Here is a 101890-nt window from a genome sequence, read left to right on the forward strand (position 1 = left end):
CTGATTCTCACTGTGGGTCATCTGATCGGTCTAGTGACCGATCAGTAACCAAACAGATTGGGAGAAGAAATAGGAGGGATCGGTCTATGGACCGATCCACCTATGGCCTGATCGGTCCACAGACCGATCAGGGCTCTAAACCAACTCTCTGTGAGAGTTGGGATCGGTCTGGGGACCAATTAGATCAGTCCTGGATCGATCAGGGTGGAGCCTGATCGGTCCAGGTCTAGCTGTTGAGTCACAACGGCTAGATTTCTGTGTTTGTGTCTTCTTCCTCGCAGGTTCATATAAATCAAGAGGTGGAGGGTCTCTAAAAAAGCTGACTTCTTCTTGCTCCTGCAATCTGAGCTTTGCTGAGCTCTCCACTGCTGAAGCTTCGCGTGAGCTTCCCTCGGCTGGACTCCAACTGATCAGTTGCTGCTGTTGTTGGCATCCGTGAAGTGGTTGCTTCATCACCAGTCGACGAGAAGGCAAGCAAACTAGTGCTTTTACATTCATATTGTTCTTGGCTTCTTGCTTTATCTTTGTACTCCGATCTTGCTGTTGCAAGAGAGATTGTGGCGAGGTTTCTCCACCCAGAAAGAGTTTTTATTAGCCGATTTTCCGGGGTCTCATCCACCGACGGATTGATAGGATTCGTCCACCTTACGGACACGCCGAGGAGTAGGAGTATCATCTCCGAACCTCGTTATATCGTCGCGTTTGAGGTTTGATATTCTCCTGTTTCGTTTCTATCTTTTATTTCCGCTGCGCTAACTAAAATTGTAGGAAGAAACGAGAATTTAGGGTCGGCTATTCACACCCCCTCACTCTAGCCGCGTCTGAAGGTCTTAATACTCTGGACTATAATTTACGGTCTAGATAATGAATCACATAAATTGATTGATAGATAGATATGAATCTAACTTGTTTAATAGATGAGATTCATTTTCATCGACCACTAGATATAATGGTTCATCTTCTAGATTGTAATTTGTGATTTGTGCTCAGTCGGGAGAGTACTTGTGATCCCTATTTAAAGAATTTTTTTTTTCTGTAAATTCATCGTAGCCGGGAGCATCTCTGTTTACCTACATGTTACACTACATGGTGTTTAATTTTATTTTTGTTGTATCATATATATATATTTTTCCTTTTTGATTAAAAAAAAAAGAGAGAGAGAAATACCGTGCTAAATTAATTGTCCCGAATTGAATTGGACAAAAACAGGATGGAGATTCGTACTTGCTTATTGATCAGGGTTGATAATTTTGATAAAAGAATACGCTTGAATCATATCTAACAGCCAAGATAATTTTGGTGAAAAATTGAGTTCATACTGTTTTTTTTTTTAAATGCTCCTATTTTATACTTCAATTATTAATATAAAATGATAAATTCAACTCAAATGAAACAATATTTGAAGGCTTAAAATGACCACCTCAAGCCCCGTCTAGGTGCAATGATAAACTATGGAATCCGTGTGATGATAAATGATGAGAGGTATTTTTTAAACAACGAGGGTTTAAATTTTACCTATGTTATATTATACTTAAGGAGTTTGAATTGTTTGAATTATTTCTAAGTATGAATTGTCCATTATGACTCATTTCGGATTTATCTGATGGTCATGTAGTGTTTTCAAGTCATATCAGAAATTTAATTGTTCTTGTATAATTTGCTTTTGTCATTTTACGGGTCACGCATTCATATTTGGGTTTAGTGTAAATAGCAGTCAACCAAAAAACAACTATAAGATATTTAAGATTATTCCAAATTGTATTGCTATAATTAAATATTTAAATTTTCTTCTAATTTTATATAGTTAACAAAAGAGTTTTCATATTTATTAAAATATACTGAATCATACTTTTCTTCTAATTTTATATAGTTAATAAAAGATTTATCATATTTATTAAAATATACCCAATGATTTAACGATATATTAAAAATTTTCAGTGTCAGTATAATATTTATATCAAAATATTTAATAGACCGTACTAATACTTAAATTTTATACTAATGGTACGTAATTTAATCATACTGAAAAGTCAGTATAATATAAAATTTGATTTAGTATCAGTATGATTTTTGTGTACCTCAAATATTTTGATATGGTATACAATATAAAATTTGGTATTTCGATATACCACCCTCATTTCTAACGTTTTGTCGATAGTGATCTTTCCTACTTCACTCTTCATCATCGTCTTTGCAGCTAGATTATTATAAATATTGGATTTTCCACGCCATAAGATGCATGGATGGGATCAACAATCTAAATGAATTCATTTACAAGATATAGAAAACCCAAATAGAATACTTACAACAGAAAAAAAAAAATACATATAAATTAAACATTCGGATTTATCTGACAGCCATGTAAACTTTTCTGTTGTTCTATTTATTATTTTTATTGATTATGTGATTTTTTTTAGTGGAGAAATTTTCAAAGGCAGTGGATTTCCAGTTATAATCTAGCCAGTTCTTAGCAAAAACCATGGGAATATATGCAAGTGTTTTCAAGTCATATCAGAAATTTAATTTATATAATTTGCTTTTGTCATTTTACGGGTCACAAATTCATATTTGGGTTTAGTGTAAATAGCAGTCAACCAAAAAACAACTATAAGATATTTAAGATTATTCAAATTGTATTGCTATAATTAAATATTTGAATTTTCTTCTAATTTTATATAGTTAACAAAAGAGTTTTCATATTTATTAAAATATACTGAATCAAACTTTTCTTCTAATTTTATATAGTTAATAAAAGACTTTTCATATTTATTAAAATATACCCAATGATTTAACGATATATTAAAAAATTTCAATTTCAGTATAATATTTATATCAAAATATTTAATAGACTGTACTAATACTTAAATTTTTTTTATAGTAATGATACGTAATTTAACCATACTAAAAGTCAGTATAATATAAAATTTAATTTAATATCAGTATTTTTTATACTAATGGTCCATAATTTAACCATACTGAAAAGTCAGTATAATATAAAATTTGATTTAGTATCAGTATGATTTTTGTGTAGCTCAAATATTTCGATATGGTATACAATATAAAATTTGTTATTTCGATATACCACCCCCACTTCTAACGTTTTGTCGAAAGTGATCTTTCCTACTTCACTCTTCATCGTCGTCTTTGGAGCTGGCCTTATTATAAATATTGGATTCTCCATGCCATAGGATGCAAGGATGGGATCAACAATCTAAATGAATTCATTTACAAGATATAGAAAACCCAAATAGAATGCTTACAACAGAAACAAAAATACATATAAATTAAACATTCGGATTTATCTGACGGCCATGTAAACTTTTCTATTGTTCTATTTATTATTTTTATTGATTATGTGATTTTTTTAGTGGAGAAATTTTCAAAGGCAGTGGATTTCAGTTATAATCTAGCTAGTTGTTAACAAAAATCATGGGAATATATGCAAGTATTTTCAAGTCATAATAGAAATTTAATTGTTCTTGTATAATTTGCTTTTGTCATCATTCATATTTGGGTTTAGTGTAAATAGCAGTCAACCAAAAAAACAACTATAAGATATTTAAGATTATTCCAAATTGTATTGCTATAATTAAATATTTGAATTTTCTTCTAATTTTATATAGTTAACAAAAGAGTTTTCATATTTATTAAAATATACTGAATCATACTTTTCTTCTAATTTTATATAGTTAATAAAAGACTTTTCATATTTATTAAAATATATTCAATGATTTATCGATATATTAAAAAATTTTAGTGTCAGTATAATATTTATATCAAAATATTTAATAGACGGTACTAATACTTAAATTTTATACTAATGGTACGTAATTTAACCATACTGAAAAGTCAGTATAATATAAAATTTGATTTAGTATCAGTATGATTTTTGTGTACCTCAAATATTTCGATATGGTATACAATATAAAATTTAATATTTCGATATATCACCCCCACTTCTAACGTTTTGTCGAGAGTGATCTTTTCTACTTCACTCTTCATCGTCGTTTTTACAACTGGATTACTATAAATATTGGATTCTCCACGCCATAGGATGCAAAGATGGGATCAACAATCTAAATGAATTCATTTACAAGATATAAAAAATTCAAGTAGAATACTTACAACAGAAACAAAAATATATATAAATTAAACATTCGGATTTATCTGACGGCATGTAAACTTTTCTATTGCTCTATTTATTATTTTTATTGATTATGTGATTTTTTTAGTGGAGAAATTTTCAAAGACAGTGGATTTCAGTTATAATCTAGCCATTTTTATCTGTTGTTAGCAAAAACCATGGGAATATATGCAAGTGTTTTCAAGTCATAATAGAAATTTAAAATAACAGTCAACCAGAAAATAACTATAAGATATTTAAGATTATTCCAAATTGTATTGCTATAATTAAATATTTGAATTTTCTAATTAATGATATATTAAAAAATTTTAGTATCAGTATAATATTTATATCAAAATATTTAATAGACTATACTAATACTTAAATTTTATACTAATGGTATGTAATTTAACCATACTGAAAAGTTAGTATAATATAAAATTTAATTTAGTATTAGTATGATTTTTATGTACCTCAAATATTTTGATATGATATATAATATAAAATTTGGTATTTCGATATATCACCCCTACTTCTAACGTTTTGTCGAAAGTAATCTTTCCTACTTTATTCTTTATCGTCGTCTTTACAACTGGATTACTATAAATATTGGATTCTCCACGTCATAGGATACAAGGATGGTATCAACAATCTAAATGAATTCATTTACAAGATATAGAAAACTAAGTAGAATGCTTACAACAGAAAAACGGCCATGTAAATTTTTCTATTGTTCTATTTATTATTTTTATTGATTATGTGATTTTTTTTAGTGGAGAAATTTTCAAAGGCAGTGTATTTCCAGTTATAATCTAGCCATTTTTATCAGTTGTTAGCAAAAACCATGGGAATATATGCAAGTGTTTTCAAGTCATATCAGAAATTTAATTGTTCTTGTATAATTTGCTTTTGTTATTTTACTGGTCACGCATTCATATTTGGGTTTAGTGTAAATAGCAGTCAACCAAAAAACAACTATAAGATATTTAAGATTATTCCAAATTGTATTGTTATAATTAAATATTTGAATTTTCTTCTAATTTTATATAGTTAACAAAAGAGTTTTCATATTTATTAAAATATACTGAATCATACTTTTCTTCTAATTTTATATAGTTAACAAGAGTTTTCATATTTATTAAAATATACCCAATGATTTATCGATATATTAAAAAATTTCAGTGTCACTATAATATTTATATCAAAATATTTAATAGACCATAATAATACTTAAATTTTATTCTAATGGTATGTAATTTAACCATACTGAAAAATCAATATAATATAAAATTTGATTTAGTATCAGTATAATTTTTGTGTATCTCAAATATTTCGATATGTTATACAATATAAAATTTGGTATTTCAATATACCACCCCCACTTCTAACATTTTGTCGAGAATGATCTTTCCTACTTCACTCTTCATCGTCGTCTTTGCAACTGGATTATTATAAATACTAGATTCTCCACGCCATAGGATGCAAGGATGGGATCAAAATAAATTCATTTACAAGATATAGAAAATCCAAATAGAATACTTACAACAGAAATAAAAATACATATAAATTAAACAAGATTACAAATAACCAAATGACATTACAACCACGAGACCTTGGCTGACTCAAAAATTTTAAATAAAAAAAAATTGACAGATTTTAACATGTAGAGTCCATCATTGAGGATGCTGACGTTGTTTTTACTGATGCTGACATTCTATATTTATTTTGTATCATTTAATTACGTATTAAATAATACGCGTCATCAAATGAAGATCTTTGGCGACACATACATCATTCCATGTCGCTAAAAGATAATGTAAATTTTTCCTGGATTATTTGGCGACACGACATAGAAAACATATCACCAAATGTGACACTATGATGACGCATTCTACACTTAACATCACTAATAATAGTAGAAATTTTTTCCACCTTAAATTGTGGTCATTTGGCAACGTAGATACATTAACCGTCGTTAAAATAAAATTCGAAATTAAAATTTTTATAAATTATAAATTAAAATAAATATCATTTTAAAAAGCATTAAAAAGAAATTTATTAATATTTAATATTTAAATTTATTTTAATAAATTAACTGCTTGTATATATTCTCTTTTAACCGAATTAGAAATCAAAATAAATATATTTAAAAACAAATCAAACAAAATATTAAATAATTAATATTTTAATTTATTTTAATAAATTAACTGCCCCTTAACAAAATTATAAATAAAAATAAATATCATTTAAAAATAAATTAAACAAATTATTAAATAATTCTTATTTTATTTTATTTAAATACATTAAAACCCTACCCTATTGTTCATTCACTCATTGCCGATTTCACCAAAAAGCATTCCCACTGTTGCCGATTTCTACGTTTGTGCTGCAATTTCACCAAAAAGCCTTCTCGCCGTTGCCGATTTCTTCCTTCGTGCATTCTCATCATTGCCAATTTCTTCTCTCCTGTGCATCTTGCTCGTCGAGGATCTCCTGCCCTCTCTCAATAGATAATCCTTGGTTTATCCTTATACTGTATTGTTGCACGCCCTTGTTGTCGGTCACAGATGCACGCGAGCAATGGCATCTTTGATGGCGCACGACCAAATCGCAACGACCTATTGCGTTCTCCTTGGCCGTAGACGTGCGCGACCATTAGCCTCTTTAGCGACGAGTGACCTGTGCCCTCTTTGGCGGCGTGCAACCAAATCGTAGGGACTTGCTACTTCCTCCTTGGCCACAACTGTTGCCACCATTAGTTTTCTAGCCTCGATGATATTTATGGTGGTTGCTACAATTACCAGCCTTACTATCTCGCATATTGATTTTTCTACTAAATTAATATTTAAGTAGGCATTTATGAAACAACTAAGAAAGTAGTTTAAAATTAGTTAACTAAATCTATGTCATGTCATCATTGAAATTGTTTTAAGTTGGATGATATTTATAGTGTTCTCTATAATTACCCGCCTTGTTTAGTCTCACATATTGATTTTTCAACTAAAATTTCTATTGAATGTTGTTCCGCTTGTGTTCACAGATTAGATGTTAACTGCATCTTAATATTTTTCAATTATTTAATATATTTTGAATTGACGGATGAGATCACCTTCTACATGAGGGAATGCACATAGGCGATTCGGTCGACAAATGAGATAAGAATGAGAATTTTAAAATCTAGGGTCCTATGGTACTTCCTGAATCTCTCCATAATATATGCACTTTTTTCTAACACAATGTAGACTCTCCAATTACGCAGCGATCGTTGTTAGAGGGACAGTTAGAACTAAATCAATATTTTTCAATAACATCACTAAAAGAGTCTAGAACTTAGACAAAATATTATTTCCGAAAAATTAAGTTTAGAAATTGCTATCATAAATATTTTCTATTGTTTTCAAAAATTAAGTTTAAAAGATTATTGTTCAAAACTATTGAGATTTTAAAATTATAAATTAAGTTTAAAATTATTGTGTTAAGTTCAAAATTATTTTTGGAAATATTTTCAAATTGTAATTAAAAAATTTATCTTAAACTTTATGTACAAAATAATTTTACAAACTTTTGAGATACAAACAATTTTCAACTATTAGAATCAAAATTTGGGTTTATGATGGTTTTTAAACTTAATATTGTTCAAAATAAAATTAGTCTTAAAATATAAGTTGATATGAATATGACCGTGTGAATCTAACTTTAAGGGAGAGAGAAAATTTTAATTTCAACTTGAAGGATTGTTAATACTTTAAATAAAAAGAGAGTCATTAGTAGAGTCAATGTATGTGATACTTAATTATTTGATCTTAAATTAGAGTTTAAGTTAAACTTTGAGATTAAAAGAGATAAACTTGTTAACTAAATATGTAGTGAACATAAAGCTAGCAATAATGTTTGTTATTCCCCAATTGTATTGCTATAATTAAATGTTTGAATTTTTTCTAATTTTTTATAGTTGACAAAAGAGTTTTCATATTTATTAAAATATATCGAACCATACTGTCCTTTTGATTTTATATAGTTAACAAAAACTTTTCATAATTATTAAAACATACTGAACCACACTGATTTAAATATATACTAAAAATTTTAATATAGGTGTAACATTTATATCAAATTTTTTGATATATTGTATCGATATTGAAATTTTACACTAATGGTATGAAATTTTACCATACTAAAGATTCAATATAATAAAAAATTTAGTACGGTATCAGTATGATTTTTGTGTATAACAAATATTTCGGTATGATATACAATATAGAAAAACAATAGATATTTCGGTATACCGTAGGACACTGACGTACGAGAGTACGATTCACTTCAATGTCTCCTCCAAAATAAACCAGAAGCTGCTCTTTTCCTTAGTTTTTTTTTTTATTTTTCATTTTAGAAAAAGCGCCCTGTCCTTTTGTACATTAGCGAACCTAATAGCTTACCACTAGTAGTAAATTTTCTAACCTCTAAAACGAGTTCAGACAATGCTTCCTTTATTAAATCATGGCGATGCTGCGCCTTCTACTCCGCCGTGTCGCCGTCGCTGCAAAAGCTGTCATTCACGAGTATTGAAGTTGTCAATCTCTAAAAGAGATAAAACAGAATTATCAAAATTGACCGATCAAATTACCAAACCAAATCATATACAAACAAGACGAATTTATATTTCACGATATGTTACTTGTAACTACCATAGAAAAAGTGTCCCGTCCTTTTGCACAATTTTCAACCTAAATATAGAGCAGGAGTGAGACCTACTAGCTTACCACTAGTAGTAAATTCTCTCACCTCTGAAACGAGTTTAGACGACGCTTCCTTTATTGAATCATGGCAATGCTGTGCCTTCTGCTCCACCATGTCGCCGCTGCTGCAAAAGCTGCAATTCACAAGTACCGAAGCTGTCAATCTCTAAAAGAGATAAAACAGAATTATCAAAATTAATCGGATCAAATTACTAAACCAAATTATATACCAACATGACAAATTTATATTTCACGACATATACTCTATAATAATTAGGCAGTAGTAAGAAATCATAGCAAAACCTATAGGTGCTTGCTTAAGAAAACAAGTAAAAGAAAAAGAAAGAATCAATAGGAAGACAGGTAGATAGTAAATTGGCAAGTTAGCAAAACATGCTAAGTTTCCAAATTCTTATACAAACAGCTTGGTGTTCACATGCAAGCCAACAACTCAGGGCCATCAATTATTGAAATAAACTACTTTCTCCTTTGGCATGGAGAGATAAAAAAATCCATGGAATTTTACAAGATCATCCAATTGCAAAGCACAATCAGGTCTCTCAAAATGGCACCATTTTTTACGATGTTGATGAGAAAACTTTTTTCTATCATGAAACTTCATAATTAAATATCTGATTTATTGGCTCCAGTAATTGATAACCAAAGTCTAGATCAGAAATAATTGTCTAATCTAATGCACTGGTAAATATGCATGCAACCCTTGTGAAGCAAGGAATTCTTGATTTTGGAACATTGATTACATCCGAGTTAGGAAAACAGTAGAACTACTGGTTAAGCTCTTATTTGTTCTCTTAGTATTTGAATTCAAGGCTCACTCGTTTGAGTAGTCGTGTTATAAGTGGGCATATCTCCACGCCAAGTGTCAGAGACTCCTGAGCCGAGCGGCCAGGTTTGAACTCAAGGCTCACATGCCCGAGCGGTCGTGTTATAAGTAGGCATGCCCCCACGCCAAATGTCAGAGACTCTTGAGCCGAGTGGCCAGGTTTGATCCAGGGCTCACGTGCCGAGCGATCGTGTTATAAGCATTACACGAGTGGTGAATATGCCTTAGTCGTTTTACTCAGATCTCTATCCATCCGGACGAAGATCAAAAGTGGGCCTAGTCTAGTGATGAAAATGAAATCTGCGAGTATAGAACTAAGGCATTACGAAAGACTAAGACAAAATATTAAAACCACCAAACATGAGCGTATGCGTTCATATTTAGAAAAGTTTAATGGCAAGAAGAATGAGGCTACCGCACGGAAACAAGCTTGACATTACGAAATATGAAAACAAGATAATCAAAATGCGTTGAACGGGCATGTATCGATTCATACGTAGAAATTTTTACAATAGCCAACGAGGTTACAAAGGTGGCTAAACAAGGGGATCCAGCACCTTGTTTGAGAGCGAGTCCGCAAGCTTTCCCCCTTTCACGGCCGTGCCCGATAGGTTGGGAGGGAGATAGTCGTCGTCGTCCTTCAGCTGCTGGATGGTCCTTGAAACACTGATGTCAAAGAGTCGCAGAATCCGCTCCAAGATTAGATCACCAAAGGCCTCGGAGCAAATGTACTCCAATCTGATCGATTCCAGCCAACCGGATTCCTCATCTTTGAACTTCGAAAGGGCGTTCCAGACCGCCTCCAGCTCAATCTTAACGGCCAGCAGTTCGGCAACCTTTTCATCAAGGAACTTTCGGAGGTCCCCCAGCTCAGCTTCATGCGCCACGCGGCTAGTTTGTTCAAAGGCCAAAGCGGACTCCGCCTCCTGGAGTTTCTGTCTTGAGTCTCTTTGTTCTTGATCTCTAAATCGTAGATAGCGCGGAGCTTTCTGGCGTTGGCCGAGCCAATCTTCAATTCGAAGTTAGCAGCCTGCTTCTCAAAATAATTTTACAAACCTTTGATTTAGAAAATATTTTTCAACTATTAGAATCAAAATTTGGGTTTATGATGGTTTTTAAACTTAATATTGTTCAAAATAAAACTAGTCTTAAAACATAAGTTGACATGAATATAGTTGTGAGATGTTAATCTTACTTAAAGGGAGAGAAAAAAATTTAAGAGTTAACTTAACTTAAAGGATGGTAAATAAAGTCACAAATAGACTTGCCAATCGATGCTTAGTTATTTGATCTTAAATTAGAGTTTATCCAACTTAGCTGTGTTGGTGCAATATCCCTCAGGTCAAGGTTGACCTGGGTGACCAAGCTGAGTCTTGGTTTGAGTTTAGATGTTTGACAATAAGAAATTGATTGAAGAAGAGTCAAGTAGGTCAAAGTTGACCGGATACTTGACAGGGAAGTCCTGGTGAGTGAAGCCAGGCAGAAGGAAAACCCTAGTGAGTGAAGCTAGGTGAAAGTCCTGGTGAGTGAAGCCATGTGAAAGCCCTAGTGAGTGAAGCTAGGCAGAAGGAAAACCCTAGTGAGTGAAGCTAGGTGAAAGTCCTGGTGAGTGAAGCCAGGCAGAAGGAAAGTCCTAGTAAGTGAAGCTAGGTGAAAGTCCTGGTGAGTGAAACCAGGTGAAAACCCTAGTGAGTGAAGCTAGGTGAAAGTCCTGGTGAGTGAAGCCAGGTGAAAGCCCTAGTGAGTGAAGCTAGGCAGATGGAAAACCCTAGTGAGTGAAGCTAGGTGAAAGTCCTGGTGAGTGAAGCCAGGCAAGGGAAAATCCAGATGGATCAAGGATGATCGGACATCTGGTGTTGGGAAGTCCAAGTAGGTCAAGGGAGTGACCAGATACTTGGCATGAATAGAAAAGTCTAAGTGGGTCAAAGGGATTGACCAGACACTTGGTGGGAAGTCCTAGCAGGTCAAAGGAGTGACCAGATGCTAGGCATGATGTACCAACAGGTCAAGGTTGACCGGATGTTGGTTTGAGAGGCTTGGAACTTGGTTTTGGGCAAAAACCAAGTGTTGGATCGATCAGTGGATCGATCCAGGCTTCTCCTAAGCGAACAGAGAGCCTCTGGATCGATCCGTGGATCGATCCAGATGTTCCAATCGATCAGTGGATCGATTGGGACGCGGCTGCTTCGCGCGATAAGCGCTGGATCGATCCGTGGATCGATCCGTGCATCGCAGAGGCGCTCTGGATCGATCCGTGGATCGATCCAAAGCCTCCCCGATCGATTGGGAATATTCGAATCGATCGGGATCCGACCGTTGGCGTCGATAAAGGCCGCAGGCGTTCATTTCCTTCGGCATCTCTTCACCGTTTCATCTCAGATCTTCGCCAGCTCCTCCACAGCACTCTCAAAGCTCGTGATCGCCAATTCTTGAAGGTTCTTGGAAGCTCTCCGAGTCAAGAGGCGGATCAAAGGCAAGAAGAGAAGCTAGGGTTAGGGTTTTCTGCATTCATTGTAAGCTTTGTGCTTGTATTTTGTTTCCCTTTCCTTCTTCTTGTACCGAGAGTCTTGTAGGGCTTCTCCGCCCTCGGTAGTTACCGAAAAGGAGTGTTTCATAGTGGAGGGTGCGTGCGTGGTGTGGATCCTTGGATTAGTCACCTCCTTTGGAGGTGGATACCAAGTAAAATCCTAGTGTTAGCGTGGTTGTATTTGTTTCTGTATTTTCCGCTGCACATCTTTGAAGGAACAAGCAACGCCGAGCAACGAGCGAACGCGACGAGCTATTCACCCCCCCTCTAGCTACTTTTGGTCCTAACAAGTGGTATCAGAGCGAGGCCGCTCTTCACCGGAATCATCGCCGGAAGGGTCAAGCATAACAAGAAAAGCTAGAGGGTGAAGAAGTTGGAGCAAATTCTTCAAGTTCAAGATTTTATCAAGCTCAACTTCAAGATGCAATTCCAAGATGGACTTGGATTTGACACAAGGGTGGCTCCACCATACACTTCTACGAGTTTCGATTCTTGGAAATCAAGAATCGAAAATTTTCTTATGATGGAAATAGAGCAATGGTTTGCTCTTATGGAAGGCTTCAAGACTCCAACAAACTCAAAGGGCAAAGTTCTCAAGAGGAGCAAGTGGAGCCAAGAGCAAGTCCAAAGGTGCGAGGCAAATGACAAAGTGACCAAGCTTTTGGTCAATTTATTGCCAAGCACCATCCTTTGCAAAATTGGAGAATTTGAAGATGCAAAGGAACTATGGAGCAAATTGGCCAAGCTTCATGAAGAGATCCCCTCCACTGTACAAGATCATGAAGAATCCGGAGAGGGTGACTCTTTGGAGCAAGATCAAGAGGAGGACTCCAAGGTTGAGAGATGCTCAACCTCCGAAGAAGAGGAAATCCAAGAAGCTTCATCCTCAAGGGAATGCACCGAAGGGAACAAGGAGGGAGCATACTCCTTGTTTCATGTTCAGGATGATGAAGCCTCCACCTCTAGGATTGAGGGGGAGCAATTTTTGGTGACGCCGGATCAAGAAGAAGGAGAAGCTTCTACATCCGGGTCAAGTGAAGAAGAAAAAGATGGTGCCACCTCCGAAATTCAAGAAATATCAAATGGAGGAGCAAGTGTCATCCCTATACAAGAAGGTATAAATGTTTCAATTAAAAATAAAAATCATATAATATATTTTGTGTGTAGGGAACATGGGCACTATAAGAGCAAGTGTCCCAACTTGGCCAAGAAGAAGGGCCAAGTGGCACAAAATGGCATGGAGAAGCCCAAGGAGACCATCCCCGGAATAAAAAGGAGCAAGGAGCACATTGTGTGTTTTTCTTGCAACCAAAAAGAGCATTACCGAAGTCAATGCCCCAAGGGAAAAAGATGGTCAACACTCAAGGAGGCATTAGTCAAGGGGGAGCCTCCAAGGTAAAGAAGAAGGTAACATTTATTGAGCCTACCCCTTTACATTATGGTAAAAAGCATGATAGTTCTAACTTTTATCATTTTAATGCAATTTACCATAAGAATAGAAAGCATGAGGGCTTTAAGAAAAAACATGTGGCCCTACATGCCAAAACTATCCAACCTAAGGTTAGGAAGGTAGATAGACACTTGGGCAATAACTCTAAAGATTTTAGATACAAGCCCAAAAACAAATATGCTCATGAATCAAATGAAAAATCTAAAACTAAGGACTTAGTGATAGAAAATCAAGTCTTGAGGTCAAGGCTTGATAAAATGGAAAGGACCCTAAAAAAGGATGGAAAATATCCTAAAAGGGCAAAATGAGCATAGCCTAGGTCTAGGAGCACAAAGGTCATCTAATGGCCATAGAGGTTTGGGATACAAACCAAAGGCTAAGAAGGATGTGCCCTCTTACCATAGAGTTTCATATAGTTATGGAACAAACCCTAGGTCTAGTGGTCAAGCCAAGAATACTAGGGAAGTCATTCCTAAGAGTATTTTTGCAATAAATGTGACTAAGACTTCTAAGAAGTCTAAGAAAGTCACAAAGAAGGTTACAAGGGAAGCTATCCCTAGAGTTGACCTAGAAAATGTGACCAAGGCTTCTAAGAAGCCCAACAAGGTCACTAGGAAGGTATGTAGGAAAGTTATCCCTAGTGAGTACCTAGAGCATCCAAGGAGCACCAATAGGTGTTGGGTTCCTAGGAGCATCTTCTCTACCCCATAGATGGGTTAGAGAGTGTCAACTCCGATTAGAAGGGTAGTTAACTCAACTTTGAGGAAATTGACACTCAAGGAACGTTTTCAAGGTTTTAGTTAACCTTTGAAAATGAAATGGAATTATTGTTTACTCCTTGAAAGAGTAAAATGTGCCTGACGGTGGAAGAATTGATTTTAATCTTAAATGGCACATATTGGGAAATTCATAAGAACTATCAAGTTGGGATTTTGGTATGTTCTTAGGCAATTTAAGGCAATCCGGGCCTTAATTTAAAAGTGCTACTCTTGAGGAAAAATGGAATATGCCAACATTTGAGGACATGTTTATTTTCAATTGGCATACATTAAATCAAAGAAATTAGAAATGCCAATTTAGGCTTTGGCATTCTCTTGTAGCACTTTAGGGCAATCTAGGTTTAAGGTGTAAGTTTAGCTAAGACTTTAAGGATACTTAGATAGTTAATCTAGGTATATTTTATTTATGCTAAATCTTGCCATAATTGTTTGCCCATCATATGTCATGACATCATGTCTAGTTTTACATTCATGTTTTATTATGAAAAATCCAAAAATACCATGTCATGACATTCATACATCATGTAGTAATAGGATATTTTCTTTTGAAAATTATTTTCTTTTGATGTATGCCATAACATAATCATGAATTAAGTTTAATTCCTTGTAATTAAGGACAAATGGCATTTAACGACACTTATTGACAAGTGACATCCTAGGTGGATGTCTAATATTTCTAAAATGCCTAGATAAATATGCATGATCCCTAGATTAGGGCAAAAACCAAAATCTACATCTCACAAAGACTATAAAGTGACTTGTATATGTTTTGTCCACAATAGATACAAGTGAGATGTTAGGATGATGAACAAAACTCAACATGTTGATTTAGTGCATTCTTTTGAGTTTTTAGGTTCATCAAAACACATAGTTATGTGTTTTCCCATCATTGGGAAAGCTAATGTACAAGTCATGTGCATTATGCCCAAGGAACATGATGGGATATTGGTTTTGAAAATGTTTTTAAAATGTTTTTGGAAAACTTTGGTGAAGGCTATCTTTTGATAGTAATCACCATTGAATAGTTAGACACAAACCTGAAGAAAAACACTAAAGTTTTTGCAAGTTTTCAAGTTTGTGTCAATCTTTGAAAATATGATGTATTTTCATAGAAACCTATTTTTCCATGATTAAGTATGCCTAAATAATGTCTACACGAAATTTCATGATTTTTGGATTTTGTAGAATTTTCTAGGGTTTTCAGTTGACTGAAATGGAATTTCAGCAACTATCGAGCTCCGATCGATCCATGGATCGATTGGGTGCTGAATCCGCGATCAGAAGGCGTCTCAGAGGCACTCTGGATCGATCGCCGATCGATCCAGGTAGTCTGAATCGATCCGTGGATCGATTCAGAAAGGTTCAATCGATTGGAACCCAACTCCAATCGATCCAAGTTGCTGATTTTGGCTGGGAAGGCTTGATTTCAGCATCTTTGAACCTCTTTGAGTCTAGGTAACCATTCCAAACCCCTAAAATACATTTGTATACATACAAAGGGTGTTTTCATGTGAAAACAAGGATGGATTGGTTAAGGAAGGCTTCATTGAAGTTTAGGTTGAGGTTTGTTTCAAATTTTGAGTATTTGAACCTCAAAACTTCTAAATTTGGGTTTCCTAAAGGTTTAGGAATTCCAAGTCATTGTTGGTGCAATGACAGAAGTTACCACCATGTCTTTAGGGGGAGGGACTCTTTAAAGACATGAAAAATTACTTTTCATGAACCTTGGAAGGTGGTTAACCTTCTTTAAAGAAAATGCTCATGTATGAGCTTTTGAACTTGAAATGGGGAGTGGATATCCTCATTATTTCAAGTGGGAACTCAAGTGGTTAGATAATGCTCAAGGTTGGGTATTTGTCTACATTGAGGGAGAAATTAAGGACAAATGAAGGGTATGGGACCTTCATTATCGTGTTGATCACAACGAGTGATGTTGTGAACAATGATGATTAACTCTTCAGGGGGAGAGTCGTCAACAAATGGATTTGTTGATGTGTACCCAAAATTGGGGCATGGGTTGATGTGTGCCCAAAGATGGGTTGATGTGTGCCAATAGGGGGAGAATGAAAGGACCTATGAATGGGTGTAAGTTAGGCTTTCATTACCTAGAGGGAGTGTGCCCTCGTAGGGGGAGAATGAAGAGCTTAATTTATATGTTCATTACCTAGTGATCCGGCGGTAAAAATCCGGAACCCCATAAGGAGTCAACGCTGAGGGGAGGTCAAAGGGTCCAGTGGCTCGCCGGAAAAGGGCGAGCCGACCGGACTCAGAAGAAAGGGAAATCTGGTAGTAAAAGGCACCCTGGTAGGGACCAGGGGTCCGACGCTCAAATAAAGCAGTGCGTAATAACCGAGCGGAAGGAGGTGCCGCCCGGAAGGAGGTGCCGCCCGGACGGCGCAAAGAATCAAGGCCGTCCGGACGGCGTTCATCGCCCGCTCGGCGGGCCAGGTACCCTAGTCAGACGGTGGGTAAAAGACTTCTAGTCTGACAACGGGTGGTCCTGCCGTCCCATCAAAAAACATGCTCGGACTGTGGCAGCATGGTGTCAGGTAAGCTCTCTGACAAGTGCATACCGTGGTATGGGTTGCTGACACGTACGCACCTCGGTGGGCGTGCATCAGTTCCTTCTCCGTCTTATATAAAGAGGCTATTACTTCGCCAAAGGTACGCAGAATACGAATTTGTCAGCCACTTTCTCCACCACTTACCTGACTTGAGCGTCGGAGGACCGTCGCCGGGACACCCCTCCCGGCTCGGTTTTGTTGCAGGTTCGCCGGAGCACTTGAGGATCCAGCAGAGAGCGCCGCGTGCCCAGCGTCCACTGACTCTTGATTCGGACAGGATCAAATTGGCGCCGTCTTGTGGGCCATCCGAACGACGCCAAAAGAAGGGACGGGAGTCACACTGTTCCATTTGGTATATGGCGGTGAGGCTGTCATACCGGTCGAAGTCGGCGTTGAGTCAGCCAGGATCCAGAGCTATGATGATGACAACGCCGAACGAAGAAACATGGAGCTGGACTTGGTAGAAGAGGAGAGGGCAAAGGCGTCCGTTCGGCTGATGGCATACCGTCAGCGGATGAAGCAAAACTACAACCGGCGCGTAATTCCCAGATCGTTCCAAGTTGGCGATCTTGTCTGGAAGAAAGTCAAGCCGGTCGGCGACGTCGGCAAGCTTGAAGCTCCATGGGCAGGCCCTTTCAAAATCATCGAAAAGCTCCGCTCGGAGGATGACGGACGACAGCTAGATAGGCCGTGGAGCGCGAACCACCTCCAGCCTTACCGGGCGGGGTGATAGGTGTATCACTGTAAATCACCCTGTGTATTTCATTTTTCGACTAAATACTTGAAATGCAGAGATGAAAAGTCAAAAGAGCGAATATAAAGCATTATCATCGTAAACCGAAGGCCCCCGAGCCGATCGGCCGGGAGGTTTGTATCCGAGCCGGGAGCTCGAACCCGAAGACCCCAGGCCGTTCGGCCGGGCTGCGTATAGAATATAAGCAGCGTTCGAAATCGAAGACCCCGAGCAGTTCGGCCGGGCTGCATACTAGTGTGGCAGGAAGGAAACCAAAGCCCTGCGCTGTTCAGGATGATAGAGGGAGGTTATTGCCTGGAGCGAAGGCCTGAGCCGGTCGGCCAGGTATATGGTTTTCCGAGCCAAGTGCTCGACAACGAAGGCCCCGAACCGCTCGGCCGGAGGTATACGGATCAAATTGGCGCCAAACGCTCTAAAAACGGAAGCCCCGTACCATTCGGACGGATATAAATTATCCGAGCCAAAATGCTCGAAGCAGACCCTGAGCCGTTCGGCCAGGAGTACGTTCTTGGGTAAAAGGGGCATATGGATTATCCGAGCCAAGCACCCGAATAGTGAAAGCCTCCCTGCCGATCAGGTTCGCAAGCGAATGACCCGTGCTGTTCGGCCGGGCATAAATATTGTTCAAGCGCGGGATATGAAGGCCAAGGTCGCTCGACCTGGTAAGGAGTTAGCCTCGAAGGCCGTCTAGCCCAGACGTTAAACCGTAGAGACGAGCCGGCGTCTATAAACCCTCCGAGCGGAAGACCGACGAGCACCGTCGTTAAAGATCGAGAGCCGCGCCGATCGGCTATAAATATCCGCGCCGTCTAGCCCAGACGTTAAACCGTAGAGACGAGCCGGCGTCTATAAACCCTCCGAGCGGAAGACCGACGAGCACCGTCGTTAAAGATCGAGAGCCGCGCCGATCGGCTATAAATATCCGCGTCGTCTACTCACTCCGTAGAGACGAGCCGGCGTCTATAAACCCTCCGAGCGGAAGACCGACGAGCACCGTCGTTAAAGATCGAGAGCCGCGCCGATCGGCTATAAATATCCGCGTCGTCGACCACCGACGATAAATATCAAGAGACGAGCAAAGGATGGTTAATCGGAATTAAAGAGGCAAACAAGTTTGCGCGCTGAGCGGCTGATCAAGCGCGTAATGGGACATTAAAGATAATTCGCTTGTCTGGCATAGCGAGGTGCCGAGCGGAATGGTTATAAAGAATACTTAGTAAGTTCTTGCCACAATAAAAGGTGAAAGGAACAGAAGATCATCTACTACACAAGCTAAAAAAGTCATTACAAAGATAGTCCGGGCCGAACGGCTGGAATACAAAAAAGTTTATAAAAACGCTCCTCAGACATCAAAATCAAAGAGAGCGCCGGGGATGGTGTCCATCACGCTCGCTATATCTTCGGGGGGGATGGTCAACTCGGCAGACAGGTGACCTTTGTTCTTCAGATATCCCACCGCCGCCTTGATCGCCTCCTCGAACGTGAGGGATATCTTGTCAGTGAACTTCTCTCCGAAGTCCTCCGAACAAAGGAACGCTTTCCTCACCTCGTCAGAGCGGGCCGACTCCCCCTCCTGGTATTCCTTGAGCGCGGCATGGGCGGCATCGCTGGTGGCTTGGAGCGCGGCCAAATCTCCGTCGAATCTTTGGAGATCCGCCGAGCGGCCCTCCTTCTCGGCGGCCAACAGGGCGTCCAAGTCTTTGATGCGTTGTTCCAACCCCCTGATCTCCACCTTCATACGGTCCATATCATTGATGGCCTGTTGCTTCCGAGTGGTCGCCGTTTTGAGCTCCTTCTCTCGTTGCTTGATCATCGTTTCGAGCCGAACGACTTTGCTCGCCAAATCGTTAGCCCTTTTCCGTTCGGCATCCAGCGATTTTTTGGCCTTCGCCAGAGCGGCAGCCGACTGCCCGTTACCCCCAACGGTTTTTTGTTTTTTCAACTCGTCCTCCAGCTCGGCCAATCGATTGCTAATAGCGATCTGCTCCACCCAGTTCTACCAACAAATGTCCACAGGTCAGAAACCTAATTCGAATATGCAAATAAAGAAAAGGAGAGCATACCCCGGTGGCCTGTTGAAGGTTGCTATCGCCGAGCTGCCCGGGAGTCATCGCTCTATCCGGCGCCGAGCATCCTTCCAAGCTTGGGCAAGATCGGCAGCAGCCATGTACGCCTCTGAGGGGAGGCGCAGAACGGTCTTTATCAAGTTTTGGCCGCTCGGCTCGCTCTGAGAAGCAGCGACCTTATCGGACGGCCCACCGGCAGAAGAGGAGGGAAGCTCACCCATACGCCTGATACGACGCAAAGTTCTGGAAGGGCTGGACGGCGGCACCTCCGAGCTGGCCCTCGGAGAGCCCTGAGGAGTTGGGGTACTCTCGAGCGAAACCGTCCCGGATAGCACCGGTGCGCCCGCGCTCCGCTCGGGCAGTGGCTCATCAAGGTTAGCGCTCCGCTCGGGCAGTGGCTCATCAAGGTTAGAGGCAGAGGCAGATTCTGGTCTTCGGCGCTTCCGAGTGCGTAGCGGCACATCATCGGCCGAACGGCCCCCTACCTCAGCCTCAGGAGGAGGTTCCAGGTCACCCGCGACCTCATTGTGAAAGGCAGGGACATCTGAGGCTTCGGGGACAGTTGGTGCCCCCTCGCTTTCTCCACCGGTCGGATCGGATGGAGCAAGGCCCCGCTCGGCGGCCTCCTTGTTCGTCACCTCCTCAATCTGAGCAGCTTTCAGTTTGAGCTTCTCGGTAACCTTGGCACGCCACATGACTTCCGCTGCAGAAACAAAAAATAAATCAGTTAGAACAAAACAAATGAGAAGACAAGGAAACTTACTCATGTTGTAGGGCAGATCGGCGGGGATAGAAGACAAGCCGAATATATGCATTACTCCCGGAAGGAGCATCTCGTCAATATGATAGCGCTGACCGACTAGCCGCTCGGCTGCATGGAGATAGTCCGTGTCACCTCTAAACTTGCCGAGCTCCGGTTGCGCGGGCATAGCCGTCTGCCACTTGGTGCGGAAAGTCGGCCGCTCGGGAAAACGTATATAGAAAAAATGCTCCTTCCAATGTTTGTTGGAGCTCGGCATATGATCAAAAAGCACGAAGCCTATCCTAGACTGGAAAACAAAGGTACCCCACTCGGCTTGCTTGGGATAGTAAAAGTAGTGGAATATTTTTGGGTCCAAGGGGATGTTGTTCAGCTTAAACAAAATTATCACTCCGCTCAGCAGCCTAATAGAGTTGGGAACTACCTGGCCGAGCGGAATGCGGAAATAGTTGCAGACTTCTAAGAAAAATTTGTGAGGTGGAAAACGCAGTCCGGCCAGAAATTGGTCTCGGAAGAAAAGCACTGTGCCGGACGGCGATTCATGAGGTCGAGCGGCTGGTGTGGCTAACACTATTTGGTGGTCGGTCGGCAGGTCATAAGTCCGGACGAGGCGCAAGGCGTCTTCCTCATCAAAACGGCTCTCCATGGTCGTGTACCACAGACCTGGAGCGCCGCCAGTCGACTGTGAAGTGCTAGTCATGGTCAAGGGACGAGAACATAGGATGCCGAGGGAAGGGGTGAGCAAAGAATGGAGCAGAAGCCGATTGAAGGAAACAGGTAACAAAAAGAAGAAAGCGCTGGGAACAAGAGAGAAGGCCTTACAAACAAAGAAGATGATCGACGAAGGGCCGAGGTTTGCCGAAGAGTTGAGGGGCGAGAATGCCGGAGGAGAATGAAGCAGCGAGGCGGCGGCGGAAGCGGAGCCGCAGGCTTTATATTGCCGCCCGGAAGCAACCTCCACCGTCCGATCCAGGTCGTCGATATCGAGGTTGTCATCGGATCGTCCGTTTCAAACGGCGGCTGTCCCATCGGAAGTGACGTAACCGCCATACTCTGACAAATGCACGGTCGCCACGTGTTTGCCGGTTACTAGCCGCATTTAATGAGCTCCCCTTACCGTGCGCAGAGCACGTGATGGGTAGTGTGGGAGAACAACGGACATCGATTCCCAGAAAATACAAGGCATGGACAAAGTGTCGCCGGACAGACGGATATCGCCGCACGGAGGAGCATCTTTATGCCTGGCCGAGCGGCCTAAGCCAATGATCATTGTTCGACAGATCGGCAGTCCAGTCAATCGGACTTTGCCTCCTTCGACTAGACTCGAGAGGAAGGCAAGTGATCCGGCGGTAAAAATCCGGAACCCCATAAGGAGTCAGCGCCGAGGAGGTCAAAGGGTCCAGTGGCTCGCAGGAAAAGGGCGAGCCGACCGAAGAAAGGGAAATCTGGTAGTAAAAGGCACCCTGGTAGGGACCAGGGGTCCGACGCTCAAATAAAGCAGTGCGTAATGACCGAGCGGAAGGAGGTGCCGCCCGGACGGCGCAAAGAATCAAGGCCGTCCGGACGACGTTCATCGCCCGCCCGGCGGGCCGGGCACCCCAGTCAGACGGTGGGTAAAAGACGGGGACATCTTCTGACAGCCGTCAAGTCGTATGGCTATGCCATACTTCTAGTCTGACAACGGGTGGTCCTGCCGTCCCATCAAAGAACATGCTCGGACTGTGGCAGCATGGTGTCAGGTAAGCTCTCTGACAAGTGCATACTGTGGTATGGGTTGCTGACACGTACACACCTCGGTGGGCGTGCATCAGTTCCTTCTCCGTCTTATATAAAGAGGCTATTACTTCGCCGAAGGTACGCAGAATACGAATTTGTCAGCCACTTTCTCCACCACTTACCTGACTTGAGCGTCGGAGGACCGTCGCCGGGACACCCCTCCCGGCTCGGTTTTGTTGCAGGTTCGCCGGAGCACTTGAGGATCCAGCAGAGAGCGCCGCGTGCCCAGCGTCCACTGACTCTTGATTCGGACAGGATCACCTAGTGGCATGAAGATTGAGGCTATAGGATTAGCCTAACTTACATGTGGTATTGTAAGTGTTATTGTGGTATTGTCAAACATCAAAAAGGGGGAGATTGTTGGTGCAATATCCCTCAGGTCAAGGTTGACCTGGGTGACCAAGCTGAGTCTTGGTTTGAGTTTAGATGTTTGACAATAAGAAATTGATTGAAGAAGAGTCAAGTAGGTCAAGGTTGACCGGATACTTGACAGGGAAGTCCTGGTGAGTGAAGCCAGGCAGAAGGAAAACCCTAGTGAGTGAAGCTAGGTGAAAGTCCTGGTGAGTGAAGCCAGGTGAAAGCCCTAGTGAGTGAAGCTAGGCAGAAGGAAAACCCTAGTGAGTGAAGCTAGGTGAAAGTCCTGGTGAGTGAAGCCAGGCAGAAGGAAAGTCCTAGTGAGTGAAGCTAGGTGAAAGTCCTGGTGAGTGAAACCAGGTGAAAACCCTAGTGAGTGAAGCTAGGTGAAAGTCCTGGTGAGTGAAGCCAGGTGAAAGCCCTAGTGAGTGAAGCTAGGCAGATGGAAAACCCTAGTGAGTGAAGCTAGGTGAAAGTCCCAGTGAGTGAAGCCGGGCAAGAAATCCAGATGGATCGAGGATGATCGGACATCTGGTGTTGGGAAGTCAAGTAGGTCAAGGGTGACGGATACTTGGCATGAATAGAAAAGTCTAAGTGGGTCAAAGGATTGACCGGACACTTGGTGGGAAGTCCTAGCAGGTCAAGGAGTGACCGGATGCTGGCATGATGTACCAACAGTCAAGGTTGACGGATGTTGGTTTGAGAGGCTTGGAACTTGGTTTTGGGCAAAAACCAAGTGTTGGATCGATCGTGGATCGATCCAGAGCCGGATCGATCGGTGGATCGATCGAGCTTTCTGAGCGAGAGCCTCCGGATCGATCCGTGGATCGATCCAGATGTTCCAATCGATCGGTGGATCGATTGGGACATGCTTTCGATACTGGCCTGGATCGATCCGTCGATCGATCGGAGTTTTCATAGGCGCTGGATCGATCCGTGGATCGATCCAAAGCCTCCGATCGATTGGGAACATTCGAATCGATCGGGATCCGACCGTTGGCGTCGATAAAGGCGCGTTCATTTCCTTCGGCATCTCTTCACCGTTTCATCTCGGATCTTCGCGGCTCCTCCACAACACTCTCAAAGCTCGTGATCGCCAGTTCTTGAAGGTTCTTGGAAGCTCTCCGAGTCAAGAGGCGGATCAAAGGCAAGAAGAGAAGCTAGGGTTAGGGTTTTCTGCATTCATTGTAAGCTTTGTGCTTGTATTTTGTTTCCCTTTCCTTCTTCTTGTACCGAGAGTCTTGTAGGGCTTCTCCGCCCTCGGTAGTTACCGAAAAGGAGTGTTTCATAGTGGAGGGTGCGTGCGTGGTGTGGATCCTTGGATTAGTCACCTCCTTTGGAGGTGGATACCAAGTAAAATCCTAGTGTTAGCGTGGTTGTATTTGTTTCTGTATTTTCCGCTGCATATTCTTGAAGAAACAATCAACGCCAAGCAACGCCAAGCACCGAGCGAACGCGACGAGCTATTCACCCCCCCTCTAGCTACTTTTGGTCCTAACAAGCTGAAGTTAAATAAGAGATAAACTTGTTAAGTAAATTTGTATTTAACATAAACTAATGTTTGTTATTCCCAAATTGTATTGCTATAATTAAATATTTGAATTTCCTACTAATTTTATATAGTTAATAAAAAAAAGTTTTCAGTTTATTAAAATACACCAAATCATATTATTCTTCTAATTTTATATAGTTAAATTTTATATAGTTAATTAAAGAGTTTTCTTATTTATTAAAATATACCGAACCACACTGATTTAATGATATATCAAAAATTTTAGTAATGATATAATATTTATATCAAAATTTTGGTATACTATACCGATACTAAAATTTTACACTAATGATATAAAATTTAACTATACTGAAAACTCAGTATATTAGAAAATTTGTTACGATATCAATATGATTTTTATAAAACTCAAAGCATAATACTCTATGGGTGTGTTTGGTTCAAGTTATCATGTATAACATTGGTTATGTGATTACCAGATAATCACATAACCAAGGTTATGAGGAATAAAACATAACCAAATCTTGTTTGGTTCAACCTAGGTAATGCAACAAAAACTTGTTTGTTTGAAGGTTTTAATGAATACCCTAGTTTAATATTTTACCGTATTACCCTCAGTTACAAAACCAACTATACATATTATTATTATTATTATTTTTACTTTTCTTTTTCCTATATATTTTTTTACGTTTTTATGTTTTTTTTATTTTTTAAATGTTTTTATATTTTTTATATTATTTATATTTATATTTTTTTATTTTTTATTTTTTTATATTTTAATTTTAATTTTTTTTATTTTTAAAATTTTAAAATTGTTTAATTTTTAAAAATTTCAAAATTTTTAAATTTTTTAAAATTAAACAATTTTAAATTTTTTATTTTTTTAAATTTTTTAAATTTTTTATTTTTAAATTTTTTAAACATATTTTTATTTTTTTTTTTACATTTTTCTTTTTTTTCACGTTTTTTCTTATCGGAGGATATTTTTGGTTAAAAAAAAAATCGTTAACCTCGGAATCAAGAAAAACCTTAATTTTCTGAGGTTTTTCGATTCCGAACTGCATGACCCTTTTGCTGACGTGTCGGACATGGAACATTACTCGGGAATCATCGAATACCTAAACCAAACAAGATTTTTGTTGATAACCTTGGATGGATAACCAAGTTTATCAAGAATAACCCTGAACCAAACGCACCCTATAGGTAAATATCAATATGGAACTAAACTTACACCTCACATAACTATATATGTCTACTTGAGTGTGGAAGAAGGGAGGAAAGAAACAATGGTGAGAAAGGGAGGGAAGGGTACTTTTCAATTGTAATATGATGGTAAAAGGTGAATATGCTCGTCCCCAGTATTCCCGTCAATCCGTCTCAGGGTTAACATGGAGGAGGTAAATTACGGACGACTACTAGCCTTTAGAATAGTGACTAGCACATAAGGGAGGTATTTACCTCTATTTTATCAAAATTTAAATCATAAATCTTATGATGATAATACTTTATGTGTTACTCACTAGACCGTGTCTAGGGGATGCTTTTCAATTGTTATATGTTAAGTAAACCGAGTGATTTTGGTATTCAATCTGCATGGCTCATCTAAGTTATGGTTGATATTTAAATCACATCAATTTAGTGGCTTAGTGCATGTGTCATGACATCTATGGTGGGCAATATCGACCTTTTTAAAAGATTAGGTGTTGGTCATAGTGGAGTAATAGGTTCTCTTGGATTTTGGATTGGAATGTAATAAAAAAATATTAGAAAAGTTTTAAAACGCATGAAAACAATATAACAAATTGGTTCGATGTATTAGATAATAAAAGATGTCGAGTAATATGATTATTTATTCATTATCAGATGAATAAGTATTGTTACTCTAACATCTATAACTGTAGGTATAATAGCATGTACAATAAAGTATACGCTATTGTACATGTATCAACATTGTTATTAGATTAACAAATATACTAGTACGATGTAAACATCTATTATAACATTAGAATGATTATATTGTATTACATGGTATGCATGCTAGAATTTATTTTTATTATATTATTGTAATTATGATTGCAATTTATTATTAAAAAGATCATGAAATATAAACTAAATAATTAGTTAAACCACTAATATTTACTTAGTAGATATAACTTTTAGTAAGGATATTATAAAATTATTATTAATAATATTTACTAATAATAGGATATTATTTGTAGTAAAAATAAATCAGATGACATTATTTTACTAATATTATTGTTAAATTATTACTATTTTTTGATTAATTATTTCTATACTGATCAAGTATATTACCTAAATTACCAAATCCACGATCTATTAGTAATAAATTTATTATGTATAATAACAACAGTAGAAATTTTGACCTATCATTTAATAGTTAATTTGATTTTTTATTTTCTAATGTAATCGATATTTTCTATAAATTACATATGTAAATTCTATTATTGTACGCTTATCATAATTAACTTTTCCTATCAAATAATAGTAATCTAATACTATCACGACATTATAATTTTCCAATTGAAATTATTGTACAACATAGTATTTGCTAATTTAATAACCATAAAATTTTCTTCCTCACTAGCCCTCAGTGCTCTCTCTACACCTGAAGCTTGAACACCTTGTCAATCCCTTCTCCACTTGATGTGATCCCTCTTTTCTTTTAGTTGTCTTTACTCATTGGCGCTGGAAAAGTTGACCAACTTTAATCATTAAACTGCTTTCATTGGGAATGAATTGTGATGCATGCCATATACCGTTGGGAAGCCTAAGAAGTCTAGTTTCTAACAAAATTTACAGATCTCAAAAATATTATGTCTATAAAGAGTTATGGCTGATTTAGTGAAGTGGGGGCAGATTGTGACAGAATTCGAGGAATCATCTCTTTCTTAGAAACTGTGGTTATCCGTCTCATTAAATTGCATCTAGATATCTACATAATCTTAGTATTTAACTATCTTCCTATTTTCTAGGTATTGAGATCATGCAAGCTTATTTATTTCTTTTGACTCACTTGGAGGGTTGTTCCAAGACTTGTCTATATAATGGTCTCTTTTGAAAGCTTGTGAGGACAATTGGGAAAAATAAGAATTATCTTGAGCTCTTAAGCTTGTTTAGAAGTTATTATCTTCTGTTTATCTTGCTCTAAACTCTTTTGGTGGATTCCTAGAGTGGTGAGTGTTGAGTAGTTCCTTGTGTTTCCTCCTACTTCTCTAATTACTCGGTGTCAAATTGGTATCAGAGCTTTGGGCGGCAATGGCTGGTCGTAGAAGAAAGGGACCAAACGATGAGGATCCTCAAGCTCGTCAAAGGAACCTTCGTGATATCGAGTTAGAAGATTTAAGGAGACAAGTGCAACAACTCGAGCAACGCCTTGCGCGTGGCAAACATCGTGAATATGATGTTGATGGTCTTGATTCAGATGGTGGTTCTACAAATAATGATGTGGATTTCAATCCATTTCATGATGATGACTCACGTGCCCGTGCTTCTCGTGGTCCACAATTCCGAAGAGATAATGTCCGCAACAAGTCTTTTGATTTTAAAGTTGATATTCCAGATTTTGAAGGAAGAAATAATCCTAATGAATTCATTGATTGGCTCAATTCCGTTGAGAGAGTCTTTGAGTTCAAGGATGTTCAAGAAGATAGCAAGGTGAAGCTGGTGGCTATCAAGTTAAAAAAATATGCATCCATTTGGTGGGAACACCTTAAGAAGCAACGTATGCGAGATGGCAAGCAAAAGATCAGAACGTGGGACAAAATGAAGAAGGAGTTAAGGAGGAAATTTTTGCCGGATAATTATCGGCAAGATACTTTTCTTAAATATCACAACTTCAAGCAGAAGGATCTGTCCGTGGAAGACTACATGGCTGAATTTGAAAATCTCATGATGCGGTGCGATGTTTTAGAGCCAGAAGAACAAATCATTGCTCGTTTTCTTGGAGGGCTGAGGTATGAGATTGGGAATGTGGTCCAATTGCAGCCATATTGGACATATAATGATGTATGCCAGTTGGCTCTCAAGGTTGAAAAACAACAGAAAGAATCAAGTCGTTTTGGGGGACGTTTCTCGTCGGGTGGTGGTGCTTCTAATCGAGGAAGTGCTTCTGCTTCCAAGAACACTCCAGCAGCCAAAGACGTAAAACAGAAATATGCCGCAAGTAAGGATGATGGTGCTGGTTTTGTGAAATCCAGTGGTCCGACTAATCAAAAAACTTGTTTCAAGTGCAAAGGGTTCGGACATTTTGCTGCCGATTGTCCAAATCGAAGAACCATTACTTTCATTGAGGAAGAGTATGGTGAGGAGAATGAGGAGACGACACCCATTTATGATGAATTTGACGAGGAGGAAGATATCACTTATGAGGATCATGGGGAAGCTTTGGTGATACGGTGTAGTCTCAATACCACCTATGTTCCAGATGATTCATGGCTTCGTAATAATATCTTCCACACCCGATGCACGTCAAATGGCAAGGTGTGTGACATTATTGTCGATGGAGGAAGTTGCGAAAATGTTGTGGCTACAACTATGGTAGAGAAGCTGCAATTAAAAACCAAAGATCATCCTCGACCTTACAAGCTATCATGGCTTCGGAAAGGTAATGAAGTAAAGGTAAATAAACGATGCCTTGTGCAATTTTCTATTGGAGACAAGTACAAAGACGAGGTTTTGTGTGATGTTATTCCTATGGATGTTTGTCATTTGCTTCTTGGAAGACCTTGGCAGTTTGACAGGAAAACACAACATGATGGATTCAAAAACACCTATGCTTTCGTAAAAGACGGCGAGAAAATAATTTTGGGGCCGTCAAGAATGAAGGACATTGTTAAGCCATCTAAGGAAGAAGGAAATAATATGCTCTCTCAATCGCAACTAGAGGATGCAATGAATGAATCCTTGACGGCATTTGCCTTGGTGGTTTTGGAAGAAAATGTGGAGGGAAATATCATTCCGCTGCAAGTGCAGCCTCTTTTGCAAGAATTTACTGATGTCGTACCTGAAGAAATTCCTCCGGGCCTTCCTCCCATGCGAAACATTCAACATTGTATTGATCTAATCCCTGGTGCGTCGATCCCAAATAAAGCTGCTTATAGAATGAATCCTAAGGAACATGAAGAGTTGAAGCGATAGGTTGAAGACTTGTTGGCAAGAGGTCTTGTGCAAGAAAGTAAAAGTCCTTGTGCCGTTCCAGCACTTCTTGTGCCAAAAAAAAATGGTTCGTGGCGTATGTGTGTTGATAGTAGAGCGGTAAATAAAATCACGATCAAATACCGTTTTCCTATTCCTCGCCTTGATGACCTTCTTGATCAACTTCATGGCTTCAAAATTGGTTCTAAGATTGATTTATGGAGTGGCTATCATCAGATTCGAATGCGGCCTGGAGATGAGTGGAAAACCGCTTTTAAGACAAGAGATGGTCTTTATGAGTGGTTGGTTATGCCATTTGGACTTTCTAACGCACCCTCTACCTTTATGCGGCTCATGAACCACATGTTTAAACAATTCATTGGGAAGTTTGTTGTTGTCTATTTTGACGATATTCTTGTGTACAGCTCCAGCCCAGAAGAGCACTTAAGTCATCTTCGACAAGTTTTTGGAGTGCTAAGAGAACAGAAGTTGTATGCCAATTTGAAGAAATGTCACTTCTTCACCAACAGCCTCATCTTTTTGGGCTACAATATTTCTTCCGAGGGCATCAAGATGGATCGGGACAAGATTGAAGCTATTCTAAATTGGCCAATTCCTAAGACGATTCATGATATTCGGAGTTTTCATGGCTTGGCTTCATTTTATCGTAGGTTTATCAAAAATTTCATCACCCTCATCGCTCCCATAACTGAATGTTTGAAAGGTGGCAGCTTCAAGTGGACGGAGGAAGCATTAAAAAGTTTTGAGCTTCTCAAAAAAAAAGTCACGGAGGCTCCAATTTTGCAACTTCCAGATTTCGGAAAAGTGTTCGAAGTGGATTGCGATGCTTCCAATGTGGGAATCGGAGGAGTTCTTAGCCAAGAAGGCAGACCCATCGCTTTCTTTAGTGAGATGATGAATAATTCTCGGCGCAATTATTCAACATACGACAAGGAGTTCTTTGCCACTGTTCGCACGTTGGATCATTGGCAACATTATCTCCTACACAAGGAATTTGTTCTCTTCTCGGATCATGAAGCTTTGAAGCACTTGAATTCACAACAAAAGTTAAACCCACGGCATGGCAAATGGGTCGAGTTTCTACAAGCATTCAACTTTGTAATCAAACACAAGTCTGGCATGCTAAATCGAGTGGCGGATGCTCTTAGTCGACGACATTCTTTGTTGTCTACTTTGCAATTGCAAGTGCTTGGATTCGAGGTAATAAAAGATCTCTACAAGGATGACTCATACTTTGGCAAAATTTGGGAGGAATCTTCAAAAGCCCCATTCAAGTTTTTCTTGATTGATGATGGTTATCTCTTCAAAGGTACATTATTATGTATTCCGGATTGTTCATTAAGACTAACGATTGTTGATGAAGCACATAGTGGAGGTCTTGCGGGACACTTTGGAAGAGAAAAGACTCTAAAACTCATACAAGAAAATTTCTATTGGCCACGCATGGATCGAAATGTCAAGAAGTATGTGGAGAGGTGTAGAGTGTGTCATATTGCTAAAAGTCATGGGCAAAATACAGGTTTGTACACTCCTTTGCCGGTACCATTATGTCCATGGGAGGATGTGAGTATGGACTTTGTTGTTGGGATGCCTCACACGCAAAGGAACAAAGATTCGATTATGGTGGTCGTTGATGGGTTTTCAAAAATGGCGCACTTCATTCCTTGCATCAAAACGATGGATGCCACTCATGTGGCTGATCTTTATTTCAAAGAGATTGTGAGACTTCATGGCATCCCAAAGACCATAACCTCTGATCGGGATTCAAAATTCATGAGTCATTTTTGGCGAACGCTTTGGAAGAAACTTGGAACTAAACTTCAATTTAGTTCTTCTCACCATCCACAAACTGATGGACAAACTGAGGTTGTGAATCGGAGCTTGGGAAACCTTTTGAGAAGTTTGATTGGAAAGAATTATCGCCAATGGGATGAGGTTTTGGCTCAAGCAGAGTTTGCTTATAATCGATCACCAAGTCAAACTACGGGGCTGAGTCCGTTCGAGGTTGTCTACGGTAAGAAGCCCATCACTCCAATAGATTTAGCTCCAATCCCTCTTACTCATCATATCAGCGGGGAAGGAGAAGATCATGCTAAATATATCAAGCAATTGCACGAGAAAGTTCATCAAGAAATTACCAAACACAATGAGAAGTATCAAAGGGAGGCGAACAAGCATAGAAAGCGTTCTGTTTTCAAAGAAGGAGACTTGGTTTGGATTCACTTGAGAAAGGAGCGTTTTCCTCGAGGTCGATATGGAAAATTGCAGCCTAGAGCTGATGGTCCTTTTCGGATTTTGAAGAAGATTGGTGATAATGCTTACAAGGTGGAGTTACCTAGAAACTATGATGTCTCAGCCACGTTCAATGTTGCTGACCTTTCACCATACATAGATGATGAACATGTTCCAGATTCGAGGTCGAATCTTCTCCAACCAGGGGAGAATGGCGCTGGAAAAGTTGACCAACTTTAATCATTAAACTGCTTTCATTGGGAATGAATTGTGATGCATGCCATATACCGTTGGGAAGCCTAAGAAGTCTAGTTTCTAACAAAATTTACAGATCTCAAAAATATTATGTCTATAAAGAGTTATGGCTGATTTAGTGAAGTGGGGGCAGATTGTGACAGAATTCGAGGAATCACCTCTTTCTTAGAAACTGTGGTTATCCGTCTCATTAAATTGCATCTAGATATCTACATAATCTTAGTATTTAACTATCTTCCTATTTTCTAGGTATTGAGATCATGCAAGCTTATTTATTTCTTTTGACTCACTTGGAGGGTTGTTCCAAGACTTGTCTATATAATGGCCTCTTTTGAAAGCTTGTGAGAACAATTGGGAAAAATAAGAATTATCTTGAGCTCTTAAGCTTGTTTAGAAGTTATTATCTTCTGTTTATCTTGCTCTAAACTCTTTTGGTGGATTCCTAGAGTGGTGAGTGTTGAGTAGTTCCTTGTGTTTCCTCCTACTTCTCTAATTACTCGGTGTCACTCATGCAATCTAGCGGCATTGGCGATAGTAGTCAGAGGATCTCCTTGTGATTTTGTAAAGGTGATCCGCAACAAAAGCACAGAATCTTTTGTTCTATTGAAATGAAATTAGTGAAAAATATCTATCAGATTATTGCCACTCATTCCTCTATATCCTCACTCAATTCCTTCAGTATTCACTGAGATATTATGATTGCTGTCTTTATTTTCAGTTTCTCGACAACCCTCTGGCACGCCGGAGATATCACCCATAATAGGATTGGATTATACGTAAGCATGATATCCTTTATGTTACTCTTCTACAGGGACCTCTAACTAATCCCGGCCCCAACGAAATTAGAATACCCCAAATGCCTACTCAACATCCTTTCTGGCAACCTCCTGTATTTTTTTGAATTTTTTCTCTTGGGATCCTGGGGGTACGGAAAGCTCTTGACAAGTAGCTCATTGCCGGTAGATCTCATCCATTAGATAATATCCTTTTGTATATTGTGTGTCATTTACGGTTAAATTAACCTCCATTGCATTTTCAATTATAATACATTGTTGAATAAAGGTGATTAGTTAGCAAGTTGATATCATTACGACGACGCTGTGACCCCAAAAATGCTTGTCATATCCATAAGTCTGTTGATGTGACTGCTTAAAGCACCATCGTTGGGACTCCATGATCGTCTCGAGTAATTTTCCTTTCCAAGCCACCAGATAATTTTTTCATTCCCAATGCATATAATCAAAGCTACCTAACATGCTAGGGAAGTCGTGTCTCTGTTAATGCATTTCAAGCAAAGGTTGAATGTCAGTAGCATTGGGTATTGTACCCCAAATACATCAATATAATCGCACATTGATAGAAGTTGAACAAGCATTCGATGGAAATTTTTTCAACTCATAGGTACTCATCGTAATGGTTGGCAGATGCTTCATATGCCAATTGACGAATAAAAGCTGTACATTTTTAAAATGACGACAAACCTTTTTTGTCGGTTGCATTGACCCTCAACTGCAAATATTCGGAATGATTTTGCACGGCTTCGACTATGCGAAGAAATAACTTTTTTCGCATACAAAATCGTCGTCTGAATACTTCACCATGAAATACCAGTGCATCAGTGAAGTAATCATCAACAAGACGAGCATATCTGACTTCATGATCTTAATTCAGATACCTTCTTTATGTGTTATGTCGGGAGTACTTTGAGCTAACTCAATTAGCATTTGTTGTTGTTCAAGTATCAACAACATTATTTCCTTATTTGTATCATCTATCAACCCTTCTTCAAAAAGTTCATTGATCCTATCGGTGGTGAAATAAAGTAAAAAAAAATTGTTAGAGAGAAACGAGTATAAAAGTGAGGGATTGATGCTTATATTTAAAGGGAAAAATTATAAGGGTTATATAAAATACTAGCTCTTATTTTACTAGCGGTTTGAAAATAATGGTTATATAATTTAATAGGCCCAGTGTAATGGATCATTTGAAAGTGAATTTAACAAAAACTAAATTATATAATTTGAGAAAATAACATTACTGATTCAATTAAAAAACAATATACAAAATAAAAATACAAATATACTCCAGACTCATTTCTTTTTAATCATTTACAGACATGGCTATGTATATGAAGCTGCTCCTCCGTCATACTCATGTTGAAAGACTTTCAATTTCTTGTTATCATTAATTAGCAGTATCCAAAGTCTTTAACTTTTGTTGATTGTACTCTATAAATTTTTTCAATATTTTCTCCATCTTTTCTTTAAGATCTTCGAATATTGTAAATTTAATTTTACCCTTCTTCTTAGCCACCTTTTGGCCGATTGGACTAGTGTAGACTTTATAGTTGTTCACATCAACACTTGTATCCGGATTAGAAGATAATGTGTATGCTCCTAATTTAGATGTCCTTGTCTTTTTTTCGGGAACAATTGTCACTTAATTTTTTTCGGAACGATTATACTTCTCGCATTCAGATGTCCATAAAATTTCCTCTTGTCCATTGCCAATCGTTGGATCGGCGCTTATAGAGACTCATGATCTTGCAAGCACCTTGTCTTCTTCCAGTGACCAAGTTGTTTTCTTTTTCTCCTGAGCATCCTCTTTGTAGCACCATCCTATAGGATAAATGAGGAAGGGCATAAAAGACTCATCTTGAACTATAGAACCTAACCATGACACTATTTACCGGATGATAAGTTCAAAATAAAGCATAATATAGAGATGGTTATTATCATTGATGAAAAAAAAAACATTGCAAGATATAATATAGGTAAAAAAATAGCCTTTATAAAAAATGAATTAAAAAAATATTTAAAAAAAATATTAAATAGGACCCAAGATTGCATATGATTGATATGCAGGTAGATTTTTTTATTTAAGCATAAACCGGTTTCAAGATTTTAGGATTGATTTATAAAAAAATTATAAACCTGTCTAAGATTTCAAGACTGATTTATAGAACAAAAAATATAAACCTCATTTTAATTTTTTTTTATTTAAGCATAAACTGGTTTCAAGATTTTAGGATTGATTTATAAAAAATTATAAACCTATCTAATATTTCAAGACTGATTTATAGAAAAAATTATAAACCTCATTGCAGGTGCCTAAGCCCTTTTTATTATATCTCTTTTCAAAAGCTAAAACTGAAGGTCCATATTTTTCTTCTTATTTAATAAGATAACTAAGTAAGCTAAGTTTAAAATTAATCAAGCTATTTAAATTTAACTTAATTGTTTTTAACTCGAGTTTTCAGTTCGATTTAACTTTAATTTAATTTGATTCATTTAAATGTTATTAAATTTTCAATTTGATTTTTTTTTAACACAGTTATTTGAGTTTTGTTTGTTAATGAGTTTAATAATATAAATTTATTTGCTGAACTTCTTTTATTTTATTTATCAATTAATTTGATTAAAATTTATTTATTAATTAATTTTATACACATTAAATGAATATAAATAACTTTTATAAAAATTGAACACTAAATTTATTCAGGAAATGCATTTACTACTTCACTGCAATGATGATCATTAAATATTATTCATTGATAATCATATTTTTATTTAGGATATTAGCTGACTGGCACAGCTTAGTAGGAACCGTCTCAGAAAGACAGTCAAAGTGACGATTTCTTTTTTTTTTCTGCCAATTATTTAGGATAATAATGTAAAATAGATTTTTTTAAAACAAACAAATCAATAAATTGTGATCTAATGAAATTTGACATTTTCAAAACTCAGTGACTTCGTTCTCAAACTCTTCTGTTTCTTTAGAAAAAATATATATTTATCATGTCATTTTTACTATCTTGGTAAACTTGTATTGACAAAAGGCTTAGGTAGCATATATATATATATTTTTTAACTTGAATTATATATAAATTCGATTAAAGTGTAACCTAGTGTTCAATTGGGCTACGATCGAGTTTAGATGGGTTCAAATAAATATGCATAAAGTGTTAATATTTCAGGTATACTAAAGTAATTTAGAAGCAGGAGCAAGGTATAAAATAAGAAAGCAGGTATGGAGCTTCTCAAGGTTAATTTACCAGTTTCCATCATGTAAATCCATCATTATACATTGCATCATAACCATTCAGAGAGAAATTGGCAAGAACACCTCCCAGAAGTGAACAAACATACTTCCTGGTTTTGATAGGAGACAGCTTTCAGTGGGAAGCCAAACTTGATATTTACACTACAAGTTTTGAATCTAGGGCAGCTGCTATACTGGCATCGCTTTCTTCCTGATTATAATGCTATTATAAGAAAGTACTCTAATATACAGACGATTTCAATAAGCAGAAATATGTATTCATTTTTTTTTCTTTTAATGTTTACCTCCATTCCCCATTTGATGTAATCTGGAGACTCGCATGCCTTGTATTCATCGACCAAGCTTTCTATTATCTCCCGAGATTCATCAAACTCAGAAAGATCATTATCCTGATAAAGCCAAACAAAATAGTATAATTAGATACGAGCATCTTAATGGCATACTTAAACTTTTCAACTTTCATAATTCAATCCAAATGTGGAGTCTTGGAACTCTGGGACTTACAGCAAACATTGGAAACTTTCGATAATTGTCAAGGAAAGCCTGTTTTTTCCTCAGCTTTTCATACTGACCCAGGCATTTGCTGAAAAGATGCCGAATGCTGGTATGGTTTGCCAGCATTAGACCACTTACCTAGATGAATTTACAGAAAGTTGATAGAGTTAAATTGGACTTAATTCATAGAGTGAAATATCAAATCAAATTGAATTTTCACATGTATAAGTCTAGTCATGACAACCATTCCAATCATTTCTCAAAATAGATCTCATTCACAGTTTCTTCATATACTTTTCAAATGCTTTTAGAACAAGAGATTTGGCTTCTAGATGGGTGATAGAAGTTATCAATCTAAAATATGAGATAAAAGAGGATTAACTTTCAAGAGATGGAATGCTGGTCTTGCTAACTCATTATTATCTACAGAGAATGCAACGAGCAAGTAGTTTTACCCGATGGGTAGTTTGGATGTATGGCGATTTTCTAGATAATGCAACCTGCAAATCAACGTAATGAAAGTCAACCAAAATTGAATCAAGAACCAATATAATTATGTCATGCACGTGACCTGAATGCTAGCTGGGCCCCACTCAATAAAGTTAACGAGCTTTCTTTCACGTATCCTTTGCAAGCTTTCATGTACCTGGATGAAAGAACAAATTAATAAAGATAACAGGAGAAAGCCAAAAAAGAACTATTTCATAAACAGATTATCCCAAAAACATGTCGATGATAAGTCATGAGCAACAGCTGCTAAGTAACGATCCATTATATTACTTGAAGACATAACCATGGATTTTACTAGTCCATAGGAAACATATTGACTGGTGCTTTCCTGCCCTACATAGGCACAGTAAGATGTATATAATTTTTACTGTTCCTAGGTATCAAAATCATTATTGGGACATTTTTATCACTGAATACAATTGCATTTTAATCATATTTGTTTGTAACGGATGCATTTACAGACTCAAAAAACTAACGAACTGACAAGAAAAAACATAGCTTCATAGATATAGGGAAAAAAACACTCAATCTAATTTCCAAACAAACCATTACCTGTGTAGGATCCACGTCTCCTTGGATAATGTTTAATATGGATATATACTTAGCTTGGCTAGCTTCTTTTGTGCGAGCATAAGATGACACCATAATATTTTTAGTCTGCCAAGGAGAAATCAGTCAGGAGCAGATCGATTTAGAAAAGCACTACAAAATAATAGTAAAAGGAAGATTGCATTCACCTGCAAAAGTCTCCTCATCACATCTAGAACAGTAGTCTTACGAATCATATTGACCTGAAAAAGAAAAAAAAGTTGCCAGATGGAAATTCACATAATAATCATATCAAGCCAGTACGAGTCTCTAGAAACAAATGACAGGAAAAGCTAGGAGTAATTTGTCTGATGCAGAATTAGAATGCATGAAGATTGTAATGTCATCTAAGAATATGATTCTTTGGACGGATAAGTGAGTGGACAGATGATAGAACAGATTCTTAAAAAATCTGCTCCCTCTTGTTGTTTACTTGGGCGGATGGACTAGAAGTAGATGAAAATTGAGCAGATGAAATGGGTTCCAGTAGCTCATTTATTATCCTCCCAAATCAAGCAGATCAAGGAGATATTCATATTTCTATGTTATTTAATTTCTTATCCATCCTTTTGGGATCTTATCCATCTGTCCAAGAAACTATAGAACAGAAAATTATGAATCGTTATACTTTACCACAGAGATGGTGAAACAATCATTTAGAACATCCTAACAAGTGCATCAAGACTTTTTTTCTCAACTTGACATGCAAGATATAGCAGAAGAAGATTATGACAAGAGTCAAGACAAATTGATGCACTTATTATAACTGATGCAGGTGAGTAGTAGAAAGCATCAATGTGCAATTCAAATTGGCATATAAGAAGACAAATCAAGTCATTAAATTGCTAATTTTTTGTTGTAGCAAACAGAAGCCAAAGTATCCTAATTTCTAAATCATTTCCTCATTTTTGAGATTCCCTGCCCTAATTTATTGATGATCAACTCACTAGGAAAGCACAGAACTGGACGGAACACAGAAAACTGAACAGAGAACACTTTATCAAATACAAGGAAATAGGCAATCTAATAAAAAAAATATTAGAATGCCACTTATAAGCATATAGATGTTTAACGAAGTAGACTTCCTTCTTGGTCTGCTTGCTTCAGCAGATTTAGCACACAAGGACAAAAAGATTTTGATTAAGCTCACTATCTTTGGAAAACCTGAGGCTCTATTGATATTAATTATATATTAGGAGACTCGTACCATGACACCCTTCATAATTCAATTCACAAAATATACAAGCAGATGTAAAAGGAATTGTCAAACCTGTCGTTCCACAGTAAGTGGTGTATATCCTGTCATCAGAAAATGGCATCTTGGAGTTGGAATCAGGGATGCAAGAAGGCCAACCAAATCATTGTTCATGTATCCTGGGTACCGCAGAGTAGTTGTGCTAGCAGACATGACTGTGGAGACCAAAGAATTTGTTTGAACAAAGGTAGGATTCATTAAGTGAAGGCGCTCCACAGCAATCCTATTCAATGCCGTATTGTCAAGAACAACGACACAATCAGCATTCAACGCCAACCTCTTCAAAGTCAGAAGTGAATTGTAGGGTTGGACAACCACGTCACTGGTTTCCATTTGGTTAGGGAATACACTATATGTCTGGACAAGTTTTTTGCTGTAGCGATCATTCAGAGTCTCCAAGAGATATGAACCCATACCTGCACTACATGCAAATCACACAAAAAGGAAGAAAACAAATGTTAGCAAGAATGCAATTGTGCATCAAGATAGTTACTACATGACATAAGTTACAAATATACCGACAATGATTAATGCAGATGACAAACCCTGGAGCACACATCTGCCACTTAATGTGGTAATAAAATGCATATTATTACTTGCACACATGTGAAGGGAAATATGGAGCAATTATTGACAAGCACGGCAACAATATAGCTTTCAAGAAGAAAAAATATTTTAATTTATTTTAGTTGACATGGTAGAAGGCAAATACTTCCTATAATCAAACCTATCAAACTCAAGAGGCTGATTGTTTTCCTATAATAATATGGTTCATGTTTTCCCCTTATAAACAAATTTATTTACACATTTCTAATTTGATTCCACATCAACAGAAAAAAAAAAACTAGAAAATATCTCCATACTTGACCAATAACCTTCTCGGTTATTATCACGTGGAAAAGCATTCTCAAGTTAGAATAAATTATCGATGATCTGATCTCACATTATACTGCATTCTTATCCAGAGAAATTATTTTGTGTGTGATTGTGTAATTAGCTAAAAAAGGCAAAGAAATGCAATAATGGTAAACATATAAATACAAGCTTTAGGATTAGTCCCATGTAAACCAGGAAGAAGATAAGCATTGGCGCACAACCTATTGAGCTTTATTAAACAATTCAACAACAACGTTAGCTTTAATATGCATGACAGATGCAGGACTTCAGAATACAATACTATGATAACATCAAAAAAGATGCTCACTAATATTTGCTCATATACAAAATTCAAAAGACAATTCAAAATTGACACGAAAAAGATCTGTTAAGTTAGATCACATTGAAATATCAACATCGTTTATATCTAATTAGAGACACCAAGGTGATGGAAGAGAAACCCAATACCTGAACCTGTTCCTCCGGCAATTGAGTGGCATAATACAAAACCTTCAAGACTATCACTTCCATCAGCTTCTCTGTCAACCATATCCATGATGTCATCGACAACTTGCTCACCCTGGAAAGGCCAAGTACAGCAAATCAAGGTTAAGTCGCATTAATTACTGGTATGAGCATTAAAAATAATACAAATAAATAACTAAGAAAGTCACTTACACATGCCAATAAATCGTGTTAAATTTTATGCCAATAATGTTTGGTTATAGAAAACACCCAATCAAGGAAAGAGTAAACAAATAGCCTTCTTAGCTGAAAGTAGTAAAGTAATATTATTTGTAGAAAAGAGAATAATTAAATATATACAAAGACACCAACTTAATACCTAATAGTAGCACTTACTCTAAACAGATGTAAGAAAGCTGACATTCTACACATTTATACTGTTAACACTCTCCTTTTACATGTTACTAAGAAATCAATCAGATTTGAGTGGCCCAAGCCAACATGTGAACTGATGGGATAGATATTACTGACACATGAACAATTATATTCTCATATAACACACAAACATAATTCTGAATGGCTACATTATCATGGTGGGACTAAACTAACTCTAATAATCATACAGCAAATACAGGAGCAATTTTCACTATGGCACCAGCAGATCATCACAAACCGTACCGACAAGTTATAAACAAACCAAATTACTGTGACGGAACGTAGGAGGATATGCCAAGAGAGGATTCTTAAAAGGAATTTTCTAAACTAAAAGCTTACACCATGTAAAAATAGATGATTAAGAAAGTATGCAGGTACAATCACCAAAGAGCCAATGGACCCGAATACGTTTCTAAGAAGTGAATATATTTTTTTGGACAAAAATCCTCCAAACATGAAAATTATATTCATTGACAACTAAAACTGTTAATTTCATTTCTTTATGTAGAGCTATTGGTAAATAAACAAGACACACTGCTGACCTTGTATAAGTTAAAGGTTACAATTAAGTATCCACCTTCCATATATCTGATTTAATAAGAAAAGGAATGTGAATAAAAAAATAAAGCATAACATACTTGATGGTAACCACTAGCCCAGTTGTTCCCAGCTCCACCACCATGGTCTGAGAGAAAAATGTTTTCGTGGTTGTAAAGATTTCTATATTCACTATTTTGGATGCCATTGATTACCCTTGGTTCCAAGTCCATCAGAAGAGCTCTCGGTATATAGTGTTGATCGTCAGCTTGATAGAAGAACACATCCTTCCTGTCACCACCCTATGGCAAGTAATAGAATAGACATTCGTGTTCAAACAGTAAAAGAACTCCATGAACACCAGTAGGGTTAAGTGCGGGAATATATAGAATGCGCACTTGGATTTTTAGCTTGAGTCAAATTTTGGAATAAATTGTAGAAATAGGCTAGTATTCCAAAATCAAAATAGTCAATGAACTCTGAAACACCAGTAAGTCAAAGACAAGAAAGGCAAAACAAGCATTTTGGCAAGTCAACCAACTTCCAGAGGCAAATGCAACTGTGTACGCTTAAGATAGAACTCAAGGGCCTCTAATTCATCAAAGCCTTGACTATCTATCTAATTGGTAAAAGTAGCAAAACTTTGGCGCAAAGGGATCTGCGATTTACAGTGGTCGCGGCCTTCAGGAGAAATCTTCGAAGTCGGAGAACGAACCTGAGTGGCGAAATCTTCGAGGAGGCCGTCCTTGCCGATCCCGTGCTCGAGGCAGAGCTGCTTCCAGAACTCCATGCCGATCTGGTTGCCGCATTGCCCGACCTGGATGGTGATGATCTCGCGCGGCATCTCTGCAGGAGGCGAGCAAGTGGTCCGAAGAAAAGGGGATAGGGTTAGGGCTTCTTCTCGGTCGAGCTTCGTGCCAGTGCTCGACCGTCTGCTTGGTGGCGATGCGAGATGGGGGCAGAAAGGGGTTGGGCTTGGAAGAGGAGACGAGGGAAATGATTAATAGGGGTTTGAGGTTCTCTAGTGATTGGACCGGATTGAGATCGAATCGGGTTTTTTTTTGTCGTTAAAATGAGGAGAACCACAGCAACTCGAGTTTTCTTATATACTCGTTAGTATTCAACAGTAAGTTCTTGGGGCCCATTGTCTTTCCACTAGTAAGTCGGGTACATTTGGTAAGTTCGGTAGAATCGACGTTGATAATTTTCAATTTTGCCCCTTAATTTTCCTTTTTTCAATATTTTCCTCTCGTAGGATTCCCATTTTCAAATAGAAGCAGCGGTTGTCAGACTCGAAGACCAAACCCTAGCACACGATCTACAATGACGGACTCCGATCCTGCTCCGCCTCCATCTCCTCCAGTGTCCGCCGCCGCTACACTCTCACCGACCACTGTGAGTGTTTTGGATTTTGCTTTGCTTCTTCTTTCGCTGTCGTCCTCGTCCAGATCTCTTCGTTTTAGTCGGTGTCTTTGTATTTCCTTATGGAATCTTAAAATGGGAGGTAAATTTTGACAAGAAAAAGCAGGACGATTTGCTGCCCGTCGCTGCTAAAGTTGCGGTGAGATAATATTACACTATTTGGTGTTGCCGGATTATATTTTGGGTTAAATTCGTTTGATTAAGTGTAGCCGAATTTGCAGGAATTGAACGAATCACAATCAGAGTTGTTGGCAAGGATTCAAGGTTTGAAACAGGTTCGTGCTCTGTTGCTTTTAAGCCTTTTTCTGTGAGTATCCGATGACTAATGGAAATTAGTATCAGACGCAGAAGCGAAAAATTTTAAACTTTTTATGTAAGTTTCATTACAGGATTTGCAAAGCTGGAGAACGAAGCTAGATACACAAGTGAAAACCTACAAGGATGTGAGTCCCCATCTCCTATTGTGCTGAAATTTCTCTTGTTTACTCATTCCAAAATCTTTTAGTGTTCATGCCAGTTTGATTTTTAAATGCTCTTGCAAATCTGATTTTGTACCCGAACTTCTTGGTTAGGGACACAAATGTCATAATTAAGAATCAGATTCTCTTGCAGCATTCAAATATTGGATTTTTAGAAGCGCAAGGGAGTACTAGTTTATGAACTAGAATTCAATGAATAAATCATGGAAATTAGACTTTGTGTTTAGTTTGTTTTAGAAATTTCTTCTTACATGGTAGGCTGGTTCTTCTAGCCACAGGCCTATGTTTATTTTTTTCTTATGAAGGTTCCTAGCTATAGGCATATGCTTTATGAGGGTGTCTCTTAGGTGAATGGCCTGCCCCGTGTACACTAACCAAATGTTAATAATGATCTGGGTTTAATATTCAACCAATTTGTCCGTCATTTGTAGTTTTGTGTTTCTATAGATACTAGGTATGAACCTTGATTATGGTATGCTGACATCTTTGACATGGATTTCCTTAAGTGTACACAAGTGAAGTGATATTCGGCTGCCCTCTGCATTTATGCATGCCCATGCAATATGGTAATTTCTAATTGTTTTTGATGAATGGTTATATTCTGAGATTATTCGTGCAGGAGCTATCAGAGCTGAAGAGTAGACTGAATACTGACGTTGAACTATTGAGATCTGTAAGGCTTCACAATCTTGTAATTATTTTCTTATTTTGTCACATGCAATGCTCAGTTTTCTTGTGATAAAGGATTTCAAAGATTTGAAGATAACTCTTCAGAAGCAACAAGAGGAAGTCACCGCCAGCCTAAAAAATTTAGGGGTATCTTAATATAGTTCTTCACTCATCTTTTTTTGGAGTGTGTTTGGATTTTGAAGCATAATTGCACTATAGTGTTACACTTCCCAAAATCTTGGAAACTGATTCTTTAATTGAACTCATTGAGCATCATAGAAGTACTTATAGCTATCTTGAATGGTCGCACTGTATGGATACATAATTAACAATGTTAACACTTCTTGTACAGTTGAACGAAGATGCTGAAAGTCAAGCCATAAGTGATGGGAATAATAAGGATGGTGAGGAGAAACCCAAAGATTCATCACAAGATGGTTCCGAGGAAATAAAACCTTCAGATGATGCTACCGGCAATCCACCCGAAGGAAAATGATGCATCATAGATGAGACTTTGGAGTTGCTATAAGCATTTGCAATTGCAAGGGATGAAGTGAAGTTGTATCAACTCTAAATGGAAAAGGATTGTTGTGTGTGTGGAGAAACTGTTTTTTTTTAAATCCACAACAGGAATGTTGTTATGCTTCAAATATTTTGTTTTTCATCTACTTTCTTCCTCGCATCTTGTGTTTGATAAATGCTGTTTGGCAGTTTAATTTTCTGGGGCAGTAATTGGATTGCCATAGTTTACCTGTTACTTATCCTTAGCTGAATGGTTCACCGAGTAATATTACAAGTCTAATTTTTAAATCGTAACCTTTTCCACAAATTCTTTAAAGCTACGGCTAAATATCTTAAAAGTATTTATCTAAATGTCCTACAAAAGAACCAAAAGAAGTAAAACCATCGTCAAATAATAAAATCAATCTCAAGGTTTCTTGAAATTTTTGCATAGATAAAAGTAACTTTAAAAGTAAACCGTGAGAATCAATGACAAGAATCTTGTATTTAACCAATTTGATGCAGCATTATCAATTGACAAAGAAAAGAGTGGAACATTAGTAAAAAAAAGTATATATATATATACATATATCAATGTATGAACACCATTTCAGAACCACATTTGAATCAGTCAAAAAGAAACAATATATAAAAACTTGTGTTTTCAAGACAGAAGGAATGATATCTCGATCAAGATTAAAAACATCTTTGGTGCATGAGGCATTCTCTAGCACTTAATCTCCTTCAATCCGTAGGAGAAATATAAAAATGTTGGATCAGTTGCACCATCCTTGTAGTATGCAAAGACCAGGCTTCCGTCGTCGTGCATGCTCTCACCCACAAAACTGTCCAAGAGTAAAAGTTCACGTGCATTAGTATTGTCAAACGGAGAAAATTTCAAAGAAACAAATTTAATCCTTACAATTGCAGATCTTTGAGCTTTGAAAGCAAAAACTTGGTTGCTCCTTCAATATGTTTCTTGAACAATGCTTGCTTTTCCTCGTCCAATTTAGGTGTTAGCAGCTTAATATAGCGCTTGATAAAGGTCACGAATTGTTTTTTATCAAAAGAAGGTTGTTCCTGTTATTCATAGTAATAGTTATAGTTTACCATTCAAAATTAAACAAATCTTTAAGATTGAAAAAAATATATATATTGACCTGAAGTCTGAAGGTGTCCACTATATCAACAACTTTGACTGCAGTATCGTCAACGCCTTCATCTCCTTCACCCTCTGCAGAAGGATTTGCACCAATATCTACATCAACAGCTCCTTTGACTACCCACTGCAAATCAAGCATTAGCTAATTAGAATATATTTAAAATTAACATTATATGCTATGAACAGCAGGAGAGAGCACCAGAGTTGGTATAGAATACATATGCTATGAATTACCTTCCCGTCAACCTCCCAAAGCATCCCATTTTCAATTTCCTTGTAAGGAAATGAGTCGGACAATAGTTCGTCACCTAGAAGAGCACGACAGACAATCAGACTTGGCAAACAAAAGTTGATCTATATGTGAGGAACATATACATGAGACATAATTGATTCTGACACAATTTAAATATGTATAAATAAGAACAAACTGTTAAGACAACCAAGTAATAAACTAAACCATTTAGTGCTAACATAAAAAGATACCCATAAGTTAATATGCAAGGAACCAAAAGGATTAATTTGAAATTGCTAGTATTAAACAAATATATCAAAATTATGAGGAAACACGTCAAAGAATGATAAGATCTGGCATTGTTAAGTCAAACATCTTTTTGAATAATCACTCACAAACTTGCAAATCCTAAAATGTTATATGCCATGGATATTATTGAATCAAGGTAGTTGCTATGATGAATGAAACATTAGGATCTAGAAATCAAACATCAGAGATATAAAGGTGAATGTTTCAAATATGATCAAAGTTACCACAGGCTGATTCATAGACTACCTAATTTACTGATGTTGTGCATCAGTCCCACTATAAACCCAATCGATTTATGGATTTGACAGGCAAACATAGATATGACACAACGAGAGACAGAGAAAACCACCAACATTTGAACCTTGTCCAACCAAAACTTCAAAATTATACCAAAAAAGTTATCTAGGTGGAAATGATAAGAAAATTGTTAAGATACTTACATAAAGCAACTTACAAATTTCAAATGTACAGTTTTTCATCTAAGGATATAATTCAATATCGAAGTAACAAGAAATCAGCAAAAAGAAAACGAAATCTCCGGTAGGAGTCTAAGATACATCCTAGCATTTAAAAGCTTTTGACAAGATTATCGTAGGTAACAGCTGCTCCGTCTCATAACAACGAGACTTCAGTTACATGTTTATTGTACTAACATAGAGCTTATTTTTTCCCTTCTCAATTTCTTTATACACCCTGAAGCACAAACAAGATCAAATTTTGATCTCAGAAACAGTTTGCAGATCTATAATCCAGCAAAAGCAAGAGGCAGAACAGCACAAAATTCTCAGAAAAGATAAGGAAAAACAGGGTAATCTTCAGATATAGCACTAAAACCCTAAAGACAATTTTTTATGTCAGATCTTAGATCTATCTTGCACAGAGTATGATCAATCGAGAAAAAAAAAACACATTGATTAAGAATACCGGTGAGCAGATCCTGGTACACCAACATGTTGCCTGACAGCAGTTGATCGAGCCCTAACGCGGTAGAGAGAAAGCAGCAGCAGCAAAGAGCGACAAGGCGAGATTGAAAAAACTGAGAAGGCTACCCTTCAATTTATACAGGTTTGGGCGTACTCCGCGAACGGAGATTTGGTTCTGTTTTTTTTTATTAAAAAAAAACTTTTTTCCTCTTAATTTTGGCCAAGTAATTGGCTTTTTGACCGCGTGATATGGAACGAGCGGCTGTGGTTGTGCGATTGCGTTATCAATCTGTTACAAAAGGGGAATTGTTTTGGTAAATTATGCGCTAAGTCCTAAAATTAATTAAACAATTAATTGCTACATGCCATAAACAAGTAAATTTCTTAATTAAAATTATTTAAAATAAGGCATGAGATTAAAATTTCTAAAAGGGAAATTTTTGAATCCGACCAAAAGACGAGGTAATAAATTTGGATCACTTCATATGAAAAAACCAAAAAAAAAAATCAATCACGAATAAGCACATCTCGATCTGATTAAAATTTTGGAAAATTTTAGTTGGAGTCAGTTCACGGTTCTATTATTTTATTTTTAAAAATACAATCCGAATTATTTTATTCTCAAAAAATATGCATTTAGTTCATACAAAAAAATAAAAATAACAAGTATTTCTTATTTTAATTTATGGAATGATGTAATATAGATGAATTGTTAAATGAATGATATTTTTTATAATAATAAAATATTTTTAACAAAACATTTATTTCTATCTAAATAGTTCACACAATCAATTTATCTAGCCCAATAAAATTAATCTACCTCACTCAATAAGCTCAACTACTACTGAATCACATAAATTTATAATATTTTTATAATATGATAGATTTAAAAAAATACATATTTTTTTATATAAATAGAACACCTTACTATTTAATCTGGTAAAGTCTAAAATTATGTTAATATTTATTTCCTGTTTATCTCCTCCCCGGTTCTTCCTCAATTTTTACTATAAATTTCTACTTTAATTTTTTTTACCTGCTACATGTGAATTTAGAATATCGTAAAATTTTATATGCTCCTATTGAATTTAAAATATTGTAAATGTGATCTTATTTGGAAATCTAATTGCTGAGAAAACTATGTCAAAATATTCATTAAAATTTATACATATTCTTGTATTATATTACACAGATAATATGTCTTCGCATTATATTACACACATAACATGTCTTCGCTATGACTAATTTATATTAAAAATTGATAATTCAAATTTAATAACTAAATCTAAAGTAATAAAATAATTATTCCCATCAACTTTCATCCATCTAAACTAATAAACGAAGAACTCGATAAAATAAGAGGCAGGCAGGAACTTGAAAAGCACAAACAAAGATATCCACAAAAAAGCTATAGATAGGTTCTATGGAGTCTTTTTAATGCAATTGGCGAATAGCAAATGTGTTTTATTTGCCACCTGATAACGAATTGTGTTGCTAAACTTCAGAGCAACTTCAGACTAGCATCAATACCTCCAAAGCTTCGATAGATTAGCAGCTACTGAATAAATTCCAGTAAAACGTTTGTTGTGTTTTGAAAATAAGTGCAGTGGAACTACAAATTGAAGTTTGCACGCCATGAGGCAGCATAACAAGAAAATTTCATAGTGAGCACACAACCACTATCATGTCCAATTTAGTACAGTGGGAGGCACAGCAATCATTCCTCCATCGCGTCAACCTCAGCTGCTTGCTTCTTGGACTTCAACGGGGTGACTTTGGTAGTCAGTACCTCTGCAATAGCATGAAAATGATCATCAAGGGAAAAGTACGCAGAGAAGAAGAATTCGGTTTAGTTTTCAGCTCCTGAAGTTCTATTTGGATTCTAAAAACATACCAGTGTGACCCTTGGTGAAGTTATAACCTCTTGTACTGGTATAGGTCCTGGGGTTTGGCAACTGATGATTCCTCAAGTACTCAGTTTGCCCCTGATAAGAGAGAAAGGTATATTATGTCATTAACCAGGACAACAAAAATGGAATCTTTTGTATGAAAATTCTAGTGTACCTTGGTTATTACACAAACATCAACGTTGCTTCCGCTGCCTAAATCATTAAATATACCAGAGCATATTGCTTCAGATACTAGCTTTATTCCTTCATCTTTCTGCACCAAAAAAATGTAGGAATATGAGAACTCCAGCAACAAACTGGCAGCAAACCATGATTACAGTCTTCTTTGTGTTCTTCAATGTCATTATAAAAAAAAGTCTTTGCTAGATTTAGTAATTGACCCTTTATTAACTATGTTTATTTGAAGTCATAAAATATTAATATAGAACTCCTATTTCATAAAATCAACAATAGATGATCAAAACAATTCAACAACAGTAGTGTAAAATGCATATAGCAGACATCCCATATTGTTTACTCACAGTAAGACCCTCTCTGAATTTTGATTCAAAGACTGCCATTGCAGCAAGAGAACCAGAGCCCATTGTTGCAAAAGGCAGGGTGTCAGCTGAACCATGAGGGTACACCTACATTGAGTCATAGCATCAGAAGTTGCAGGTAACTGAGATATCTAATAAAATAAGAACATGTTAATATTGAAGATGCTGCACTCACCGTGTGAAGATGCGGTCCTGTAACATCAACTCCACCAAGAACCAGCGCAGCACTAACATGACCTTGATATCTGTAAAAGAAGAATTCGCATTACGATAGCTTGTTATTACTAAGAAAAATTGGAATAGTTTGTTATCACTAAGAAAAATTGGAGAGAAATCCTACCCGAAAAGGTGTGATTTAAGAAGTGTAAGTGCAGTAACAACTCTTGACTCCCTACCAGTTGCATAGCGATGAAGCTGCAACTGAGAGCTAATCATATCTGGAGATGCAAATAGATACAGTACACTTCGTGTAAATTGGTAGCAAGTTCACAAACAATAAAATGATTTTGATTAAGTCCCTATCAAACAGAAAGTAAAAGAAAGCTGCGGTCGTGGACAAATGAATAATTGGAACCCCAACCTGTTACTGCCTCAGTATCAGCAGCAGTTCCTGCTCCACAGCAATAAATATTTGGTGCGATGTAATGTATTTTTTCGCAATTCTTATCTGCGACAATAGGCCCTTCAGTCGCCCTAGTATCAGCTCCAAGAATGACACCATCCTAAAAATATAGGTCAAAAAATCATTAAGCCTTCTCTTTACATAAAAGAAACAAAAGCATACATCTAGCCTGTGCAAGCCTCCCTAAGGAACTCTTTTCATTCTTTGAGAAAAGAAGGCATGAGCCAAGCTTGCAAAATCCTAGCCTTTGGTATATTAATTAATATAGCTAGCAAAGGATAAATTTGAGCAAATAGATTTTTTTTAAAAAAAATAAAAAAGAAAAGATCACATGTAGAAGCAATCAACCATAGTTAAGCAAAAACACCAAGTTAAATCTCACTGAGATGGTAAAAACAGAGAAAAAAATCCTCAGTTGGATGCTGGATGTCAAAAGCAGTTGAAAAATAGCTCACGTTAGAAAGATGCCCAATATCCACAAGGACCTCAGATATTATTCACATAATTATGTATTTTTTAAATATTCCCTGATTCTTTTTCATGAGTTCAAAAATACTTTTAAAAATGTAATACTAGGTCATTTAAGAGCTTTCAAAAATATAGAACAGAGAATACTATAGCCTCACAAATTTTAAAATCAATTAAAATCCCTGAAACATGACCTTGATACAAAAAAGCATGTATTGTTGCTGAGGTTTTGCATGACTTCAGACGATGAAATACATGCTTTCAAATTGGATATATTTACAAATTAAAAAAGGCCAAAGGAATAATTGAAAATGAAGAGATCTACTGAAGATTAGACAAGTCAGATGTCCATATCAAAATTATACTTCAATTGTCCACTTCAACAAATATAAAGATACAAGAGAGCATGATAACCGTAGAATTCTTAGGAAATTGATTCAAGCATATAAATAAAACAACTGTGTTCATAATATGCCAATAAAAGATCAAGCAATATATGTCAAAAACATGAGAAACAAAAAGACTTGAGTTGAATAATGAACTATATTACTTCATCTGCAAAATACATTTAAAAGAAAAAATTATTTATGCAACCAGCAACCTTAACAAGTCAAGCATACGCACCTGAAAAACCAAGCCAACAATGGTAGTTCCAGTTTTTCTAAACTTTGGTAATTGAAGGCCTTTTTTCAGCAGCATTTCATTTCTTTGATACAAATCAAAACTAAAGCCACCTTTTGTTCGAGCATCCACAGAAGCTTTAGCCATTCTGGATAGGCACCAAAATATAAATAAAAAAAACACATGGGATATTATGTTCTCTTACAAGCCGATGAAACCAACCCACTAGCAGAGATAGATAATATTGAAAGACGATAGGAAAATTTTCACAAATTTTCATGCCAAATTTAATCTCAGAAAGGACTTTGAATTTTTTTTTAGATCCATGAATAATTATATAGGAAGCTGACTTAATAAATCAGTTAGGGAAAACTAATGATTGTTTATAACAATAGTAAATGAAACTTACACAATTAGGATAACTGAAATTCAGTGTCAAGGATATGTATATATTTTTTAAAAAACTTTTCAAGTAACATAAATGATCCCTCAACTAAATATCCAACTACTTTTGATAGGCTGCAACAATTGTAGATCATGCAAGTTGAAACATACTGATTAAATCTAATTTATGAGCAGGTAGAGTAACGTCCCTCTACAACCATGAACTTCAAGAAAACGACGGTGGGCAGAGGAAAGGGAGAGAGAAGGAAAGTGCAAACACAATCTTCTGCCATTTACTTTGTAGATGAATGAGAGAAACAGGAAGGGAGTGCACAATATCTCATTTCTTCCACAATGCATCAGTTGGAAACTGAACGGATAGAAAACAACAACAATTAGGACTAAATATCCCAAGCTTCGTTTGTCTCACCCCTCAACTACTGTTACAATTTATCTCCTACCTCCACTTGCAAGCAATGAACCCTTGGAGGTAATGGCAGTAAGCAACAAATAGCTGCTCCCTCTCAGTCCAAGTTCCTGAAATGAACGCAGTTGACAAACAAGAATGATTGTTGCCATTTTCCTTTCATGTTCCCGTTCTTCTGGTCCATCCAAGTAAACAAGCTCAGGATCCTCACTGACTTCATCATTTCCCCTCTCACTCTCCACCTTCCAGTGAACCCCTCCCCACCCCTCCCCCCTTTTCTTCATCTCATCCACCATAATAAACATGCGTTATACTGGCCAACCAAAGACGAAGGAAGGAGAAAGAAGAGTAAGATGAGAAAATACAGGGACTTGGAAAAGTTGAAGCTGATAGCCATAGTATTCACTATTTGTTGATGTTAAATTGGCAATGCAAGAATATTAAGAAGATCTCTAAACATAACATTTTCACCAATTTTCTCCATTTTATCATCTGTTGGGACTGTGCACTTTGTTGCTCATAAAATATTAATTTTTTTCCTAATGGACAAGGAGTCCATCATGAACCTTATAAACGCCCAGATGTTAACTACAAAATGATATTATTCATTTAGTTTATATAGTTACCCCATTCCTTTGGCAGAACAATACCACGAAAAAACTATAAGAAACAAAAAATAATTATTGAATTGAGAGTTGCTACCATATTGATTCCAAAGAGGCATAAACCAAGAATCTATAAATGAATTAATTAACAGACAGACCAGGTAAAAGCTAGTTTTTTCAGACAGATTATAGTAATAGCAAAACGAACAAAGAGATCCAATTAATATTGGATCTGGCGCAGAGTGGGGTAACTAAAAAATAAATCTTAAAACAAAACCCTAAAGCAAACATTTTACGACATCCCGAACCCTCTCTATTTATCTAGGTTTTGGTGGAGAAGAAAAAACAAGTTGTTATGTCAATCGATCGTATTTGTGACATCACAACAAAGGCAGCCGAAATAGGATGCGATGAGAAAATGCAAAGCCTATTTTTGTATACATGTAAACGTAAAGCGAAAGAGAGAGAGAGAGAGACGAACTACCCTTCTCGATCTCCCACTCTCGCACTTCTTCAGGATCGCGGCGTGATCGCGGCTCTAAACTGCGAAGGCTTCCCGTAGCAAGCAGATAAGTTCCCAAGCTTTGGGTTCTGCTTGGAAAACAAGGCAACTAAATGGGTTTCAACAAAGGAACCCGACCGGAACGGGCCGGGAGGAATCCGATGGCCCAGAATTTTGTATTTTAGGGTTTAGAATTAGGCAAAAATCAACCTGACTTTTTCCCCTTTTTTATTTTTAATCAAATGGACGTACCACCCCAGTTAAAATGATAATTATCATCCAGTGCTATTCTCATTATTACTATATCTATATTGTCACATGAGGTTTTGGATCGAAACTCAGCGTGATCGAGCATAATCTCTCCCATATTTTGACCATTTGTACTAATGACTAGTAGTCACCCATGATTTACCTCCTCCGTGTTGGTTTATAACAATTATAATTTTATAATAGCAACGAAATCAACTACAATAATTATAATTTATAGTGGTAGAAGGTACGATCTATTACAACTATAATAATTGTAACATATAGTCGTAACGGTTAAGGTTTAGTCGATGCTACGAATAGAAAATTATTCTTGATAGAGAGGAGTAAAACTCTTCAAAGCCTCTTAAAAGACTTAAAATAATGTTTTTTAGTCTAAGACTATGCCATTACGAGTCACACCCTATAATAATAAATATAGAATTTCTTAACAAACGAACATACAATCCGAGTTAAAAGTTATGTATCTTAAGTTTACCAAACATTCATATTGTAACAGCTACAATTTTATAATTACATTTTATAACTACTTCATCTGTGTAATAGCTATAAAATCATAGTGATCATATTTGAAATTGAAGAAAATGATGCGTTGGGTAGGTGGCTCTGCTGTTGATCATAAAAAAGACTTTAAGCTGGAAGAAGATGGTGCCGAGCGATCATCTCTGCGCACACTACAAAGAGAGCAAACGGGAGCGTTAGAGTGAGAACCAGGGAAGGGGTCCCTAACGCAGGCACTCTGATGCTCAAATTAGAACTATAGCAAAATGGAAAAGAAGACGAAAGGCCGAACAATAGTGTAGAAGAGTACGCATGTGTGTGTGAGAGTACCTGGTCAATGGAGAGGATCTCTTTTTTATGCTGACTCTCATAACCTCCTCAATAATGAGGCGTCAGAGAATGTCTAATATCAGAATATATTGAGTAATGGAAAATGTATAACAGTCTTCCTTTAGGTAAAAAAAGGTTCTATTGCGTGTATATATGTCAAAGTAATTCAATATTCCTAAGTGAGTAAAGATTATTCTTTGCCATATTGTCTCCTAGAGGGGGTCCGACCGGATTGTGTGCTGAAGTCATACTCATGATGAGTAGGGAGCTGAGCCCCAGAGGTTCAACCGACTCTTAGGTCGATCGACTCTTAAATCGACTGATTGTTTATTGGGAGCTATGCCCATGAAGAGTAAGGAGCCGAGACCCGAAGGTTCGACTAGCTCTTAGGGAAATCGACTATATATTCGGAGCTTTGCTCGTGAAAAGTGTGGAGCTGAGCCCCAAAGGTTCGACATGCTCTTAGGTCGACCGACTGTATGTAAGGAGCTATACTCATAAGAAGTGGGGAGTTGAACCCTAAAGGTCCGGCCGATTTTTGGATCGACCGACTGTATGCTGAGAGCTAAGCCCATAAAGTGGGGAGTTGAGACATGACAGTTCGACTGACTCTGGGGTCGATTGACTATGTACATTTTGACTTTGACTATCATATTGATTATTATATCAATCTTAACTATCGACCTCATATTATTTTTCAGGTCACTTATAATGTGTCGTATCACATAGCTATTCTTATGCATCTCTAGTTAAGGATTCATATCAGAAATATAAAATGAGATATAATATAATGTGAATAATATAATGAATACGAGCGTGAGTATTTTTTATTAAAAAATAAATAAATTGGGTGTGATTTTTATCTTTAGATTTATCATATGAAATTTACAAATTTTGTTTTTTTTTAATTAAAAAAGTGAAATCATAGCATTATGATATCTTTATTTGTGTCAAATGCAAACAAATTATATATTTGATTTTGAAAGTCGCCACTATGATATCTGTACTTGTGTCAAGTGCAAACAAATTATATATTTGATTTTGCAGTTCGCAGAAGGCGCCGTGAGCGACCTGCTCACTGCCTTGGTCAATTTTCTCGTCGACGTGTAATTGTTGACAGAAAAAATAACAAATTGGCGCCGGAACGACCACGCCGTCCGTGCCATCCCATCACGATTCGCTCATGCGAGAAGGATCGATCATTCTACGACGCCCCTCGCTGCGCGGAAGGGAACCCAGCGAATCTCTCGACCAATCGAGTCGCCCGACGAACGCCGCGTGGCGGACAAACCGACCCCACAGCTCTCCCGCGAAGAACGAGTCCGACGCCTTGAGCCCTCCGCCGTTGGTGGCTCGGATGGGTCCAGAAACGACCGCGAGCGGGATGCTTCTTTGTCTCATCTGTCCACCCAACTCTCGAGTGCATTTAATTTGGCAGGTTGCAGAAGCCGTGGATTTGTAGTGGAGAATTATCCTGCCCGCTGACTGCGATCGAGATGGAGCAGATCGCAGCAAAGGTGGCTTCTTTGGTGGTTCCGCCGGCGCAGCAGCACCGAGGCGAGCTCGTCGTGGAGAAGCCCAGCGAGGAGAAGGGGAGGCAGCCGGGGGAAGCGAGGAGGAGGCGGCCTTTGGAGACGTCGACGGTGGAGGTGAAGGGAGCGGGAGGGATCGTCGTCCTCGGCGGACTCCTCGTCGCCACTGCCGTCGCCGCCGGAGTCACCATCGTCGCTCGCAGGGCGCAGGCGAAGCGGCCGCCGGGGAGTAAGAAAGAGAAAGCTGAGGGCTTGAACGGCAACGATAAGTGAGTTCATCATGTTTGTGGCATGTGGATTTTGTAGGGACTTCTCCTGTGTGATTGCTTGCTTACAATTTCTAGCTCTTTTTTCCCTGCAGAATCGATGGATCTGCCGGTATCCAGGTGAATAGTGCGTTCTTGATTTAGTAGATAACTTTATTTCAAGAAGAACAATAATAATTTTAAAAAAAATGTTACAGTAGAAGAAGTGTTGTATTAATTTGGGATTTTGTCATATAGGAGGAGGACGATTGTGTTTCTGTGAAACCAAAGAGCAGTTCATCTGAAGCTGTTACTTGTGATGGTGTTGAAGAACTTCGAAATGGCAGAGAGTTGGGCTGGCAGCAACTTGATGAGAAAAATTGGGGGAAAACAGATTTGGGATTGCAGAATGGAATAGGAAAGAAAGAAATTGATCAACAAGTTTCACTTGGTGAAGCTGAACATGGAATGATCGATAACGAAGATGATAAAGAATCAGACCTAGGTATGAACAAGCAGCAATCTGAGGAACTTGATAAAGAAGCTTCACCTGTTGAAGCTGAAGATCTCGTGAACCATGATGAAATAGAGCTGAAGGAATCTGTTCCTGCTTCGGGCAATGGAGAGAAAGAAGATGAGCCCTCATTAAAGCTACCACATGTTGATTATGCAGAGTCTATTCCTGCAATTGAAATCAGCAAACAAGGATGTGAGAGTGTTCGCCACAGAGATGAAAAAGTTTTACCATTTTTGGAAGAATCAAAGGAGTCTCAGTTCGAGATGGCTGAGTGCAAATTCAATGTGTCGAGACCAGTGGGGCCTTTAACCTTCAAGGAAATAGTTGAACAACAAAAAGTGGAAGCATCGCCAAGTGAACTTGAAGAAGAGGCAAGGCCTCAGATGGATGTTAGTGAACAGCAAACTGCGCGAATCATAGATGAACACAAGCAACAAAAAGAACATGAGATTTTGACAGTTGAATCTGAAGACAAGGTGAAGCACCATCAAACTGAGCAGATTTCAGCATCAGAGTTTGCTTTGGTTAATGAAGAAAAAGAACCAAAGGAGCCTCAATTCCATATGATCGAATCAGAGCCTTCTGCATTAAAGGAAGATAAAAAGGAATTATCAGTTGAGCATGTCTTAAATGGATATGGTATAGAAAAAATTGAACAACACATTGAAGAAAAGGAGGAGACCGAGGCATCTCCTGAAGGAGAAGAAAAAGCTGAAGATGAAGCAATTGAAGAAAAGAAAGAGCCAGAGTCATCTGTTGAAGGAGAAGATGATGGAACCTACAGCAATCAAACTGAACCTCACATAATTCATTCTGAAGTCGGCACAGAAGAATTTTCTGCCACGAAGGAAACAGAAGAGAAGGCTCAGCCTGCGTCATTTGCTGAAGAAGAAGGATCCAACAACAAACAAACTCAAACTGAGCAAGTCATTGATGAACACAAGCAACAAAAAGAACATGAGATTTTGACAGTTGAATCTGAAGACAAGGTGAACCAGCATCAAACTGAGCAGATTTCAGGATCAGAGCTTGCTTTAGTTAATGAAGAAAAGGAACCGAAGGAGGCTCGATTCCATGTGACCGAATCAGAGCCTTTTGCATTAAAGGAAGATGAAAAGGAAGAGGTGAAAGCATTATCAGTTGGACAACAAAGTGAGCATGTCTTAAATGAACATGATCTAACAAAAATTGAAGAACACGTTGAAGAAAAGGAAGAGACCGAGGCATCTCCTGAAGGAAACGAAGAAAAGATTGAAGAAAAGAAAGAGGCAGAGGAATCTCCAGAAGGAGAAGAAGATGAGGAAGAGATTGAAGATGAGAAAGAACCCAAGACATCTCATGAAGATGAAGAAGCAATTGAAGAAAAGAAAGTGCCAGAGGCATCTGTTGAAGGAGAGGATGATGGAAACTACAACAATCAAACTCAACCTCACATAATTCATGATGAAGTCAGTACAGAAGAATTTTCTACCACGAAGGAGACAGAAGAAACCGATGAGAAGAATCAACCTGCGTCATTTGCTGAAGAAGAAGAAGAAGGATCCAACAACAATCAAACTCAAACAAATACAGCTGATCCTCAATTCAGCACTGAAGACCATTCTACGGTGAAGCAAGTAGAGAAAGTGTACAATGAAAAGGAAGAGCCAGAGTCGTTTCCTGAAGAAGAAGCTCAAATGAGAGATGAGGGCTCTGATAGTGCTCCAGTTTCTTCTGCAGAAGAATCAAATGAAGCAGTGATCTCGCCGGCGGAGGCGGTGGAGCAAGGAAAGATTTTACTGCAGGAGGTGCAGTCAAAAGTCTCGAGTGACTACTTAATATCCTCTGGGGAAGTAAAGGTTAATGTGCATGTAAAAAAGGTAGAAGAAAAGCAACAAGAAAGCATTGCAGAAAGAGAGAGCATCGTAAACAACATGGTTCAGGTAAATAAGGCAGAAGAAAAGGAAGAAGAAAGCATGATAGGGGGAGAGAAAATCACAAAAGATGAAATGCAGCAACAGTTGATGGCAACGATCAAGAAGAAGGCACTGATGTTGGAGAAACTCTTGATGGATATTCCTGACAGATTGTTGGTGGTTTTGCTGGTAATCTCACTGATCATGGTGCTGCTTCATTACGTCAAGCCTTTCTCTCAACCCTATCAAATGATTTCTCCCTCCGATGAGAAATCACAAGGAATTTGAACTGTGCTTTCTTAAGTGTTAGAATTACATCAAGGACCAGTTTTGCTTGAATTCAGTCTTGATAGTTATCGTTCGACAATCGTGTACTTTCTCTATTGCCCGATACAATCTGTTGTCAGGCAAATAAAAACCAGAGGAAAGAACAATGGTTTTTAAAACCTTCTAGTAATTTTGCTAAGTTAGTTTTGTTTGGTGGCGCACTAATTCTAGAGGATTTACGTGTTACCTGGATACTATAAAATGGTTATCGGCATGTAATTGGACCACTGAAGCTTTATTGCTTTCTTTATCTCTTTTTGTTTAAACCTTTGGAATTGAGCCTTCATCGGAGTGAAAAGTGAATATAATATCTCCTGTAACGCGTGAGAATGAAAAAATCTCCAATCAATCGAAACAAGCATAAGAATAGCTTCAACAGCATTCTGAGCCAATTCATAATTACCAAAAATTTTAAGGCACTGAAAAACACAATGTTTTTGACTCCACAACGAAACATGAATTCCGAAACAAAGTAAGGTGAAATGACGAGTTTTAGCAGTTCTTCCAAAGTCTCACTGTCTGAAATCATATTCTTGGAAGTGAGCATCGCCTACTTCTTAGCTTTCTTAGGAGCCCTGCATGGAAAACAACAATTAATTAGCTTATGGACATATCTGGATTAGCTTCTTATCCTTAATAGGCAAATGTCCTACTCAGTCTGGGTGGCTGGTGCAGCAGGAGCAACTCTGTCTCCAGGACCCTGTTTTTCCAGACCAATATAGAACAGTCAGTAACAACAGACTAAAATCCGTGCTCAGAAATACTAGAGTTCACAGGAGGCAAAAATAGAAAACAATTATTATCAGGCTCGTGTCACAATCATGTTTGTTTCTCTAGGTTGCATATTGCTTTTCTTAAAGCTACAATTTTCAAATTGAATCACTGAGCAGAAAATTCTCTAAAAACTTAACAAATCTTACAACAATGACATATGTCAAGCAAAATAATCCCGCCGTCAAAATATATGATCATGATGGTAAGTTATAAAAAACAAGTAGCAGGAGAGGAAGACCATAATGAACAGAGAAATACAATCAAACGGAATCAACAATGATAATGTGGAAGGTATTTGAAACAAAAAAAATACAAATTAAGTCGCACAGGATGGGAGGAAAGCAAATCTATGGTACCTGTGCAAGGCGCTCCTCCCTCCTTGCGATTTTCCTCTCTCTGCTGGCCTTGCTCTTGGCACGTTTAGCTTCAAACTGGTCTGACAAAGTCTTTTCTCTAGCCTTTTCAGCTTTGGATTTGTGAATAGTTTCCATGAGCACTCGCTTGTTCTTGAACACGTTACCCTTGACTTTCATGTACATATCGTGGTACATGTGCTTGTCAATTTTTTTGGATTCACGATACTTGCGCAGTAACCGTCTCAGAACTCTCATCCTACGCATCCAAAGGACCTTTGTGGGAAGCCTAGCTTCTCTTGTACCCCTACGCTTACCTGTAACAAGGGGAAAAGATTATTACACGCTAGTAAAGTATACATGGCTATTGTAGCCAGAAGGCCCAGGGTATCAAGATCTAGAATGTATGGTTTTACCATATCCTGAATGTCGTCCTTTTCTCTTTGCTTCCAAGGCTCTCCTTGCACGAGATCGAGAGTGAATTTTGGTTGGCTTCCTGATGATAAAGCCATCCTTGACGAGCTTTCTAATGTTTTGGCCTGAAGTAAAAACCGTCAACTCATTATAGGACATTTGGAAAAGTAAGATAAGAATGACACTAGAGATTTAGAATGTCTGCATAGCATGGTCAGAACCAGTGATCAAGTTTATTTATTGAGTGACAATGTATCAAAGAAGCGCAACGTTACCCCGTCTTGAGAATTAAGTATCGAACACTCTGACACAGTTATTTCTTGAAAAATTACACACCGATATCAACTTGGAAAATTCCAAAAATAACAAGTCAAGTATCAAAGGCAACCACAGCAAGACTGGGAAGGAGTGTAAAAAGCATGTTTCTCTCATGGCACATAAACATAGAGTGCCTACTAACTTCTGCACGCATCAAACCTTATTCCCATCCTTCTTGTCTCCTACTAGTCGACTCCAGTGCACAAAACTAATCAAGACATCAATCTACTGACAAGTGACGATGTACCTTAAACATGCCCAAGCTCACACAACAGCAACTTGCAAAGGACCATAGGAGATGCAAAACCGACCAAAAAGATAAAACCATAATAAAGGAGATCAGTTTCAAAATCAACGACAAAAATTCAGGGTAGGACCAGTTTTAACTATGTTCAAAACAAATTCGAAAGAACTTCAAGTTACATCAGTTACTACTTACTACGCACCGCACCAACACGAAGAAATCTGGAAAAAAAATCAATGATAATTGAACCCATAAACAGGTGGCTCTAGAAATGCAAACCACAAAGAAATCAGGAAAAGAACAAAAAAAATAGACACTAGCGAAATCCACCGACAAAGCCAAAAGCACTCAAACTCGATTATAAACTATATTCTGACAGGTTAATCAGGATTAAACAGAAAATCGATCAAGTGAGTATAGAGTAGAAGTCCTCACGGGAATTGGCCATGGAGATCTCGTTGACCTCATTGGGATCGAGCCAAACCTTCCCCCTCCCGCACTTGAGGACGCTCGCGGAGAGCCGCTTCTGGAGCTTGAGCGAGACCATCACTCTCCCCCCTTGCCTTTCCCCTCCCGTAGAGTTGAACGCACGCAGAGAAGCGCCGCGGTGGCGAAATGGATTGCTATTTGTAGTCGGTACACTTGTTCTCTATCCAATGTTAGGGTTCTCGATGGCAAAAGTGTAATATCACTTCTCGAAGAACGATGGGCCGAACGGCCCGGTGTTCTAATAATTGCTTGGGCCGACTTAACCGGTGCTATGAATCGCATTAAACTTGGATTATTGATAAAGCTAAGCTGAATCTAAAAACATCAGGTCAAGTTTTCTAAAATATTTTTAAAATTTTAGATAAATAATCTATTTTATTAAATTTAGAAAATTATTTTATAATAATTTAGTGATTTTTCTAAAAACAAAAATATAAAATTTTAATTAATTTTACACAAGCACCAGTGTGCATTCTCTCATTTTAGCTTAATGTCTAATACTTTCACAAATATTATTGGGCTTTATTTTTTTGTCTAATATTATTCTATTTTTCATTTACAAATTGGATGGGACAATCTTTGCATTAAAATTTTTGCAGTTACTAATTTTTATCAAAAAAGATTAAATTTAAGATATCAAAATATATTTTGGGATAGATTTGCTTTCTCAAATTTCTAGAATTAAAAGCAATCCTATCCATCAAAATACTCGCCAAATTCAACCTAAAATAGTATCACATTGCAAATTCAAATAAAAGAAAATGGAAAACAATATGTGAAATATAACATATTAACACCACAACATCATGACATCCCAAAGTACATGTATTTGAGATTGCATATGTTTGACATGACTAACAGCAGAGCTGTAATAATGAACATAAGTTGTGATAGCATTATCAACAACAAACTTGCTGAAGAAACAACCTACACTAACTATTCAGACTTGCATTCTTCATTCATCTGTTGTGGAAAAGAAAAGAAAAAAGTTAGAAGATTATATACTTTACAATTAATAAAAGAAATGGTAAGGCCAAGATCTGAAATGTAGTACCTAGAAGCCGGATCACCAATTTCAGGCAGTGCAACCATTAAAATCCTCCTTTACATACAACTTTGAATCTAAACAACACTACCAAATAGACAGATAACTACAGGATGACAAGCAAATCCACCATACATATTACAGTGAAGGAAAGAAGGCATGCTACAGTCCAGCCCATCCAACATCTTCTTCCCAAAAATAGAATAAGTTGAAAGGGGAAGTCTGGAACTATTGCATTAGAAATTAGATGATGAGTGAGGGAAGAGGTGGGGTTAAAACTGAAGGAACTAAAAAAGTTAGTAGAGAGTGGGTGGCACAATTGTGTTGCTGAGACACTATGGAATTGGCATTTAAAATAACCTAGACGCTAGGGAAGGGAAGAATAAACAGACTAGAACTAACTAATGGAAGAGAATATCAACTAGCTAAATGACAAAGAAGAACAATGGATTTATATGCAAATTAATGTCATTACTATTCACTTGCTTAATCTTGTAGCAAGTTTCTTTCCTCCACCCCAACATTCTTTTCCCCAGACATTTACGAGATTCATATTTTAAGATAATGCTAAATAAGCTAAAGTTTCATCAACTTACCTTAGAGAATACTAGTTATTCAGTGCCACCTAAACATGTCAAAGCGTAGAACATCTATGTACAAAAATTTTTAGGTCCAGCGTTCCTTTTAGTCATCAATAATATCCAAGTGGAGAATCCGTCTTAAGGTCTCCGTGGCAATATCATTGTGACAAAAGAAGCCACTGACGGAGGATGCCGACTCTCTAGCAGGAGACAATGGAGCTGATTTCGATAAAGGTTGAAGAACAAAATCAGATTTTGAAAGTGGAAGCTCGAGAGACACGCTGCGCCTCACTCTAAGGGAGAATTTAGGAATCGGCAAAGAACTAGGTGGAGGCGAGTTTGTGTAGGCAGGTCCTGCCCATAGTTCAGAGCGAGAAAGATCAGTTGTGCAAGGGGACCCTTTAGGAGCATATTTTGTGTAGGCAGGTCCAGCACAGAGCTCAGAGTGAAAAAGATCAGTGGTAAAAGCGGCCTCTTTAGGAGCAGGTTTGCGGTTTATGGGGATCGGTGTGCTCCTCTTGCTTTTCTTTGACGTCTGTGGCGAATAGGAAGGAGATTTGGCTTCCGAATAGCCATCAATCGTGAAATACTTATTGGGAAGTGACTGCATAAAAGCGACATCAGAATTGAAGGTTCGACAGTTCATCCCTCGGAAGCTACTCGAAGGCGAGAAGGAACCAAACTGACTTGTGATCCCTGACTTACTGCTGCAGATGTACCGGTGGCGTTCGCGAGCAGCGGAAACAATTGTATCCATCTCCAGAAGAAGAAACTCACAACCTAAAGACATGTAATGAACATTTAAAAAAAAAAGAGCAAGCGTCAATTTATGATCCAAGCGAAAAGGGCTAGCTCCGAATGCTTCAGACACTAATTGAGAAAAGAGTATACCTTCTGAAGATCGAGATTCTCCAAAACCAGAGGCTAAAACAAATCAAAATCCTTTTTTTCTCCGCCTACTGAATAGATCTGCACGATACTAAACCGGATACAACAGACACAACAAAAAAACATCAGATTAGCACTGAAAAGTGGCACGGATGGGAAAATCGAACGCACTGGATCAGGAATCCGTCAAATGCAAACAGATCTTACCGTTGAGGCACTGCGATCCAGTTTTCCGAGAGCAGAAGGCCACAGAAACCACAAAATAAAAACTCCCGGAACAAGCGAAATCGATCGGGGAAGGGGGGGTGAGAACGGACTAGCGGAGGAGAAATCTGAGAAAGTGATTATTAATTTCCATAAGGGCGACGAGGAGAATTAAAGCATCCTTTTTTTTCTTCTTTGCAAATGATGTTTTTCTTGTTTACGTAATTCTTCGCTACCCGTCTCAGGCACCAGAGACATGGCAGTGGGACCAACTTTAAGACAGACATCTAGCAGGACCCTTTTCAGTGAAATTTCTATTTTTTTTTTTGTTTTTTTGTTAATGCTGTTAAGTTTTTCATTAATGGAAGATAATCCACTTTGTCCATAAAAATTTTTCATCCATCCTCAAAATAAATCTGCAGAGATCCATACCAATATTTTTAAATTTAAAATCCCATTAAAGTAAATTCCATGAAATATACCATAATTTTGATTCAAATTTCCGAGAGATTCAATCGCCACCAATAATTGATAGAATCATGATCTTACCTGAATTGATTTAGGATCGGATAGTAGAATACAATCCTACTAAAAATACTTAAAATTTTATCATATATGATTAATGATCCTGTCTAGAAGCTAAGAAGACGAACTTGTCGGTATGACGTATCTAGAGGGTTGACCGCATCCTCTTGACCCGGTGGTGAGCTGTCATCTACGTTGACCAGATCGTCAGAAGTCCTCCCATATATTTACATATAAATAAATAATTAATTTTGTATATATATAAATGCAATCATTTACACTCAACATCTCAAATTATATTACTATATGTATAAATTTAAATTAACTTGTAATTTAACTATTATTCTCGCATAATAATAATATTTATATTTTCATATCATAAAATGAAAGAACATAAAATTTCTATTAACACAATAATAATAACAAATTCAATGTCAAAATTATTTTATTGGTTTATAAGATGATTCAATTTAAAGGCCAAGAAAACAAATATGAACATCGGAAATAATCTTCTAAATACTTGTTGATGTCACACAATACTAGAGAAAAAATATCTAAAAACTTATTATTTTAGGAAAAATAAATGACAGAATATTATTGATAAAAAAAATTAACTCAAAAATAATTAAATATATGTTTAAATAATTTAAAATAATAATAAAATAAAATAAAACCTTCTAGACATTCGAAAAGAATTTAAATAATATTTTTTGGGTTTTAAATAGGGTGGTTAAGGATAAATTTTGAAATTTATTAAAGATCTCTGAACGAATTTTGATTTAATATATTGTAGGCCCTGTGATTCAATCCGAGTTAAAAGTTATGACCTCTCAAAGTTTCCACAGATTCTGCTCCGATCCTACCGATTCTATTCCGATCCTACTGATCTTGTTACGATCCTACTGCAAAAAGCAATTCTGCACGATCCTGAATCAATTTTGGATTTCTGGATCGTAGGACCGTATAATCCTACGATCCAAATCACGATTTTGTAAATTATGTGCAGTACTATCTTACTCTCATTCTCATTCTTTACTCCCATTCTCATTCTTGAATGACCTCCGGGATCGACCTAAATATTAAATGTACATTTGATTTAAATTATCATCCTTAACTTGAATTATATAATTATCAAATAATCACATACGAATAAAATATATTATAATATTATTGGGTTCGATCCTAATAATATTATAACCTAATTTAACCGTTGTTATATTACCCTTAGTTGAATTATTTTAATAGAATAATATAATTTAGATGTGAAAAATAACAATAACAACCTAACTTTATCCCAATAGATAAAGACAGATATATATATCCTTTTACATAATTACGTGTTTGTTATAGTTTCATATCGTCTAACTGAAATATTTATTGGTTATCTAAGTGCATGTCTGTATCATCTTAAACGTGTCCGTCGGAATTTTTCATCAATAGTTTCAACTCTGATTTTTTCTCTAATACTCTCAATTCTTATTTTGTCTATCCTCGTATGCTCACATCTCCACTTTAACATTATTATCTCTACAACTTTCATCTTCTGCCCATGTACTTGAGTCACAGTTCAACATTCAGTTCCATATAACAATGTAAGTTTAACGGTAATTTTGTAGAATTTTCATTTAAATTTTAGAGGTACTTAACGATCACATAAAACACCCGACGTTCTCCTCTATTTCAACTATTCTACTTATATTATATGTTAGACATCTTTAAATCCCTCTATAATTTTATAAAACTAATTTTAAATATTTAAAAATTTCAATTTCAAACAGCTCGTAATATCTATTTTAACAATTAGTATATTATGCCTAATATTCATATATCTTATTTTTATTCTACGGAGTCAAAAATATTTTCTTTCCTACTAAAATTCTATTTATTTAGAACTTAGAGAAAGTCTATTTAAATTATATCATTAAGTTAAGAGTTTATTAAATAATTAACTAAGTTTACATTTAATTTGTTTATATTAAAAAATTAAAGTTTAATTATCATTGCATTGTGCTCTTCACCTTCGCTGTCCTTTGCTCCTCGTCGTTGCTATGCTCAGTCGACCGCGCCTTAGATGCTCGCGGACCGCGCCTCAAACACCATCCGGCTGCACCTCAGAATCCACCTTTCCTCCAAATCCAGCTCAAGACATTAAAAATAAACAAGATGCTCACAAAACAGCATCCAAATGGTGAGATAAACCTTCGCTGGCTTGTGTTTTCCACTTAAAACACATGAAAAAAAAAATCCACAAAATACTCCCAGATCAGAATCTCACTCAGTTAAAAAATATAATCCCAACCTCGATAGAGAAAAACTTCGCAGATGCAACAGGAGAAAAAAAAAACATCAATGTGAGCGTAATCAACTGCACCCTAAAGGCTAAAAACTCATTTCAACAATGTCCCCTTATTTAGACAGTAATCTCATTTCAACAATAATTTTGATGACTTTTTTATGATAAAAATATTTGATTACTTAAATTAAATAGAATTAAACAACTAATCAACTGCACCCTAAAGGCTAAAAACTAAAATGGGCGATGTAATCATATCTCTAAATTCTATCCTTCTAAATTGAATAGATTTTTATTAATGTCTATTTATTATAATTAGAGCGACCTTAATGCTTAAAGCGTTAATGTGTGGATATAGAAATAGACTACTGTAGCATACATAGATACTTTTCTTTGAATACATTAATACTTATAAAATAATAATAATAATAAACATATTATTATTAATGTGAGCGTATTAATATCAATGTGAATGCTATTATAAACAATAATACTTATGATTTATAATTATTATAATGTACTATTGGGAATTGTAGATATAGATGAATTATAGTTACTATAAGTTATAACGTTATAATAATTATATTAATAATTATTATAATATATTATTAATTAGTATTATTTTAAATTGATGCATATGTTTATAAGAGATGAATTCTGATTGCTAAATATTATAATAACTATAATTTATAGCTGTCATATGAAGTTACTAAAGGCTTTATCTAATTATTTTTTATATTTATATATTTAGATTGATTAACCCGGTTAAATAATTTAAGTATATTGTATTAAAATTTTATTAACTCATTTAAAAGTTAATTCAGGTGTGTCAACCTTTATGTGGTCGTACCCTGCTCGATTTAGTTCATTGCGGGTTTGGATTGACCGGATTTGGATTAGTTCGTGGGTTGAGAAAAAAATATATATTTTTTTAAAAAATTAAATTTAAGTGAAAGATTTAATAGGCTTGTGGGTTTAACCGTCTAATTCATATTTCAAACTAAAATTTTTTAATCATTTGTATATATATTTTTATTTTTTAGTGGACTTATGGATTGATCTGCCTAACCTAAAACGCACCTTAGGTTGAATTAGATTCGATAGGAGTGTTAATTTGAGTGGGTCAGGTTAAATTGATTTTTTTTTTTTTTAAAAAAAATCCCAATATGAATCCGAATACAACTCAAAACTTCTAAACTCGACTAACTTGAACCTAACCTAAATAACTAGATTCAAAATATTTGTTTTCTATAATTTTTCATTTTTATCTTAATATTTTATCATTATCATACTAATATTCATATTAATATACATGAAAATATTTTAATTTTTAAAATAAAATATAAATTAACCCCAAAAAATCACTAAATCCTAAATTTGGATCCATCTGATTCTGATCCGAAAATTTTCAACCTCAAAATCCTCCGATCCGAACTCGACCCAACTTGAAAAATCCTCAACCTGAACATGATTTATTTCAGGTCAACTCAGATCAATCGTTAAGTGAGGTCTATTTTTGACACCCTATTGAAGTTTTTTCAACCTATCAAAATGAAGAATCGGTTTGCCTCACCCAACCCGCCCCCACTATATGTCAACTAGTTGAATAATTCTGAATAGGGTAATTTAAATAAAAAAATAGATGAAATATTATTTTAATGATTAATGAAAATGAGCATATTTTTCAAATCGTTTTTTAAAAAAAGTTGTTTTTTAAAATGTTGCTATATATTATTAAAATCAATTTTTTATTCGATATTATTACAATATTGAATACTTATAATTAATATTAAATAGTATTATGGTTTAAGGATAAAATTATTGAAATATCTAAAAACTAGTCTTCTCTATACAGAAGACGGGTTGAATTTGATGATAAAGATGATCAAAATTAAATAATAAGAATTATTTTGAAATATATATTCCATTTTTTAGTTGTACATAGATTTTTTAAAAAATTATTTTAAATAAATATCATTATATAAATTTTTAACAGGCAAAGAAAAGAGCAACGCGACTGGGAAGGAGGAACGGCATATCTGCATGATCCCGTTTTGTACGCCCCCGCTGACACCGGATCGGTCGTCCCCATCCGCATTATAAAATGGCTCTCAGCGTACCAATTCCCTAAACTAGACATGTGTACCGTTCACATGGCTTCGCCACTAATGGCGCGACACGTAGACGGTTACAGCACTACCCTTCGGCCCTTCCCTTCCCTTCCCTTCCCTTCCCTTTGATAAGACGCGTCATCGCCTTCGCTCCTTTCTTGCATCCTGCCAACCGAACCCAAACCCCATCTCGCCTCCTCTATTTCTAGGGTTTCGTCTCACCCCCAATCGTGGAACGGACTGATGGAGCCCGATTCGTGGAGCCGCTTTTTTGCTGCCTCCAAGCGGCGACAGTCGGCTCTGCAATCGCGATATGGTGGGGATTCACTGCCCTGTGGGTTTTTTTTGTTGTTTTTACGCTTCTGCTTTATCGTTGATTCAGTATTTTAAGGATTTTGATCCTGTGGATTTGTGGTACGGTAGATGCGCACTTTGGGTCCTATGAGATGGAAGGAGGAGACGACGACTCTCGGACGGAGTTCGCGTGTCCGTTCTGTCGCCAGGATTTCGACGTCGTGGGGCTTTGCTTCCACATGGACGATGTCTGAAAACCAGGGGTCATTGAAAGGCTTAGCGATTGGGACTCGTTCACCTCTGCCGATTGTTGACGGAGCCATGACTTCGTGCCTGAGATAGAGGTTGAGCCTTGCGTTCCTACATTATAGATATCATTGGCAGCGAAGGCCGGCTTGAGGGTCTGAGGATCATGAATTGAGTGGCTAGAGTGGTGATGGTGGTGGCAATTCGAGTGTATGGAGCGATAAGAGGCATCGACATTCTCCATGGTCGGCAAACTCTCAGCAATGGCAGAGGAAGGGGGCATGTTAACATTGATCTCGTTGCCAAAATAGGAAATTGGCTGGTGCTGCCGGGGATGGTTCTCCTCATTGGAATTCTCAGAGTAGCCACCCAAGAAATCCTCAAGCTTTGGCTCTTGTTCATCCGGGTTTGGGCTGGTGCGGGCGCTCGCAATTGCATCATATTTCCATTCTTCAGAATGCAAGCACCATTGATACAGTCAATGCACGTGTAGAACACTAGATTTATTCACAATAAGACGTCTAGATTTACATACAATACATAATTCCAATCTAAAACAAAAAAAAAATATTTTTCTCCAAGAAAATTGCCTCATGGATCTATATACATATATATATCCCAAGAACATTACTCACCTGAAGCTTGAGGCTGCAGCAAGGGTGACTCCATGAGGCAGAGGGAGGCATCAGAGCTGAGAGGCATAAGAACAAGAGGATCAACACCACCATCTCTTCCTCCTCCTCCTCTACCACCGCCAACTCCTACGTCCCCTCCACCTCCGTCAAATTCTTCCTCCTTGGCGGAGAACAAGGAGAAGCCCAGCCAGCTGCTCATCTCCATCGTCTCAGAACCTAAGAAAAGGAAGCAGAGAGCTAGATATATGAAACGGGTGCGCAGGGGGGGGCAGTTTACAAACTATTCCTCACATGTGCTTTGTTTATTGCACGTAAGTAGAAGATTAAAGCTGTGGGAATCAGAGATTGGAATTGAATACGCAGGTGTTGTGAGGGTGCCGGTTGTTGTTTACATATTTGGTTTCTTGCTTGTAGGAATCAAATCTGAGGAAATTATATTCACCTATGTGCTATGGTTTTGTCTTTGATGTTCACATATTGTTGTTTACATATTTCGTTTCTTGCTTGTATGAATCAAAACTGAGGAAATTATATTCACCTGTGTGCTATGGTTTCGTCTTTGATGCCCATATATTGTTGTTTACATATTTGATTTCTTGCTTGTAGGTCTGCCCTGTTTGTGCAGCTAGAGTTGGGGCAGAGATGGTTGCTCACATAACAACTGAACATGCAAGTATTTTTAAGATATCCTTTCTCCTCTTTTTCATTGGCTGCCTGTATCGTACTCTACTTAAAGCCTATTTTAGAAGTTGAAATATCTATTGTAAGCAACCACTGTATTTTAAATGTTACAAGTATGACTAAATTGATTGGATTCTTTGACAAAAATTAACATACAGCGTAGAAGGAGATTACGCAAAGGTTATTTAGGATCTTACTCTACACATTCTCTGCTTAGAAAGGATTCACATGAAGACAATCTTCATTCACTTTTGGGAGATTCTATTGGTACCTCCAATGCTGCACCTGACCCGTTGTTATCATCATTCATGTTTAATGTACCTGTGGTAGATACATCAGATGAACAACCTGAACCCCTGGCTGAAGAAACTTCTGCAGGCAAAGTTTCAGATGAGAAATTGGTTGAGAGGTATGATGTAATAATGACATCAAATTTATAAATCTCAAAGGGTTCTGGTATATCCATATGGTCAAATTTTATGGTATTTGATAGTTTTTTTTTTTTTTTGGCTGGCTTCCTCTCTCACAGCTTATATAAGATTCTTTTCTGTATCCACTAAGAAATTGGGTACTATTGTTTGATAAACTAGAAATTTTGGGTTAGATAAATTTTGAGTTATCAGAAATTTTGCTTGATAAACTAGAAGGGGAGCCTTGACGTAATTGTAAAATTGCTGCCGTTGAGTCATGGAAATAACCTCTTGCTATGTAAGGTTGCTTACAGTAGACCCTTCCACTAGGACTTCGTATTGGCAGAAGCTTCATGCTAATTTATCTTTAGCATAAATTCTCAAATTGATACATAAATTGTCTTGGTGCAGTTCTCCCATTAAATGCTTAATCTGTTTTCTTTTTGAAGTTTATTATACACTTCATTGCCTTTATTTCTCAAATTGGATGATTAAACTTTTACCATTATGATTTACTGTGACTTATCAATCTCCAGTAAATGCATAAACTGCCCACTTATATCTTTTAGTTTATGATTGTTGTACATTCATCACTTACTATTTGTTTGGATTCTTTAGATAGGTTAACGAATTTCTGTTAGCAATTTAATTATGGATCAGTAGTCATATGAGTTGTTTTTTCCTCTTTATTTTTGTCATTTATATGCAATTACTTGAGTATGATTGCTCCATCTTCATATTTCAGTTGGTTACTTCTCTGCTTGTATATAGTGATCATTTTTCTACTGGATTGTCTTGGTAGTGATCAGGAGACAATGCCATACTATGGTTATACTATGTTGGAAATAACAAACTAATTCCTTTGGAGGTAATGAGTATCTAGCTTGGGACAGATTTTTGATAGCTGCGAATCTGGGTTTAGAATATTGTTAATATATTCTAGTTACTGCTATAAAATGAAAACATATCTTCTTGCAGCATAAAAACTCTTGGAAGCATAAAATTAACATAATATCTCTTGATTTCCATGTTCATTGGTAAAACTCGATAGAAGCAGTAAGACTAACATGATATCTCCATGTTCATTGGCAAAGGCCAAATATCTGACGTTTAATCATGTGCTTGTTGACAATGGATGATGTTATTTTGACAATTTGTCAGTAATGTCTTGAAATGGCTGGTTCCTGATCTCTTTTATGTAGTATTCACCGATTTTGAAGAATTACCCTTGGTAGCATTACCTCGTTCAATGTCTGACACTTTATCTAATCTTATTTCTAACATCTGTAAGCTTCATTTTACAGCGCCACGCCATCTCACTCGGACAAAAACCTGGAGGAGAGTGCTCGGAGGAGTGAGTTCGTGAGGCAGCTAGTCCTCTCCACAATGTTTGACGATGATGATGCATGATTTTGAGCGGCAGACACGATGGCATCAACCTTGTTTCAGCATAAAAATCTGAACATCTTTAGAGGTCGCAAAGAGGATGCCAAAATTGGACGAGGTGCTCGATGCTTGGAGTGATACGCTGGGTGTATGCTTCTACAGGGTTGTACATGAGACTGGGGCATGGAATTGGAATGTATCACGGACCTTTTATTATCTACGTTCTAGTGGGAACCTGTGAATAATGTTTTAGACTCAAATAAATTGTCCAAGTATTCGTTGCTATCTATTTAAAATAAATAATTTTTGAGTGGTAGAAGTGTATAAATTTCCTTCCGTATGAGCCGTTTTTCTTAGCCCTGACTCTTGCATGAAAAAGCATGTTAAATACTAGTGATAGAAGATTGTTTCATGGGTTAACCTTTAATGATATTATTATATATGATTTTCTAATCTGGTAGTCCTTACTTTAGTTCGTGAAACTTAAGCCACACTCAAGCAAATTTTATAGATAAATAAATTCTCACACATAATTTTCCTTTTAATTGATATAGTAATTGATATCTGGATGAATCACTAACTTCAAAATTAATCTAAACCTACGAGCATTTTTACATCTTTGATATAAAACTCCAAAATTGGCGGAGGGCGACAGATTCGGGCCGGTTCGTTTCGGTTCATTTGGAGGGAGCGAGCGCCTAAACATTAGTGTCCCGCCGATAACCGCGCCGCTTGCCCGCGTCAACCCTCGTCGTTGCGCACTGGGAGTTGGGCGGGCGCGGCGGAGCAGGAAATGGAGGTGGAGAGAGCACGGCTTCTTAGTTTAGCGTACGAATTCGGTTTCGATGAAGATGCTGCAAATCAGTGCTTGGATCGCCTTCTCGATCTGTATGGTGAGACATTCCCTTATCACCTTCTTTCTGCTATTCAATCTGAAAGAGCGAATTCTATTCCCCCTGACAGCAAGTTTGAATTGTTCATTCTATCTGGTATTTGTACGTTTTGTTGTTCCTTCAGCTAATTGTAGTTTCTATGATATTGACGCCTTAAACCCTAGGCATCATGTAGTTGCCAGATTCTAGAACCATTTAATCTTCTTCTTTTGGACATTAGTGATGTTTATTTATTCCGTGAAAAGATGGTTTAGTTTTACATTCTGTACAGTAAGTTTTGTAGATCAGGACTCTTTGTCATTTTAGTGGTCATTGATAGGAAGGGTAATATTTACTGGATTTCATGAGAGAAGACATTAACTTTAAGCTGAATAATCAATATATTTTAGTAGTTTTTTTTGTTCTTTGAGGTGCAAATAAAAATGCCCCATAATAAGTAACATTCTTTGATTTGAAGTTCTACCACCAGATAATGTTGGAAATGTCCTGTCTTTTTTTTTAGTAATTCAAGTCAATCATTCTGTCAAATGGTTTGAATTTAATGCTGAGAGAGTGTCTCTGTATAATTTTGTAATTCTCTGGCAACTTATTTTGGTTTTAGAAATTTTCTGACATCTGTTTTTTTTATCTTGTGTCATGTGATGGTTTTCTAATTCCTTGTGTAGGGGAGGATGGTACAGATTTTGTTACCGTGGAGCATTGTGGTGATGATTTTCTTGTTGCATTGGCTGATTTTAACCAAGACAAGGAAGACTGGGATGATCTGCAAGCTATTGAAACAGAAGCTTGTGGAGCTTTGAGCGACATATTCATTGATACAATTCCGGATGAAAAAGAAGGTGAGAATCCAATTGTGACAGAAACTTATGAATGAAGATTAAATTCAGTGGGATATGCAGGTAACAAAATTGCTGGGAGAGTTTTTTCATCAAACGATAATCATTCACGTTTAGAAGTCATAAGCCAGAATGATTGCAATCTTTCTTCTGGATTCAAGAGAAATGAAGTTCACACAATTGAACAACCCTCAAAACCAAGAGTAAGTTATTCTTGTTTGATATTTTTACAAGACAAATATTTTCTTTTTGGGTTTACCATTGTTCTACACTTCTACTATCCCCATTCAGTATGCTAAATTTAATGAGTTTGGATGTGCATAGTAAAATGACTGCTAAAATATCAGTGGTAATTCGTCCAGCCAAATAAGTCATTACAATGTTATATTGGTCTGTCTTAAGGGTTTGAGGTAGAACTGATAAACTATCAATATAATTAAATAAGATATAAACAACTTAGTTGTAACTAGTCTCCTTAACTATTGAGCTCAATTGTTTGAAATTAGATCTATGTAACCAAGTACAAATAGTTGGGATACACTTGTTGATTTCGACGTATGTTAGCTTTGAATTAGTAAAGATTTTTTTCCAGTTAACTTTAACTATTTCTGAAACTCTTATCTATTCAATTATTTTTTGCATTGATAAACAATAGCAATAGTACATTTTCCTGTTCACCTGTTGTAACTTCCCTCTTAATATTTTGAATATCTTGGATGCTGCTATTTTCCCCAGTCCGGTAGTTTTTCATTGTTTTTGTTGCTAATTATTGCTGATTTCATATATAGGTAGGTATATGCGAACTGCTTAAATTTACCCACTATTTTTTTCTCACTGTATCCAAATAATTATTCTTTCATACTTCAAGGTGTATGAAGATATAAGCAACTATGGAGAAGTTTCATCAAATGTCCCTGGAGGGATAGACTTGCATGCAGTACAAGATGGATGTGAAACCCCAAGTTATGAACAACTGCAGTCTATGGATGATATTTCTTTGGCAAATGTTGTGGTTTTTGGTAACAAAACATTTCGTGCTCTGCAGTATCAGGCTTGCAAGGCGGCTATGCAGAAGAAAGATTGCTTTGTCCTTATGCCCACTGGCGGCGGTAAAAGTTTATGCTACCAGGTCTTATGTTCCTCTAATCTATGGTTTTGGAATTTCAGCAAAACTCCATTGATATTTGCTTGCTATATTTTCAGATCTTTGTTATCCACATGGTTTTGTGGAATATTAGCTCTTGGGATTTGTGAAGGATATATAATAGTAGTCAATGGAGGTCATTTTGATAGACTGATTTATTATTTTCCGTAATCATGCATAATTCTCTAATAATATTGTACATCCGCAACGGTAAAGTTGTTACTTTGTGACCAAAATGCCACGGGTTCGAATCCTAGAAACAACCTCTTGCAAAAAGCAGGGTAAAGTTGCGTACAATGGATCCTTCCACCTCACATAGCGGGAGCTTCGTGCACCGGGCTGCCTTTTTTTTTAATATTGTATATAAATTAGACAGTATAGTATACTCCACTGGTGAAAATAATGACGAATTAACAGCATGTGATATTGCATAACAAGGAGATACTCTGACAAATTCATTCAGCCTGTAACTTTTGCTTCAGGTTGGGGGTAAAACCTTTGGGTATAATAAGCAAAATATAAGGAAGATTTTCCTGATAGACAATGTTAACCAATATTCGACTGGTGAAAGTAATGGTGAATTAGCTGTGATAATTACACCATAAGGAAATACTTTGGCAAATACTAGAGCCTCTATAAACCTTTGCTTGCTTCAGGTTGGGTTCAAACCTTTGGGTATAATAAAAAAGTTTTCACCCTTGCAATTTCTAATCTAGACTTGTAAAATAAGTTTCATTTTGTATCCTTTGGTAATGATTTTGCTAACTCTAGCATGAACCTACAGCTTCCAGCTATTCTTCATCTAGGAGTTACAGTTGTTGTCTGCCCCTTGCTGTCATTGATTCAAGATCAAATCACTACACTGAATGTCAAATATGCGATACCTGCAACCTTTCTGAACTCACAGCAAACTGCTTCACAAGCATCAGCTGTAATCCAAGAACTTAGGTATGAAATACCTCCATCTTGGAACTATGAGTTCATATAGTACCATCAAGATTCTTATCTCACTATCTTATATCTTTGATCTCTGCCAGTCTGCTATCAGGTTTGAAATTTTCATTTAGATGTGTCAATGGGTTATGCTAGGATGAAATAGCTGATGAGATTGTGTTCAATAGGCATAATGCTTGAACTCAAGTTACATAATCAAATTTGTATTTGCCATGATATGTATCTGTCAGAGATTCACCATATAAAAATAACCTGGTTTTGGAAAATAGCTTAAGCATGGAACTAATTTCACTTATTGCTTCTTTTGATCCATTTTAAACTGTAACATTGTCAAAATTGGATTGTATCATTTTGTCATTTTCAAAGGCCACAATTTTTCTCTCACAAAATTGTTGCAACCATCAGAGGAGGAACTGTCATTTAAATGACTGATTCCAAGGCACCTAACACCATGATAATTCGACGAGGAGCTATTCAACTTTTCTCTCACAAAAATATGCATGTCCAAGAAAATTATTGAAATATCTAGGAAAGATAACCAGTTTAAACTAAAGTTTTGACAAGAAATAGATCAAGCTAACACTTCTCTATGGGAATCAATTTAGGGCCAGTTTTCACCAAGTTTTTTCCCAGTTAATTCTATTCTAGGTAATTGATTGTTTTACATGGCAGATTAAAATGAGGAGAAATATTAATTTGTTATGTCTCAGAAATTTCCAGTTCCAGGGTTAATAGTTTGTGTTCTTATATGCTTCTATCTTCATTCTTCTCACTCTTATACAGAAGCTGTAATCCTTCATGCAAACTCCTGTATGTTACTCCTGAAAGAATTGCTGGGAATCCGTCTTTTATGGATACTCTTCAATGTTTACATCAAAAGGTAGCTATTTGGTTGCAGAAACCTAGGGTCCAGAGGCATTTTATCCCAAGAATCTTTATTTCTTTTCCTTTTTTTTTTAAATGGCTGCAAAAGATCTTAGCACAGCTTTGTGACAGGAATTACTTGCCAGTTTTGTTATAGACGAGGCACATTGTGTGAGGTAACTTTTATATTACTCTGACTGGATCCAATTTGATGGCTAACCTAGATAATTATTTGCATAGATTTAATGGTTATGTTTTCCTTCTCAGCCAATGGGGGCATGATTTTCGGCCAGATTATAGAGGACTGGGATGTCTTAAACAAAATTTCCCTAGAGTCCCTATAATGGCATTAACTGCCACTGCAACTCAATCTGTCCGTCAGGTGATTAAGATGCATTTCTTTGTTCTGGCATGAAAACAAGAAGCTGAACACTATTATTTAACTTGCAGGACATATTGGATACTTTAAGAATTCGTAATGCCTTAGTTCTTGAGACAAGCTTTGATAGACCTAACCTGAAGTATGAAGTGATACTTAAAAGCAAAGATTCATTAAAACAGCTTAACCAACTAATAAAAGATCGTTTCAGCAACATGTCTGGCATTGTTTATTGTCTTTCAAAAAGCGAATGTGTTGAAGTATCCAAATATTTAACAAAATGCAAGATAAAAACAGTGCACTACCACGCTGGCTTGGCAGCTAATCAGAGAGTTGCTGCTCAGAGGAAATGGCAAACTGGAGAAGCTAAAGTTGTCTGTGCCACTATTGCATTTGGCATGGGCATAGATAAAGCAGATGTAGTAAGTCTATTTAATAAGCTTATATCTGGAAGCACTTGTATTTTTTTGGATACGAGTATTACAATCCAGTTAACTTATTTGGAATTGTTTTGATTGAGCAGCGTTTTATTATCCACCATACCTTGTCAAAATCAATTGAAAGTTACTACCAAGAATCTGGAAGGGCTGGAAGAGATAATCTTCCAGCAACATGCATTATTTTCTATCAAAAGAAAGATTTCAGTCGAGTTGTTTGCATGCTACGGAATGCAGAAGGTTCTAAAAGGGAGAGGTTTAAGACAGCAATGGATCAAGCAAAGAAAATGCAAGGATACTGTGAACTTAAAGTATTCCTAACCTCTTCACCTTCTGTTGCTTTTCCCAAGATATGGCTTCATAATAGTAAATATGATTCACTGATCTGATTGAGCATTTAGGTCTTATATCTATTGATATGTTTAACATAGTTGTTTTCCATTTATCTTCCAGTAAACGGAAACATCTGAGCTAGAAATGACATTTGCACCATGTATGTATCACATGCAAAAATTTAAGTACTTGAATTGTTTTCATAGTTTTGTAAATTGATTTCCCTATCCCATTGTACAAAGTTTGTCCTCATCTTCCCATTCATTGATGTTAGATGCAATCTGCATTCTCAAATTTATTCAGCATATAGAGAAATTTCTGCTATGAACTATCCGACATGTACTTCCAAGAATTGCTTTCATATTCTATCAGGGAACATTGCACTGGTCAAAAGATGCCAGACTCGGTGGTTAGGAGAAGTTGCTTGATCAATATGCACTATAGTCTGGATAGTTATTTATATAGCCATGTGATTAGGGTAAAATATTAGTAAAATCAATTTACATAAGATCAATTATAATTATTATAAATAAAATGTGATTAATTTTCTGAATTCTACTAGACTTCCATATTTGAATGCAAAAATAAACAACTTGGTGGCAGTAGCATATAGATTCAATAGTAAATGTGTGTTCTTATAATTATATGACATCTATTCATTGCCTCAAATCATGATGCACTCCACCTATTACTCTGAAAACAAATCTGAAAGTTTTGGTATTTCCAGATTTTGGTTTCACATTGGTTATATTCTATGTCTACATTTGTTAATTGAAGAATGTGTCATCATTCAGATGGAATGAAACCTAGAATTCACAACAATTCTTATAAAACTCTGTTAATCAAATTTTTATCATGTTTGCAGAAGGAATGTAGGAGGCAGACACTTTTAAGCCATTTTGGAGAAGCATTCAACAGGAATGCCTGTATAACTGGTCCCAGTCCCTGCGATAACTGTTCAAACTCTGTTCAGTGAGAACATGGTCTGCTTTGGGAGCTCGATCCGAACAGTTTCTCCTATCTCAATGTAACAAAAAAATTTCAATTATAACAGAATGATCCATTTTCTATCCCCTTAATGTTAGCCGGAATTGTTTTTGAAACACAAACATTGATAGTGCTTTTTTGTTTCTCAGGAGCAGTTGATTTGAGGTTATCAGAGGCATTGCAAACTCCAGCAGTGTTTGCCTTATTCTTCAATATCATTTCCAACATAAATAAAATATATTATCGCATCTTTCTTAATGCCAAATTTCAATCATTTTATATGCTTATTGAATCACGAAGTATTAAGTTGACTCAATATATTAAAGGGTTAAGGAGTATATTAATGAATTGTGTGTAAAGAAAAGTATGAATGCGCAGTTGGGAAAGTTCTTTTTTTTTCCAAGTAAACTATCCTAACTTTATCATGATCATTTGCATAATATTTGGATAATGTTTTTGCAAATTAGGGTCAACAGACAGATCCTTAACATTGATTTATATGAAAGTTTGGTTTATCGATTCCTATCGTATGAGAAACTTAAAACATAAAACAAAATTAAAATAAATATTATTTAATATAAAGTTAAACACCCACTTAATTTTGTTTTTTTTTAAAAAACAGTCCTGGGATGCTCATTAGATGATCGGTTGCAAGCTTCTCGCTTGCTATTGAGTTAATTGAGTGGCCGTTTCAACCACTTCCTTGCTTGGCCCTTCACCTCTCCATTTTAATTGTGTTGGTTTAATGAGCACCTGTTTCCTATTGTACGAGGAACTTTAAACATAAAATTAAAATAAATATTTTTTAATATGAAATTAAACATCCACTTAATATTATTATTTTTAAAAAATCAATCAGGTCTTGAATGTTCGTTTACATATCGGTTGCAAGTTTGTCGGCTGCTAGTGAGCCAATCAGCAATTCCAACAGCCGGTTACTTGGCCCTTGATCTCTTTATTTTAATTGTTCCGTTTTAATCAACACTCGCTTCTTGACTCATAGGGCGTCAATGATCAGCAAAGTCCCCGTCAAGAGCTAGGAGCTCTAATAGATTGGTCAGTTATTAAATTAACAATTAATTTTAATTTGATTGCTAAAATTAATAATCAAATATAATAGATTGGTTACTAATTTAACAAGGAATTTAAATCAGTTGTTAATATAATCAATTGAACATAATAGGTTGATCGTTAATTTAGTGATTGATTTAAATTTGGTTGCTAATTTTAGTGACCGTTTTAAATTCGGTGGCTAAGGTGTCTTCCTTCTTTCTCCCAACTAGCTCCTCATGTAAGTCATTAACTCAAGCATTGACGGACGAAGTCCTCAATTGGAACTAAGAGTTCTAATAGATTGGTTTGTCAATATAGTGATAATATTAATTCAATCACTAAAATTAATAATCAAATATAATAAATAGTTACTAATTAAGAGACAAATTTAAATCAATAGTTAAATTTAACAATAGAATATAATAGGTTCGTCGCTGATAATTTTAATTCAATCACTAAAATTAATAATCAAATATAATAAATAGTTACTAATTTAGAGACAAATTTAAATCAATAGTTAAATTTAACAATAGAATATAATAGGTTCGTCGCTAATTTAGCAACCGACTTAATTAGTTGCTAAAATTAGTGATCAAATGTAATAATTCGGTCACTAAATTAGCAATAGTAATTTAATATTCAATTATAAATTAATGACCACTTTTAAAATATTAATAACAGAATTAGCATTCAAAATTTTATATTAATCTCTAATTTAAAATGCTAATTTAATTGAATACAACTTAGTATTTATATAAACCATTACAGATCTATAATATCAATACCATTCAGAATAACATTTGATAACAATATCATCTTAATCATCAATTTCAAAATACAAATATTGTCACGCCCCAGAGGAGTCCCTGTCCGAAAAAATTTCGGCAGCATCTCCCCTGTACAGCGGACAATCTGAAACTTCTACATAACACATATACCTCAGCCACAGGCGGCTGGAATAATAACAGTAAATAAACCCAATCACCACGCAGTTTATATAAGTATTCAGCCTCTGGCTGTCACAACCACGCAGTTAATAAAATAAACAACATAGTAATACTCTGACTCGAAATCAACCCTACTCAACTACATTCGTAAAGCCCAAATCCGATTTTTCTTACCTCTTCTGTTGTCCAGGCAGGCATGTAGTAGTATAAAATCGAAAACAAATCCATCAACGAGACAACTTATATAATATCTAAGTATTCAACATCCAAATCCAAATATAGTCAAGTGAGAATAAAAAATAATACAAACGATAGCAAATAGCTGGAGGTCTGCAGGGGACTAGCAACTGGAACTCCCTCCTGACAGCATCAACCTGAAAATAACAACAATGGAGGCGGGGTGAGTCCAACACTCAGCAGGTACAATTGATATGCAAAGTAAAGAAATATCACCTAGCACTAATCATGCGTACAGTCTCCTGATAAGAAAGATAAAAAAATGCATCTGAAGTAAACAGGGGAATACTGTACTAACCAAGTCCTGAGTATAAGGTCAAACAGTCCGAGGGATAGGGAAGTCCTGTATGCATGTCAAACATAGGTATCCAAACAATATGCAGCATATAAATGCAGCAAACACAAACACAAGCAATAAATGCATCATGCATATGATGCCAATGATGCGTCCTGGTCACCCCTGACGCCAGTCGATCATCTCACACACATAGTGAGGCCGAGTGGGTAGGGCTGTGACAACCGTGCACTCTGTCGTCACTACTCCTGATGAGTGACCGAGTGGACGGGATGCTGTCGGAGTACACCTATCCTCCTACCCCAAATCATAAATGGGGGAGCGCAATGCTCTCAACTCCCGGTACATAGTGACGGGGAGGATCCCTGCCGGATAACACGTTGTGAGCGGACCAACGGTGCCTAACAGAGTCCCTGCTGCAACACACACTGTCTGAATCGACCACTAACCCATGAGTGGTGGTGTGTGCAGATCCATGTAACTGGCGATGTGCTCAACAATAATGGAGCGGACTATCGCTCAGCATGCAATCATGCAAATGGTGCATGACACTAACCACAAAAATATCCTGACCTAATCCACATGGATATAAAAGTGCATCATAGGTCAACGAATCAAAACAATCCAAAGATACACAGAAGGTATAAAACCTAGGTCCTGAACATGGTCAAGCATGGTATATCACTACCCCTATAAGCATGTAATAACATGTAAAGTATACATGAGATGCAAACCAATCAATCAATCAAGCATATACTAAGATTTGGGTAGTGATTAACCGAAACAGATAAGAAACACAATTAATGCAACATGTTAATTTCATTACTAAGCATATCAAAGACAATAAGTCAAAAGTACCCGCCTCCGACAAAATGGTCCAAATCCGACGTCGAGATACCGTCTCGAATCAGAGCCCTGTGTAAACAAAAAAATACCTTTTCTTTTATTTAGCTAGAATACAAAAAAAAACAGCTAAATAAATCCTAAATAGAAATTTAGGGATAAACCCTAAATCATTTCCCTCAACCTTTCTAACGGTTAATTAGGGTTAATTACCTTAACCCCAAACAACCTTTTTATAAAAATCCAAAACCTAAATCCATATCACCTAATTATTCTACACAAACTAATGATGAATTAATTATCAATAGGTATCAAGATCATACCTAAACATGGATTAATCCAATATATTCCTAATCCAATACATGAATCCAACTCATCAACACGTAACAATTACTCTACTTCTTACCTTACTTCTCAATCGCTCCTATTAGTCCACAACCAAGGAAGTTTGTTGTCGGAAAGGATTAGTCGCTGCTGGAGACCAAAAGCAATCCCACAACAAGTCCTACTTCATCTCACGATCAAAATTCCAACACCACAAGATCAACCCACAAGACACAATCCTGTTGAATAAACCCTCACTGCTGAAATCAAACATATCAAGAAGAAGACCAGGACTAGGGCTCGGCAGAACCTAGTGGCCGGAATGGTGTGGCGGCGTGGGATGCACCCACTGTGTCGGCGATAGTGCTAGGGCACAAGGGAAAATCGGCAGACTTGGGCGAGAGGTTGTCAACTTGGTGTCACTGCTCGGGGCTCTGGCCGGCAGTAAGAGCGGAGGAATTCGCGGCGGTCGGCACAAGGGGTGCGGCGCTGCTTTGCTGAGGACAAACGGCCGGCGTCAGTGGGCAGAGAGGAAGATGATCGGGGTGGCTTGGTGCGTCGCCGGCGGCTAGGGCACCGAGACAGAGAAGAGGTGAGGAGATGGCCAACGGTGTCTCGGGAGGGTTTGGCGTCGCGGTAAAATAAGGGGAGAAGGAGGAGAAACTGCTCCAAGTAGTTAGGGCTCTCGTCGCCGGCGGTTAGAACTCCGGCGGTTTGGGGCTCGGAGAAATCGGCGAGGGGCGAGGCTCGGCACAGGTCGGCTCGAGGAGAAAAGAGAACGGCGAGGAATAAGGAAAATATAAAGAAAAAGAAAAACAAAAAGAAAAGGAAAAGAAAATAAAAACTTTTCCTTATTTAAATGGGGTAACCTAAACAGGCTTTTCCGGACTCCGTTTTTATCCCCGTCAACTCGTCCGTACGAGCTCCGAAAAATTCCCGAAAAATGTCCAAAAATTCCGAAAAAATTCCCTTATTCATATTCGCCTATTTCCGGTATTTTACATTATCCCCCACTTATAAAAATTTGGTCCCCAAATTTCGTTAACTACCATCAGCAAGTACCAATAACAGATATAGAGTATAAATGCTGAACGGTAAATAAACCACATACCTCAAGTGAAAAGATGGGGGTATCGAGCTCGGATAATGTCCTCGAGCTCCCAAGTAGCCTCCTCGTCCGAATGATACTGCCATCCGACTTTAACCAGCCGGATAGTCTTGTTCCGCAACTGACGCTCGTTCCGGTCGAGAATCCGTACCGGAACCTCCTCATAAGTAATGTCAGGCTGAACTGGAACTGGAATATCTGCCAACACATGCGTCGGGTCGGGCACGTATCTCCTCAGCATAGATACGTGGAATACATCATGTACGCCTAACAGGGACGGTGGCAGTGCTAACCGGTAAGCTACGGCTCCGATCCTCTCCAAGATCTCGAAAGGGCCAATATATCGCGGAGCCAGCCTACCTCTGAGGCCAAATCTCTTCACCCCTTTCGTGGGTGAAACTCGCAGAAATACATGGTCGCCAACAGAGAACTCTAGTGGTCTTCGTCTCCGATCAGCATAACTCTTCTGGCGATCCTCCAACTCTAACATCATCCGTCTGATTATACGGACCAACTCTGCCTCATGCTAGGCTCTATGAGGTCCCAACAACTGGCCTTCCCAACCTCATCCAGAGGGTGGGTGTCCGACAAGGCCTACCATACAACACTTCAACGGTGGCATTTGGATAATCGAATGCAAACCGTTGTTGTAGGCGAACTCCACCAATGGCAGATGGTCCTCCCAACTGCCTCCGAAATCCATAACACATGACCTCAGCAGGTCCTCTAAAGTCTGAATGGTCCGCTCTGACTGTCCATCGGTCTGTGGATGGAAAGCTATACTGAAACGGAGCTGTGTGCCCAAGGCCTACCGCAGACTCTGCCAGAAACGAGACGTGAACCGTGGATCTCTATCCGAAATGATACTCAACAGAATACCACGTGATCTGATAATCTCCCGGCAAAACAGATCTACCAATCGATCCAGGAAATCAGTCTTCCGGATCGCTAACGAGTATGCGGATTTGGTTAATCGATCAACGATAACCCAAATCGCGTCATAGCCTCGTCGTGTCCTCGGCAATCCCACCACAAAGTCCATAGTAATATGTTCTCATTTCCACTCAGGAATAGGAATCTGCCGAAGTAATCCTGCAGGTCTCTGGTGTTCAGCCTTCACTTGCTGACAGACAAGACATCTAGCTACGAAATCCGCGATGTCTTTCTTCATGCCGTTCCACCAATAGGAACGCCTCAAGTCTCGATACATTCGGGTCCCGCCTGGATGGATCGCAAATCGAGAACGGTGTGCCTCCTGTAGTAGCTCTTGTAAGACCGAGTGAGACTGAGGTACACATAATCTGTCTCGGAAGTATATAATACCCTCCTCGTCGCGTGTGAACTCGGTCTGCTGCCCGGAAGCTATCTAGCTGTAAATAAACTGCAAATACTGATCAGCAGCCTATGGCTCTCGTATCCCTGTCCTGATCAACGACTGAGCACCCATGGTACCAAAGTACCCTACTCTGTCTGTCCTTACCCCTCAAGGACCAAATCGGAGGAACCTTAAATCAAGTCTGTGACCACAACTCAGTGGCAAACTAAAGTCCCTCTGGACTTCCTGCTAAGCGCATCGGCAACCACATTAGCTCTCCCCGGGTGATAGCTAATGGTACAATCATAATCCTTCAGGAACTCCATCCATCTCCTCCGTCGGAGATTAAGTTCCTTCTAAGTAAACAGATCTTTGAGACTCTTATGGTGAGTGAGAATCTCAAATGTAACGCCATATAAATAATATCGCCAAATCTTCATGGCAAAAATAATGACGACTTGCTCCAGATCATGTACAGGGTAGTTCTTCTCATGCTCCTTCAACTACCGAGAAGTAGGAGACTACACTGCCGTGCTGCATCAAAACAGCGTTCAAACCTTGATTAGATGCATCGGTGTAGAGGACATATCCGTCCTCTCCAGAAGGTAAAACCATAATCGGAGCCTACACTAGTCTCCCCTTCAGCTCCTAAAAGCTGGTCTTGCCATACGCAGTCCAAATAAACTTCACGCCTTTCATGGACAGGCGTGTAAGTAGCATAGCAATCCGTGAGAAACACTCAACGTATCTCCGGAAATATCAAGCCAAACAAAGGAAGTTGCAAGCCTCTTCTATAGACTCCGTCTACTCCCAACGGTAACAACCTCGATCTTCTGTGGAACCACGGTATACTCCTACTGGTGACCGTGTGTCTCAAACACCTCACAGAAGACAACCAAAATACACACTACTGAACTTCACATAAAAACGTTTCCATCGAAACATCTCTAGAACTATGCAAAGATAGTGTACGTGATACACCTCATATCAGGAATAAAACACCACATCATCAATAACGATAACGAATTCTGATCCAATATCCTAGGGATACCCAAATCATCTAGTCCATGAAAACATCTAAGGCTCCGCAAGCCCTAATGGTAAAACCAATACACATAATGTCCGTATCACAGACATTCCCAATCCATAAGATCCTCGACAATAAATCTGAAATATGATCACCAACGATATAAAACATCTAAGCATAGATCCTACAGTGTGAGAGCAACGCTCCATCACAGAAAATACCACATATGTGGGAGCAACGCTCTACCACAAGAAATCCTCAATATGTAGGAGTAACACTCCACTACAAATAATCTGAAATATGTATCGCAATAAATATAGAGGCAATGCTTCGCTACAAGCAATCCGTAATATGTGGGAGCAACTCTCCACCACAAAAAATTCACAATATATGGGAGCAACGCTCCACCAAAAATAGTCCATAATATGTGGGAGCTACGCTCCACCACAACCATCTAAAATATGTGGAAGAATAAACATAAGTGCCTAAAGCACCCTACTATCTAGCCAGAGACTGCATGAGGTCGCTCTACCACAGATAATCCATAAATGACCAAGACATCTAACTATCCAACTGTAGTCTGTACAAGATCACTTTACTACATATCACTGTGGGCAGCCAAAGGTATAACAATCCAACAATCACATCAAACTCATCGTCAAATCTATCAACATCGTAGTGAGTCACCCACTGATAAGAATATGGGTTGACAGGGTAATCCAACAAATGACATAATGCAGTCACTCCACACCCTGCATTCAACATAAGCAGAATTATCATGCTGCTACCAACAATACACCTGGCACACTTGTCACACAACATATGTATGATCGACAAAATCCTCCAATTTGTACACACCAAACACACTCATAGCACAGGTATAAATTGGTGTGATACCTCCAACAATACCTATCAAACCCGTGTGCATATATCAACATAGGTATAATCAACAATACACCTCAACAACACTCACATGACATATGTACCCCTATGCCAAGAGTATAATCAATGTAATACTTCCAACAAATCATAATCGGCACAAGTATACTCTCAAAACAATCATATAATAAACAAGATACCTCAAATATTACACCCAACACATCCGCACATATCATAACTCAGATTAGATCGATAAGATACATCCAATAAAACACTCAAACATATGTGCACATTCCACAATATAGTTTTTAATTGACAAATACCTCCAATAAACAATCAGACATGTATGTCTAACTACTCGGGTATAATCTACTAGAAACCCACAATAATCATATGTATAAAGGGGTACGACCCAAAAGATAAAGTCAGAATTCAAGAACATCAAGACACTCTCATTTTTTTTTATTCTCAAAAATATTAGCTCACATAATATCAGATGAATAAATCTCTACTCCCATGAGGACAAATTAGCATTCAAAACATCGATCATTATTTATCCACATAGTTCAATATCAGATGAAATAAACATCAATTTTATCATCCTGTTAAATAACCACAACTAACCAGATTTTATTAAAATCTCATAGGCACTCTAAACCGTAAACTCTCTAGTACCCAATTTATAATCTGATCACCAACTATAATCATCAAACCTGTGAATATCATACATGACACTCACTATGTCACCATCAACAACCCAAATAATAGATCATCAAAATAGTTATCCACTAATAGGTCATCAAAACAAATATCTAGTAATAGATCATCAGACAACTACATAACATTTAGTCTCATAAATCATTAGAAATCAACACATCACAATATCTGATCTCCCAATATTCCTCAACCTCAAATCATTCTCAACAATGATCAAACATAATAACTCCCCAAATGACCAATTTTCATCGTAACAGATATCCTAATATCCAAAAGATATGAGTATAAAAACTCTACTGGCTAAGTCAACAGAAATATGTAGGTATCATCCATTAGCCAGCTAACAATAGCAGAGGCTGGTATGTGCCTCCATCTCCTACTAGTAGTAACAGCAGCTAAAACTACTTATGGTATGATGGAAAAAAAAATCATCAGAGACTATAATCATTGATCTCTATTAAGGTCAACCCTGCTCAATAGCTAACCCATCACATGTAATATGTGTAAAGATAAAGTGCTAATAGATGTCCTAACTATCATAAAATAAACATCATACCTATTTGCAGTCTGGAGATGTTCCATCGCTGTCCAGTCCCCAACTTCTGACCTCAAAATTCCGAACGTACATATCGCCGGAAATCCAAATAAATCCAAAACGGAAATCCGAAACATAACCATATCGAAAATCCGAAAATGCCAGTTTGACTCGCAAACCTGGCTAACCCAAATATCCAGAATACCAACAACAGGTATCCGATAAATCTCCCGAAAACCAAAAGCAGGTATCATAACCCGCTCTGATACCAAATAAATTGGTATCAGATAAATCTCGAAAATCCAAAATACAAAAATCCAACAAGTATCGCCAAACTTGGCGCTCTGATACCAAGTAATATAAATTGGTATCAGGTTATCCCAAACATCAAAAATACGAAAACAAAAGATCGTATACCTGTGCTCTGATACCACTAAATTGTCACGCCCCAGAGGAGTCCCTGTCCGAAGAAATTTCGGCAGCATCTCCCCTGTACGGCGGACAATCTGAAACTTCTACATAATCCATATACCTCAGCCACAGGCGGCTGGAATAATAACAGTAAATAAAACCAATCACCACGCAGTTTATATAAGTATTCAGCCTCTGGCTGTCACAACCACGCAGTTAATAAAATAAACAACATAGTAATACTCTGACTCGAAATCAACCCTACTCAACTACACTCGTAAAGCACAAATCCGATTTTTCTTACCTCTTCTGCCGTCCAGGCAGGCATGTAGTAGTATAAAATCGAAAACAAATCCATCAACGAGACAACTTATATAATATCTAAGTATTCAACATCCAAATCCAAATATAGTCAAGTGAGAATCAAAAATAATACAAACGATAGCAAATAGCTGGAGGTCTGCAGGGGACTAGCAACTGGAACTCCCTCCTGACAGCATCAACCTGAAAATAACAACAATGGAGGCGGGGTGAGTCCAACACTCAGCAGGTACAATTGATATGCAAAGTAAAGAAATATCACCTAGCACTAATCATGCGTACAGTCTCCTGATAAGAAAGATAAAAAAATGCATCTGAAGTAAACAGGGGAATACTGTACTAACCAAGTCCTGAGTATAAGGTCAAACAGTCCGAGGGATAGGGAAGTCCTGTATGCATGTCAAACATAGGTATCCAAACAATATGCAGCATATAAATGCAGCAAACACAAGCAATAAATGCATCATGCATATGATGCCAATGATGCATCCTGGTCACCCCTGACGCCAGTCGATCATCTCACACACATAGTGAGGCCGAGTGGGTAGGGCTGTGACAACCGTGCACTCTGTCGTCACTACTCCTGATGAGTGACCGAGTGGACGGGATGCTGTCGGAGTACACCTATCCTCCTACCCCAAATCATAAATGGGGGAGCGCAATGCTCTCAACTCCCGGTACACAGTGACGGGGAGGAATCCCTGCCGGATAACACGTTGTGTCACACTACCCATGAGCGGACCAACGGTGCCTAACAGAGTCCCTGCTGCAACACACTCAGCCTGAATCGACCACTAACCCATGAGTGGTGGTGTGTGCAGATCCATGTAACTGGCGATGTGCTCAACAATAATGGAGCGGACTATCGCTCAGCATGCAATCATGCAAATGGTGCATGGCACTAACCACAAAAATATCCTGACCTAATCCACATGGATATAAAAGTGCATCATAGGTCAACGAATCAAAACAATCCAAAGGTACACAGAAGGTATAAAACCTAGGTCCTGAACATGGTCAAGCATGGTATATCACTACCCCTATAAGCATGTAATAACAGGTAAAGTATACATGAGATGCAAACCAATCAATCAATCAAGCATATACTAAGATTTGGGTAGTGATTAACCGAAACAGATAAGAAACACAATTAATGCAACATGTTAATTTCATTACTAAGCATATCAAAGACAATAAGTCAAAAAGTACCCGCCTCCGACAAAATGGTCCAAATCCGACGTCGAGATACCGTCTCGAATCAGAGCCCTGTGTAAACAAAAAAATACCTTTTCTTTTATTTAGCTAGAATACAAAAAAAACAGCTAAATAAATCCTAAATAGAAATTTAGGGATAAACCCTAAATCATTTCCCTCAACCTTTCTAACGGTTAATTAGGGTTAATTACCTTAACCCCAAACAACCTTTTTATAAAAATCCAAAACCTAAATCCACATCACCTAATTATTCTACACAAACTAATGATAAATTAATTATCAATAGGTATCAAGATCATACCTAAACATGGATTAATCCAATATATTCCTAATCCAATACATGAATCCAACTCATCAACACGTAACAATTACTCTACTTCTTACCTTACTTCTCAATCGCTCCTATTAGTCCACAACCAAGGAAGTTTGTTGTCGGAAAGGATTAGTCGCTGCTGGAGACCAAAAGCAATCCCGCAACAAGTCCTACTTCATCTCACGATCAAAATTCCAACACCACAGTATCAACCCACAGCACACAATCCTGTTGAATAAACCCTCACTGCTGAAATCAAACATATCAAGAAGAAGACCAGGACTAGGGCTCGGCAGAACCTGGTTGCCGGAATGGTGCGGCGGCGGCTGGGATGCACCCACTGTGCCGGCGATAGTGCTAGGGCACAAGGGAAAATCGGCAGCACTTGGGCAGAGAGGTTGTCAACTTGGTGTCACTGCTCGGGGCTCTGGCCGGCAGTAAGAGGAGAGGAGATGTGTCGGCGGCGGTGCTAGGGCTCGGCGACGGCGGACTAGGGCGGAGGAATTCGCGGCGGTTGGCACAAGGGGTGCGGCGCTGCTTTGCTGAGGACAAACGGCCGGCGTCAGTGGGCAGAGAGGAAGATGATCGGGGTGGCTTGGTGCGTCGCCGGCGGCTAGGGCACCGAGACAGAGAAGAGGTGAGGAGATGGCCAACGGTGTCTCGGGAGGGTTTGGCGTCGCGGTAAAATAAGGGGAGAAGGAGGAGAAACTGCTCCAAGTAGTTAGGGCTCTCGTCGCCGGCGGTTAGAACTCCGGCGGTTTGGGGCTCGAAGAAATCGGCGAGGGGCGAGGCTCGGCACAGGTCGGCTCAAGGAGAAAAGAGAACGGCGAGGAATAAGGAAAATATAAAGAAAAAGAAAAACAAAAAGAAAAGGAAAAGAAAATAAAAACTTTTCCTCATTTAAATGGGGTAACCTAAATAGGCTTTTCCGGACCCCGTTTTTATCCCCGTCAACTCGTCCGTATGAGCTCCGAAAAATTTCCGAAAAATGTCCAAAAATTCCGGAAATTTTCCTTATTCATATTCGCCTATTTCCGGTATTTTACAAATATTATGAAAAACTTTTACTCATATGGGGAGCTAGGAGCTCTCCTTGTAGGACATTTTTATTGATGCAGATGTTAAAAGGAAGGGTGAAGTCATTATTAAAGGGGCGGATTGCATGAGTGTAGAGATTCCAATCCAATCTTTATAGAGGAGAAGGAAAATGATTCAAAAGATGGATTGCCAATTTATTTGTGGATAACTTTTGGCTAAATATTTTTGTCTAAAATTGAGTAGAGAAATACTACTTTTCTTCCTTCAGCCTACAACCTCATCTTTATCATCTCTCTTCCTTTGCTAGTTGCAAACTCAATTGCGATTAGGGCTTGCTCGTGAGTCTGCCAAACATATGCCAATATGCTTGTAGCTTGTTCATTGTAAGTTGACTGATCATTTGATCATGAGCTTGTGACCTACTCATGAGATGGTCAGGAGTCTGATTTAGATATCACAATTTATCCGTAAGATAGATTGCATCGTTGTAAAGATATGCCTATCTTGCACCCAACTGATTGTAGGACTACAAGTAAGTTGATGACTTAGGACATTCACAATCTACTCCAATTATAACATTCATCATCTTATCAAAAAGTATAAGGTTCACCGTCACATACTCATTATAACAATATATTTTTTTAACTCACATTCCTTTTAATATTAACCCTTATTATTTATGGGTCTCACGGTACACTCAATAATTGTAAAATTATATCATATTAAATAAATATATTTTAAAATATTAAAATTATTATTATTATTTTTAATAATAATCTTACTTTTAAAAATAATTTTACTATTTTTAAAAAAAATATATTAAAATTTATTATTTTTTAATAAATAAAATTTAAAAATAAAGAATAAAAACACACATGGGTGGCCAACTCCATGTTTACTTGAACGTGTTCAATACTTTAAACGTGTTTAAATAAATGAGTGTTATAATACCTTTTTATAATGATATTAACAAAAGAGGAGAAAATAAAGCTGAAAAAAATCTCCATTGGAGATGCCCTAACACAAAGCTCACAACTTGCTCGCAAGTTTATCAGTGCAAGCCCCTAACTAACAAGTGGGCTGACTTATTGCAAGTTCATAACCTACCGGTGAATCGATTGGCTGTGAGCTTGTGACCTGCTTGTGAGCCCGTGGATTGTCTAGTTGTAGCCGTCTATGGTCTTGTAGCCTGGGCATGAGTTCACTGTTGCTAGCTCGGCGAAAGGATGACAATGAGTCCATTTTAAAGCAGGGTAATTGTTTATTTTGCTTATTCCCATGGAACAATTTTAAAATGAGGATTATTTATTTTGTTTAAATTATATTTGATATCAATCTAATATACTTCCCAATTTCATTCATATGTAAAATACTTTAATTTTTCATTTGGGTTTTTATTAATCTCATATAAGTTGATTATTTTAAATATTATTTATTTTAATATTCATCTGCAACAATATATGATAATTATTTTAAAGAAAAAAAATTGAAACACGACTAAATATTTAGTCCCTAATTTTTAAATACCAAATGTAATAGATTGATAATTAATTTAGTGACCGATTTTTAAATACCGAATGTAATAGATTGATAATTAATTTAGTGACCAATTTTAATTTGGTTGTTAAAATTAACGATTGAATATAATAAATCGGTTGCTAATTTAATAACTGTAATTCAATAGTTAATTTTGATTTTGGTGACGATTTTCCATGCTCATGCGTTAAGTTTGAACGAATTCTTCTATCTTTGGATAGGATTATGTTGGCACTGTATTTAATAAATTCAGTGTGAATGTAGTCGTTGACAGAAACCTCTTATTAATTTGAATCTTGAATACTCTAATGAATTGTAGTTCTATATTACATTACCTCCTTTTCACTTTCTAGTAAATTCCTGAATTAATGTCCAACACTCCGCAACTAACACTCTCCTAAGACAGACATATTTGGAGAATGCCTCTTTTTCATCTTTCAACAACCCTCGAATACCTCCTATGATTTCCTCAGAATTGAACTTGAAGAAGCAAAGCCAATATCATTTCAAGTACTAAAGAGCTTAACTATTTCATTTTCTCGGTTCTAATGATCTTGCTCTTGAAACTTGATAATCTCTGCTAGGACATTTTTTCTACAAAGAAAGATGGATGAACTCATTGATTGCTACCTTCTAAGTTGCTTTTGGATTTTGTAACCCGCTACTCCAGAGATTCTTTGAATGGATCCCGTGTATGGGAATAATTCTTTTCTCATTTTCAAAACATATCAAACAGTGCAAACTGAAACAGATTGAGCATTACCATCAAAACAGAATAAACCGAACTCATATATAATCAATTAATTCGAACGGTTGTCGAACTAACCGATCAGTTAATTGATAACATCATTAGTTCATTGATATTGGGTAATCAAATATTGAGTTGCAAAGTTGTGTAGTCCATTATAGCAGTCAATTGATAATATTTTAATTTAATTGGTTGGTTTAATAGATTTGTAAAATTTAAAATCAAAACGAATTTAATCGGTTTAATCAATATTTTGGAAAAAAATAAATTTATGAATTAATAGAACTAAACTTGTAAATTTCGATTTAATCCATCTTTTTTTCACCCCTATTTCTATCCGCACAGTCGAGTTTATTTATAATTCAAGCTTAGTTTAATATATTTTACTTTATAATTCTTAAATTTACAATTGATCCATTTTTTAAAAACAAAAGTAATTCTAAGTGACTTTCCATAGGTAATACAATTGAGAAAGATTTCTACCGCAGTTTTAATAGAAAAATAAATGTACGGAGTTGAAATTTTACAAAGAAATCAATAGAATTGGGAAAAAAAAATAAAAGATACCAAAAGAATGTGCTACTTATTATTGTTGTTTCAATAAAATCAGATCGTCCATGATTTAGTTAGATTTTAGTTTCATACGTGTTCAGGAGACTACCATGTAGTATACGTATGGATGATGATATTAGTCTGGAAAGCATTTATCTTAACTATATCGAAATTCGAATCTCATACCTAAGTTAGCACTTATGCACGGGTACTCAATACGAGTCAAGGAAAGGCTACTCAATACGAGTCTTGTGCAACAAAAGTAAGTCTGTTTCACTGCAATATGAATCATAAAGGAGGCACTAACTATTTGGCGACCACTGATTAACAATCACTCAGAATTAATCCATTAACAAATTGCAAAATCTAAATTCAAATGGTGATTAAAAATTTATAACTTCTCTTACTTTTTTTATTTATCATACTTATGGGGCAAAGGTCACTTATTATAAGAGTTCAAATCCAGCACATACATAATGGGACAACCCATGAAACAGTCTACTGTTTGTATCAAATTTGAGACTCAGACTACATAATCTACATTAGGAAAGAAAGAAGCCGTGCGCTTCCCTGTTTCTTGTGCTTCGCCAACAGTGGGTCAATGATGTTTTTCCAGGTCGTGAAATCAAGTGCTGATCCAGCATCAGGCAATAGAAATCCATTTACAAAGAAGAATGGTGCACCATAAACCCCTCTTGAACACCCATACTGTGGAAGAGTTTGTTGATACGAGTAAAATTGAAAGGAATGTGACAAATCGACGCATGATACAGAAGCTGACTTAGATTACCTTGAAGGTGATTCTTGTAGCAAGGTCCGTGTCTTGATCATCAAAACCTGATAGAAACTCTGATAAAGAGTTCCCAACTGCCTCAATGGAAAGATTAGCCATATCCTCTATTATAGCAGTTCTTGTTATGTTTTTGGTAGGTGCATTGTAGTACTTCTCCTGATTCGGCAAGCTAAAATTAGTGCAGGAGATTTAAAAGCTGACACTGTTAATTAAATATGCTGCAAATTGCTATTCAATGTGACTGATGTTTCAGAGAGGAAGTGCAATTCCAGTTTTCATATGCAGTGTTCAATCATCAACGTTTAGAAGTTTTAAGATTATTATTATTTTGAATGATTTATAGCTCTTTTCAGGAAAAGGACATGCTAATATGAAAAGAGCCTACTTTAGCCAATAGGGAACTTGTACAGAACGAAATCCTATCAGTAACCCTTGAATTTTGATTTTTTTAATAAAAAAAAATCTAGAAATCCAAGATTAATTGAACCAAACTGAGATTATTTCTCAGATACATGACATCTACTAGGTTCAACTGACCCTACAAAAAATTTGACATGCAATATCAGTATATGTTGTAATAGAAAAAAATCAATTCTTGAATCCACTATTTTATAAAGGCCAATAACATATGGAGGAAGACAAAAGCATACAACATATAGGATTAGATTAATCCAATACAAATTTTATAATGACATGCTGATGATATAACATAAATAAGCAAAGTTAAAATTTTAATCCATTATAAGGACAGCTGACATGAGTTAAAAAAGCTCAGCGGTACACATCTAATTAGTTTGTACATGGCCGTACATTTTAAATCTAATTATTATTTCTTGTAAACCTTTTACCATTCTAATATGATTTGTCAACTTGGTTTTTATCTTCTTTTTAAAGAATATTTTAGTCAATCAAGACCACTTGGAACAATAAACTTTCTAATCTAATTCCTTGATAGTCATGTCTTTTGCTGAAAATATTGCACATAAGCACAATTTTTTCTTGGTTCTTCCATTGGCTAATTCTTACCTTCCACCTCTCTCAAAGGGGAAGCACATAGATCAAGATCTAAGTGCTCATAAAACTTTCAGTAAGTCTATTGGTAGGAGTGCCTGTTGTGGAACTCATAATGTCTGGAAGAAAAAATAGATAATTTTGCTAGTAGACTATCTAACTTCCTCTTTCAGTTAGAAAAATGAAACTTTTTTCCATGGACAACAAAGGGTGATACAAAAGCATAAATGTAAACTGGATCAGAAATTTTTCAACTGTTTCTTATCAAATAATTAGAAATTTCAATCAGATTCTAGTCAGATTAGGCAATTTTGGAACTAAAAGTTCTATAATTAGACATGGATTATGTCCTAATAACATGTTCCGGAGTGTGTATATTAGTCTCTATGCAATAATTTAGTTCTCTAGCTGACATAATATATCTCCTTCCCAAAATGATATCCTAAGTCAGTATTTATATCATTACCAACTATCAATGGCTATAGCATGAGTGCTGAACCTGGTATCTAAAGAACAGCTCCAGAAATGGAAATGTTGATGAAGCATTAAGCTTGTTGGCAATATGAAGTGCACGGCAAGCAAGGAAGGAATTACTATGGTATCTGCAATTTCCAAAAATCAACAATATTATAGTAACAAGAGCAAACTGACATGAAACTGCAATAAGAACTGATTAAACGTCTCCTAGGGCCTGGTGGATGTACTTGGAAAATTATATCCGTGAATTGAGAACACAGTAACAAGTGAGCATGATAGAATCCTTTGGTTTGATCAGATATAACATGCAATGCACAGTATGCCCTTTGACAACCAACAATTGATTATTTAACCTCATTAATTTCAAAATGGTACCTCACAGAGTTTGAATCATGTTAAGTGATATAAGCTAGAATGATGAAAATAGACCTTTAAAAGTTAATTTTTTATGGAAAATTCACAACAGTTGCATCTACAGAGAATGTATGCCTGATGATGAAAATCATAATAACCATTATAAGATGTTAAAGCCTATATTACTACTACTCTGCAAGGATAACAAGAAAAAGAAGAAACATCAATCAAGAGTTCAATTAGATGTAAGCTCAAGCTATGACAAGTTGACAATCATATCATATGAAATCTACAAGACAAGGATATAAAAAACTTAAGGGCATGGAATAAAAGGCAGTGAAGTATCCAGCACAACCAAATGAGAATTAAAAAAAAAAGGAAAAGACTGACATACTATCAATATGTCAGTATTGGGAAACTAAATGACAGAGTCATCTGCTTTCGTTGATCATGGTAATGTCATTTGTCTATATACAGGACCCCAACGAGGAACTATGATCCAAATATTAATACTTTATTGATTAATCAATTGAGTCTGTTGTATCATACTTTTACAAACTTTTATCAAGTATTCTGACCAATTGGGACTATTAGTTTTATGAAATGGATCATGTGTGACATTAGCATGAGTTGCAACATTTTCTTAAATGGCTTATTGTTGTTTCATAGGAGAGAAGAATGAAAGCAATCAGAAGATTATGCAACTTCATGTAGTGTCAAACAATGAGGGAATGGCAGTTAAGGTAGACTCTTGTGCCTAATTGAATTTAAATTTTAGATGTTATTGTTTAACCTTGCTGTTGAATTTTTATTCCAGCTTTAGCTTGCGTGTTGCAAGGATTGGATGGAAGATTAGATAAGGAGGAAACAACTGTGACAGGGGAATAGGAAGAGACACTAGCAGCAATAGGAGTTATGGACGACCCTTATTGTGGTTGAAGTGAGGCATTCAACCATGCCAAAAATGATTGGGATTGCACATCAACAAAGGCAAAAGGAAGAGGGATTGAAAGCTATAGATATAGTTGATACCCAAATGCTCCAAAGAAGATTTATGAATGTAGTGTAGTCTTGTGTAGAGCTTAAAGGGGAAGTATATAAGAAGAGAACTTAGACTTTGAGAATGGAAATCAAGAAGAGAGGGAGTATTATTATCACTAAACAGATGCCTTTATTTTGTTTCAAAACTGTTGATATTCCAAGTCTTTCCTTTGAGCATATCATCCCATGCACCAGAGTCAAGGGAGTTAGTGGAGTCCAAACAGATGAACCCTAAAATTGAGCATTGGAACACTGGTTTTCCTTAATTTGCAATTTACTAATCAATATTCAGACAAGCCAATATTGTTTCCCTTAATAAAAGGGAATCTATATTAAACTGTGCCCGAGCAATTCATTTAAGCTGGGAGAATTGAAAGGATCAACGTTCGGAACACCTTTTTTTTTTTCTTCTTCTTAATTTAAGCTATCGATCAATATTCGAGATAACCGATATTGCTTCCCAGAAACAAATAAATAAACAAAAAAGCTAAATTGAACCATGGCTAAGCAATTCATTTGAAAAGGGAGAATTGACAAAGAAAAAATATTTTTTGATTAAAAATACCACGAAATTTAACATAAACAAAGGCATTCCGTCAACCTAATCTGCTAAGACCAAAAGAGGCGAAGATAGAAATCTTTACGGGAGGGGAAAGGGATGGACGATAACAGCGAGGAGCGGGGAGTAGAGCTCGACGACCTTCTTCAGAGTAGGCCAAGAGTCTCTGCTGTCGGGGCAGAGCGGATCCAAGAAGGCGTCCACCACGATGACGTCCTCCCAACCCTCTCCGCCACCGCTATAGTAGAATCCATCGTACTTCGACGGAATCCCCGAGGCACATACACAAGACGTAAAGAGGACGAAGAAGAACAACCCCGCGAGGAGGCGAGGGAACAGAAGAGCAGCTCTCTCCGCCATGATCGATCTACAGAGTGACCCGATTGAACAAAAGACGCGGTGGCGAATGGTTTAAGAAACGGCTCGACCCAACCGGCTCGCGTTCGGATTAACTAGCGAATCAAGTAAAATTTTAAAATATTTTTTTGTCTATAAAAAAAATCATTTTTAAAATAAAAAATAGGACAAAAATTTGTCCTATTTAAAATGATGTGTCTGAAATACTTTAGATTATTTGATCATTCCTTCGTATAATATTTAGTAATTAGCTTTTATAATATAATATATTATGTAATCATTTAATCCTATAAAAATTAATAACTACTTTTTATAATTATATATTTTATATCATTTTGATTTTGATTATTTGAATGATAATTTAATTAAATAATATTTCAACTAGTAAAATAAGTTATTGGAATTTGGGACTCCCTGATATTTGTTATCATTTCAAATGAACTTTATTCGACAATGTGTAGAAGTTATTTTTTTAATGATAATTTTATTATAATAATATTTTAATGAATAAATTAGACGATGGAGAGTTTATTATATTTCAAAAGAACTTTATTTAATGATCATATCATAGGTATGTGTTAATTTCCATAATAGCATTGAATATATAATGTAGGTACATAAATTATAGACATATGGTAAGGTAAATATCAGATCGTCAATTTCTGAAAATTTATTTGATCCTATTCGAAAGTCGATGAAATAGAAAGCTGGGATGTGACGCTCTACCGCTTATAGGCTCTGCTCCGATCTACAATACAGGTTACGTTAGTACCGAGCTAGAGAAGGGGTCCCCGGCGTTGACCCTCCGACGCTCAAGTCAGTCATCGACGATGAAGTAGAAGGCGGAACAAAAATGAATAGTAGCAAGAACAGTGTCTATCGCGTATCGCGTACCTTCGTCAATGCTTGGACCCCCTTTATATAGAGCTCCTGTAACGCGTATGTACACTCCTCAAGGCGGGCACGCTTCCCAAAATTTTCCCTAAAAAAATTTATAAGTAAAGTGTGTCGGACACAATAACTTAACGGGCCAAGCATATCTCTGAAGTGACAGTGGAAACTTCTGTCGTACAATCTTCTAATTGTCCAAAGAGATGTCGATGGATACCAGAGTGAGTATGCTGTTAGGCCGAGCTGGTTGTCCGCTTGGCTGGAGCTTCGCTGTTCCTGTGTCCTGTCCGCTCGGCCGGAGCTTCACTGTTCCTGTGTCTCGTCCGCTTGGTCAGGATTCCACTGTGTTTGTGTCGCGCCCGCTTGGCATGAATTCTACTGTGTTTGTGTCACGTCGGCTCGATCGAAAATCCATTCTGTCTGTCGAGTCCCGTTGCCTAGCAAAGCAAGGTAGCTACTCAGCTCGGCTTCTGCACACCATTTATTCCTCCGTCCAGCCTCCGATACTCCATAAAGGATCGGTCATTTGACCTCCTCGTATCTAAGGCGGGATCAGACCGGGACCTTCTGCCCTCGATATGGGCATCCTCGCTCGATCGATCGATGCTATCTGCATGTTGACCGTCTTAATTTTGACCTCCACCATAACCAAATCCTCCATGAGATGAGACCCCTTATCTTCATCACATCACTACTTTTAATTATTAGGTCAGAAATGTCATGGTTTATAGGCTTAGTGCTTGATAAATACGAGTAGAAAGGTCTAGTGCGGCTATCTTGTTGTCTTCTAGTTAAGATGCATGGTACTTGAGTCGCCAATCGGACGCAGTGGAGCTTCCGGAATCCTAATCCTCCTCTCCTTTTACAACCTTTGCGCAATCAATGCCTCTGCTCTTTCCCTGTGTCACTCAGACTAAAGCAGCAGCAGGCGAAGGCCAGAGGCGGACAGGGCCCGTGATCTTGGTCTTTTGTGGCAGCTTCTCACTGTCGCGTAGTCGAATGGCGTCGGGCGGTTTTGGAGACGAATGGCCGGCCGCAGTTTGCATCGCCGTGGTTTTGTGCACAGCAACTCCCTCAAGGACAGGGACGGCACATCCAGGTTCGTTTAATTAATCGATCCCACGTAAATTTCCCAGTTCAAATTCGATTGGTCTTTTCAAGCTATCGAACAAATCATCCCTTCCCCAGCATTTGCTCTGAATTTTAAATAATTTCAGATCCTGAAACACTCAGCACGAGGCCTGTCTAAATCAGTAGGCCATTAAGAAACACAGAGCCATGAAATATCACAAATTCTAAAAATATATTTGCTGCGTCTCACACGGCCAGTACACGCAACGGCCTTAATGGAGCTCGGCGAGCACGCAATCATGGAAGATCTCCTCATCTCCGTCCCCCGCGACGCGTGGCCGGACTCCTTCCCGCTGGCGGTATCCGACTTCTTCGCCACCGACGGCGCCGGCGCCACCACGTTCGACGACGACTACGCATTCTTCACAGCCTTCGACACCTCCCCGTCGGAGCCACCCGGAATCGAGTGCTCCACCGAGGCCGCGCCGGAGCACAGTGAGAGAGTCGGCATGGCGGAGCTAACCGCGCCCCCAACGGCGCTTGGACTCCCGTCGAAGAAGCAGAGGAAGAAGGCGGAGGGAATGCCGTCGAAGAATCTGATGGCGGAGCGTCGGCGGAGGAAGAGGCTCAACGACCGGCTCTCCTTACTGAGATCAATCGTCCCCAAGATTAGCAAGGTCCTATCTA

At 37.4% G+C, this 101890-nt stretch overlaps 11 protein-coding genes and 1 long non-coding RNA gene across 18 annotated transcripts in view; 5 read left to right on the forward strand and 7 right to left on the reverse strand.

Moving 5' to 3' along the window:
- Nucleotides 1-35914: 35914 nt before the first annotated feature.
- LOC122000621 (tubulin gamma-2 chain) lies at nt 35915-42122 on the reverse strand. The gene is made up of 11 exons (XM_042554996.1): nt 41844-42122; nt 41230-41430; nt 40160-40271; nt 38831-39231; nt 37710-37763; nt 37525-37629; nt 37034-37108; nt 36918-36962; nt 36472-36600; nt 36252-36356; nt 35915-36157 (listed from the first exon to the last, which is right to left on the reverse strand). Exons 1-11 carry the CDS (start codon nt 41970-41972, stop codon nt 36104-36106), a joined length of 1410 nt encoding a protein of 469 aa, XP_042410930.1. The 5' UTR covers nt 41973-42122; the 3' UTR covers nt 35915-36103.
- Nucleotides 42123-42385: 263 nt separating this feature from the next.
- On the forward strand, nt 42386-44380 carry LOC122000622. Of its 4 annotated transcripts, none has more exons than XM_042554999.1 (7): nt 42386-42523; nt 42648-42689; nt 42772-42825; nt 42940-42993; nt 43649-43702; nt 43774-43845; nt 44051-44380. In XM_042554999.1, exons 1-7 carry the CDS (start codon nt 42452-42454, stop codon nt 44192-44194), a joined length of 492 nt encoding a protein of 163 aa, XP_042410933.1. In that variant the 5' UTR covers nt 42386-42451; the 3' UTR covers nt 44195-44380. The 4 variants fall into 4 exon arrangements, with proteins under 4 accessions (XP_042410933.1, XP_042410932.1, XP_042410935.1 ...); XM_042554998.1 differs by having other exon boundaries at nt 42389-42523; nt 42633-42689; XM_042555001.1 differs by having other exon boundaries at nt 42391-42523; nt 42657-42689.
- A 380-nt stretch (nt 44381-44760) lies between these two features.
- LOC121999822 (translationally-controlled tumor protein homolog) lies at nt 44761-46982 on the reverse strand. The gene is made up of 5 exons (XM_042554455.1): nt 46827-46982; nt 45596-45669; nt 45360-45485; nt 45122-45279; nt 44761-45044 (listed from the first exon to the last, which is right to left on the reverse strand). Exons 1-5 carry the CDS (start codon nt 46852-46854, stop codon nt 44927-44929), a joined length of 504 nt encoding a protein of 167 aa, XP_042410389.1. The 5' UTR covers nt 46855-46982; the 3' UTR covers nt 44761-44926.
- A 1361-nt stretch (nt 46983-48343) lies between these two features.
- Nucleotides 48344-53041, reverse strand: LOC122000623 (proteasome subunit beta type-7-B-like). The gene is made up of 9 exons (XM_042555002.1): nt 52886-53041; nt 50989-51133; nt 49855-49996; nt 49615-49711; nt 49450-49519; nt 49257-49361; nt 48890-48988; nt 48720-48810; nt 48344-48616 (listed from the first exon to the last, which is right to left on the reverse strand). The coding sequence occupies exons 2-9, from the start codon at nt 51130-51132 to the stop codon at nt 48543-48545; spliced, it is 822 nt and encodes a 273-aa protein (XP_042410936.1). The 5' UTR covers nt 51133; nt 52886-53041; the 3' UTR covers nt 48344-48542.
- A 2050-nt stretch (nt 53042-55091) lies between these two features.
- LOC122000625 (glutamic acid-rich protein-like) lies at nt 55092-58703 on the forward strand. Its single transcript, XM_042555003.1, has 3 exons — nt 55092-55802; nt 55895-55919; nt 56037-58703. The coding sequence occupies exons 1-3, from the start codon at nt 55498-55500 to the stop codon at nt 58476-58478; spliced, it is 2772 nt and encodes a 923-aa protein (XP_042410937.1). The 5' UTR covers nt 55092-55497; the 3' UTR covers nt 58479-58703.
- Nucleotides 58704-58884: 181 nt separating this feature from the next.
- On the reverse strand, nt 58885-61224 carry LOC122000626 (60S ribosomal protein L19-1-like). The gene is made up of 5 exons (XM_042555004.1): nt 61056-61224; nt 60061-60183; nt 59648-59961; nt 59171-59217; nt 58885-59092 (listed from the first exon to the last, which is right to left on the reverse strand). The coding sequence occupies exons 1-5, from the start codon at nt 61165-61167 to the stop codon at nt 59068-59070; spliced, it is 621 nt and encodes a 206-aa protein (XP_042410938.1). The 5' UTR covers nt 61168-61224; the 3' UTR covers nt 58885-59067.
- Nucleotides 61225-61861: 637 nt separating this feature from the next.
- LOC122000627 lies at nt 61862-63997 on the reverse strand. The gene is made up of 4 exons (XR_006117199.1): nt 63831-63997; nt 63627-63714; nt 62164-63515; nt 61862-62072 (listed from the first exon to the last, which is right to left on the reverse strand). It is a non-coding gene; the product is annotated as an uncharacterized LOC122000627 (long non-coding RNA).
- A 5317-nt stretch (nt 63998-69314) lies between these two features.
- LOC122001883 lies at nt 69315-70254 on the reverse strand. The gene is made up of 3 exons (XM_042556858.1): nt 69932-70254; nt 69384-69746; nt 69315-69325 (listed from the first exon to the last, which is right to left on the reverse strand). Exons 1-3 carry the CDS (start codon nt 70134-70136, stop codon nt 69315-69317), a joined length of 579 nt encoding a protein of 192 aa, XP_042412792.1. The 5' UTR covers nt 70137-70254.
- A 264-nt stretch (nt 70255-70518) lies between these two features.
- On the forward strand, nt 70519-72724 carry LOC122000630 (protein DEHYDRATION-INDUCED 19 homolog 2-like). 2 transcript variants are annotated; one of them, XM_042555007.1, is made up of 3 exons: nt 70519-70615; nt 70765-71021; nt 72327-72724. In XM_042555007.1, the coding sequence occupies exons 1-3, from the start codon at nt 70574-70576 to the stop codon at nt 72430-72432; spliced, it is 405 nt and encodes a 134-aa protein (XP_042410941.1). In that variant the 5' UTR covers nt 70519-70573; the 3' UTR covers nt 72433-72724. The 2 variants fall into 2 exon arrangements, with proteins under 2 accessions (XP_042410941.1, XP_042410942.1); XM_042555008.1 differs by having other exon boundaries at nt 70528-70600; nt 70771-71021.
- A 312-nt stretch (nt 72725-73036) lies between these two features.
- LOC122000628 (ATP-dependent DNA helicase Q-like 1) lies at nt 73037-79579 on the forward strand. Of its 2 annotated transcripts, XM_042555005.1 has the most exons (12): nt 73038-73301; nt 73967-74140; nt 74201-74340; nt 75006-75266; nt 76066-76229; nt 77019-77115; nt 77232-77275; nt 77367-77481; nt 77550-77900; nt 78002-78226; nt 79114-79275; nt 79385-79579. In XM_042555005.1, exons 1-11 carry the CDS (start codon nt 73202-73204, stop codon nt 79222-79224), a joined length of 1782 nt encoding a protein of 593 aa, XP_042410939.1. In that variant the 5' UTR covers nt 73038-73201; the 3' UTR covers nt 79225-79275; nt 79385-79579. The 2 variants fall into 2 exon arrangements, with proteins under 2 accessions (XP_042410940.1, XP_042410939.1); XM_042555006.1 differs by lacking the exons at nt 79114-79275; nt 79385-79579 and adding an exon at nt 78369-78408 and having other exon boundaries at nt 73037-73301; nt 78002-78281.
- Nucleotides 79580-95032: 15453 nt separating this feature from the next.
- On the reverse strand, nt 95033-99299 carry LOC122000631. The gene is made up of 4 exons (XM_042555010.1): nt 98970-99299; nt 96953-97055; nt 95440-95598; nt 95033-95357 (listed from the first exon to the last, which is right to left on the reverse strand). Exons 1-4 carry the CDS (start codon nt 99242-99244, stop codon nt 95187-95189), a joined length of 708 nt encoding a protein of 235 aa, XP_042410944.1. The 5' UTR covers nt 99245-99299; the 3' UTR covers nt 95033-95186.
- Nucleotides 99300-101062: 1763 nt separating this feature from the next.
- LOC122000632 (transcription factor bHLH93-like) overlaps nt 101063-101890 on the forward strand; it is a 1579-nt gene continuing 751 nt past the window's right edge. The window contains exons 1-2 of one of the 2 annotated variants that reach the window (XM_042555011.1): nt 101063-101231; nt 101462-101880. In XM_042555011.1, the coding sequence (XP_042410945.1) occupies nt 101132-101231; nt 101462-101880 (519 nt within the window). In that variant the 5' untranslated portion in view covers nt 101063-101131. Of the gene's footprint in view, nt 101232-101349; nt 101881-101890 lie in introns of both variants that reach the window. The other variant, XM_042555012.1, reaches the window with a different exon arrangement.

This window comes from Zingiber officinale, chromosome 7A, assembly GCF_018446385.1.
Source record: "Zingiber officinale cultivar Zhangliang chromosome 7A, Zo_v1.1, whole genome shotgun sequence".
NCBI lineage: Eukaryota > Viridiplantae > Streptophyta > Magnoliopsida > Zingiberales > Zingiberaceae > Zingiber > Zingiber officinale.

Coding starts and splice junctions, on each gene's coding strand:
- LOC121999822 (XM_042554455.1), bottom strand. CDS start 46,854: ATGTTGGTGTACCAGGATCTGCTCACCG. Junction 45,670..46,826: donor GTACCAGGATCTGCTCACCG/GTATTCTTAATC, acceptor GTGCTCTTCTAG/GTGACGAACTATTGTCCGAC. Junction 45,045..45,121: donor AAGCTCAAAGATCTGCAATT/GTAAGGATTAAA, acceptor ACTCTTGGACAG/TTTTGTGGGTGAGAGCATGC.
- LOC122000626 (XM_042555004.1), bottom strand. CDS start 61,167: ATGGTCTCGCTCAAGCTCCAGAAGCGGCTCTCCGCGAGCGTCCTCAAG. Junction 59,218..59,647: donor GGGAGGAGCGCCTTGCACAG/GTACCATAGATT, acceptor CTGGAAAAACAG/GGTCCTGGAGACAGAGTTGC. Junction 59,093..59,170: donor GCACCAGCCACCCAGACTGA/GTAGGACATTTG, acceptor TTTTCCATGCAG/GGCTCCTAAGAAAGCTAAGA.
- LOC122001883 (XM_042556858.1), bottom strand. CDS start 70,136: ATGGAGATGAGCAGCTGGCTGGGCTTCTCCTTGTTCTCCGCCAAGGAG. Junction 69,747..69,931: donor GCTGCAGCCTCAAGCTTCAG/GTGAGTAATGTT, acceptor TGCATTCTGAAG/AATGGAAATATGATGCAATT.
- LOC122000630 (XM_042555007.1), top strand. CDS start 70,574: ATGGTTGCTCACATAACAACTGAACATGCAAGTATTTTTAAG. Junction 70,616..70,764: donor AACATGCAAGTATTTTTAAG/ATATCCTTTCTC, acceptor ACAAAAATTAAC/ATACAGCGTAGAAGGAGATT. Junction 71,022..72,326: donor GATGAGAAATTGGTTGAGAG/GTATGATGTAAT, acceptor TTCATTTTACAG/CGCCACGCCATCTCACTCGG.
- LOC122000621 (XM_042554996.1), bottom strand. CDS start 41,972: ATGCCGCGCGAGATCATCACCATCCAGGTCGGGCAATGCGGCAACCAG. Junction 39,232..40,159: donor TGCCGGAGGAACAGGTTCAG/GTATTGGGTTTC, acceptor CATGTAGTGCAG/GTATGGGTTCATATCTCTTG. Junction 37,109..37,524: donor GAGACGTGGATCCTACACAG/GTAATGGTTTGT, acceptor TCTTTCATCCAG/GTACATGAAAGCTTGCAAAG.
- LOC122000625 (XM_042555003.1), top strand. CDS start 55,498: ATGGAGCAGATCGCAGCAAAGGTGGCTTCTTTGGTGGTTCCGCCGGCG. Junction 55,803..55,894: donor GGCTTGAACGGCAACGATAA/GTGAGTTCATCA, acceptor TTTTCCCTGCAG/AATCGATGGATCTGCCGGTA. Junction 55,920..56,036: donor ATGGATCTGCCGGTATCCAG/GTGAATAGTGCG, acceptor TTTGTCATATAG/GAGGAGGACGATTGTGTTTC.
- LOC122000631 (XM_042555010.1), bottom strand. CDS start 99,244: ATGGCGGAGAGAGCTGCTCTTCTGTTCCCTCGCCTCCTCGCGGGGTTG. Junction 97,056..98,969: donor GTCCATCCCTTTCCCCTCCC/GTAAAGATTTCT, acceptor TGGAAATTGCAG/ATACCATAGTAATTCCTTCC. Junction 95,358..95,439: donor CTACAAGAATCACCTTCAAG/GTAATCTAAGTC, acceptor ACTCTTCCACAG/TATGGGTGTTCAAGAGGGGT.
- LOC122000623 (XM_042555002.1), bottom strand. CDS start 51,132: ATGGCTAAAGCTTCTGTGGATGCTCGAACAAAAGGTGGCTTTAGTTTT. Junction 49,712..49,854: donor TGATACTGAGGCAGTAACAG/GTTGGGGTTCCA, acceptor TTGCATCTCCAG/ATATGATTAGCTCTCAGTTG. Junction 49,362..49,449: donor CAGGACCGCATCTTCACACG/GTGAGTGCAGCA, acceptor GACTCAATGTAG/GTGTACCCTCATGGTTCAGC.
- LOC122000622 (XM_042554998.1), top strand. CDS start 42,452: ATGACGGACTCCGATCCTGCTCCGCCTCCATCTCCTCCAGTGTCCGCC. Junction 42,994..43,648: donor AAGTGAAAACCTACAAGGAT/GTGAGTCCCCAT, acceptor TTATTCGTGCAG/GAGCTATCAGAGCTGAAGAG. Junction 43,703..43,773: donor ACGTTGAACTATTGAGATCT/GTAAGGCTTCAC, acceptor CTTGTGATAAAG/GATTTCAAAGATTTGAAGAT.
- LOC122000628 (XM_042555005.1), top strand. CDS start 73,202: ATGGAGGTGGAGAGAGCACGGCTTCTTAGTTTAGCGTACGAATTCGGT. Junction 75,267..76,065: donor GTAAAAGTTTATGCTACCAG/GTCTTATGTTCC, acceptor ATGAACCTACAG/CTTCCAGCTATTCTTCATCT. Junction 76,230..77,018: donor GCTGTAATCCAAGAACTTAG/GTATGAAATACC, acceptor ACTCTTATACAG/AAGCTGTAATCCTTCATGCA.